The following is a 130,000-nucleotide window of genomic DNA, read 5'->3' as shown; positions in this document are numbered from 1 at the left end:
CTCATCTGTAAAATGAGCTGGAGAAGGAAATGGCAAACCACGTTAGTATCTCTGCCAAGAAAACCCAAACAGGGTATAAAGAGTAGGATACAACTGAAATGACTGAACAACATGAACAAAAAAGTTGACAAGGCAAAGTCATTCATTTCGCCTCCCTAGTGCTCACCATCTTAGGACATCCAGTTCCCCATTTTCTCTAAACATTGTTCTTCCTCCCTACTTCCCTCCACTTACAAGCCTGCTTAATATTTTCCTCCAGGAAGTGTACCCTGATTAATAGAGCCTATTCTGACACTCCACCCCCACCCCCAAACTAGCAGATATAAACAAGTAACGATGTCTAGAAAATGAACAGCAAGAGCTAGCTTGGCCTAGAGAATTTCTTTATAACTGAGGGAGAGGAGAAATGACAGAAAAAACAATGAAATAAAATACTTCTTGGACTGTTTCTTTTCTATCTTTTTAAACCCATACTTTGTCAGTTTCAATTTTAAGACTGAAGGACAAGAAATAGGCAATTGGGATTAAGCCACTTGTCCAGGGTCACACAGTGAGGAAGTGTTTGAGGTCACATTTGAACCCATGTCCTCCCAACTCCAGGCCTGACTCTCCATCCACTGTTCTATTTTCCCTTTCTCCTGTTTTTTGATCAAATTGTTCTTGGAAAGTGCTCCTCATCCCCATAATACCATTTTTAGCTACTCAAGTCCTCACCTGGAAAGAGTAAACACAGATGTTACCTTGTCCATGGAGCCTTCCCTGATGACCCAATCATATCTCTTTCCTAGAATCTCTGATTGGGCATAGTTCCCATTTTCTATATATGTGTATCATCCTCTGTTTTGTATTCTAATTATTCCTCTAGGTGTCTTATTTCCCTCCTTTTAAGGTCATAAAATCTTTGGGGTCAAGAAACCAGCTTTACTTGTATTTATCTTCCTCATTGTTTAGCACTGTGTTTGGCACACAGTAGGTGCTTAATAAATGATCCTTTTATAAATGGATCTAATAAGTGGACCTTAGACTGATTCTCCTCCTAAGTATATGATGAGCAACACACCAATTAATCAATCAACATTTATTAAACACCTACTATGTGTCAAGCATTGTGCTAAGCCCTGGCATAGAAAGCCAAAGGTAAAAGAAAGTCCCTGTCCTCATGGAGCTTACAGTTCAATTTGGATCATTCCTGATAATCATAACCTAAGCTAAACCTCTCAGTCATAATACAATTCTTGGCCCTGGTTCCCCACCCATCTTTGCCAGCTGTTCCAGGCTCCTCCTCACCTCTGAGGGGGTCTCCATAAATCGGGTCCTGGTACACGCCTCTTGCTCTGGGCTCCCTGCTGCTGCCACAAAGTCCTGGACACCCTAGCCACCTAGCTAAGCCTTCCCTATTTTATCTTCTAACCTCTCTCCTTTCCAAAAGCCAGCTCCCTCTGATTGTCTGACTGTGCCTTCTACTCCCCTTAACACCGCCCCCCCCAATCTGATGGGAGAGACACAGAGTCTCTGGGGGGTGGGTGTGAGTGCCCTCTGCACCATTAACATTATTGTGGGGGGGGATACAGAGGAAGGTGCACTTTGTATCACGTGGACTAATCAGACTTGGCCCCAGAAGGCAGAATTTGGAGTTACAGGTGCAGGTTTGAGTTTGATAAAAGAAATAAACTATTCAGAAATGGCATATGCTGTTTCTTTTGATTGCCTAATTAGCCTTAAAGCAAAGGCTGGATGATAACAGTAATTATAATCATTACAATCTAGTTGTAGGACCCTGAGCAAGTCATTTAACCTCTGCCTCAGTTTCCTCATCTGCAAAATAAGGATAATAATAAATAACATTTACCTCTCAGGGTTGTTGTGAGGGTCAAATGAGATAATATTTGTAAAGCCCCCATGCATAGTAGGTGCTGTGTAAATGCTTATTCCCTTCCCCATTTTGTTCCCATCCTCCCAATATATGGGGCAAACTATGGTGCAGTGAGTGGAATTTTGGACTGGAAATTGACCTCAAATTCTAGTTTTGTTAATAATTTAATAGGGAATCTCAATTTCCTATTTCTGTAAAATAAGGTGGGGAGGGGATTAGACTCATTTTAAAGATAAGACCCTGCTAGATCTAACAATTCATAATCAATCTGGCTTCTGATAATATATTGGAATTGTGGGGCACTTTACAAAGTACAAAGCATTTGCATACATAAATCAAAGGATCAATTGTTGTTATTGTTCAGTCATATCTGACTCTTCATGACCCCATTTGGGGTTTCCTTGGCAAAGATACTAGAGTGGTTTGCCATTGCCTTCTCCAGCTTATTTTCCACATGAAGAAAGAAAGGCAGACAGGGTCAATGACTTGTTCAGGGTCACATAGCTTGTAAGTGTCTGAGACCAAATTTGAACTCAGGTCTTCTTGGCTCTAGGCCTGGCACATTATCCACTGTGCCATCTATCTGCCCCCTCCCCCCCAAGGATCAATTAGCAAACCTTTATTAAATACTGATCTTGCATTATCACATTTTATTTTCACAATCAAATGCAAGAATTATTATCATCATTCTACTGATGAGGAATCTGAGGCTTAGAAAGGTGGAGGTATTGATCCAAAGTCACACAAACACTGATTGTTTCATCTCCTCCCCACACCCTTCAGACTTTTCTTCTCTAGGCCCTTGATTCTTTACTTCCTTTGGTCTTTCCATAAAAAAGGTGATTCTTCTTCTTCTTCTTCTTCCTCCTCCTCCTTCTTCTCCTCTTCTTCCCCTTCTCTTGTCCTCAAAGAACTTACAGTCTAATTGGAGCTCACAATCTAATGTTCAAATAACAATGTATAAATAAGTTTTGGAGAGGATAAATTGGAGATCATCTCAAAGGAAAGGCTTTGTTTTAAGCTTCAGGAGAACTGCAGAAGATTTCTTGTCAAAGGTAGAACTTTGAGTTTGCTCCTTTCAGAATCTGTGATGAGTTGAACAGACCTGGTTTGAAGGCCATGAGCATGGGCCTTGCTAAGTATTTAAATAGTAGTCACAAGATGCTAGATCTATTTCTCCTGCCTAGAATGTTCTCTCTGGCCCCTTCTGTTTTTCAAGGTCCAGTCCCTATCCTCTCCATGAAATGATCTCAATTGCTGATATAGATTGTCCTCATATGGAGCCCCATGCCCTCTCCCTCTGTCCCTTAGTTCATTTTGAGATGCTTTCTTCTACATTTCTGCTGAGTACCATATGGAGACAAGACCTGCCTATGGCATGGCCTTCCAGGAATGGAAACATCAAATGGAAGGTCGAGTTTTTTGGACTGTTTCAAATAGAAGGTTCAAATCTGAACCTTCATTGTAGCACTCTTTTTAAAAAACATTATCTTTGTTTTATTCTAGTAACAAATTTACACTTAAGTTTTGCAAGGTTACATGATTCATATTGTCTCCCTCCCCTTTTTCCTCTCCACTCCTGAAGTTGACAAGCAGTTTCAAACCTTTACCTTCTGTTTTAGAATCAATATTGCATATTGGTCCCAAGGCAGAAGAGCTGGAAAGGCAAATGAATCATTGTGAAATGGGTGAAAGGACATTGACTCTAGAGTCAAAGGATCTGGGTTACCTGTGTCTCCTAGGGCAAGTCATGTAACCTCCCTGCACCTCAGTTTAAAGAGAGGGAGTTAAACTAGATGACCTTTCAGGTTCATGGATCATTTTAGATTTTTTTTTCAGTCATGCCTAACTTTTCATGACCCCATTTGGGATTTTTTTGGCAGAGACCCTGAAGTGATTTGCCATTTCCTTCCCCAGCTCATTTGACAGATGAGGAAACTGAGGCAAACAAGATGAAGTGACTCACCCAAGGCTAAACAGCTAGTAAGTGTCTGAGACCAGATTTAAACTCTGAAAGATGAATTTTACTGATTCCATGCCTGATGCTCCATCTATTGTGCCATGCAGCTGTCATCATAGGATCAAGAGATAGAAGGACCTCGGAAACTATCTAGTCTAAGGCCCTCATTTTACATATGAGAAAATTAAAATTGAGTATAAAGCTTACCTAACATCAACAAGTAGCAAAATTCAGATTTAAACCCAATTTCTTTGATTTTAAATCCAGTGAACTTCCCACATATTATGTTTCCTGGTGGGTATTATTAGCCTTTTGTTGAAATCCGGGGTCATGCTACTAGCTGTGTAACCTTGGGGAACTCATGTGATCATTCTGGGTTTTACCTTTCTCACTTTTTTTTTAAAGAGGAGGTCAAACCCTCTCAGGTACCTTACAACAACTCTAATGGGTCCATCCATCCTGAGTCTGTACAACATGAAATGCCTTCTGGATGGGCGTCTTCAGAGATACTGGGGTCTTTTATTTCAGGGTCTGAATGTGTCTTGTTTGAAATCTGGTTTGGATCATTTTCCTAGAAATTAGTAATCTTCACTCATCAACACTGATACTCACCTGCCATGTCCCTCTCTCCCCAATATACCCATTGAAGCAGCCCTTCTAGTTCTGGCAGTGTATGCCCCTGGGCTTGACATCAGTGGACTTGGAAGCCTTGCTCATCACCTTCAGGGCCTATGTTGGTTTACTCCCCTTCCTGACTGTGCATAAAAGATGTTATCAGAGGTTCAGGCTATGGTGTCTCTAACCCACCTATGTCAAAATCCGGTGCCACCCTCTGGGCCCACAGCCCATGTCCACTAAAGGCTAGTGGATGTACTCACGGTCTGGGCTTTGTCTGACTCCTAGATCCCCAAGTCAACATTCTGTTTGCCTTGCTGATGGCATCATTTGTCTGCCCAAGGTCAGACTCCTGGGATTGTTTGGCCTTCCATCCTTTTATTATTTTCCTATGCAAGCCCCCCTTCTAAAATAGGCTCCTGGTCTTGTTTATTCACTCCAGCATAATTGTAAACTAATGTTTATTATGTAAACGAATGTTATTATTAAATGTCCCATAGAGTTTGTGTTCTAATCTCTCTTCCTCTTTGCTTCCCTCCTGTCATGTGACTGTATTTTCTCCATCTCTTACTTCTCTCTTTTTATTCTCTGGATCTTGCCTAATGAAAAAAAAAACAATTATATTTTTCTTTCTTTAAAACTTTATTTTATTTTCCCCAATTACATGTAAAAACAGTTTTCAACATTTGAAAAAGATTTTTGAATCTTGAATTTTCCCCCTCTTTCCCTTTCTTCTCCCAGATAGTAAGCAATCTCATCTAGATTTTACATGTGCAATCATGTATACAACAAATTTTCCTTCTTATTCCTTTTGTGGAAGGAAACTCAAACAAAAATAATTGAAGAAAGAAATGAAAATAGTTCACATTTCTATGTCACTTTAAAGCTTTTGAAGCGACTCCCTAACAACAACCTTGTGAAGGAGGTACTGCAACATCATGCCCACTTTACAGATGAGGAAACTGAGGTACAAAAGGTGGCTAGATGACTTTAACCACATACCCATGGCTATGAAATGACAGAGCTGACATTCTAACTCAGACCTTTGAATCCCCAGGCAACCCAGGGCTCCTTCTGTTGTATTGTGATGCCTGCTATAACGAATGGGTGACAATAGAGTAGAAAGACCAAAGGTGTTGGGGAGCTCCTCCAGTGGGCATAAAAAACTCATGTGTTCAACAGGAATTTTGGGAGGATCCACTGTGGGTAGAGATTTATTTCAGGCAGGGATGGCGTGAGTTAGGAGGATTATAGTCAGCTCTTGGTATAGTTCTGGGGAGAGAGACACACATCACCAAGTCTGGGGACCTGAAGCAGTGAGGGAGTCTTTTTCAGGGAAATAAATGGTCCCCTAAGGGGGCAGCTGGGTAGCTCAGTGGATTTAAGAGCCAGTCCTAGAGACGGGAGGTCCTAGGTTCAAATCTGGCCTCAGACACTTCCCAGCTGTGTGACCCTGGGCAAGTCACTTAACCCCCATTGCCTAGCCCTTCCCACTCTTCTGTCTTGGAGCCAATACACAGTACTGACTCCAAGATGGAAGGTAAGGGTTTAAAAAAAAAACAACAATAAATAAATAAATAAATAAATGGTCCCCTAAGAAGCATTTAGAAGAACAGTAGAAGATAATTTAGGGTGAGGATTGCCAGGGTATGAACAATGGTAGGACAGGGGCAAAAGGGACTCAGAGATGGAGTCAGAGGACCTGGGTTACCAGTATCATCTAGAGCAGTGATGGTGAACCTTCCTCCCCTTATGCTGGGTACACCCTTCATAGGGGAGGGAGAAAGCACTCACATTGGGTGGCTAGGCAGAGGGGCCAAGGATGTGAAAAAATGTCATCAGGCATGGTGGAGAGGGGGAAAGGAACATCTCCACCTGAGGTCCCTCGGCCTTTCTAATAACAAACTCTGGGGGTGGGGTGGGGAGGGAGGGTGGCCACATGTATATAGAGAGTGTTCTACATGCCATCTTTGGCACCTGTGCCAAAGATTTGCCATAATGACCTAGGGTTTCATGTAACCTCCCCAGACTTCAGTTTGTTTCTAAGTAAACTGAGGGGCTGCAGCCAGATAGCACAGTGTATAAAGTGTTATGTCTGGAGCTGGGAGGTCCCAAGTTAAAATCTGACCTTGGACACTTCCTAGCTATGTGAACCTGGGAAAGTCATTGCCTAGCACTTACCAATCTTCTGCCTTAGAACCAAAACATGGTATTAATTTAAAGACCAAAGTCAAGAGTTTAAAAATAAACAGATAAAGTGAGAGGCTTAGACTAGATGACCTCTCAGGGTCATTGGTCATAGGATCATCATTGGATCAAGAGCCAGAAGACACATCTAATTGATTTGGTCAAGCATAGCATTAAAAATGTGAAAAGAGTTGTGGTGGCAAAAAATTGGAAAATGAGGGAATGCCCTCCAATTGGGGAATGACTGAACAAATTGTGGTATATGTTGGTGTTGGAATACTATTATGCTCAAACAAATAGTAAACTGGAGGAATTCCACGGGAACTGGAATGACCTCCAGGAATTGATGCAGAGAGAAAGTAGCAGAACCAGGAGAACATTGTATACAGAGACTGATACACCGTGGTACAATCAAATGTAACAGACTTCTCCATTAATGGCAATGCAGTGATCCTGAACAACTTGGAGAGATATATGAGAAAAAACACTATTCACATTCAGAGGAAAAACTGTGGGAGTAGAAACACAGAAGAAAAACAACTGCTTGAATACATGGGTTGAGGGGATATGGTTGGGGATGTAGATTCTAAATGAACATCCTAATGTAAACACCAACAACATGGAAATAGGTTTTGATCAAGGATACATGTAATACCCAGTGAAATTGTGCATCAGCTACAGGAAGGGTTGAGGGAGGGGAGGGAGGGAAATAATATGATTCTTGTAACTAAGGAATAATGTTCTAAATTGACTAAATAAATTAATTTAAATAAAAAAAAAAGAATGTGAAAAGAGGAGTTACAAGTAGCATCTTCCTATATAGGAATGTAAACAGTTCAACCTTATTGAATCTCTTATAACTTCTCTTTCTTGTTTACCTTTTTAGACTTTTCTTGAGTCTCATATTTAAAGGTCAAATTTTCTACTCAGATCTGTCTCTTTCATCAGTAATGCTTGAAAGTCTTCTATTTCATTTTTTCCTTGAACATTCAGTTTTGCTGGGTAGATGATTCTTGGTTGTAATTCTAGTTCTTTTGCCCTCTGGAATACCATATTCCAAGCCCTCTCACTCTTTAATGGTGAGCAGCTATTAAATCTTGTGTTATCCTGACTGATTCCACAGTATTTGAATTTATTTTTGGCTGCTTGCAACATTCTCTCCCTGACATATGAGCTCTATATTTGGCTATCATATTCCGAAGAGTTTTCATGTGGGGATCTCTTTCAGGACTTAATCAGTGAATTATTTCAATTTCCATTTTATCTCTCTGGTTTTAGAACATCAGGGTAGTTATTCTTGATAATTCCTTGAAAGATAATTGTCTAGGCTCTTTTTTTTTGATCATGGCTTTCAGATAGTTCAATAATTCCTTTAAAAATGAACAAGCTCTTACCTTATGTCTTAGAATGAATACTAAGTATTGGCTCCAAGAAAGAAGAGTGTGAAGGACTAGGCAACTGGGATTAAGTGAATTGTCCAGGGTTATACAGTTAGGTAGTGTCCAAGGCCATATGTGAATCCAAGACCTCCCATTTCTAGAGCTAGTTCTCTATCTACTGAACCACCTAGCTGTCGCTTATTCTAAAATTCTTAAATGATCTCTCCATGATCTATTTTTCAGGTCAGTTGTTTTTCCAAAAGGCATTTCATCTTCTGTTTTGTTTTTTTTTCATCCTTTTCATTTGTTTTGATGTTACTTGATATTTCATGGAGTTCTTAGCTTCCACTTACCCCATTTCAAAATTTTTTGGAACTACTTTTCTTCACTGAGGTTTTGTACTTCCTTTTCCATTTGGCCAATTCTACCAGCTGTCCAAACCCCTTATTGTTTGTGGACTGAGGACTTTGAAAGCTGCCACTGATGATAAAATTACTCCCAAGGCTTCCTGAGGTGAGATAACCCTTGCCTACCAAGGTGGTACCTGACCATGCTCCACTATCACCCCACTGTGTCAGACCTTTCCTGTTGATCTTCTGCATTGTTTTGGAATTCAAAACTGTTTCACCTTTTTTCCTTTTGTTGGTTATGCCTCTTCAGAATTTATTTAGAAGCTTCATAGTAAAATTGTTTGTAGGGATAGTTGGAAGAGTTCAGGTAAGCCTCTGCTTTTTCTCCAACATCTTTGTATTGTGAGATTTAAAATGGTTGAGGTCTTAAACTATAGTGATTAAAATAGTAGAAGATATAAATTGTGATAGATATAAGAGAGGGTGAGTAAATTTGACCGCAGAAAATATGTTTCACTACAGTGTCTTGGTTTTTAAATCAAATATAAGGTGGTCGCCAGGGAAATATTCCCAATTATTCAAATACCCAAGTCAACTGGGTTCTATAGAGATTTTAATTAATACAAATGTGGAATTAAAGAAAAGAGAAAAAGAGAGAAAAAGGAAATAAGTATGAAGGGCCTTAAGCCAACATGGCCTAGACCTGAGTCTTAAGAGAGAGAAATCAGTCAGCCAGTCTTTTAACACTCACCACAAGGTCTGTCTAAACAAGGATTCTAGTGACACCAGGACAGCTCCATCTCAGCTGACTTCACCAGAGAGCCTTCCAGCCAGAGACTGTTCCAAAGAGCCTCTCTCCAGAGCCTCCAGAGGGACAGAGAGTCCCCTTAGAGGAGCTCCAGCGAGACCTCCTTAGAGATTGTCCTCCAAGAGCTTCCCTTCTCCAGAGCCTCTCTCAAGAGATTCTTCCCAAGCGATCCTCATCAGAGTTCCTCCAAAAGGATTTCTCCAAAAGGATATCTCCTCAAGATATTCTGCTTTTTCTTATATAGGGGTTTTTCTCCCATGTCACCTCCCCTAAGTCCCTACATCTACCAATCACTGTAGATGCTTTCCAAAGGACTGCCCATCTAAATTCCTGCTAAGTCGACCAATCTCCTCAGTAAGTCTGAATCAGAAAAAATGCTGCTGTGTCGACCAATCACCTCAGTAAGTCTGAAGGAGAGAAAACACAGCTGAGTCAACTAATCTCATGAAAAGAAAACTTGTCCAACCCTTTTAGGTACCTAGCATCCCATTGTATCAATTCTAAAAACAGGCCTGGCTCAAAGAACTCCTTGCCTTATTATAAGCATGGGTCCAAGTACTTTCATTGTTTAGCAAGGAGTTTTCTCTCCTAAAGCAGTCTTAAGTACGGGTAGAGTAGGGATCCTCCCATAGCAAGGAGTTTTCTCCCCTAAAGCAATCTTAAGTATGGTTGGAGTAGAGGTCCTCCCATTTCTGATCCTGGCGAGTTCTCACATCAAAATGGGGAATGTTTCTCAGTAGGGAATTTGTTCCAATTAAGAATTCCCCGATGGGGAAATTTTTAACATTCACAAGTCTGAGAGATTTCAAGATTTACAGTACCTCCATTCCACTTTTGAATAGTTCTAATTATTGGGTGTAGTGGATAGAGCACTTGACCAGGAGTCAGGAAGATCTGAGTTCAAATCTGACATTAAACACAGTCTAGCTATGTGACCCTAACATTGTTTGCCCTACTTTCCTCATTTGGAAATGAGCTGAAAAAGGAAATGGCAAACCACTCCACTATCTTTGTCAAGAAAACCCTAAATAGTTAAACACAACTGAAATGACTGAACAACAATTGACAAGTCCCTTAACCCCCATTGCCTAGCCCTTTCCAGTCTTCTGCCTTGGAACTAATATACAGAATTTATTCTAATTGGGAAGGTAAGGGTTTAAAAAAACTGAATTAAGCTTTAAACAAATCTGGTTTCTTAAGTTGTAGGTCCATTTCTCAGACTAGCTCATTGAGTCAGGGTTTAAATAATGCAATAATATTTTCCCACAAAAACCATCTGGTATTAGTTTTAAAAATAGAGAGATCAATGGAACAGACTCAAGAGAATCAGAAAACGGGGAACTCAAAATACCAATGTTTGATAAAGAGGAAAACAGAAATTACCTAGAAAAAAAACTTATTTGATAAAAAAAAAATCTGTAGGGAAAAGTGGAAAGTGGGCTGGCAGAAAGTAGTAGCTTAGATAAACACATTACACCATATTGCACAATACTTTCTAAATGGATAGTGACTTTAATAGTAAAAACAATAATATAAAAAATTAAAGAAACACATCACATACTTCTCACAACTATGGGTAGGAAACGTTTTAGTTTTAGTTTTGTTTTTTAACTTACTTTCTGTCTCAGTAACTACTCTAGAACAGAAGGGAAAAGGCTAGGCAAATGGTGTTAAGTGACTTGCCCAGGGTCAAAACAGCTAAGTGTCTGAAGCAAGATTTGAACCTAGGTCCTACCAATTTTGGGTCTAATGCTCTATCCACTGTGCTCCGCAGCTACAGGAGAGGTTTCCTTTTTTTCTTTTCTTTTCCTTTTTTAAAACTCTTACCTTCTGTCTTGGAATCAACACTGTGTATTGGTTTTAAGGCAGAAGAGTAGTAAAGGCTAGGCAATGGGCCTCAGCTGTGTGACCCTGGGCAAGTCATTTGACCCCCATTGCCTAGCCCTTACCACTCTTCTGCCTCAGAACCAATAAACAGTAGTGATTCTAAGATGGAAGGTGAGGGTTTTTTAAAAAAGAAAGATTGGGAAGTATTTTATTTCATTGTCTTTCTGCCCTCATTTCTCCCTCTCTCTCAACTATACTATCAAATCCTAGCTGCTTTGCCTAGCCCTTATCATTCTTCCTCCTTTACATAATATACAATATGAATTCCAAGATAGAAAATGAGGGTTTAAATAAATAAATAAACCAAGCCACACAGGATTTATGTCCAGAAAGATATAGCTGCCCAGCACTTTCTCTCTCTATAAGGACTGAAGATTTGGAGGGGAGGCAGAGGATCCTAGATTCAAATCTGGCCTCAGATACTTCCCCTGACCCTGGGCAAGTCACTTAACCCCCATTGCTTAGCACTTACCACTCTTCTGCCTTGGAACCAATACACAGTATTGATTCCAAAATGGAAGGTAAGGGTTTATTTTAAAAACATTTTATTTTATTTAAAAATTTTTATTTTAAAATATTTTTCCATGTTTCCATGATTCATGTTCTTTCCCTCCCTACTTTCTTCTCCCCTCCCAGAGCCGATAAGCAATTCCACTGAGTGACTGCTGCTTTATAATATAATTTGAGGTCTGGAAAAAATATTCCTCCTTTATTTCTGTTCCTTTTCTTAATTTTCTTCTATATTCTAGGCCTTTTGTTTTTCTAATTGAATTTAATAAGTTCTAGAAAGTGTTCCCTTGGTAATTTGGTTGGCACAGTATTAAAAGGATGCAATGACTTTGGTAGTATTGCCATTTTCATTACATTGGCACAGCCTCACCATAAGGGCTGATTATTCCTCCAGCTAATTAAGTTGGTTTGCTATTTCTTTTTTTTTAATTTTATTTCTTTTAAACCCATACCTTCTGTCTTAGAATCAATACTGTATATTGATTTTAAAGCAAAAGAGCAGTAAGGGCTATCAGGGTTGGCTAACCTTTTCCCAGGTAGAGTTTGTAGAGGGTAAATTCAAGCTGTTTGTGACTCCCCAGATTACTGGAGACAGCAGAGGGAGAAAGTGCTTGCTTTGCTTTGGGCAGCTGGACAGAGGGGCAGGACATGAAAAAAAAATCCTCAGGCTTTGGGAAAAGGGAGAATGGAGTAACTCCCCCAGTGCCAGCTCTGCACACGAGCCATGGCTTCGCCAAAGCGGGTAGGCAATAGGGGTTAAGTGACTTGCTCAGGGTCATACAGCTAGGAGGTGTCTGAGGACAGATTTGAACCCAGGACCTCCCAACTCTAAACCTGGATCTCAATGTACTGAGCCACCTAGGTGCCCCTGTTTTGTTATTTCTTAATGGGGCACTTTCTCTCTCTCTCTCTCTCTCTCTCTCTCTCTCCCTCTCTCTCTCTCTCTCTCTCTCTCTCTCTCTCTCTCTCTCTCTCTCTCTCTCTCTCTCTCTCTCTGTTTGTGTGTGTGTCTCTCTCTGTCTCTCTGTCTCTCTCTGTCTCCCCCCTCTCTTTAACTCATTACCTTCCATCTTAGAATTTTAACTCATTACTTTCCATCTTAGAATCAATACTCTGTATTAATTAATTTGTCAGGTTTTTAGCATAACAGAATGCCCTACTTTGTCAAATGCTTTTTCTGCATCCATTGAGATGATCTTGTGGTTTTGGATGCTTTGATTTTTAATATGATTAATTATGCTAATTATCTTCATAATGTAGGACCAACTTTGTATCCCTGGCATGAATTGTACTTGATCATAATGAATAATTTCATGGATAAATCTCTGTAGTCTGATAGGATTTTATTTAAAAATTTTTGAGTCAATTTTTATTAATTATAATATAATATGGAAATTTATTATTATGCCAAATGTAATATTTAGAAATTGGTTTGGAAAAGTAACATTAGTTTAAAAAATTATTGGGCTCACCATTTATAAAGTAATTAACCCTTAAGTCACAAGGATGATAGTAGCTTTTAACAATTTAATTTTAATGTAAATATAGTCTAAGAAAGAAATAAGGAGGAAAGGAAATTAAAAAAAAATATTTCCTCCTAGCCTACCACCCTAATCTTACCAGCCCACAAGAGTGTCTTCTGCCCAAGCCACCAATGCCAAATTACAGAAAGACCCCCAGCCAAAAATCTCCAGAGAAAGAGCCCAATCTCCTCTATGGTCTCAATTTTTATGATATCCCTCTTTCTCTCTATTACTTCCTTTCCCTGTATGCTGGTCTATCACATCTCAGGAACCAATCAAAGTCTCTCTGCCTTGGACCTGTAACTCTTAGTTCCAGGTCATGCTCCTAGGGCTGGCTCAGATGAACAGAAAGTTCATAACCCTTTGGAGAAAGGGGTTCCCTTTACACAATCATCCCTGTGATTCTTTTGGGAGATGAGCATGTTGAAATCTTCCCAGTTAAGGATTTCAGGAGATTAACATGCCTAGTCTCCCCAATGAATCATTTCACATAACCAGCTTATATCTCTAAAGATCTCTTACTAGAGGTGCATACAAGATTGTGCTATCTAAGAAGAAATTACAATAATTTGGGGATAAGAGGGAAACAAAAGAGAAAGAAAGCAAAACCAATGATTGGTAGATGCATTGACAAAAAGCCAATTGGAGGCAATCCCCTTTGGCATAAGAGTTTACATTCAGAGTAAATGTGTTCAACCCCTTTCAGTTTGATTCACTACATACCAAAGTTCATTCTGGATCCTTTGACAGTGTTTTGTTTCTGCAGTCTTCTTTATAACATTTTCTTCAAAAAGTTCACTTTCTTGATTCAGGGAGTTAGTGAGCTTCTTTTCTTGAAATTTCTCTCAAAAGAATTTTTTTTAAAATCTTGGATTTTATGAAAATTATACAATCTCCCCTAAGGAGGGTGTTGATTAATACCCAGATCAACGTAGGATACATGGTTGAATTATGGGGTAGATGAATCAATTCTTTTTTTTTAAAATTATACTATGTTATTTTAAACATTTTAAACGTTATTTGAAACATTATTTTATTTGGTCATTTCAAACATTATTCATTGGAAACAAAGATCATTTTCTTTTCCTCCCCCCTCCCACCACCCCTCCCATAACTGATGCAAGATTCCACTGGGTATCACATGCGTCCTTGATTTGAACCCATTTCCATGTTGTTGGTATTTGCATTAGAGTGTTCATTGAGAGTCTCTCCTCAGTCATATCCCCTTCTCCCCTTTAGTCAAGCAGTTGCTTTTCCTTGGTGTTTTTACTCCCATAGTTTATCCTCTGCTTGTGGATAGTGTTTTTTAGATCCCTGCAGATTGTTCAGGGACACTGCATTGCCACTAATGGAGAAGTCCATTACGTTCGATTGTACCACAGTGTATCAGTTTCTATGTACAATGTTTTCCTGGTTCTGCTCCTTTCGCTCTGCATCACTTCCTGGAGGTTGTTCCAGTCTCCATGGAATTTCTCCACTTTATTATTCCTTTTAGCACAATAGTATTCCATCACCAACATATATCACAATTTCTTCAGCCATTCCCCAATTGAAGGACATCCCCTCATTTTCCAATTTTTGGCCACCACAAAGAGTGTAGCTATGAATATTCTTGTACAAGTCTTTTCCTTATTATCTCTTTGGGGTACAAACCCAGCAGTGCTATGGCTGGATCAAAGGGTAGACAGTCTTTTATCATCCTTTGGGCATAGTTCCAAATTGTTCTCCAGAATGGTTGGATCAATTCACAACTCCACCAGCAATGAATTAATGCCCCTACTTTGCTACATCCCCTCCAGCATTCATTACTTTCCTTTGCTGTCATGTTAGCCAACCTGCTAGGTGTGAGGTGATACCTCAGAGTTGATTTTCATTTCTCTGATTATAAGAGATTTAGAACACTTTTTCATGTGCTTATTAATAGTTTTGATTTCTTTATCTGAAAACTGTCTATTCATGTCCTTTGCCCATTTATCAATTGGAGAATGGCTTGATTTTTTGTACAATTGATTTAGCTCTTTGTAAATTTGAGTAATTAAACCTTTGTCAGAAATTTTTATGAAGATTGTTTCCCAATTTGTTGCTTCCCTTCTGATTTTAGTTACATTGGTTTTGTTTGTACAAAAACTTTTTAATTTTATGTAGTCAAAATTATTTATTTTACATTTTGTGACTCTTTCTAAGTCTTGCTTGGTTTTAAAATCTTTCCCTTCCCAAAGGTCTGACATGTATACTATTCTGTGTTCACCTAATTTACTTATAGTTTCCTTCTTTATGTTCAAGTCATTCACCCATTCTGAATTTATTTTGGTGTAGGGTGTGAGGTGTTGATCCAAACCTAATCTCTCCCACACTGTCTTCCAATTTTCCCAGCAGTTTTTATAAAAGAGTGGAATTTTGACCCCAAAGCTGGGGTCTTTGGGTTTGTCATAGACTGTCTTGCTGAGGTCATTTACCACAAGTCTATTCCACTGATCCTCCTTTCTGTCTCTTAGCCAGTGCCAAATTGTTTTGATGACCACTGCTTTATAGTATAGTTTGAGATCTGGGACTGCAAGTCCTCCTTCCTTTGTATTTTTTCCCATGATTTCCCTGGATATCCTTGATCTTTTGTTCTTCCAAATGAACTTAGTTATGTTTTTTTCTAAGTCAGTAAAGAAGTTCTTTGGTAGTTCAATGGGTATGGCACTGAATAAGTAAATTAATTTGGGTAGGATTGTCATTTTTATTATGTTAGCTCATCCCACCCATGAGCAATCAATGTTTTTCCAATTGTTTAGATCTAGTTTTAACTGTGTGGAGAGTGTTTTGTAGTTGTGTTCATATAGTTCCTGTTTGTCTTGGCAGATAGATTCCTAAGTATTTTATATTGTCTAGGGTGATTTTAAATGGTATTTTTCTTTCTAATTCTTGCTGCTGAAATGGGTTAGAGATATTTAGAAATGCTGATGACTTATGTGGGTTTATTTTGTATGCTGCAACTTTGCTAAAGTTGTTGATTATTTCGAGTAATTTTTTGGTTGATTCTCTAGGGTTCTTTAAATAAGCCATCATATCATCTGCAAAGAGTGATAACTTGGTCTCCTCATTGCCAATTTTAATACCTTCAATTTCTTTTTCTTCTCTAATTGCTACTACTAGAGTTTCTAGCACAATGTTAAATAATAGAGGTGATAATGGGCATCCTTGTTTTACTCCTGATCTTATTGGGAAGGCATCTAGTTTATCCCCATTGCAGATGATGTTTGCTAATGGTTTTAGATATATACTGTTTATTATTTTTAGGAAAGGCCCTTCTATTCCTATACTTTCTAGTGTTTTCAATAGGAATGGGTGTTGTAATTTATCAAAGGCTTTTTCTGCATCTATTGAGATAATCATGTGATTTTTTGTTAGTTTGCTTGTTAATATGGTCAATTATGTGGATGGTTTTCCTAATATTGATCCATCCTTGCATTCTTGGTATGAATCCTGCCTGATCATAGTGGATAACCCTTGTGATGACTTGCTGGAGTCTTTTTGCTAGTATCCTATTTAAGATTTTTGCATCTATATTCATTAGGGAGATTGGTCTATAGTTTTCTTTCTCTGTTTTTGACCTGCCTGGCTTTGGGATCAGTACCATGTTTGTATCATAAAATGAATTTGGTAGAACTCCTTCTTGACTTATTCTGTCAAATAGTTTGTGTAATATTGGGATTAGTCTTTGAATGTTTGATAGAATTCATTTGTGAATCCATCTTGACCTGGGGATTTTTTTTAGGGAGTTCTTTGATGGCTTGTTCAATTTCTTTTTCTGATATCGGGTTGTTTAGGTAATTTATTTCTTCCTCTTTTAGTCTAGGCAATTTATATTTTGTAAGTATTCATCCATATCACCTAGATTGCCATATTTGTTGCCATATAATTGGGCTTAGTGGTTTTTAATGATTGCCTTAATTTCCTCTTCATTAGAGGTGAGGTCTCCTTTTTCATCTTGGATAGTGTCAATTTGGTTTTTTTCTTTCCTTTTTTTAATTAGACTGACTAGTACTTTGTCTATTTTATTTGTTTTTTTTCAAAGTACCAGCTTCTAGTCTTATTTATTAAATCAATAGTTCTTTGACTTTCAATTTTATTAATTTCTCCTTTGAGCTTCAGGATCTCTAATTTAGTCTTCATCTGAGGATTTTTAATTTGTTCACTTTCTAATTTTTTAATTTGCATGCCCAATTCATTGACCTCTGCCCTTCTTAATTTGTTAATATATGAACTCATATATATATATATATATATATATATATATATATATATATATATATATTTCCCCCTGAGTACTGCTTTGGCTGTATCCCATAGGTTTTGAAATGATGTCTCATCATTGTCATTTTCTTCAATGAAGTTATTGTTTCTATGATTTGTTCTTTAACTAACTGGTTTTGGAGAATTGTATCATTTAATTTCCAATTAATTTTTTATTTACCTCTCCATGTTCCCTTGCTAATTATTATTTTCATTGCATTGTGATCTGAGAAAGTTGCATTTATGATTTCTGCTCTTTTGCACTTGTTTGCAATGTTTTTATGCCCTAATACATGGTCAATTTTTGTGAATGTACCATGTGCTGCTGAAAAGAAGGTATATTCCTTTTTGTCCCTATTTATTTTTCTCCACATGTCTACTAACTCTAATTTTTCTAAGATTTCATTCACTTCTCTTACCTCTTTCTTATTTATTTTTTGGTTTGATTTATCTAGTTTGGATAGAAGAAGGTTCAGGTCTCCCACTAGTATAGTTTTTCTATCTATTTCATCCTTGAGCTCCTCTAGTTTCTACTTTAGAAATTTGGATGCTATGCCATTTGGTGCATACATGTTGAGTACAGATATTTCCTCATTGCCTATACTGCCTTTTATCAGGATGTAATACCTTCCCTATCTCTTTTAACTAGATTTATTTTTACTTTGGCTTTGTTGGATATCATGATTACGACTCCTACCTTCTTTTTATCAGTTGATGCCCAATAGATTTGGCTCCACCCTCTTACTTTCACCCTATGCATATCTACCTTCTTCATGTATGTTTCTTGTAGACAGCATATGGTAGGGTTTTGGATTCTAATCCACTCTGCTATTTGCTTGCATTTTATGGGTGAGTTCATTCCATTCACATTCAATGTTATGATTACTAGCTGTGTATTACCCAGCATTTTGATTTCTACTCCTGTTCCTGCCTTTTCTTCTTTCACTATTTCCTTCTACACCAATGTTTGTTTTTAATCAGTCCCCCTAGTTCCCACCCTTATTTTACTTCCCTTTCTATCCCCTCCCTTCTTATTCCCCCCTTATTTTCCCTGTAGTTTTTCTAAAATTAACCCCCACCCCCTCTCTCCCTTGTACTGCTGCCCTCCCCACCAGTCCATTTTTTACCCTTCTACTCCCCTATAGGGAGCAAATCTATTCTCTGCCCCAATCAATTGGATTGTTCTTCCCTCTTTGGGTCAATTTCAAAGCACGTAAGAGTTGAGTATTTCCATCTCAGAACTCTTTACCCTTCCAGTGTATTGATGTTCTCCTCCCTCTCATCATGAGCTTCTTTATGACATATAAATTTTCCCCCATTTGTTTCTTTTCCCATTTCTTTTAATATTAATCTATTTTTTAGCTCTAGTTATATATATGTATATATATATGCACATACACATGTGTATGTATTTATGCATGCATATATCTACATACCTATTTATGCCTTGTCCTTTCATCCTATACAGCTTGTCACTGTTCCCTCTAAGTGTACTTCTTTTTGCTGCCCAGGTAATAACGACAGTTTTTAAGAGTTACCAATGACCTCTTTTCTTATAGGGATACATATCATTTTAACTTATTGAATCTCTTAAAACATTTTGTTTTGTTTTGTTTTTCTTTTTTCCCTCTTTTTAAATTAACTTTTGATGATTCTCTTGAGTTCTGTGCTTGGACATGAAATTTTCTGTTCAGGTCTGGTCTTTTCTTTACGAATTCTTGGAATTCTTCTATTTTGTTGAATGACCATACTTTCTCCTGTAAGAATATAGTCAGTTTTGCTGGGTAGTTGATTCTTGTTTGTAGACCTAGTTCCCTTGCTTTCTGGAATATCGTATCCATGCCTTTTGGTTTTTCAGTGTGGATGCAGTCAGATCCTGTGTTATCCTCACTGTGGTTCCGTGGTCTCTGAATGACTTCTTCTTGGCAGCTTGTAATATCTTTTATTTGGTCTGATAGTTTTTGAATTTGGCTATAACATTCCTGGGTGTTATCAGTTGGGGATTAAGTACAGGAGGCGATCTGTGGATTCTTTCAATCTCTACTTTTCCCTCTTGTTCTAGGATTTTGGGGCAGTTTTCTTTAATAATTTCCTGTAGTATGATGTCCAGGCTTTTTCTTTTGTCATGGTCTTCTGGTATACCAATGATTCTTAAATTGTTTCTCCTTGAACCATTTTCGAAATCCTCTGTTTTGTGAATGAGATGCTTCATATTTTCCTCATTTTTTTCATTCTTTTTGTTTTGTTTTATACTGTCCTGCTGCCTTGTGAGGTCACTTAATTCTAGTTGTTGTATTCTGGTTCTGAAAGGCTGGATTTCATCCCTGGCTTTTTGGTCATCCTTTTCCTTCTGGTCTGATTTTCTTTGGAGGTCATATTTCATCCTCTTTACCTCATCTTTCATCTACTTTTTCTTCTCTTTCATCTTCTTCAACTCATCTTTCATTTCCTTTGCCTCATTTTCCAGCTGGTTGATTTTGGCTTTCACGACATTATTTTCTGTTTCCAGATGATTTATCTTAGTTTTTAAGTTCTTTTCCCAATTGTCTTCAGTTTCTCTTAATTGTGTTTTGAATTGCATTTGGAGTTCTTCCAAGGCCTGTATCCAATTCACTGGGATTTCTGATTTTTCCTTTGCTGATACCTCCCCTTCTGTTTCGTTTGATCTTTGCTCATTACCTGTATAGAAGCTGTTTATTGTAATTTCTTTCTTTGTTTTCTGTTGTTTGCTCGTGTTTACCCCTTTTTTGCTCCCCGTATTTGTCTGTGCTCTTGCTCCTCTCATTTTTTTTTGTTTTTGGACTGTCAGTCTCCCCTCTTGGAGCTTTGTCCAATCTCTTGGTCCAGTCTCTGGGGCAGGAATGTTGTCTTCGCTGTCCTCTGGAGGCTTTTGATCAGATTAAGTTCAACTGGGTTGAGCTGTATGTGCTCTGAGGCCAAAGACTCCTGGAAGGCTGGAGCCGCCCAGGCTCTCTCCAGTTCTCTCCAACTGCTTCTCTGCTGCCTGCGTTCCACGCTATGAGTCTGGCACAGCACTTTCTGCAAGGTACACCAGTGCCTTTGCCCACCCAGAGGTTCCTGTTCTTGCAGGAGGCCCTGCACTCTAGGAGGGGGGATGGGGTCCTGGCCTCCCTGAGCTCTGAGGACTCCTGATGGGATAGTTTCAACTGGGTTGGTCTGAATGTTCCCTGAGGCAAAAACCTCTGGTGAGACTGGAGCCAGATGGAAGGACCCAGTCACAGGGCTGCAGGCTCTTCGGTCTCTCTCTGGCTGCTTCCCTGCTGCCTGTGTTGGACAGTCTGAGCCTGGCCCAGGTTGCTCTCAAGGTACACCCTCCAGACCAGCACCTTTGGCTTCCCAGAGTTTCCCACTGCCACTGGGGGCTCAGCGCTCTAGATTGGGGGGGAGGGGTCCTGGGACCTTCCTTATGCCTTCCCCTTAGTCCCAAGTGTTCTTGGATTCCAGCTTTTGGGGGCTGTACCTTTTGAATTGAGTCTAAAAGGAGGGTTCCCCACCTCTGTCTTGTTGTTAAGTTTGAATGTCAGTCCCCTAGGAGCATTCAGTTTATGATCAGTAAGGAAGGGTTTTCAGAGGTCTGAACTTTTGCTGCTTCTAAGCCGCCATCTTGACTCTGCCTCCTATATCAGATGAATCAATTCTTAAAAGAAAACCAAAAACAAATAAACAAAAAAAAACCAAATAGAAGACAAAAAAGAAAAAAATTATATTTTGGGAAAAAAATCTCAAACTCTAACAGGTCCTTGCATCAGGGCCCAATTAAAGTGATTTATGTCCCATGAGCCTGTAGGACAATTGTAACAATATCGCACTTACCCATTGGTAGCCAGGACTATAGAATATTGCCATACTATAAAGAAAGAAAAGAGACAAATTTTGAAGTAAAAGGAAAGTATGATTCCGTGGTCTGATTTTACCTTCACTCTCAGGGATAGGGGAGCCAAAATGGCAGTTAAACTAAGATACTTGTTGGAAATCTGGCAAAGGGAAATCCTGCATCTGATGTTGTCAAACAACTGCTTCCTCAGACCTCAAAATAAATTCTCTGTCTTGGTGCAGATTCTCATCAATCTCACAAGATTGGTTGGTCTCCTTGACCTTGTGTGTCTTGGCACTGTACGGCAGCTCTTTTGTGATCTCTTCTTCTGAAATCAGACACAATTTTATTAGTCAAAATCTTATAACACTTAACAATTAATGGCAGTTTTCTATAGTCTAAAGCTTTTGGGTATGCACTGATATTAGGACTAATGGATATTTTAAAAGTATCCTTCAGTATCAAAAAAATTAATACTGGTTACATGTCCTTCAAGTACAAAAAATAAGAGAAGAAAGAAAACTCAAATATCCTATTGCAAATAAAAGGAAAAACAATAATAAAATTTTTTAAAAATAAAAAATTCATAGTTCACATTTCATGACAATGTGTCAACCAAAACTGTGTCCAACTTGTCTATGGCCTTTTATGATGGTATTATCTCTGGTCAAATCATAGGAGGAGTAAAAATTTAAAAAAATTACAAGACAAGATACAGTTAATCGGTGTCAATAGAAGATGCCTGTTTTATGTATGAGCAATGAATATGAGTCCTTTTCTCCAATTTTGATAGCTGTTGGAGTGGTTAATAGACTTAGAATGGACCTTCTCAGGCAGGTTGAGTTCTTCCAGTGTGCTGCAAGTTCTTTATACACACCTTGTCTCCTGGGTGTAGGTCATGAAGTGTGTAAAGGGTGAATATTATGGTTGAGACTGAAAAAATCTAAATTTAAATGGTCACCAAGGGAAATCCCAAATAATAAATACCCAAGTCAGCTGCCAAATTTTTATGGTGATTTATTTACAATAGGAGGAAGAAAATATTAGAGGGAGAGAGAGAGAGGGAGAGAAGGAAAGAGGGAGAGAAGGAAAGAGGGAGAGAAGGAAAGGAGTTTAACTCAGAACTACTCTGGCTCAAGCTGAGCCAAAGCAGGCATTAAGGCCTTGGAAAGCCAAGGCAGAGAAAGGGGTCAGTCCTTATCACTCACGTGACTGGTCTGAAAGAAAGCTGTCTGCAGGGCTCCTCCAAGCTCAAGCTCCAGGATGGAACTGAACTCTAGCCCTCTCTACTGGAAGTCTCGAGAACTCCAGAGGCTGTTCTCTACCTTACTTTCTGTGTCTCACATGTGCCAATGGTGGCTCAAGCTTGACTTAGGACAGGCCAGAGGTCTGTCCTTTTTTTGCACATATCTGTTGAAGGACATTTTCTCAGATAATTAAATCTTGAGTTTAATGCAGACCTTCCTAATCTTGTTAAACTAAGAAGGGAGGAGAAATGTAGTTTCCAAGACCTGATTCTGTTATTCCAAGTATCTCTATTGCTATTGATCAGGAAATAGCTAAATCAGATCTTCTAAAGAATGGTCTGATTAGGGTGGAATAGTTTTGAAATTCACATTTGTCACCACAAAAGATTTGTTATAAATATTTTGGAACATATAGATTATTTTCCATTTCCCCTGATCTCCTTGGGAAACATACTCAGCAATGATATTGATATATCTAAGGGCATAAATAGTTTTATAATTCTCTAGGCAGAATTCCAAATTGCCCTCTAAATGGTTGGATAGGTTCACAGTTTTACCAACACTGTATTAATATCTTCATTTTTCCACATTAATAAAGTCTCAATTTGGGTCTATGCTTTTGACTGTGGCACTTGAACCTATGACTATTTTTATCATGTTATGGTCTGCAAAGGATGTATTTACTATTTTTGCCTTTTTAAATTTGCTTGTGACATTTCTGTGATCATATATTTATTCAGTTTTTTTAAAGTTTCACATAGTACTGGAAAATAGGTATATATTTTTTAAAGTCCCATTGCAAATACAATACATGTCTTTTTAGAAAAATTTATATTTAGTTTTATTTTTCCACTTAAGTGCAAAAACAATTTTTAATATTTATTTTCTAAAAAATTGAGTTCCAAATTCTCTTCCTCACTCTTCTCCCTCAACCACTGAGAAGGCAAGCAATATGACATCAATTATACATGTGAAGTCATAGGGAACATATTTTCATATTAACCATATTGTAAAAGAAAACACAGATCAAAAAAGAAAAAATAAACCCCAAACAAAATAAAACAGAAAGAAAAATAAAGTAAAAAAAGGATACTTTAATCTGCATTCAGATACCATCAGTTCTTTCTATGGAGATGGATAGCATTTTTCGTTGTAAGTTCTTTGGAATTGTCTTGGATCATTATATTACTGAGAATAGCTAATTCACAGTTGATCATCATATAATATTGCTGTTACTGTGTACAGTGTTCTCCTGGTTATTCTTACTTCACTTTGCATCAGTTCACATGTTTTTTCATGTTTTTCTAAAATCAAGTTTTAATTCTTTGCCCCCATAAAAAGAGCTGCATATATATTTCTGTACATATAGATCCTTTTTTTGTGGGGAGGGGGGGAGAGTGTCTCTTGGAGATACAGACCTATTAATGATATTGCTGGGTCAAAGGGAATGCACAGTTTTACAATCTTTTGGGCATAGTTCTTTCCATAACTCTCTACAGAATGGGGGGATCAGTTCACAACTCCACCATTAGTACCCTGATTTTTCCACATACCACATACCTTTTAACTGTAGTTTTTCTAGAAAATTGTTCAGTTCTTTATTTTCCCTACTGTTTTTCTTTCTTAGACTTATCCAAAGCTGAAAAAGGAACATTTAAGTTTCCTACTCCAACTGTGTTACTATCTATGAGTCTTTGTGACTCCATTAATGTTTTCATCATGAATTTGGTTGCTAAAGCATCTGGAGCATATAAGTTTAGGACTTACGTTGGTTATGCTTTGTTTATAGTTCCATTCAGCATGATGTGGTTTCCTTGTTTATCCTTTTTAATCTTTTGAATGTTTGTTTTTGCTTTGACAGCATAAATGGAGTTTTTGCTTTTTTGGATTTACTTGATGTCTCTTAAATTTTTTTCTTTTAAGCAACAGATTGTAGAGATTTTCTTATTCAATTTGCTACTCTTTTTTGTTTCATTGGCTTGTTTAATGCATTAACATTTAGTTATGAGAGTTAGAGTTATGTTTTCTTCTATTTATCTCTAATCTATCTATCTAATTTATCTATCCCTATTCTCCGTATTCCATATAAACTTGAAACTTCCAAAGTTTTCACTCTGAACTTTCTCCTCTAGGCATTTTCTACCACTACCATACAGAAAGAACTTACCTTGTGTATTCCATTTTTCATTGTGTCTCACTCCTAGAATATCAGTTTCTGCAGATGGTATGGAGATCACTACCCCATAGCAGAATCCTTTGACTCTTATTATGCAGCCCATCACTGATCTATATACCCTTCCCTGGGTTACTTTCTTTTTCCCATTTTCCTCAAAATCTCCCTGCATCCATGCTGACTCACTTTCCCAGATGCTAGTTGTTCCATGGTGGTCCAACTCCCTCCCCCAAGAAAAGATAAGTGGTCTTTTAAAGCACTAAATCTCTCAGACCATACTTAGTACAAGAGCATCATATCTCTTCACAGATAATCTTTCTTCAACCAAATATTCATCACTGGAACCCCCTCTTTCCACAAAAGCACAGGCTCCCTCATTCCTCTGTCTTTTTTCAAACCCTTCCTTTCTCACACACTTTCTTGTATACTATTCAATTCCTGAGAGACCACAGGGGTCATTTTCTTCTCATTACTAGCCCTCAATTTGACCTGGACTGATCACACACTCCCCTTTTTTCCCTGTTTGCTTTATTTATTCTCCCATTTTGTAATGTAATCCCACAAAACAAACAAACAAACAAACAAACCAAAAAAAACCCAAACAAAATAGCATGAAAAACATTGATTCACCTCTAGGTAAGATGTCATCAGATTCTGTCAATAATTCCTCAGGCACATCATTTACTTCCATAGGACTTCTGCCTTCACCCTTGTCTCCTTGTGTATATTCAGAAAGACATCTCATATTGGTTTCTCTGCTCTTACTCTGTTGCTGTTAATTGTCCTTTAATGTTAAACTCATTCATTTCTTGTGCATTTCTACAGTGTAGGGTATTCAAGATGCAAATCATCCCTTCAGATTTATTTTTCTTTCTAAGAATGTTTCAAGTGCCTCTTTATTGCTGAAGTGTCTTTTTTCATGTATGATTAAGCTTATATGTGTAGGATGAGTCAATCTTTGCTGCATTCTGAGCTGCATTGCTTTTTGGAACACATTATATCATTTCTTCCTGAATTTTCTATTGGGTATGGAAAGATCTAATGTTATTGGAATATTTCCTTTCCTTTGTGTTTGAAGACATTTCTCTTGATTGTTTTTTTTTTAAACCCTTACCTTCCGTCTTGGAGTCAATACTGTGTATTGGCTCCAAGGCAGAAGAGTGGTAAGGGCTAGGCAATGGGAGTCAAGTGACTTGCTGAGGCCAGATTTGAACCTAGGATCTCCCGTCTCTAGGGCTAGCTCTCAATCCACTGAGCTACCCAGCTGCCCCCTCTCTTGATTGTTTGCATAACTTTTTTTTTCTTTTTGTAATGGGCAAAATTTGTGGTTGGACTGAATATATTTTGAGTTGGTCACCAGAGATTTAATTACTAAATCCCAATGAATTGCTCAAGTCAGAATGGCTTTTATGGTAGTTTATTTACAATAGAGGGAAGAAATTAAGAAAATGAGAGAGAGAAAGAAAGAAGGGAGATAGCTGCTCCAGCCTGGTGTGAACCAGGCAGGAATTCAGAGGCCCCAGCCCAGTGGGGGAGGGGGAGAAAAGATTAAATTTAACACGGCTTCCAGCCAAGAGGTCTCCTCCAAGATGAGGGGTCTCTCCAGAGGCTGGTGCCTCCAGAAAAGCCAAGGAAAAGGGAGTCAGCCTTTTCACTCACCACGTGGCAGTCCAAGGGGAAGCAGTCTGAGATTCCAAGCCCGAGCTCCTCCACAGTTCAGTTCCAAGGTGAAGACCTCCTCACAGGAAGTGACCGTGAAATATAAAGGCAGTTCTTTGCATCACTTCTTGTGTCTTACATGTGCAAATGGTGGTTTAAACTTAGCTTTGGACTGCCCAGGGGGGGAAGTCAGTTGTTTCTGATTTGTCACTTGCTAGAATACAAGGGTCATAGACCTTCCTCCTGTTAGATTTAAATTAGTTTTGAGCGTTAAATAGTTGTAGATAAGAGAGTGGGAGCCATAAACTGTGATTATTAAAATGTTTAGGAGCAAGGGAAATATATATAACAATTATGACCGCTGAAATATGTTTTCTACTGTGTCTTGGGTTTATATAAATATAAGATGGTCACCAGGGAATATATTCCCAAATTATGAATATGCCCAAGCCAACTGGGTTTTATTGAGAAATTTAATTTATAATACACTGATTAATCAATAGAAAAAGAGAGAAAGTAAGAAAGGAATAAGAATGAAGGGCCTCAAGCCAATAAGGCCTAGACCTCAGTCCCAAGAGATAAATCAGTCAGTTGGTTTTATCACTCACCCAAGATCTCTCTAGGTAAGGCTTCTCATGCCAACCTCAGGCTCCACCTTCAAGAGAGCCTCCTTTTCAAGGAATGTTTTCAGAGAATTCTCCTCCTGACTCCTCCTGAGTTCTCCTTCCACTGCCTCCTTCAAGACCTCCCTAGGAGCTCTCCCTCCAGGACCTCTCTCCTCTCAGACCTCCTTCAGAGCCAAAACTCTTCTCTCAGTCCTCAGACCCCGCTATCTTTAAGCAACAATTTAAGTTCCCTCCCCTCAGTTCTCACATCTACCAATCACTGTTGATGTCTCCCCTGTGCCAATGGTGGCTCTAGCTTAACCCAGGACCACCCAGAGGTCTGTTCCCTTTGCACATATCTGTGGAAGGTCATATTCTCAAATAATTAAATCTTGATCTTTGCTGCAGCACTTCCTAAATCCTGTTACTCTGAGTAGTGTAGAGATTGTAGTTTCCAAGACCTGGTTCTGTCATTCCAAGTATCTCTATTGTATCAATTCTAAAATCAATCATGACTCAAAGAACTTCCTGTTCTATGCTTAAGCATAGGTCAAAGCCCTTTCCATTGTTTAGCAAAAGGTTTCTGTCCTAAAGTAGTCTTAAGTAGGGAGGAGAAGGATCCTCCCATGCCAAGGAGTTTCATATTCCAATAGAGTTCTTACTATCAGTAGGAAATTTTTTTCAAGTATGAAATTTCCCAATGGGGAATTTTCCACCATTCATAAGTCTAAGAAATTTTAAGGTTTACACTCCCCCACACTTAAATTCTTAAGTGGAGGTGTATATATTCCTGGAGGCTAAAATTCTAAAGAATAAGTAGAGTGGAGTAAATCTCAATTTCACATTTTCAGAATTGAATGACTAAATTTAACCATGTGTTTTTGAGTTTGCAGCCTTTTTTGGGCAATCTATGAAATCTTTCAATTGGCATTTCATTCTCTATGTTTAGAAGTTCTGGAAAGTTTTCTTGTACTACTTCTTGCATTATGACATTTGGAGTTTTTGACATGTTCTGGGAGAGTAAGGATCCTTAGGTTGTCTCCACACATCTTACCTTTAAGAACAGTATGTTTTTCTTTAATAAAAAGCATATTTTCTCTTGATGTAATCCTTTGCTTCTTTTCTAGATTATGCTTCACTTCTGTGAATTCAATTGTTCTTTCTTTTGATTGTGAGACATCACAGATTCCAGTTTTTCTTTTCTGTCCATTATTTTTACTGTGTAGCCCTCAAATTCTGCTCACATTTCTTTCTTAAACCATTCAGAAACAGTGTGTTGTAGTTCCATGTTCACAAATTGCATAGGCTCTTCTATTTTATGGAATATTGAATCATTTTTCTTTGTTTTTTAGGGTTTATTCATAGAAGGTGGAATTCATTTATTAAATGTGGAGGCTACATTTCCTTCCTCTGTTAATGTTTTTCTTGTTGTTGTATCTGCTTATGTTCAAAGTCTCTGAGTTTTCTTCTTCCTGAAATATTTGGTATTTCACTCTTCCCTCCACTTTTCCCTCCTTTATTATTCACATTCTGACTCTTTCCCTTCTGGTGGTGATTTCCTTGGGGTTAGGTCTCAAAGCACTTCAATTTCCTCCCATACTGGGCAATTCATGGTTCCCCAGTCTATATTCCCCACTGCCCTTTCCCTCCAACACAAGTGACTCTTGGGGCAAAAGAATTGGCTCTAGCTAGATTCTAGGCTTTCTTTCTCAGAATTAGTGAAATGCCAAATACCTCTTCCACCACTACCTCACCTCCACACAGAATGTCCCTATATCACCCTCCTGTGCCTCATTTATCTGGCCTGGAGTCAGCCTAGGGAGCTTTGCTACTGGTGCTATAGAGTTCCTTTTTGAAGTTTGGATCTTTGAGGCTGTGGAAGGATAAGAGGGAGGGGTCAGCGTTGAGTTTTATTTCAAGGCCAGACACACATCCTGCTCCCTGTTTAATGAAATACTTTCCTAGATATTGAATGGTCTGTGTGTGTTCATCTCAGACCAGGCTCTGCCCTGGTTTGAGTGGGCTTTTCAACCCACAGTTAACAACTTGATACTGGCCCAATACAAATCATCCTAACACATCCCCCCAAACCCTCTCCCCTTTAACAGAGGCGAGCCAGAACAGGGACAGGTTGAAAGGGGAATAAGGTAACCCTGAATCCATATTCCTTCTAACTAAAGTCCCCAGTATCTAATGTCTCTTCACAGAGAGTCTTCACAGAGTTGGTCTATACTACAACTCACCTCACTGATCTAAAATTCCTCATCCCTGTTCTGGCTAATTCTGCTCTAAACCTCCCCTTAGTAAGTACTGAAAGGAAAAATGGTCTGTGGCAAGATTAGCAGCTACACTCTCCAGAAACCTCCAGAGAGAGACTACCAGACCCTACACTCTGAGTAACAGCTTAATCCTTCCTGCAGAATTCCAGAATCTTTTCCTTATTGGCCTCATGCCTCTGCCTTCTGCAAAACCTACCAAACTTATCTCTTCCTTATAACATGGCCCAGCCCTTACCACTTTTTGCCTTAGTACCAAAAATGGAAAGGCCTACATAAAACTAACAGAACCTAAAAGAACATTCTATTCAACAACAGAAATATTGTTTGAAGAATGACTTGTGTGTGTCCAACTACAGAGAAAGAGCTGATAAATAGAAACAAGCAAAGTATCACTTTATATATACATACATCATATTAACTTGTGAACATATCCTTTTCCCTCTTTACCCAGAGAGCCATCTTTTTTTTTTTTTTAAACCCTTACCTTCCGCCTAGGAGTCAATGCTGTGTATTGGCTCCAAGGCAGAAGAGTGGTAAGGGCTAGGCAATGGGGGTCAAGTGACTTGCCCAGGGTCACATAGCTGGGAAGTGTCTGAGGCCAGATTTGAACCTAGGACCTCCCATCTCTAGGCCTGACTCTCAATCCACTGAGCTACCCAGCTGCCCCCGCCATCTTTTGTTAAAAAAAGAAAAAGAAAAAGAAAGAAAAAATGCAATTCAACAAAACCATCCAACAACATATCAACTAGTCCTGATAGTATATGAAATATTTCATACTCAGAGTCTACAATCCTGGCAATGAAGAGAGGAGAAAATGTTGGTTTTTGACTTGCAAGCCATGGGTATTTGGTGGGTTTTGTTTGTTTGTTTGTTTTCTCTATGTCCACATAAGTTTGTGGCTTGCAGAGAGGCAAGAATAAATATTTCTAGTCTCTTCCCTCCTACCATTCTTCAAGGGTAAATTTTGTTTTCTGCTATGTGAGGAAGCAGGAGGTTGAGGTTAGAGGCTAGTCACTTTATTCTCTTTAGAGAGAGGGAATACCAGGCTAGAATTCTATTTGCTCTCTTAAATATTGTTAGTTTAGGGGAAATTGTTTTTGTTTTTGTTGTTGTTATTTTTCTGGCTCAAGATGTACTGATCTTTAGACCATAACAGGGAAAGAAGAGCCCCAAGCTCTTTTGACTCCTTTGTACCCAATTGAACACACCTAGAAAACATCAAATAACTATTTATCCAAGCAAATAATGAAGAGAAATCTGAGAAAAAAATTATATATATACTCACACATATGTGTATGCTTTTACATATCTATCTACCTTACCTACCTGTCTATGTCTGTCTGTCCATCCATCCATCCATTCATCTATCCATATCTATCTATCTATCTATCTATCTATCTATCTATCTATCTATCTATCTATCTATCTATCTATCTCTTCCTGTCCACCTATGCCTATCTGTATGTCTATCCATCTTTCCTTCTCTCTATCTATCTAGCAAGCAGGTAAGAAGTCACAGGAAGAGAGAGGCAACATATACAACATGAGCTAAAAGGCTCCAGCACAGAAGATTCTAGCATAGAAGATTATAGATATAAATGGTTTGGGAGAAGGGGTGCATGTCTAAACCTAAAGTAGGCCAGCAGAGGAAAATTCTGGATTTCCAAGACATCTGTAATCCTTGATTCAATACCCATAAAGCCCACTGACTCACTTCAGTATTGCTTAATCGTGCCCTGTTGTGTGAGACCCAGATGCTCCTGCAACCAATTGGGGATTGCTAAGAACCTGATGAAATTTGAGTGCCAGGTGGGTGGACAACTCTTACAGGATCAATTCTTTCCTTTTCCTGTAGTAGCCTATAGATCATCTTCTCAGAGGCCTCACAGTGTCCCTTGAAGACTGACTTGAGTCAAAGAATTCTCCCCTGATGCGTCATCATTTCACTGGTGACTGTAATGTGAATATTTGCTTGAGGCCCTTCTTATAGCCCTTGTGGCTTACCTTGAGGTGATTCAGGTTAGACCTTAAACCCTTCAGTGTAAGTTAAAGTGCACCTTAATAAAAATCTGTCATCTTTAGGATTTCAGGCTAGCCTGTCTTTTGTGTGAGGAACCCAAAGTAGAACCCAGGACCTCCTATTTTCAGGGCAGGCATCCTATCCACAGCCATCCAGCTACCTATTTTTTTTTTTTAAACTCTTACCTTCCATCTTGGAACAAATATTCTGTATTGGCTCCAAGGCAGAAGAGAGATAAGGGCTAGGCCATGGGGGTTAAGTGACTTGCCCAGGGTCACACAGCAAATCTGAGGCCAGATTTGAACCCAGGATCTCCTGTCTCTAGACCTGACTCTCAATCCACTGAGTTACCAGGTGCCCCCCCCCCTTACCTCTTAATAAACTACTCTTTATAGTGCTTCCTATATGCGAGAGCCCTCCTTAAGCACTTTCATGCAGACACAAGCTTTCTACGGGTCAACACGACTAAAACAATTTATGGCTAGCTCGATGGCCAACCTTTAATTATGGGTCCTTTCTAGGTCTCAATAGCTGATATTCCTTAGTCTTCCAATCATCTCTAAGGCCGACCTTCAAGCTTCTCATGTCTGCAGCCCCTGCTGGGACAGCCTTCACGTATGCAGTCACTCTCTTCCCTCGACCGTTTGCCAAAGAATGCTTGAGGGTGATCATCAGAATAACTCAGCGGCTCCGGACATCAGGTTCACGCTCGCAGAGGGCTCTGGAAAACGATGCTACTGAAGAGGACCGCATACTGCCCGAACTGGGACGCCGGGTTCATTTTATCTTGGACCCACCCGCTACTCCCTGGGCACATCAGCAGCAATCCGGCCCATCTGTTTAACCCCGCATCCCTGGTGGTGGTGTCTGGCACCCAAATGTGTGGGCCTAAGGTGTGGGCTAAAAGATATCAAGGTCATGGCTGACTGGAGAGGATGGGGCTGTCTGATAATGAGCCAGGGTTTAAACACGGAGGACTAGGCTGAGCGCTACAGTGGCATTCACCACATTGGAAAAGGTCCATTAGGCCTAGAACACATTAAGAAAAACAAAACAAAACACAGGGTGGGGGCAGCTGTGTAGCTCAGTGGATGGAGAGCCAGGCCTAGAGACAGGAGGTCCTGGGTTCAGATATGGCCTCAGACACTTCCCAGCTGTGTGACCCTGGACAAGTCACTTGACCTCCATGGCCAAGCCCTTACCACTCTTCTGCCTTGTGGCCAATACAGTGTTGATTCTAAGATGGAAGGTAAGGGTTTAGAAAACCATCACCATCCAGGTGATACCGATTCTAAGGCATTCTAAATAAGGGCTAGGCCATGGGGGTTGTGACTTGTCCAGGGTCCCCCAGCTAGGAAGTGTCTAAGGCCACATTGGAACCCAGGACCACCTGACACTAAATCCATAGCCTGGAGCAGTTTTGATCAATCTCCTTTGGGTGGATGGAAATGATGTACAGAAAAGGCTGAATCTTGCTATTTGATCAGGAATCCCTGCAGGGACATCCTGGATCCCCAGACAGCCGTCCCTTGTGCGGGGTGGGAAGGCTCCCTCCCAATCCTTGGTATTTGCTTTTCCCCAGAAGCCCAGGAGATGGAGGGCACAGTGGGGATGTATGTGGGAGTAGAGGCCAGGAAGGGGAAGATACCAATAGGTGCACGGATAGATTTGGGAAGGATCACCATAGCCCAAACACACATTCTGACCTGTTTCTTTTCATTTTTATTTTAAAGGAGAAAAAAAAGTGCAAAACCCCATTTTCCAGTGTCAACTGTGCCCCTCCCCCTCCCCCCAGACTCCTTCCCCACTACCTGGGGACAAATAGGCTCCACTTCCCACTTGGCCCCCCTCTCCTCTCATGCAACCCCCAACTGGGGTAGGTTAAGATAGAGGTTCCCCCAACGCCTCAGGGCCTGGTGTGGGATTGGGAACTGAAGGGGTACAGGTCCGCCCCTTTGTCCACTCTGCCCCCCTGCCAGGCCTCTAGCCAGCGGCCCCTCATGGCTCTCATTAACCCCATTCTGGCCATTGCCCTGGGTGGGGGGGAAGGGCCCCTGGTTTTGGGGGACCTCCCCATTGCCCCTCCTCCACTTTGCCCCGGGGCCAGCTCGGGGCGATTCTCCTCATTGGGCAGGGGAGGAGGGCGTTCAGGGGAGAAGCTGGCCTCCAAGGAGGGAGGCAATGGGCAATATTCCCAAGGTTGAAATACCTTAATTAAAGCAGAGTGGGGGGAAGGAAGAGGCTTTAAATCTAATAAATTATTAGCGTTTTAGTGTCCGTGGGGGCCGGGTGGGAGAGGAAGGGCTGGGAGCAGGGGCTGAGCCGCCAGGGCCTCCCCGCCTCACTGGTGGATGGATCTCATTCTCTATGAGGCTCTCCACATAGGATTGGAAGTCTGTGTCTGAGAGCTCCTCCTGGGTGATCAGAGTCTCCTCATCGTGCCCCAAGGATAATGGGGGGGCCGCCTTCATGCCTCTGGTTTTTGGAGAGGCCCTGGGTACCCCAGACACACCAGATACTTCAGAGATCCTAGAGCCCCCAGAGTCCCCCGAATCCCTGTCCTCCTCGGAGTCCTGCAGGACCTGAGCGATGTACTTCTGTGGGGGAAAAGGAGAGAAGGTGAGAGGAGAAAGGGGGAAGTCACGTCTCCTGATGGATAGTCTCTGAGGCCAGGCTGTTTGTACTAGTAGGGGCAGTCCTGAGAGTTTGTTTCTGTGGGCACAGGCTGGGAGAGCCCTGGGACATCATCTCATCCAAGTACTTTAAAGAGGAGGAAAATGGGCCCAGAGGTCAGTGTCTTGCCCATGGCGGTAAGGCTACTGAGGAGCAGAGACAGGATTTGAAACCAAGTCTTCTGATTGGAATCAAAACGATAAACATGCAATAAAATTTTACTTGTGTGTCAGGCAGGGCTGGGTTCAAGGCTGAGGATACAAAGCAAAAGCCAAAGAAAAAGCAGGCCTTGCCCTCAAGGAGCTTACTCCTGTCATTTAGGTGCCATTTAAGGTTCCCAAAGTGTTTTCTTTAGGGATTCTGGTCAGGTAACATCGGGGTGGCTCAGTGGATAGTCAGGCCTAGAGATGGGAGGTCCTTCAACCCTTCCCAGCTGTGTGACCCTTGGGCAAGTGCCTTAACCCTCATTGCTCAGCCCTTACTCCTCTTCTGCCTTAGTACGGATACTTAGTATTACTTCTGAGATTTGTTTAAAAACAAACCAAACCAAAAACTTTGTGGTCCTTAATGAGACAAGGTCCATGATTTGTGGAGGGAGGACTATGGAAAATGCCACAAATCTTCCATTCCCAACATGACAGTGATTTTCTCTCCCTGTGGGAAATCTTGGCATGCAGGGCACTTTGTGGGAGGGGAGGAGCGGGGAAAAGGAGACACTCACTGCAGATTTGACATTAGAGCGGGCACCATTGCCTCTGCCATCAGCAGCATCCCCTCCTTCTGTGTGTTCGATCTGGGGGGATGAAGGTTCAAACATGAACAACTCAGAGGAACCTCTCTCCTGCTCCCCACCCTGTGGGTCCTAAGTGGCCCAGTCCAACAATGGCCAGAACGTTTTTGTTCCCACCTGGCTTCCCTGGCCACCCCGCAGTGTTTTTCAGAGGTTCACCCTATGGTTGCTAAGATGGATTTACACTGCTATCTTTATTACACACTGCTATCTTCTTTCATCTCACCTTGTAGTTGTGGGCACTGAAATATTTGAAGTATCCAAAGCAGAGGTGACAGAGAGAGATGACAATGGTGATGACCAGGACCACAAACGTAAACATGGACGTGGGGGCCAAGAACCCTGTGTGGTTTGGAGAACAGGATTGGGGTGGGAAAGGATGTGGCTCCCTCAACTTCTGTATAAAGTCCCTCTAGGGACATATGCCCTTTGCCATGGCTTTTCCTTCTCAATCCCTCTGCTCCTTCCTGGGTCCCGTAATTTCTCCCTCCATCTTCTCAATCCCATCACCACCTTTTCTCCAACTGTTTAACTCTCACCCCATCTCTTGACCCTATTCTAGGTCAGGAAAAGCTGGCTACATTTTCTCTTTCCTAACTGGCCTGGATGGCCCCATGGGATTTAGCTTCCTAATATCAATGTCTGAAGACTATCACCCCTGCCCCCCTCCAAATAGGAGCTGTTCCCACCCTGTACCCTCTTGTCCCCCCATATCTCCACAGGCCTCCCTCACCGGCACGTAAGATAGAGAAGAAGAGGAGCCAGAAGAGACAGAGGATGGGCGCCGCCACCACTTGGGTCACAGCCGCAGCATGGATTTTCTTGTCCAGCTTGGCCGGTAGGTATGCATAGTATAGGTTGTATCTGTCCACCAGGTGCTTCAGCAGCATGTACATGAGCCCTGGGGGGACAGTTAGGCCAGTGCCCCAACCTCTGACCTCTAACCACCCCCTCCCCTACCCCACCATTATGAACCACAGCCCCGTAGGGCAGTGACCTATCATTTGACTGATTTGGGATAGAGTTTACAGTATGATGAACGGGCATTTGGAATTACTCCTTTTCTGCCTCCTTCTCTCCCTCCCTCCCACCTCTGAAATTCTACCATTCCTTTAGAGCAGGGGCTCTTAGCCTGGGGTCTGTGAAATATTTTGGCAACTGTATTTCTGTATAATTGGTTTTCTTTATAATCTTGCATATTTTAGCGTGTGCATTTAAAAACTAATCTGAGAAGGGGTGCCCTAGGCTTCACTAGATTACCAAAGGGGTCCACATGACACAAGGAAGGATAAGAACCACTGATTTGGAGATTCAGCACTTTCTTTAGAATGCAAATGACTCTTGGGTAGTCAGTCAGCTCCTTAACTAGATCAGACATTCACCTTTTAGTATGCATTAACTTATATTATCAGCCTCCTTCCTCAGCTAAACCCAATCAAGTTCCTTGAAAGGTTAGGAATTCTAGTGAAGGGATAGGAAGGGAGAAGAATGATAACTTTTGAGGACAATTCTAGAGAGAAAGGAGACTGGGGGTAGGTTAAAGAGAAGGGTGGGCTGGGGTAAGCTAACCAAGAAAATTTGTCATTTTGCAGCTAGCTTTTGCCCATGGGTACCTGGGAAAAGAATTAAGTTGCAATTTGCTTTGCTGAGGTACCTACAGAATAGCTCAAGGAAGCTAAGGTTTGGGTGAAGGCAACCAAGTTAATTGCATGTTCTTGTCCTTTGTATTACTGTTAATTTCCCATGATGCTACAGGGACATATCACAAAAAGTATGTGTACCACCAGGACTGTTCTGACACTGAAAGTATGTGCATTCATCTAAAGGATTCTTAATGAGAATCATTAGTTACTCCTCCCTGAAAATTGTGTCTGGGGTGGCTGCCTACCTTCCCCATCCCTAGTGCTATCAAGTCTGTTCTACCCATAGCAGATATCTCAGGGGCAGGCTTTAACTTCCACATGGTGACTCACTTTCCCTTCAGTGCTCTGTCCCTGAGTGCTCTTCCCACTAACCTAAAGGTTCCTCCTGGTCCTAAGGGCTCCCTTAAATGGGTCTTAGTGTATGTATATGAGCGTATGTACACATATGGATGTGTGCAAACCTGAATGGGTCTGTGTCTAATTACTCAGGTATGTGAGGACCTCTGAGTCTGCCTGGACTTTTACCACACTGTCCCCCCTCCTCCCCTCCTTTTTTGCTTGAAGCCTGCAAGTGGCAGACCTGGGTTGGGCTGTTCTCTCCCCCCACCCACAGGCCAGGTCCCAGACTGAGGCAGAGACCAGGTGGGAGGATTCAGGGGCTCTGACCTCCCAGTCCAGGGCTCTGTCCACTTGGGGCCAGGCCTGATCTAACCCTCATAGCCCAACATAATACTTCCCAGGATGGGGAGTGGCCCTAGCTAGGGAAGTCCCCCTCAGCAGGGCCCAAGTCCCGGCGCGGCGCTGCCTACCGAAGGGTACGATGATGGGGCAGGTGATGCTGTAGGTCATGACCACCGTGAAGACGCACATCATCCAGGCATAGGCCGCGCCAAACTGGAACTCGTAGGCCTGGTGCTGGGGGGGAGATGGGGCAGGGGAGGGGAGTAGGTGGCTCAGAGACTTCTGGGGACTAGAGAGGCAGGGAAACAGGACAGGGATGGGCAGAGCTGGAAGGCCAGAGTGATAGAAGGAAAGCAGGGAAGATGAGGGGTACAGGGTGAGGCAAGATGGATGAAGAGGGAAGGCAACTATGTATGGGGCAGGGGAGGTGAGAGAAGATGTTACAGACAAGGAAGGAGGGATGGAAGGTGAAAGAGAATGGAGGTTGGGGAGAGGGGATGTGGGGGAAGGGAAGGCAGGTGACAAGGAGATGGGGAGCTTGGAAGAATGGAAGGCCAGGGAGGGTAGAAGACAGGGGGGAAAGAGCTGAGGGGCCAGAGGAGCTAGGGATGTGTGTGCGTGGTTGTGTGAAGAGGTCAGAGGACAAAAGCATGAGAAGGGAAAGACAGGCTTGCCTAGGTTCAGCTCCTTAGAAAAAGGATGAAGTGTCCCCTTGTGGTGTAAGAGCAGAAGGCTACCAGTCCTGAGGCTTGTCCCCTCTCCAAAACCCTAACTCCCCACTCCCAACCTCATATCCTTCCCGATGCCCTCCCTTAGGCCCCTCCTCTCCCCACTGCTCTGCTCTCCCACCAGCTGCCCAGGCCCAGTGCCTGCGCTGCATATGGGGGAGGCCCTCACCATACCCGCTTGACGTTGCGCCTTTCGGCGGCGGAGTGGGCGAGGCAGAGACGGATCATGTATAAGAGCAGCCCTGGGATTCGCAGCAGGTCCATGGCATTGCCGATGAAAGCCGAGGCAATGACGTAGTTGACAAAGAAGGCGCCGTTGTCCGGCAGGAACACACACCTGTGGGCACCATTGGTGCTCCACTACCGTGCCCAATTGTGAAGGGCACCATGAGGCTCAGTCCCCAATCCATATACTTGCTGGCCTTTCCTCTCACAGCTATGGGGAGTGCTCTCTGTGGCCCTCTACTTCGCCCCCCACCATATTGCTCACCCCTTGGAATCCACCCTGCCCTCTGGGTACTCTTCCGCACATGGGACCCAGCCCTCTCTGAGGAAATGAGGTGGTCAGTTTGACTGCTTTAGGTTGATCGGACTCTTCCCGAGTATATTCCCATAGTTGTCCTACTCAGAGCAAGCACCAGAGAGCTCAGGTTCTCCCCTTCCTAGAGGATGTCTCAGACCAGAGACACTGCTGGACTATGTCTCCTGCACACACCATCCACAGAGACCCCAAATGTCTCAGAGAGTTTGTCCCCATTTGTCCCACCAGTGTTCCCCTAGACACCTCATCAAGTATGTCCCATAGAGATTCACTGTTTCCATGGATAATCTTACACACAGAGATTTCCATGAAATGTTCCCTGTAGACATCCCAAAATACACTCCATTGAGCACATTCCTACAAATGTTTTGCCCACTAAGAGCACCAGGGAATGTGTGCAATGGACACCCCAATATGACCTTAGACATCCCACCCCAGGCATGTGTGTACACAGACATCCAGACTGTGCTTCAGAGATTCCCAGTGTGCATTTGCCGCAGATGTTCCACATCACAAACAGTTTGGAAGATGCTCCAAGGGAGGGCCCTCAGATGCCGCTAGAGCAGGTGTTCTACAGACACACCTCGATGTGGGTTTTGGACTTCCAGAATGAGACCACTACAGTGCACGTCTCCAGACACTGAGAAAGTGTACCCTCAGAGGGACCATCGCAAAGTTTCCTCACAGATACCATACCCAGAGATACCCCAAAGCATGTCCCCAGACACCCCACTCACAGAAACCACTTGAATGTGGAACCATCAGCGATAACTCTAGATGTGTTGGAGTTTGTCTCTCTTCATGGTTACTGCCATTTGACCCTTTTTCTATCCTCAGCGCTTAGTAAATATTTATTGGCTGACTCACCCGTAGAGACACCAGGGGAAAGACCCCCACAGACACTACTAGAACAGGGACTCCTAGGCAAACAGGGGCTCTCAGATATCCCCTATCCAGGGTATGTACTCTCAGAGTAGAGGTGCCTTCTAGAGTGGGTGTCCCTAAAGACAGACACTCAATGTGGCTCTCAGATTTCCAGAGCACATCCTCAACCTTGACCCAATCAACCTATCCACAGAAACCACTAGAATATATTATGTTCCTACAGACACCTCAGAGCTTGTGAACAGAGACACCCTAGAATATGTGCCTGTTTTAGGGCAATCTCAGCCCACTGCCAGTCTCTAAGATGCCCAGAGAAGCCACCCAGCCATCCCCCTTTCCAACACAGTCCCTACCATCCTGAAGTAGACCAATAGAGTCTGTCTATCCCCATGGATACACCAGCCATAAAAATTCCCAGAAGAAGTGTCCCTGGACACCCCCAACAAATAGCAATCTGCCCCTTCATTGATGCCAGTCTCCTCTCCCTATGGGAGGCCATGATTGTTCTGTGGTCCCCTCCACCTTTCTTGTCATCTAGATGTCCCCCCTCCACTCCTGTGTACCCCCAGTCACTCACTCAAACCGAATGGCCGCTTCAGCCAAAAACTTCTTGTCGAAGAGCCAGCGAAAAAAGAAGTCCAAGCTGCAGGGAGGGTGAATGAGAAGGTACTGGTGAGACGCAATCCTCACTTCTTCCCCATTCTCTTTCCCTCCCACCTCCCAGGGATTGGCCTCTCTGTTTATTCTCCTTTGGGGGAGCTCTACCCTAGGGAGACAAGAGATCCAGGGGACAGGTGCCTAACCTCCCTTCACTCCCTCATAAGGATACCTGTCATTGAATCCCAGCTCCTACCTGGTCAGGCCCAGAGAAGGCAGTAGCAGTACCATGAAGATCAAGAATGTGTAGCATTTGTGCATGGTCGTTCTGTTCTCTCCAGAGCTGGAGCGGGACAGGGAAGAGTCATCATTTTGGCCATCAACATCACCAGTCTGGGGCTTCCTGCTCCCCACTGACCTCAATTTCTTTCTTTCCCTTCTCTTCAAAGGATTGGGGAAGACTGAGAGCAAGAAGGGACCTCTAGTTCTGTTTCTACCTTCCTCTTGAAGCTTTTTCTAATGTCCTAGTTATTCTTTCTTTCCTCAAAGCATCTTGTCTTTGAATTTAACCCCATCCTCTGCCCCTACCAGAGAATGTAAACTTCTAGAGGGCAGATCCATTTTTTTTTTGCTTTTTATTCCCATGGCCTCCTCATTTTTGGATGGTAAATTGAAGAAAGTGAAGGAAAAAAGGGAAGTGATTTGTCTAAGTTGTCCCAGAAAAGTAAGTGCAACATCTAGGATCTGAAGCCAAGGAGGGTTCCTCTACCAAGCCCCATGGCCTTCTTCTCCCCACCATAGGAACACAGGCTAGGAGGTGGTGAAGTTGAGCCTGGGCATCTCACCGTGTCCAGTGACTCTCTAGGAAGGTGGAGTAGTAGACGATGGTGGGGAGCAGGGCTGAGAAGCACCACAGCAGCAAAGTGGGGAAGAACTGGGTGATGATAGGGTTCTGTGGGAAGGACAAAGGAAAGAGGCAATGACATCAGGAGACCTGGATCTGCCCTATCCCGGCCCAAGTCGCTGTCTCTAGCCAACATTCTCTTGTCTCCCATTAATCAAATGGCTACTCTGGGTGTGAAACTTTTGAGATTCCAATGCAAGATCTTAGGAGAACATGTACTAGTATGAACAAGGCCTCTCTAGAATGGGAAAGGCTCTTGGAGGCCACTTTGTCCAGATTGTTGGTCTTTAGAAAAGTGACTTGCTAGAAGTCACCCAGCTAATTAGTAGCAGAGCGAGGATTAAAATCTAGGTCAACTGATCCTCGGGCTAGCATGTGAACATGTGTGAATGTATGTACATGCATGTGTATAGGTAGTTGGTTCCCAGAAGAATATCCCTCAGGGTTGGTGGGTGGGGTATATGAACAAGAGCACTGGAGAGTGAGTGCAGATAGCAAAAAGAACAGAGCTGAAGAAGGAGGATTTTATTGGACAGGGGGCTGCAGAGGTTAATACTGAAATAACCACATGGTGGAAGGGTTGAGGTGTTTTGAGGCAAGGAGTGAGGGAGAAGGGAGCTTAAAGCCTCATTATCTAGACCTGAAAAGCAGGTATATAATCTTTCTATTTTCCTCAGTGCCTAGCACAGCACATGCAAGGTACTTAATAAATGCCTGATTTTGAAAGTATGGGTAAATTCATGAGGGTACACAGACAGAACCCTAAGCATCTGATTACCCCAGGAAGACACTTATGGACTAGCTAGACAAAAAGCATCAGAGCATTTAGAAATAGAAAGCACCTTAAAGATCATATAATCCAATTCTCTCATTTTTTTTAAACACTTACTTTCTATTTTAATAGCAACTCTAAGGCAGAAGGGCCAGGGCTAGGCAATGGGGTTTAAGTGACTTGACCAGGGTCACATAGCTAGGAAGTATTATCTCAGACTGTATTTGAACTCGGGTCCTCCTGTCTCCAGGCCTGGTGTTCCATCCACTCTGCCACCTACCTGCCCCTTGACCCTCTCATTTTAAAGATGAAAAAGCCAGGTCTAGATTTTGTACAAGGAGGGGAAGAGGCAGCTAACAGGAAGTCAGTGTTGTGTGATATCTCACGTTCCAGTGGCCCACATAGGGGCTGGGGACTAGAGTAGAAGGACTGAGATTGGGGGAAGAGAATCTCACATTGAGGAATTCCACAGGCTTGGTGACATTGAACTTGTCCATTGTGGTGATGATGATGGCAGGAGTGGTGAGGAAAAACAGCAGGAGGAAGAGCACCACATTGATAATCAGACATCGAAACCACCAGGTGAAGCCACGGATGGAGAGGTTCTCCCTGTATGTGTATGGATCGTATGTGGAAGGGAAGAATGTCATCTCAGGAGATGCCTCCTATGCCCAGGGCTTTATCATGAGGACCACCCTCTCCCCTCCATGCAGTCCATCTCAGCTTTCCTGTCCTATCATCCTACACCAGATTATGAAGGCCTGACCCAGCAGACTCTCCAGAACCTCTCCTTAATGGCCTTCCTAGCCTCCTTGGCAATCCCAGACCATGCGCCCAAGCCTTTGCTCTTACCAGTAGATGTTCTTTTTTTTTTTAAACCCTTACCTCCCGTCTTGGAGTCAATACTGTGTATTGGCTCCAAGGCAGAAGAGTGTTAAGGGCTAGGCAATGGGGGTCAAGTGACTTGCTCAGGGTCACACAGCTGGGAAGTGTCTTGAGGCCAGATTTGAACCCAGGACCTCCCGTCTATAGGACTGGCTCTCAATCTACTGAGCCACCCAGCTGCCTCCTTACCAGTAGATGTTTTGAGGGTCAGGGGCAAAAGAGACCGTCCAGTTGTTGATGTTCAGGGAGTCGCTGCAGGATGAGCTCCGGGGCTCCCCCTGACATGTAAAGCCTTGCCAGTTACATGCATTAAAGTCCTTTAGGATACTGTAGAAGGGAAAAGGTCAACATAATATTCAATTTAGGTGCAGAGGGAGATGACACTGGAGAGAACACAGAGAAAAAGAGAAGAGGCTATGGGCGGAAGAAGAAGAGATGATGGCACTGGGGGACACAAGACAGAGTTGGAGGGGCACTGGCATAGAAGCCCTAACAGTGTAGAAAATGGGGATGAGATGCATGCTGGCCCATTATGAAGCTGCCAAAATAGTGTCTTTAGAAGTGGCAGCTAGGAGTCAGAAGATAGGGCAAGGTCACAAAGTGAGGTCTTGGTGGTAGGGTTTAGGGAAGTTTGAGGGGCAGGCTATCTCCTTGGGCTTACAGTGCGGCAATGCTCTCATTGTGGAAGGTCACAAAAGCCATGCCCAGTGGCTTTTGATTCACTTTCTCCTGCTCCTGTTTGTACTCTTCTTTCAGCTTCTGCTCCAACTCTGTGTAGTACTGGATGGCCTCCACCTGTGGAAGAGGAGAGGTGGGGGTGAGGAGTTCACAGAGAGAACTGTCTCAGGGTTTCAGGGAGAAAGATAGGCATTTTTGGTGCAGTCTGGCAAGAGAGAAGAGGGAATTTAGGGAAAGAGAAGGATTTCTTTTCATATAAAACAATTCTCTAAGATAAACACTGCAAGTGTCATTAATCCCATTTTACAGATAAGGCAACTGAGCTTCAGAGATATCAAGCAGCTTGCCTCAGGTCCTCCAGTTATTAAGTGGCAGAACTAAGTGTTGGTCCCAGTATTCTTTCAGTTAAGTCATACTCTTCTGTCTGGCCTATGCTGAGTCTTCTGGATGTGGGGTGGGGTGGGGCGAGTAGATAGCAGTGCCCATATTCCCAGTATTTCATAGGTGTTTTGGCATTTCTGTAGGGTTGAGTTTTTTCTGGGGAACACAGGCCTCTGTACCCATACTTGTATTTGCCCTCTGGTGTATCTTCCCATTTCCCTTCCCCTTCAGTGTTGCCCTGGAGGTTCCAGGAGCCCTACCTCTTCACAGCCTCGTACAACACAGCAGCAGAGGTGCCCACAAGGCTTGGGGTTGATCATGGTGGGAGTGTTCTCTCTGGCCCGAAGGTTGCTGAAGTATATCCTTCCTCGTTCTGCCTCCTTCCTGTGGGACCCAGGGGACAAGTCTACCCATCAATAGTGTGGCAGAGTAGGGGTAGTACCCTGACTTTTCACTCTGCTATCACCTTCCATCCCTGAGGGTCCTCTAGGTCGAGTCTAGGTTTGGGGGAGGTCAGTTGATTTTGAAGGTCATTGAGCCCCTGAGAGGTTTTACCTGCCTCTAAACAAACAATAGAGGAAGGGAAAAGTCTTATTTTTTAGAACCCTCTAAGAAAAGTTATAATCACAGCCTTCTTGGTGGTTCCCTTGGACTTTACATGTCAACTCTCCAAGTCCTTTCTGAAGTTTGGCTTGAGTTCTTCAAGCTATACCCATAGTTTCTACATCCCTAGAAGGGAGAGAAAAATGGAAGTGCCCCTCTTACCATGGCCTCTTTCAGAGAACTACTCACCTCTGATCTTCCAGGGACATCAGTTTGGCGACGTTATAGCAAGGACGGGCTTCAAGCACTGTGCAGTTGGGATACGCCTCCCTATGACATAGTTCCCCATCACCATCTGTGAGAGGCATGGCCTTCCACCAATTCACCCAACATGTCTTCTCCCTAGGACACAACCTAGCAACCATTCTTCCCCTCCTCCTTGCCCATGTGGCCATGCTGGTGCTCTGCCTCCAGAGGGAGGAGAGGCTAGGAAGGGTAGGAGAGGCCCTAGTAGATGCAGAAAGGGACATGGGGTTGACTCACTCAAAGTGCTTCTTGATATTTTCTGATTCTGCATACTTGGAGATGCCATTGATGAAGAGGGTGCGCTTCACCTGGGGGAAGGGGAATATGGAAAGTACTTCACTCTGCTAGATCCTAACATTTTTAGGGGTAGCAGAGCACTCACTATGGAAGGTCTGGGCAGGGCCTGAGATCAGAGAACAGCTTATGGTGGTGGTGGGAGGTGGTACTAGGGCTTGAGGGAGAAGATGGGACCATGATGGAGAAGATAGACATTGAAGACTAAAGACATCAGGTAGAAGACCTGGACCAAAAATAGACTCTCCCCATCCATTCCCTTATTGTCTGAGGATTTTCATCAGGGCAGGGTGTTTATTGGATGAGGTGGAAATGGGGAGAAAGGACAGGATAGGGGATAAGAAAAAAAGAAAACAGAAGAGCAGAGTAGGGAGGAAACAAGAAGATAAAGTGAGGAACCCAGGTGAAAAGAGGATGGAGAAGACAGAAAAAAAAGAAAGATGAGAGAAAAAAAGAAAAGAGGGGACAAAAGGGGAAGAATGAAGAAATGGCAATATGGATTTGAGGCTGGGGACTGATATAGGTGCAGCATGTCTCTTTAATTTTTGCTTACCAGGTCATCTTCTTTATAGCGCAGCTTGGAGGTATGTCTTCGCATGGTATACACAGTGAGTAGTAGGTATAGGAAGGCGAAAGAGGTGTGCAGCCATAGCCGGTTGTTACTGCAAAAGAAATGGGGAATTTAAGGGAGGCTGCCTCTAGTTGGGATTCAAACCCTGTTCCCAAAAGCACTGACCTCCATGCATTAAATAGTTCACTTTGGGATCTCTAAATTTCTTACTCTATCAAAAAGGTTGTTTGAAATGTCTCCTCAAACTCAATCATAGACTGAAAATTCACTGTCTACAAGGTTCATTACTGATATGGGCCCTCATCCCCTGATCCCTGGACTACTGAATTAGTCTTTGGGTTGGTCTCCCTGTCTTAAATTTCTTGCTACTCAATTCTATCCTTCACTTGGCTATGAAAATCAGTCTCCTGAAATACACATCTGATCACGTTACTCCTTCTATTTCATAAACTCCACTGGCTCCTTCTAGAGTACCTGCAAGATCACCTATAAACTTATGTTCGACTTTTAAAGACTTTTTCTACCTTTTCAGTCTTCTTTTTTTAACCTATACCTTCTTAGAATTGATACTAAGTAGTGGTTCCAAGGCAGAAGAAAGTAAGGGCTAGGCAACTGGGGTTAAGTGACTTGCCAAGGGTCTTTCTAAAACCATACAGCTAGGAAGGGTCTGAGCATCACATTTGAACTCAGGACCTCCCATCTTCAGGCTCTCTCCACTGAGCCATCTAGTTGCCCCCTTTTCCAGTCTTCTTACCTTTTATATTTTCAATGTCTCAATGATAGTGGCCTCTTGGCTGTTCACATTTCACTCCATCTCCTGACTGGGCATTTCCCTGGTTGTCCCCCTTCCTGGTCTCTGCCTTCTGGCTTCCTAGCTTCCTTCAAGTTTCAGCTTAAACTCCACCTTCTGCAGGAAGTCTTTCTAGGTGCCCTTCAATGCTTTTTATCTTGACTAGATCTTGTTCACATGTATTTGCATATTGTCTCCCCCATTACACTAAGCTCCTTGAGAGTAGGGACTGTTTCTTGCTTTTCATTGTAACCCCAGAGCTCAGTGGAGTACCTGGTATACAGTAGGTGCTTAATAAATATTTGTTCACTTGACACCCCCTAGGAGTATCCCCATGTAGTAAAGAGTCTGACAGTAGGGAGTCAAGAGACTTGGGGGGCAGAGGCCTGACTCCACTACTAACCAGTTGTGTGATGGACAAAATTCCTTTTCCTTATTTGCATCCCAGTTAGTGTTTATAAAATGGGGAAAATATTCATACTATGTGCCCTATAAGTTGTTCTGAGTGTCTTTGGAGAGGTCCCCTCACTCCAATGCCCAGTCTCTGTACTGGTGATATGCTACAGGTTAAATGCTTTCTCCTGTTGCAGTTTAAGGTCATCTCCTCTTATTGGAGGTCTCTCTCTCCAGTGGTTCTTCCCAAAACTCTGAACAATGAATCCTACAGTCTCTACCCTTGCTCCATTCCCCGTTCTTGTTTCCCTCACTGAGCAACCCTGAGATTTTCCTGCTGCCCCATGAGATCATATTCCCATCCAGGCATCTCTTATCCCTTTGCCCATGCTCTTGGTTTCTTTCCTCATCCCTCTTTTGAGCCCCGTGTTATGCTCACCGTCTGTTTCACACTAGCATATATCTTCCCCTTTGATTCTTACCTTGAGTCTAGGTTGGCAATGGTGGTTCTCCCAAAGCTGTAGGGGTTGTTTTCTTGGGGTAGAGGAAGAAAGAAAAAAGACAGGAGGCTATCAGAATCAGGAATTGGCCCATTTCCTGTTCCCTGGTACTTGGCACATTGTAAGAGTTTCTCATTCATTCAATCATTCATTCGAGTCATTTCCCTCCCCTTTCTTCCCCTCACTGACCCAGCAGGTTCCCTGAGAAGTTGACAGGAAGCACAATGCCCACGGAGAGAACACCTGCGACTGCAAGCAGACCAATGATGTGCCGCTGGAATGTCAGGTAGTGCACTGCATCACCCCCACACTTGTCCAAGATCTCCTCATCCCTGGGGAGCAGGATGGAAGGGGAAGGGAGGCAGGAGATGGGGAAGGATATAGAATCAGAACCAGTGAAGAGGGGAAGGGCAATAGCCATTCCCTTCTCCTAATCTTTGGCTTTCACACTTGTATTTGTCTACTTCTTTCAGATAGGAAATAGCACCCCCTTGACCTCCCTTCTTGCTGCAAGGGGATGCAGGATGTATGTGTGTATGTGTGTATGTGTGTGTGTGTGTGTGTGTGTGAATGAGAGAGAGAGAGAGAGAGATGATTAGAGAAGGAAGAGGGAAAGGAAATGGAAACAGAAAAGAAGTATGAATAAGGAAAAAGAGAGGATGAGGAAAGAAAGAGGCATATGTTGATGTAACTTCAAATTTTCTGGTCTTCTAGCTCAATATCCCCCCCTCCCCCAATCCCATTCCCATATTTATATTTTCCTCACTTAACTTTAACCACCCCCCAGGACCATTGCTCCGCTGACACTACTCCTGTATAATTTCCCATCTTCCATCTCTACTCATACCCATTACTCTTCCTAAAACTATTCTTTGTCCTTGTTGATACCTCCATTCCCTCTACATAAATCCTGTCGGACAAGCTTGCCCTGGCCTCATCATTCTCTTTTCATAGTCATGATCCTATAGTTGGCCATCTCAGTTACACACACTTCCAAACCCTTGAATCACTTGTCTTCTTGTTCTATCTCTGCTCACATCTTGCAAAATCGAAGACTGGAGTTACTTTCACCAAAGGAGACTCCAAGGTCTTGTCTTTTGTCTGTCCTGCCACATGAGGTTCATCTGGGTCCTCATTACTGCATGGCAATCCTTTTCTTACTGTATTGATTATTACATTATCTATAGTAGCTGTCCCAAGCAACTGCTTCTCTCTGCAAGTTTTGGGTCATTCCTTCTCCCCCATCTCTCCCTCCCTCCATGTCTGGGGAAGACCTTCCTCCTACTTAACTGAGAAAATCAAGGCCGTTTTCCATCAGCTTTCACTTCTCAGCTCTCTATACCATCTTTTTCCCTTTAGTTTAGCTTCTCCTGGTCTCAGGCCTTCTAATTGTGCCCTCAATTATTTCTCCTCTGCAAACCTGTCCTTGTTTCTTTTAAATCATTTTCTCTCTCATCTCAATATCACAGCCTAATGTTGGGAAACATTCATCTACATACCAGCTGCCTCCCTCCTTTGGTTTCCATGACACTGCTTCCTTTTGACTCTCCTATTGGTCTGATTCATCCTTTTCATAATTTGCTACATTAATGAGTCCTCTGTTTGATTCACCATCCATGTCCCACCCTCTAGGTGTGAGTGTCCCCAATGGCTTTGTCCTGAGCCCTTTTCTCTTCTTTCTCTACACATTTTTACCATTGGGAATCTCATCAGCTTTCATAAAAGAGACTTAAATGACCTCCCTGCTAGTTCTAGTATCTCCATTCTCCAATCTATCTTTCATTCAGTTGCCAAAATAATGTTCCTAAGGCAGAGAATTGAGCATGCCAGGGCTCTGCTCTAAAAACCCTAGTAACTCAAAGGGACAAAACAGCAGTGGAGAGGAGACACTTAAAAACCCCTCAACCCGTACCTTCTTTCTTACAATTTATACTAATTTTTGGTTCTAAGGCAGAAGAGCAGTAAGGGCTAGGCAATTGGGGTTAAGTGACTTCCCTAGGGTCACACATAGACAGTTTCTGAAACTAGATTTAAATTCAGTACCATCTGTCTCCAGGCCTGGCTCCCTATCCACTAGGTCATTCAGTCGCTACCACATTAAGGTTCAAAAGGGAGAGAAGCAAGATGATCAGGAGAGGAAAGGATAGACAAAAAACATGACACAGAAGTGAATGAAGAGCAGGAGAAAGGAGATGGGGTGATGAGTGGGGAGTCCTATTTGTTCTATTCTTCCTCCTCTTGCCTTGGTGCTCCCATTTTTGCTCATTCTTGTGTCCCTAGTTCAGACTTGCACCCCATCTCACCTGGACTCTCAATAGCAGCTTCCTAGCTGGTCTCCTGACCCCCTCTTTTCCAATTCATCCATCACACAAATGTCAAAAGAAATCTTCCTAAGGTTCAAGTCTGACCTTCCACTACATTCTACAGTCTCTTGACTCTAAACCAGCCCTCTGCCCCTGGGAGCCTTCTTATTGTTTCTGGGCTAAAATACAAATGTTTTGAGCCAACACTTATGCCACTCTACAGCCTGGCTCCTCTCCATATTTCTAGCCTCATTTCACATTTACTGTACTTCTCTCTCTCTGACCCATGGTGGGCTACCAGGTGTCCCCCAATCCTAAGTACCATCTCTCCCTCTGGAACTGTCCCAATGGCTAGAATATAGTCTCCTTTGACCCCAACTTTCAGAATTCTTCTCCTCCCCTGTGAAGTCTTCCCTCATCTTTCCAGCTAAGTGTTTTTCTTCCTCCCATTTTCCTAGAATTGATCCATTTGTTTTGTTTGCTCTTTTGGTCCTATCATACTTATCTTTGGTCCTGTGTGAGTTTATGGCAGGAAGTGTCATCTTTGTATGACCACTGTGTATAGCTTGAGCATAGGAGAAGAAAGGAATGGGAAAATGGGAGTGGGGTGAGAAAAGGGTAGAGGGGTATAAAGGGAAGAGGAGAAATGAAGAGGGAAGAAGGAGGCAGTAATGGAGAGCGAAGGAATAAATAATTTAATTAGGAATGGGAAAAGGGAGAAAAATATCATTGGTGCATCAGCGGTACCTTGAAGTGTCAGAAAGGCTGATTTCTGATAAGGGGCTCTGTCCTTCTGCTGGGGGAATTGGTTGGGGAGCCAGCTAACCTCGCCAAGATGACTTTTTGTGATGCCTGACTTTCTTTTCGTTCTTTGGGTTCTTGATTCTGACTGTGAGCTGAGTCCTCCTGCCTTCCGGATGCTTCCACCTGCCAGCTGATTAATTGCTCCTTCCAGTTGACGGTTTCCTGTCTCCAGCTGTTGGGTTTCTCCTGCCATCTAAAGTCCTGGCCCTGCCAGAAGGAGTGGTCCTCCCTGCTGGACTTTTTCCCCTTCCTCACGAATATTTGCTCCTCCCTAATGGCTAGTAACACCTGCCAGTTGAACACTGGCTCCTCCCAGTTATCCTTTGTCTCCCGCCGGAGGAACAGTGATTCCGGCTTGCCATGCACTTGTCCCTGCCAACCGGGCAGTAGGTTCTGCCTGGTGTGCATCGGCCCCTGCCAGTTGGACAGTAGGTCCTCCCTGGGGGGGGAAGCAGGTGTTCCCTGCTGAGCAGTTCCTTTGTTCTTTTAGGTAGTCGCTTCTGACTGCTGGGTACCTGCTCCTGCCTGCTGGACCCTCGCTCCTGCCTGCTGGATAGATGTTTCTGCCTGTGGGGCACCTTCTCCTGCCTGCTGGGCACCTGATCACGCCTGTTGATGAATAGGGAACTGTTTTACCTAACTGCCCTACCATTTTGGCCAAACAGGCCTGATGGCAGGAAGGGGGGCTGTGGTGACAGGGTAAGGCAGTGATGATACTGGATAGGGATGGGGAAGAGGGAAACAGGGATAAATGTAATTCCTCTCCTGGGTGAAGCCCAGTGAGATCTAGGAAGTATCAGGCTAGAATCCTTAAATGTTCTGGCTTGGAAACTTTGGACATTGGCTGAGGGCTGTCAGATGAGGATTTGGGGAACCTGAGGCTCTATTATACTTACTTTATCCTGAAGATGGCTGTCAGCCAGGAGCAGAAACCCTGTTGGGGGAAGAGGGAGAAACAAAAGAGATGTCATCTGGAGCTGGTTCCCTATTAACCTGTAAAGTAATATTAGCTCTTCCCCTGACTCTTTCTTCTGCTCTTTCCTTCCTGCCCATTATCTCATCTACTCTTACCAAGGAGTTTCAGTTGACTTTCCATAATTTTGGGATCAGTATCCTCCCTGGGCACTATCTAATCCCTTCCTTCTGACTTCACATTTCCCATCCTCTAACAAAAAGTGCCTTGGAGAAATATCACTCTGGCATCTGTTCTCTGGAAAAGCTTGACAGAAGAGTGGCAGAACTAAGATGGAGGTTTATTTTCAAAACCCTTATTCCACCTATGCTCTTCTCCTTTCAGTTTCCTGAAATAATACCTTTTTAAAGCAAACAGCCTCCTTTTATTGAGCCCTATTATTTTCTCCCATCACCCAGGCTCAAAACAAGAAGTTTATCTTAGTTTTTTTCTTAAATCCTTACCTTCTGTCTTAGAATCAATACTATGAGTTAAGGGCTAGGCAACTGAGGTTAAGTGACTTGCCCAAGGTCACAGCTAGAAAGCTTCTGAGGTTATATTCGAACCCAGGACCTCTGATTTCCTGGCTCTCTATCCACTCAACCACCAAGCTGCTCCCATAAGGTTATCTCTTACGTTATCCTCTTCAATATCTAATCACTATGGCCAATCAATTTGACCTTAGTAACAATATTTTTACCTGCCCTTTTTTCCACTTCCACAATCTTAGTGAAGGCTCTCATGACCACTTTATATATTAATTCCCTGCGGATTTCTAATAAAATCTTCTGCCATCAGTTTTTTTCCACTTGGAATCCATCCTACACATTTAAGTTTTCTATCTAAAGAGTAGCTCTGGACATATCACTTTTATGTGCACCTACATTCCTCAGAGAAGCATTAAAGACCTGAACAGTTTGGCATCAACTCATCTTTCCAGTTTTCACATAACCTAGGCTCTACCCAAATTAGTCTCGATATATCTGTTCATTTTCCCCAAAGCCTTCCAAGCATTATTATCTAATTTTTAAGACCTAATTAAAATGCCATGTCCTCCAAAAAGTCTTCCTTCCCTCTATCTCCAGTGACATCTCTAATAGCAAGCCCATTTGTATTCTCAAACTGTTATATTTAACTACTTATCAATTAACTGGGTATGAGTCAGATTTCTTCTGGGTATCCCTACCTTGGGAGTAGGGGCCATATTTTATTTATCTTTGTAGTTGACTTGACACCTAGCACAGAGCCTCTCTTGAATGTTTGGGGACTGAATGTGGTCAGTTAGATTTTGATGCAACTGATGTCTCTTGGGGGGGGGGGTCTGGAACAATAAGAAAGGGGACCTGAGTGGGTTTGGGCCCCAGCAAGAATAGTGAGAGGGAGTTATTTAGAGGAAGAGGCCAGAGTTCATTGGGAGTCTGGGTTAAATTTCTAAAAGTTCTCTTCCTAGGAGGAAGAAAGTAGGTCTCTTGGAATCCCCATGATTGACACTGAAAGAATCTGTAACACTTTTGCAAACCATAGCTGTTCTATTAGACAGAGGAAGTTTTCAGCTCCTATTGAGAGCTTGTCAAATTAACTCCACACCTCCTTTACTCTGACTTAACACAGGCTAGGAATACTAGCACTAAGGTTTCAAGGGTCAGATTTTAGTGCATGGGCAGAAAAAAAAAGGGGTTTTCCCTCATTAGATAGATGCTAAGTTCCACACCCCAGTACTGCTGACTAGAGCAATGGGCAGTGACATACAATGACCTCAATTTGGTACTGGCTCAATTCCAACCATCTGGTTATTTGCAGGTTAGGCCTCTTTCACACAAAGTCCCAGGGTCCCCCCACCCCCACCCCACTTGTCTTGTGAACTGTTACTGCTCCCATTCTTGTTGGTACTTCTGGACCTCTGGAGTCCTTGCCTACACATTCCTCTTTTCCTTCAACCTTTCATTCCTCCCCCAACAACTAAAAAAAGGGCCAAGGGCAGGAAAACTTGGTAATTAGGGGGATAGTGTGGCATGAAGGAACCAATACTATGGTCAGAGGTACTGGGTTCAAATTCTTAATTACTAACACTGAGACATTGGCCTAGTCTTAGATTCTTCCCTTGTGAAACCAGAATGGGTGGGGAAGAAGGGTTGGTTGGATGAAGATGATTTCTCAGATCCCATCTGATTCTGGAGCCTCCAAGATGGGGTTAATTAGCTTGATGTTTCCTTTTAGAAGAGAATAAACTTCTCCAAGGGGGTGTGGAGCACAGACTGGGACCAGAAGCACTCAAGACAAGACCAGTAAGATGAATTGGCGACAGGCTGTGGAGGGGCTTTTGATGCTAACATGAATTTAGATTTTATTCAGTAGATGAGGTAGGCCAACGACTTCATGTCTTCAGACATAGTCCAAATGAGTTAGCACCTATTCTTCTGTATGAAGATATTGTACTAGACACTAGATGGGAATACAAAGCAGAAGTATAAATGCTCCATTGCTCAAAAAGTTTAGAGTATAACAGGGGAATTTAGACATATACAAAGCAACTGGAATAATATTAAGATAAAATTATATAGGGGAGGGCCAAAGTGTTAGGAGGGATGTGAAGAGAGAATGAGTACCCCTGACCAAGAACCAACCTCAGGGATAAAAGGACAGAAGGGCTGGGAATAGCCAGCTCTCAGAAAACAAGGAGAAAGAACAGTGAATGAAGGAGCCAGGAAGGCTGGACTTGTGTTTGTGAGACTTTGAAAAACCCATATTCAATTTCTAAAGCACTGTATGCTCATTTTGGGGATAGACAAGAAGGTTTGAAAAGCTGAAAGACTGTATTCTTGGTCTAAGCAATGGTTCAAGGAGAATAGGAAAAATAGGAATGGAAGAGGAAAGGAGGGTATGGTATCAGATGATAGAACTAGCCAGTAACATAATTCCTAGGGCTCAGCTTTTTCCTCCCCACTAAAATACCAAGGGTCAGTCCATCTCTGAGATCCAGTTTACCTGTTTTCATCCACTCCAATGGTGTTTAATTATTACCAATGGGCAGATAACTTCTACATCTACATAGAACTGATTATATAGCCTTTGACCATTTATCTATAGGAGCTATCTCTTGTTCTTCCTTATACATTTTTGAATATCAGTTCTTTATCAGAAAAACGTGTTGCAAAGATTTTTTCCTCAGTTAATTTACCCTTGTAATTTTAAATGCACTGATTTTGCTAATTTCATGGAATGAAAATTATCCATTTAATTTTCTATAATCCCATTTCTTATTTGAGCATAAACTCATTTCCTATCCAGTTTTAAGTTATTTCTTTCCTTGCTCCTCCAATTTGCTTGCCATATACAATTTTATGCCTAAGGCATGTATTCATTTTGAGCTTATCTTGGGTTTGTTGTGTGAGATATTAGTCTAAACCCCATTGGTCAGATTGCTTTTAAGTTTTCCTGCAATTTTTCTCATGAGTCTTCATCTCAAGAGTTGGGGTCTTTGGATTTATCAAACATTGTGCTTCTTTGGTAGTTTGCTTCTCAATATACTTATACTACATATATAATAATATAATATACATACTTATAATATACATATAGTTAATCTCTTCCATGGTTGACTTTTCTATTATTTAACAAGTAATAAATAGTTTTGAAGATTATTGCTCTGTAGTATAATTTGAGATCATTTCCTTTGACATTGAATGACCTTTTGTTCTTCCAGATGTGGTGGTGGTGTTATTATTATTTTAATAATAAGTATCAGTTCCAAGGCAGAAGGGCAGCAAGGGCTAGGTAATTGGGGTTAATTGCCCAGGATCACACAGCTAGGAAGTATCTGAGGTCACATGTGATCCAGGACCTCTTGTTTCCAGATCTGACCATCTATTCACTGAACCACCTAGTTGCACCAGTTATGATTTTTTCTAGCTTCATTCTTTGGTGGTTTGAATGGTATGGTACTGAAAAAGTAAATTAATATAGTTATTAGTTTTGTTTTTATTATATTGATATGGTATAATTATGAGCAATTAACATGTTTTTCCAGTTATTTAGGTCTGTCTTTATTTCTATAAAAAACTTCAACTTGTTGTCTATGTCAATACCACTCCAGTAAATAACATTTCCTACTTCTGTGTATTCTGTATTCACACTGCCACCTCCCTAATAGTTTGTTATTACCATTTGTATGGATGATTGCAATAAACATCTAATAGGTCTTTCTCACTTTTGTCAAACTTTCATATAACTGCCATATATTTTCCTTATGCAGAGATCTGGTCATGCCACTCTTCTGCGCAAAAATATTCAGGGGCTCCCTAATTGCTTTCCAATTAAAATTTAAACTCCTTTTTGGTATTTAAGGCCTTCTATAATCTGTTATCATTCTACTTTCTAGTCTTTTTTTCATATGTGTTCTATACTCTAGCCAAATTGGTTTTCCCTGTCTCCCAAATATGCCCGATGTTCTCCTACTTCCTCCTTTTTGTCTTCTGAATTCCTCCTCATCTTTCAAAGTCCAATTCAAAAGTTTACCCTCTGGTGATGGAATACTATTGTGCTATAAGGAATGGTGAATTGATTGATTTCTATAAGAACTGGAAAGAGCTCCATGAACTGATGCTCAGTGAAATAAGTAGAACCAGGAGAACATTGTACACAGTTACTGAAATATTGTGGGACAATCAAATTGACTTTGCGGCTAATAGCAATAGAATGATCCAGGTCAATCCTGAGAGACTTATGAAAAAGAACTCTGGGAGTAGAAATCCAGAAGAAAACATGATTTATCACTTGTTTATATGGGAACATGATTTGGGGTTTTGGTTTTAAATGATCACTCTATTACAAAAATGAAAAATATGGAAATAGGTTTTGAGTGATAATATATGTATAACTCAATGGAATTGCTTGTCAACTCCTGGAGGGGAGGGAGAGAAGAGAGGAAGGAGACAACAAGAATCATGTAACCATAGGGAAAAAAAAGTTACCTCCTCCATGAAGCCTTCCTTGGGCCTGTGATAACCTTTCAGATATCACACTGCACTATATTTTGTAGCTCTGATTCATGTACCATGTAATATGTTTTGTAGTTATTTGTAATTATGAATTATGTATCTCCCTGTTAGAGAGTATGCTCCATGAAGGGAGGTGACTAGGTGGCACGATGAATAGAGGGCTGGACTTGGAGTCAGGAAGTTCAGTCTGAATCCTACTTTTGACATTTACTAGTTGAGAAACGCTAGGTAATTCATATAATCTCTCTCAGCCTTTGTTTCCTCATCTATAAAAATGGGTATAATAGCAGGAATCATTCCAAGACTGTTGTGAAGATCACATGAGATAATATTTAAAATACTTCATTTTTGTTGAGTTGTGATTTTTCATGACCCTGTGGACCATACTGTGCATGCAGTTTCCTTGGCAAAGATACATTAGTGGTTTGCTATTTCCTCCTTCAATGGATATATAGAGATTAAGTGGCTTGCAAACAGAGGTTAAGTAACTTGTCCAGAGTCATATAGTCAGTAAATATCTGAAGCTGGATTTAAACTTTGTTCTTCCTGACTTCAGACCCAGTGTTCTATCCACTGAGCCACATAGCTATCTGAAATTGTTGTTGTTCAGTTGTGTCTGGCTCTATCTCAACCCATGGACCACAATGTCCATGGAGTTTTCTTGGCAAAGATACAGGAGTGGTTTGCCATTTCCTTCTTTAGTGGATTAAGGCAAATAGAGGTTGTGATTTGCCTAGAGTCACAAAGCTACTAAGTATCTGAGGCTGGATTTGAACTAAGGTCTTTTTGACTCCAGGCCCTGCACTTTATCCCCTGGGCTATCTAGCTCCCTCCAAAGCACTTTGCAAACCTAAAAGTATAAATGTAAATGTTAGTTATTATTATTATTATTATTATTATGGGGAGGAAAGAAACTACTTCACTGTTCTATCTATCCCATTTCTAAGCATTATGCTATTCAAAGAAGAGGTTTTTTAAACCGTTACCTTCCATCTTAGAATCAATACTATGTATTGGTTTTAAGGCAGAAGAGTAGTAAGGGCTAGGCAATGGGGGTCAAGTGACTTGCCCAGGGTCACACAGCTAGGACGTGTCGGAGGATACATTTGAACCTAGGACCTCCCATCTTTGGGTTTGGCTCTCAATCCACTGAGCTACCTAGCTGTCCCCAGAGGAGATTTTTAAAATAAATGTTTGTTGAATCAATATCCAAAATGGAATCATCTTTTCCTAAAAATGTGTCCTCTGAAGAATAACATTATGCTTATTATTTCATTAGGCCTAGATAAAAAATCAATATCAATACGTAATACATATGTACTTAACATAGCATCTAAATACTTAAAGGAAAAGATAGTTGGAGAAATAAATGTCAAAACTATAATGATGTTAATAGTGTAAACCTTAAAATTTCTCAGACTTATGAATGTTAGGGGTTTCCTCCATTGGGGAATCTTCTACTTAAAAAAAATTCCCTAGCAGATGGTGAGAACTCTACTTGAGTGTGGGGGCTCCTTGCCTTGGGAATATCCCTACTCCACCCTACTTAGGACTGCTTTAGGACAGAGAGCTCCTTGAGAACAATGAAAAGTACTTTGATCCATGCTTATGGAAGGGACAGGAAGTTCTTTGAGTCATGACTATTTTAGAATTGATACAATGGGATACTAAGTACCTATAAAGGTGGGGCAACTTGTAAACTACTTAAACCTAAAAGGGTGATAACTTATTCAGAGGTTTTTTCTTAATGAAATTTGTCGACACAGCAGCATTTTTTTTTCTGACTTACTAAAGAGATTAAAACTACTCAGCTGTGAATTCAAAATGGGCAGTCCTTTAGAAACATCTACAGTGATTGGTAGATGTAAGGACTTAGGGGAGGTGACATAGGAGATTTTGCCCTTAAAAATAAGAGCTCAGAGAAGAGCTGGATCTGATTCTGAGGGAGCTCATTTTGAGAAGACTCATTCTGAGGAGACTGATTCTGAAACATTCAGATGGAGGAGGGAGCTGGTGAAAGCAGCTGAGATGCTGCTGGCCTGGTGTCATTAGAAATCCTTACTTAGACAGATCTTATGGTGAGTTATAAAAAACTGACTGATTTCTCTTTTGGGACTTAGGTCTAGGCCATATTGGCTTGAGGCCCTTCATACTTATTCCTTTCTTACTCTCTCTCTCTTTCTTTGATTACTCATTGTATTGTTAACTAAAATCTCTATAAAACCCAAGACACTGTAGTGAAACATATTTCTGCGGTCAAATTTACTCACCCTCTCTTATATCTATCACAATTTATATCTTCCACTATTTTAATCACTACAGTTTAAGACCTCAACCATTTTAAATCTCACAAAAAAGGTACCCCTTTTTGACCTAATTGATTTGGTTAGATCAAATCTAACCAAAAGATAAGATAAGAAAGTTTGGTTAGATCATATCTAACCAAAAGATAAGATAAGAAAGAAGTTAAAGATATGACTAGAACTTTAGAAAAATTATAGATGATGGATCTCTGGAAATTACTGAATGAGAATAGAAAAGAATTTGCATACTTATAATCAGTATATGATACCTTCATAAAAACAGACTATATGTGGGGCATAAAGACCTCACCAAAAACGCAGAAAAGCATAAATATTCAACATATCATGATTTTATGAGTGAAATTCTATTCAATAAAGAACCCTTAAAGAAATAAAAAAAAAAATAAACCCTTACCTCCCATCTTGAATCAATACTGTGTATTGGTTCCAAGGCAGATGAGTGGTAAGGGCTAGGCAATGGGGGTTAAGTGAATTGTCCAGGGTCACACAGCTGGGAAGTGTCTGAGGCAAGATTTGAACCTAGGACCTTCCTTCTCTAGGACTGGTTCTCAATCTACTGAGCTACCCAGCTGCCCCACCCCCCTAAAGAATTTAAAAGCAAACAGAGACTAAATAACTTAATTCTAAGAAAATGGTGGTTCAAAAAACAAAATTATAAAAGCAACAGAAAACTTCGCTGAAGAACAAAGAGATAACATTCCCAAACTTATGAGATGTAACCAAAGCCAGGAAAGGAAAATCATAAATATGACAAAACCTGCTAATGGTATAAACAAGAGAAAACACTTAATAGATGTGGAAAAGTCTTGACAAAATCAAAGAAACAAATGAACCTTTTTAAAAAAATGGTCAATAATATTTCTTCAAATCCAGGAATAAATATTAAATACCATTGGGGGAAATTAGAGGCTTTTCCAATGAGATCAGAGTTTATAAAGCCAGAATGCTTCATTATTACCACTACTATTTAATATAGTGCTAAAAATATGAGCCAGATCAGTAAGACATGAAAAAAATTGAGAGAATAAGCACAGGGAAAAATTTTCTTTTTTTTTCAGATGATATGGTAGTATACCTATAGAGATAACTGATATTAAAAGTTAAATGAAATAACTTTAGGATGTAATGCAGGATTTAAAACAAAAAGATATCTAAGATAAATAAGATATTTAAGATAATTTAAGACAAAATAAATGGAGGATTTAAGATAAATCCATATAAATTATCAATATTCTCATGTATAACCAACAAAATCCAGCAAGAAGAGCTAGGCAGAGAAATCCATTCAAAATCATAGTAAATACTTGAAAACATATCTACTCAGATATAGGAATCTAACTATAAAACACTTGGCAGAAATAAACACAAATCTAAATAATTAAGAGACAGAAAATACAGGGTAGGGCAAGCCAACATAATAGAATGACAATATTACCTAGGTTAATTTACTTATTCGGTGCTGTGCCAAACTCCCAAAAGAATATTTTACCGAGCTAGAAAAAAATAATAATGAAATTCATATGGAAGAACTGACAGTCAAAAATCTCAAAGGTGATAATATACCCTTCTCCTACTCCCCCCCAAAAAAACTAAGAAGGAAGGGGGGATCTATTAATACCAGGTCTGAAACTGCACTACAAAACAATAATAGTGATTTGGTACTGGTTCAAAAAGAGCAAAGAGGTTTATCGGTGGAAGAGATTAGGTACATACAAGAAGCAAACAAAGTAAGCATAGCTTGTTCACTAAAGCCTTTGGTTATTGGGGGAAGGGCTCACTATTTGACTGAAAATGTTGGGAGAAATCTGGACAGAGGTTTGGGAAGAATTAGGTTTAGGTCAACACTTCATACCAAAACACTGAGGTTAAGTTCTAAATTGATACATGACTGTGTCTACAAAAGGTTACATCATATGGTATATGTTGGTGATGGAATACTGTTGTGCTCAAAGGAATAATGAAGTGGAGGAATTCCATGGGAACTGGAACGACCTCCAGGAATTGATGCAGAGTGAAAGGAACAGAACCAGGAGAACATTTTACACAGAGACCGATACACTGTAGTACAATGGAATGTAATGGACTTCTCCATTAGTGGCAATGCAATGATCCTAAACAACCCAGAGGGATCTATGAGAAAAAACGCTATCCACATCCAGAGGAAAAACTGTGGGAGTAGAAACACAGAAGAAAAACAACTGCTTGACTACATGGGTCGAGGGGGATATGACTGGGGATGTAGACTTTAAATGAACATCCTAGTGCAAACACCAACAACATGGAAATGGGTTCTGATCAAGGACACATGTAATACCCAGTGGAATTATGCATCCGGTATAGGAGGGGTGGGGGGAAGGGAGGGAGAAATAGAAAATGATTTTTGTAACCAAGGAATAATGTTTGAAATTGACCAAACAAAAAAGTAATGTTAAACAAACAAAAAAAAGGTTATATCATAAACAAAATCGAGTAGCAAAGAAGAATTATTTTTTGGATCTATGGATAGAAGAGTTCATGATTAAAAATGTGATACAGAAGATGGAACAAGACAAAATGGCTATTTTGATTACATTAAATTTTAAAGTTTTTGCTCAAACAAATTTAATATTCTACATTTTAAAAGGGAAACATAACTCTGGGGAGGGGGAATATCATTGCAACAAGGTCCTCTGTTAAAAGTCTCATATTGGGCCTCTAGGTGGTGCGATAGTGTTAGGCTTGGAGTAAGGAAGACCTGAGTTCAAATCTAGCTTTGTCTACTTACTAGCTGTGTGACAATGGGGCAATCACATAACCCTGATAGCCTCAAAAAGAAAAAAAAAGTCTCATATTCAAGATAGTCAAAGAACTGACTCAAATTTATAAGACTAATAATCATCCTCCAAAAGACCAATAGTCAAATAACATGAGGGGGTGGTTTTCAAAGACATCCAAGATGTCAATAATTTATATATCTGTGTGTGTGTTATATATTTATACTCTGTCACTAATAATTAGAGAAATGGAAATTCCAGCACCTTTGAAGTTGTCCTTATACTTATCAAGATTGGCAGGGATAACAAAAGAGGAAAATGACAGTCTTAGAAGGGGCTCTGGGTAAACAGGTATAATAGTTGAGGGAATTGTGATTTGGCCCAGCCATTTTAAAAAGCAATTTGGAACAATGTCCAGAAAGTTACCAATTTTTGAGGACCCTTTGACCCAACAACACCATTACTGTGCCTGAACCTCAAAGAAAGAGAAAATGGATTCATGTGTACAAAAATATTTATAGTAGCTCTTTCTGTGGTAAGCAAAAAAACCCCAACAACTATCAGGTTATCATCATTTTAGGGATGGTTAAACATAAGGAGGAATATGTAGATTATTATTGTGCCGTAAGAAATGATGAAGTGGACAGTTTTGGAAGAAATTGGGAAGAACTTTATGAACTGATGAAGAACGAAGTAAAGAGAACTAATAGAACAATTTACAATAATTACATCATTGAGAAATACAACTCCGAAAGGACTCTGATACCAAAGAATGAAGATGAAACATGACATTCACCTTCTGAAAGAGTGGTGTAATGAATGTAAGATTCAGAAAGAGATGTATATTCTTGGACATGGCTAATGTGGGAATTTGCTTTGTTGGACTATGTAGATATAATTAGGGTTTTTTTTTATAGTTAAAAAAAAATCTGTCCTCCCCAATTACTTTATTTCTCCCTGGCATCTAAACTGAAAATTTTGTTATCTTCTTTGACTCTCCCCTCTTCTCCATATTTAACCAGTTGTCAAATTCCTTGAATTTTCCTTTTTCCCCAATCATATTGCTACCACTCTAGTTCAGTTACTCATTGAATCTGACAGACTATGGCAACAATGGTCCTCTAGTTTCTCGCTTTTCTCTTCACTCTCAAGCTGTCTCTCTTTACTTCCCAAATCATCTCTGTAATTACTTGCTCAAAAATGATGGATGGATTTCCACTGCCTCCTGTGTGAAGGTCAAACTCCTTACCCTGGCATATTAAGCCCTCTTGCCCGCTGCTTCAAGCCTACCTTTACAGTATCACCTGAACTTGACTGCCAAATGAGAGGAAATTTGCCAAAGTGACTCCATTAAGCTGGCTCTAGATTATGTTTCACAATTATGTAACTTCAGAGATACATTGGCATGTATCTTGCCATTGACTGCCTTGATTTCCCACCTGGAACAATGCCCACTTCTGGACTTCAGGGATATCTCTCTATCTCTGGTTTGTCTGAGACCATGTTTCAGATCCACCCTAAAACATCATGCCACCTGTTCAAACACTACCTGGATAGTCTTTCCCCCTCCTATCTTTTGATCTGGAAATAGTAATCAATATTACCATTATTCTGGGAAAACAAAGGCCAAATCAACTGCCCTTTGGTTCTCCTCATCATCCTTGTGACTACCCCAGACAAAGACTCCCTTTCCCTGGCCATTATTCCTGTTTGGAAAAGCTTCTCTTATTGGAAAGGAAACTCATTAAAGAGGGTAACTATCACATCTGTATTTTATCCCCAGCACCTAGCCAAGTGCCTGGTACACAGTAAGAGCCCAATATATGCTTTTTCATTCCTTTAACACTACGTTCTCATTGTACTATGCTTTAGCCAAACTGGATATTTAACAGTTTCCCTGATCAAGTGTCTTATCTTCTCAGCTTTGCTCCAGCACACCTGGGATGGATTTCCTCCATCTCCAAGCCTGTTGAGATCCTTTCTTTCCTTTATGGTCCATCTCAGGTGATATTTTAAGTTCCATGAAGCTTTCCCTGATCTCCTTAGGTGTAGGTAATCTCTCTCCCTCCCCATGAATTTCTAAAAGCACTTTGCATAGACTTAAGACCTTGTACTTAAGTACTTAGTACTTAATTTGTATTATTATTTGTGTGTGTGTGTTACCCTCCAATAAGGAAGGAGCTATATTTAATTTTGTTTTTGGAGCCTCAAAGCCTAGCATAGTACCCTTCATGAGGCAAGAGCTTAATAAACAGACATGTATTGAACTGAAGTCAGATTGTCAGACTGCTGGAAGCTTGATCTTCTGAGTTACTCTTTTAGGGGTGAAGAAGTTTTTGTACACTGGGTGGGCTGCTGCCATGCTAGGAGCTCTTATTGGGAGAGAGAATCCCGGCCACCATCTCCTGGTCAAGGACAGTGACTACTTAAGAATGTTTCCAGGTAGGGAAGAAGCCATGGATTAGGGGTGAGAAGGCCTATGGCTTCTGGGACATGTACCTTGGGAGTTTCCTGCCTTGTCTGTTTTTTACCTAATGGGGAAAAAGCAGAAGCCTAAGTTCTTAGGGAAGGAGGATGCCTAATCAGCTTAGGGAAGTCTGCCCAAGGAAGGATCAAGCTGAAGCTCTTAAAGACTATCTGAAACCATTCACCTTTGGGGAAGAAAGAAAAAGGGTAGAAGCCATCATTTATCTATAGAGAACTTAGTCTGAAATGAATGGGCCATTAAATAGGAGTTGGGAATTCTTTTGTAACAGAAATTTCTGTTGCATGTTAAAGCAGTATTGTGGGGAAAACTGGCAAATGGGGATTCAAAATGCCCAGGTTCATCTAATTCGACTATTAAAAAAAAAAACCAAATCACCAAAAACCCCTTACCTTTTGTCTTAGAATTAATACTATATATTGGTTCTAAGACAGAAGGGTGGTAAGGGCTAGGCAATGGAGGTTAAGTGACTTGTCCAGGGTCACACAGCTAAGACATGTCTGAGGCCACATTTGAACCTGGGATCTCCCCTCTAGGCCTGGCTCTCAATCCACAGAGCCACTTTGCTGCCCCTAGGTTTGACTATTAATAAGCAAGTGATTTCTTCATTTTTCTGGGCCTCAGGTTCCTCATCAAATGAAGGGGCAAGGCCAGATGGTTTTAAAGAGGTATACGGGAGTTGGACCCTTGTCTTTCAATGCCTTATACTTGGAGATGAGATTGTTGGTCACCACTGTTCATGGTGGGAAATGGGGAAACAAAGATGTCACTTACATTATCTCTCTGTTCAAAGTCCACGGAGCTGGATACAGAAGTGAGGCGTTCATAGCGGTCGTGGCTGTCTGCCTGTGTTGCTGAGGACATACTGAAAGGTTGGGATTGGGGTGGGTGGGGGAAGAAAAATGTTAGAGAAGAGATGCTTGATACCTCCTCCACCTCAGAGGAGAGGGAGAATATTACTACACCATAGCTCTGCGGGCCAAGGAAGGCACAGGGCAACAGAGAGAGGCTGAAGCGGGGGTTGAGGGTGGGAGACAGGGTGAGGTAACTTTTCTTCTCCTTTTCCCAAGTTCTGCTTCCTCTCTTTCTCAAGGAGGCCTGGGGATGCCTAGTGTAGGACTGTGAACACAGTAGGTACTCAATCAGTGCTGCATGAAGAGAATGGAAGTGGTTAAAAGGAAAGAGGGTAAGGAGAGGTCCAGAAGGTGGTTAGAAAAAGGGGAAAAGGTGAGTTTTGGAGAAGAAAATGATGGGTGTGAGATAAAATGAGTCCAGGGTCTAGAGTATAAGCCTACCTGGAATTAAATGAGCAAGGTTTGTGAGCACTAAGTAGAAGTGAGTTGTTATTACAACTCACTTCTACTTAGTGCTCACAAAGTACTTTCTTCAAAACCACTCCATGAAGTAGGAAGTTATCCCCATTTTACAGATTAGAATGCTAGGGCCCAGAGAAGTTAAGTAGCTTGTCTATCATCATACAGCTAGTAAATGTAAGAGCTGGAATAATGGAAAGAGTATTGAACCAGAAGTCAGGACACCAGACTTGTACTTCTAATTCCCTGGGACTTGAATTATTCCATTCCTCTGGGTCTCAGCTTCCTTAGTCATAAAAGAAGGAAGTGGAGCTCAATAATCCCCCAAGTCCTTCCTAGCTCTTAGAAATGGAAGTTGTCAGCTATGCCCAAAGGGCTATAAAACTGTGCATACATACTCTTTGATCCAGTAATACCACTGCTAGGTCTATATCCCTAAGAAATGAAAAAAAAATTCTGTGGGGGGAGGAAGGATCCATTCGTACAAAAATGTTCATAGCAATTCTCTTTGTGGTGGCAAAGAATTGGAAATTACGGGGATGTCCATTGCCTGAACAAATTATGATATATGGTTATGATGGAATGCTACTTTGCTATAAGAAAGATGAATATGAAATGAGGAAATGGAAAGGATGGTTTCAGAAAAACATGAACTGATACAGAGTGAAGTGAGCAGAAACAGGAGAACATTGTACTCAGTAACAGCAATATTGTACAATGATCAACTGTGATAGACTTAGCTACTCTCAGCAATACAATGATCTAGGATAATTCTGAAGGACTTATGATGGGAAATGCTATCTACTGTGGAATCTGAATGCAGATCAAAGAATACTATCTTCCACATTAGTTTATTTGTGTTTTTGTTTAATACAAGTACTCTCTCACAACAATGATCCATATGGAAATGTTTTGCATGATTTATGACCCAGATCAAATTACTTACCATCTCTGGGAAGAGGGAGGGAAGGGGAAGAGGAAGACAATTTGGATCTTATAATTTTGGAAAATGTATGTTGAAAATTATTACATGTAACTGGGAAAATAAAATACTTTAAAAATAAAGGTCTGATGTGGAATTTCGGGGGAAAAAAGAAATGGAGGCTATCTTGGAAAAATAAAGTCTAAGAAGGAGGGAGGCAGATGGTGGTTAAAATTTTTTGAGGCCTGAAAGGGTAGCAGCAGAGCTGGGTTGAACACCCAAACTGCTATCTCTTCTGCTGTGTGCATGCTTCTTGTCCAGGGTAATACTTCTTTAGCAATGTCATTTTCTTGTCTATTGGAGGTGAGGAATGGACTAAACAAAGTAAGACCCTTTCTAGCTTTGGTTCAACCTAGAGGTTAAGGAAGAAATGTCCATATAATTATCCCTACCTCATAGAGCTGATAGGAGGAAAGCATTTAAAAAAACCCAAAACCCTTACCTTCCATCTTAGAATCAATACTGTATATTGGTTCCAAGACAGAAGAGTGTTCAGGGCTGGGCAATGGGTGTTAAGTGACTTGCCCAGGGTCACACAGCTAGGATCTCTAGGCCTGGCTCTCTATCCACTGGGTCATCTAGGTGCCCCCAGAAAACACTTTTTAAACTTGTTAGAATATGCTATATCAACGTGAGTTATATGACTATTGAAGCTGTGAGCTTAGGGAAGCTTGTGAGCAATGGTAAGAAACAGGTTTGCATTCTATGGAAAAACTGAGGTTAGACATGCGAAAAACATAGAGACAGCAGAGGAAAGTACTGGACCTGGAGTTAGGAGAAACCTATGTTTAAATCCCAGCTCTAACACTTACTAGCTATGTGAGCATGGCCAAGTCTTTAACATCTCTGAAACCTCAGTTTCCACATCTGCAAAATGGGAATAATAATGTTTGTACTACTCATCTCACAGGTGAGCTGCTAAACATTTCCTGATTGGGAGGCAAGATACTCTGGATGTGGATCCAGGAGAGAAGGTGGCTGAGCCAATACCTGCTGGCCCTTTTGTCTGTTTCTGCAAGGAGGGGGCCGTCCTGACTAGAATTAAGGACTGAAGGAGGCAGCCTCTGCATATCTATTATGCAGGATGAGAGACTTCCCAGCAGGGGGCAGTGGTGCCATCCTGAAGAGAAGCTTGTACAGGCCAGGGCCAAAAGAACTCTTGTGAACTCTCTTTTCCCCCTGATCCTGAGTGTGGCAGGACCAGAGCCAGTTCCCAGTTCCTATCCTGCAGGAGAGGGGTAGTGGCTAGCTGTGAGAGGAGATCTGTAGAACCCGCCCTTTACCGCCCCCCACAGGAGCAGGAGAACAGCAACAGCAACAGCAGCAGCAGCAGCAGTGGTAGCAACAGCGGTGACAGCAGCAGCAAAAGCAGCTTCTATCCTGCAGAGAGACCAAGGTGAGAGGGGCAGGGCTGGGAGTAGGGTAGGAGCCGATGCTCCTTGGACAGTTCTGATTCTGCAGCTGGGGGAGGGTGTACTTCCTGGCCACCAAGCAAGGGAAGTGAGGAGAAGGGAACCTTGCAATCTAAAGAACAGGGAGTTAGAGGGAAGGAAGCAGAAGGGAACCCCCCATCTTGTCTCAGTAGTTGAGGGTGTTTGGAAAGGTCTGATGTCCAGAGAATCATACTTTTTATTCTCCCTATAAAAAAGAACTTCCCCAGCTCCAGTCTTATAACTCTTTTCGTGTTCAATTTTGGGACTGGGTAGGTTGTATGCACACTCGTGTATGCATATGCGTATATGTGTGTGGGTGTGTATGGAGAGATGGATGAGTGTGTATAAAACCCAGAGACAAGTTGAGGAATCCCCTGCTTCGCAAAGCACACCGCCTGAGTAAATCCTGAAACCACCACGAGACTGCAGAAGACAAACTGCAAAAGAAAACATCAAAGTGGCAAGAGATGAGAAGTGAGAGAGCAGGGGAACAGTGTAAGATGGTTTGCAGGGAGGGGGAAGGGAGAGGGGGAAGAGAGGAGCTGATGCCCCACATACTATTCCTGCTCCACTCGGTCTCTCTGCTGGCGTCGCAGTCTGAGAACAGAGAATAGAGAGCATTAAGGTCTGGAGGAGAGAGGTGGCAGCACCCTTTCCACATCCCTCCTCCCCCTAGGAAATACCACCTTCTAACTGAAGACTACTTCTTACTGCAGTTATTTCCCCCAAGAACCCCAAACACATGACCCTATCCAAAAAAACACCCAATAGATATGGGAAGGGTAGGAGGATAGAGAACATAGTCATATTGATGAGGAAAAGAGAAAATGGGGGACTTCAAGAGGAGAAAAGGCATGGATTTTGAAAAAAGGGGCAACTCTCATCTCTCTTCCCTTCCCCTCCCCGATCCTCCATTCTTACCTGTCGACATCGGTAACCAAGGCCAGTCGTCCATAGTCCCAGGCCACCTTGCGCAGGACAGAGAATAGGAACAGCAATAACTGGAGCAAAGGATATAGGGAAGAGATTGGAAAAACCAGGAGTTCTGCACACCCTCTATATGGAAAGGACAATGCTGACAATTTAGAAGTCTTGGAGTTTAGGGTAAGTGGGAGGTCCAGATAATATAGGGTCTGAAGCTAGAGTTCAGCGATCAGAGCTGAGTCTACTCAGCAGGTCAGGGTAGAAGCAAGGGGGAATTCCTTGGTTATGTGTGAATAGGAAGAGTTGGGTTTGGGTTAAAAGGTCTGAAGCTGGAACTGGTATTTGTGTAGTGGCTAGGGGGTAGTGTGAGGGTTGTGAGGGGCAGGGATAGGACTATGTATATCCTCACAGGTGCTCTGAGGTTGAAACTGGGAGTTCCTTAGGGTAGGGATTAAAGGGAGTTTGAGCACTCACAAGAAAGCATAGGAAGTCAAGTGCAAGTACTGTGGGAATTCCCCCAAAAGGCAGCCCTTGGAGTACGGTACTTCTGATACGGGCACTGTAACAGTAATCCCTGGGTTCTGAGGCGTTGAGTACCACGCTGCCCAGCAGAGAGGGCATCGTGGCTGCTATTGCCGCATCGTCTTCCTGTAGTGAGGGAAGAAAAGGGTCAGCTGAAGATCTTAGGATTCACCTTCTTCTACCTCTATGGCCCTTAGGAGCAAAATGAATGAAAAGAAAGGGGTGCCTTTAGTCCAGTGGGTTTCTCTAGACTGAGGAGCTAGGAGTGGGAAGATCTGGCCAGGGAAGATAAGGACTTGTTAGGGTGTGTATGTGTGTGTGTGTGAAGTTGGCTCTTCTGAGATGGAGTCTGCCTAATGTGCCATCATGTCTCACTCCAAACCCTAGAAAACTGGACCCAAAGTGGCTTTCCATGCCCCCTACCCCCATATGAGCGAGACTCAAGTTCCTTATTCTTCAGTTCTTATCATACCCCCCACCCCCATCCCCTAAGGCCCAGACTCTTGCTAGGGACAGGCAAGAAAGGGCTGGTCTGGGCTCTGAGTATTGCAAGGAGGATGGATGGTAAAGAATAGAGGAAGGGGAAGGTTGGGCATTATTTTAAACCAGATCAGTGTGGTTGTCCTGAGGAGGATACAGAAGGGAGTGAGAGTAGGCAATCTATCCTGTTTACACTAAAGGGAATCATTTCTCTACTAAATTCCTTTTCACTCTGGTATAGAGGTGATTGTCTGAAGGCTGTGACAGTGCAGATAGAATTCTGGAGACTCCTGATAAACTATTAAGGCTCAAGTGTTGCCTAATTATGGGTTGTACACATATAATGTAAGGTTATTACTGGAGGGCTGACCACAAGCAATTACTTCTTTTTTGTCTAGTGGAACTAAAGAAGACCATTAAAGAATGAGTTTCACTCTCTCTAGAAGTTTGGAGGCTATATAGTCACCTTCAAGAAAAATAGGTTACATTATAGACTGTCACATGCAAAATTAAAGGATCAAAAGAAAAGACTCCTTTTAGGTTTAACATTTCTTATTCATCCATTTATTAAAAAAATATTTACTAAGCACCTACAAATATTCAAGACAGAGTGTTAGGTACTCTAACATAACACATTTAAATAGCACCAACAAAAATTGACTAGCCCACCTTGATCCTTCCCTAGGTTTCTAGCTCCCTTACCCACTATCCACCTCTGTCAAGGGAGGGAGTCTAGGTTTCAAGTGGTGATATGGATTTCTGGATCTGGTTTGGCAGAGCACCTCTATGCTTGACGATGGAAAGGGGAGGGATTCTGAGAATGTATTAAGTCCTTCAATCTATTCTTTCTTCTTCCCTCTCCTCATGGCCCACAGTGGCTTTCTCTAGTGGTTCCCACATATAGGCCACCAAGAAAATTACTGAGGAGGAACTCACTATCCTTGCACAAGTCATTCCACCTATGAATTGATCTAAACATCAGGAAAGTTTTCTTCTCTCCCATCATGTAAAAATTTACATCACTTTGTTTAGCTATTCAACAACTTTAGCTATCTAGCTTGTTTACAATTCTTTGCAGTCACATACTGGGTTGCTCTCCATTTTTAAAAATAGAATGGCCTTCATGCTATCTTGGGGTATATTTCCAACAATTGATTTCTGAGTAAATGGGTAGGGTTATTCTTATGAAGATCTTTATTTCTTAAAATTTACAAATTTGAAAAAAAAAATTCTTTTCTTCCTGTCATTCTCCCCATGTAGTTCAAATAGACTACAATTCCCAGAATGCCAAGCTTCTTTTCCATAGAGCAGGGGTATGTGGGAATGCCACACCCTCTACCAAGCTCTACTATTGGTGTGCTACAGGGGAGTGGGAGGAGGTTTTAAGCTTTGCCCTCCCCAATAATGCCCAAAGAGGTTTGGGGGGGGGGATGTTAACGGCCAAGGAGACAACAAAATTATTCCACCCCCCCTTACTCACCTCGGTTATTATTTATAGACCTTCCAAAGCTTTCTCTGGGAAGTATGTTGGGGTGGAGCAGACAGCACCTCTATCTCAAGAGAAAGAGCCCAGCTAATCCTGGGCCTAGACACCAGGGCTCCTAAAGAGCCTGGGGAGTGGGAAGCAGCAGCTGTAGCCTAGGTCCCAAGGGGTAAGAGGTAGAGGGGGAGCCAACCCAAGCTTAGAGGAGGCCCTAAGGGGGCCAAAGTAGCAGCTTCTTTGTTCTCCCTCCTCCCTCCCCACACTCACTCACTCACTAGGTTCCCAAGGGGAGGCTTGCTGAGTAGAAGAGGAGACGGCTGGGGGCCTGAGGACAGGAACCGCCCAGACGGAGGCCAAACAACAAACACAGGGGTGTGGCAGTGACTGAGAGAGAAGGCAGCCTCTTCCCACTTGCCCTTGACATGACTCAGTGGGATTTTCCCTTCATTCTCCAACCCCTAGTCTTTCCTGGGGGCTGCTCATGTATGGAACACATGAGATCTCCCTGACCTAACACATTGGGATTTATGATGGAAGGGGAAGCAATAATGCATTTGAAGTTCATATGATTTAGAGCTGGAGGATCATTAGAAATCAAATAGTTCAAATCACTCTTATAGAGTAATAAACTAAGGTGCAGAGTAGGAAGGGTTTGGTACAGAATCAAACAAGTAGTAAGAAGTAGAACTGAGATTTAAACTCCAAATCCAAGAATCTTTCCACCATACTATATGGGGAAATTCAAGAGGAAAGTGATTGAAGGGGGAGCCTGGTCTTAGAATAAATATTTTTGAAATAAGTAACGGAGACCATATGGATGGCACATGGGTGTGTATATCTGTGGATATAGGCAAGACTACCTCCTCTTTCTCAGTGCCTAGGTAAAAGATCTGAGTACATAAGGGCAATTAATAAATGCTTATTCAATTACTGAACTGCTCAGAAATGTATGAGGAAGTAATGCCAGTCCTGGTGTAAAGATACCCACATATCATTTATGGTCTCTTAGGCAGGCATCTGGAGGCTCTGAATCTCTAATTTATGTTATATAATTGGGGAGTTGTGTGTTCTGAATCTGGATATGCAAACAGAAGTATTGAGAAAACTGTTACTGAAAGTTAGGGATACAATGTAGGTTCCAAGACCCTTTCCATCTTGAAACTATTTGCTTTACTCCAGAGGTTGTTGCAATACCCCTCTTCTCTTATACTGAAGGCAAATTCTGAGGTCAAGATATAAAGAAAAAGCCCTCTCAAGCTCCAGTTTCCTGTTTTACTTCCATTTCAGGGGAGCCTGGCAATTTCTTTATGCTGTTGCCTACTCCCATTCCTATATCCCTAAAAGCCAGGGATCTTCATGACTTAACCACCCAACAGGGGTGAATAGGTAAAAGTCATGCCAGATGTATTTTAAATTCAAGGAATTGAAATTATAAAGGAGTTCTGCTAGTGTGCTACTTTTCCTGTTGTAGGGTCAATGGAATTAGAAGAAATAAGCAGACAAAAGAGAAAAATGGTAGACGTGGTAGTGGGTGGCTAAAGGGGCAAAGGAACAGTTGTTTTTTTTTTAAACCTTTACCACCTCTTAGAATTGATATTAAGTATCTAAGATACTAAATATCGATTCAAAGGCAGAAGAGTGGAAAGGGCTAAGCAATTGGGGTTAAATGACATGCCCAGGATCACACCGTTAGGAAGTGGCTAAGGTCACATTAAAATGCAAGATCTCATGTCTTCAGGTCTGGCTCTCTAACCACTGAACTACCTAGCTGCCCCTGAAACACAAGCTTTATGCAGTTTAAGATTGTGAAGAATACTGGATAAATCTATAATAGCTCACATTTAAATACATTGTATAGTTTATAGGAAACTTTATATATACTGTTTCACTTGATATTCACAATGACCTAATGATGAAATCCAGGTTTCCGCCTATCTAGTACTTAATCCCATGGTCCCAACTTAGTTTTGAGCGCATTATTATCTGCATTTTATAGATGAGAAGACCATGGTGCAGAATGGTTAAATTAAACCAAAGTAAAGCAGCCACTAAACCTCTGATATCAAAACCAGTGTCATTTTCTTTAGAGAGCAATGCTTCTATAAGAGATCAGAATAGAATTCTTTTTTTTTTTTTTTTAATAAACCCTTACCTTCCGTCTTGTAGTCAATACTGAGTATTGGCTCCAAGGCAGAAGAGTGGTAAGGGCTAGGCAATGGGGGTCAAGTGACTTGCCCAGGGTCACACAGCTGGGAAGTGTCTGAGGCCAGATTTGAACCTAGGACCTCCCATCTCTAGGCCTGGCTCTAGAATAGAATTCTTATGATAGGCAGTGACTTTTTCCTTTGTTCTAGGATGCCAGTGGTATAAAAAAATTCCCCTAGTTTCATTGAGATGCTTAATTTAAGCTGGCAAAAGGTTTATTTTTCAGGCCAGCTCAGGGTTTTGCTATTGTAAGGTGACAATGGGAGAAGGTTACAACTTAAAAGTTTATTATTATAGTGTTTCAGGGGATATTTTAGTTTAGGACTTGTAATTACAGTCAATATATTTCATCAGAAAGATGCCTTGGTTAGTAGATAGAAGACCTGGCCTCTAGTTTTAGCTAGGTGACTAGGTGGTCTTGAACCCCTAACCCTCCCTAATGCTCAGTTTTTCTATTGATAATGCAGGGATGTTAACATCCTTGCCTTGAGCAGAACTATCCTAGCAAAGATAACAACTTGGGAAGGGGTGTAAAAGTAACGAGTGAAAAAATATGACATTATCAAAGTAAATTTGGGGGGAAAGAAGGACATTTATATAGCATCTACATTGTTCCAGGCACTGTGCTTCCCAAATATTATCTTATCTGAACCTTACAACAACCCTTCTAAGTAAGATCTATTATTCCCATTTTTATACTTGAGGAAATTGAGGCAAACAGCAGTTGAAGTGACTTGTATAGGGTCACACAGCTAGTGTGACCAAATTTGAACTTGCTTCTTCCTGACTCCATGCCCAGTCATCTATCACTTCAATTACCTTGCCTAGCTGCCTTGGGGACTGGTGGTGATGGTATAAAATTTAAGTTTCACCAGACTTCCTCCAGTTTACTCTCTCTGGAAGATATCTTTTCTTCACCTCAAACTTTTCTGTATCTTCTAAACCTTCAGTTAACCCAGTTCTCATATACATCTATCAAGTGTGGTCATCCATGACTCCGGGTTTATTTGCCTTGGGGGCAAATTTCTTTCACCAGGAAGCCCTGGCTATAAATGGAAGGCCAGGACAAGATTTTACCCATAGGAAAAAAGGCACGTGGACTAGTAGCCAGGAGTCTGAGGCTTTAGCTGAATCTCCCAGTGATAAGCCCTGTCACCTAGGCTTTACTTTCGGGATCTCAATTTCCATATCTGTAAACTGATGTTTGTCTAAATGATCTTTAATTTTCTTTCTAGTTCTAATTTAGCTTTTGCTTTCTTAAGAGAAACTCAGTGGAATAACAGGCACTTACAATCATCAGGTTGTTTAGTGGGGAAAGGGGCTGGTAAAAAAAGTCTTAAAACAACAAACAAAAACTGCAGGATTTATTTTGGGGTTACTTAAGTGAAGATAACTATGACAGCTTATTTTGGAAATGTAACTTAGGGGCTTCCCACCAGAGTTGTTTACAGGTCCACTATTTCCCTTGTACCCTTCTGTCACATCTGAGTGATGGTAGAGCTGCTCAGGACCATAGAGGAAGGTGGTGTGGTATAATGAAAAGAGTATTGGCCTGGCAACCACCAGACCTGGGCTTTAGTGCTAGTTCTGCTATTAATTAGCTGTGTGACCTTGGCCAAGTCACTTTGCTTTGTCTTCTCTGTGAAAATGAGAGCTTTAGGAAGGATGATCTTAAAAGCCTCTTTTAGCACTGAATGACTTCCTGTGTTTCTATTCTATGATCTAGGAGGGTATATGATAAAGGGATGCTAATCTACCACTTTACCCTTTACCTTCCATCAGGGGAAAGCACACTAAACTACAGGTCCCAGCATGCACCACCTTGGGCATGCCAGGGCCTGGACTCTCATGCCACCCCAATGCCCTGGAGGGCAGCCATGCCAACCTTTTCTTTCAACTCAGAGTAGGGAGGAGGGGGAAGGCAGTCGAGTAGACACTCCCTACTCCAGTACCTCAGTGTTCATGTAACCCTTTGAGTTGGCAACAATGCCCTTTCTCTAGTAGTTAGAAGCAAGGGTATCATCCCCCCTCTACCCTCCAACACACTCACACTCTTTCTCTGAGCTAGTGGAAGAACCACAATTATGTCTGGCCATCCCTGCCAGGCTTATTACCCACAACGACCCAGGCAGGTGCCAGCACCAAGGACAGCCAGTGTTCACTCTGCAGGCACCCCACCCCCCTTCCCTATTCCCTACACCCCCATGGCCTCGGGCAGGACAAGAAGCAATTGCCTATCCAGACTAGAGGCATTCGCCTCTCTACTAAGTTCCCACCTTCGGGCGGAAAAGGAGGGCCCAGTAGAAGCCCCTCGATTCCTTCCCTCCTTCCCCTAGGCCTGGCTTCTAACTAGCTCCCCATCCAGTCTGGAACCTCTTCCCGACCGCCTTCAGAAACAAGCCTCGGCCCAGGGCAGTGAAGACTGCATTGTGCTGGGGTGGAAGGACACTCACAGCGAGCGCGCATACACGCGTACATAAGACACACGCACGCACACACACCCTTCTCCCAGGCTCCCTCTAACTCCCCCCTTCCCCCGCCCCACTCCCCGGCTCAGTCCCCTAAGTCTTGGCCAGGGGGACACAGAGCAGTATTACCGCAGGCTGGGGCCCAGCGCAGATTCCACTCCGGTGTGTTTGCGTGTGTGTGTGTGTGTGTGTGTGTGTGTGTGTGTGTGTGTGTGTGTGTGTGTGGCGGCAGTAAAATCCACGAAATCTATCAGATCATGCGACATTGTACCTCCTCCCCTCACCCCGCAAAAACAACAATAACAAAAATACAACCCCAAACCACCACCAAACTAAAGCTTCATGGGGGGGGGGGCGGAGACAACAACATCTGGATCCCCTTAGAAAGGGCGGGTTGGGGGAAAGAGGGATAGAACCCTGGAGGGCGCATCGTGGAAGATCGGGGCACACACCTGGACCAGGCAGGTGGTCGAAGAAGTGTGTGTGTGTGTGTGTGTGTGTGTGTGTGTGTGTGTGTGTGTGTGTGTGTGTGTGTGAAACTACGGGGTGGCGTGGAGGGTCCCCCGAACAGCTGGATGGCCCGAGGGTTGGGACTGGATCCTGTGAGGGGCACATTTGGATCCTGAGGTGGGGGACCGAGGCCTTTTTTTGGGGGGGGTCCGCATAATTAGCTTTCTCGGTTTTAGAATAGGGGATACGGGAATAAGGGGGTGGGGGCGCCGGGAAGAGTCGCCTACTTACCCTCGGGCGCAGACTCGGCTCCCGCTCCGAGGCTCGGGTCGGGGCGCTGGGCCGGGTGGGCGGGGGCGGGGGGAGGGGAGGTGTCGCTGGGCGTCTCGAGCTCTGGGATCCTGAGGCGGCCGCGACTCCCGGTTAGGGGAGGAGGGAGGGAGGAAAGAAGGAGGGATTGGGTAGGAGGAGGAGGAGGAGGAGGGAGGAGGGGCGGGGAAAGAGCAGAGTTGGGTGAGGAGAAGGGGGGCGGCGGGGGAAGGGGGGAAGCGGGAGGGGGCGAGGCAGCGTCGCTCCTGACCGCCAGGGCACCACCCCCTGACGTACACACGGAGAACGCACGCATTTACGTAAGCGTGGAACGGGGCCCGGGAGACCTTAGTGCTCAAACGCCCTGCAAAGGTGGTTTTTTTTGGGGGGTGGGGGGGCGCTGTGGCTACGAGGTGCTGGGGCGGGTGGGGGCGGGGTGGGCGCCGAATTTAACCTACTGGGACCCGAGGTTTTCTCTAACGTGGTGGTGAGAACGGTAATGGCGGGGGAGGGTTAAAAAATAATGTTTTTCTTTCATCTTGCGTTCCTCTACCTGATAGAGACAACGAGGAAGGGAACTTACCGTCGGGGAAATGCCGAGGTCCTGGTTAGGGAGGATAGGTGCAGGGGACAAAGGGTCCTGGTTTGGGGGGGAAGGAGCTGGGAATGGTTGGGGAGGAGATCCTGGTTAGAGGGGAAAGGCCAGGGGTAGGGGATCTTGGTTAGGTGAGGAGCAGGGGATGGTGGGGGAGGGGGTCCTGATTAAGAGTAAAGGGGTCCTGATTTTAGGGGGACGACCTAGGGAAAGGGTTCTAGAGGAAAGAGTAGGGGAAAATGGCCGGGGGGGGGGGAATCCTGGATGGAGTATAGGGCAAGGAATGATGGGAGAGAAGTCCTATATAGGGAAGGGTGTAGGATAAGGGCCCCACTCCTCCAACCCCCATACCTGTATTTCTTTCTGTTTTTCTACTCTGCCCTTGTAGAGAAATTGGTGGTGGTGGTGGTGGTGGTATTTGGCTGAACCGGGGGACATCAGCCAACATTTTCCCTTGTTCAGCCTTCTTATTCCAGATCTGTGGCCCCCATTACTCTAGTTTGGGGAAGAGGACTCACCTGCCTTCCCAAGAAAAGAGTCTATGCTGCTCCCAGATTGTTTGTGGATAGGTGAGGCTGGCTCTAGTTAAGGCACTGAGAATGGCAGTGGATCCTGACCTTCCTTTAGCTCTTGTGGCATCATTATTCTGACAAATTAAGGCTCTAAGATTGCCACCTCTCTTTTCAGTCAGTATGGTTTCCCCTCTTCTGCCCCTCAATCTATCTCATACTTGATTTTGAGATGTCCCTTGTTTATTTACGTCTTTGTCCAGTATGATTGTGGAATAGGAAGTGAGTCCCTTTCTTTTAACTTCGTTCCCCAAACTGGATGAGCAAATTAATTCCTTGGAGGACAGTTATTTCCCTGCATTCTCATTTCACTAGAGGTACAAAATCTATCTGCTAGGGACTAAAATAGCTAGGGCATTACTTTGAAAAAGCCTGGTAAGCCTTAATTTGTTCACCAAATCCAGAAAACTATAGAACCTTCCTGACCCAATCCTATTCTGTTTGAAGTTTGGTGGAAGTAAGTAGCTTTAGGACTAGTAAAAATACTACTTTCCATAGCAATTAGTAATTGCCTTTGAAAATATGAATAGCTTCAAGTATTTAGATAAAGAATTTTGCATATCTTAAAAGCACTATATAAATGCTAGCTATTATTATTACTGTAGTAACACTTTTGGCTCAAAGTTCCATAAGGGGTCAATATTTATTCAATAAATATTTGTTAAAACGTTCAGATCCCAAAGCTGGTGCCTGCTACTGTGTTACATTGGACACTTTAAGTCATACCCCTTCTCTGGGCCTGGCCTCAATTTTTACATCCATAAATTGAAGGGATTGGACTAGATGTTCTCTGAGGTACCTTCCAAATCCTAATAAGTAGTCCTATGTGAAGTCTCCTTACATCTTTTTGATCAATTGACCCTTTTAAGAGCTTGCTTTCTTTTAGAGATTGGTGGTATTTCAGTGTCTCAGTCTTTTGATTTTTTTTCTCCATTGGTAGGTTGTGTGGTATTCAACTTAAATGTTTGGTTTATTGCCCATAGGAAGCACTTTTCAGGTATATTGTCAACAAATATTGGTTATCAGAGAAGCAGAGAGTAGTAGTAGAAAGATCTCTGAACTTGGAATCAGGAGATATGAATTGAATCCTGGCTCTAATACTTACATACCATTTGTGACCTTGGCCAAATTGTTTAACTCTTAAGCCTATTTCTGCAACTCTAAAATAGATATAATACTTGCATATCTTCCAGGTTGGGATGAAAAAAGCTTTTGTTAACTTCAGATCATTCTATATAAATGTGCATTGATCATTAACTGACTAGAGATGTAGCAAGGTATACTAGAGATTGAAGAAAAAGACCTAAGCCTTGTCTCATGGCAGCTTGTAGTCTGATGGAAAAGATAACCCTTTTCAGGAAAAATAAGTGCATATAAGTGTATTGAAGGGTAGACTAGGTATGAGATTATTCTAGGAAGTTAGAAAGCTGGTAGAGCTAATTAGGAACTCCAATGATTGAAAAGAAGGCAAGTTATTATCTTCCTGTGGTATGCCCATTGAAATTTGAATGATGTCTATGTTTGTTAGTTCTGCATTCACGTTGTCATGAATAGAAGGGAATCAATCATTTAGATTCTAAGAGATCTGGAACATTTTTCTTTGAGTAATTTCTCTCTATATCTGTATTTCTATATTTAAAAAAAAAAACAAACCCTTGCCATCTATCTTAGAATTGATATAGATTCTAAAGCAGAAGAAGATAAGGGCTAGGCAGTTAATGACTTGGTCAGGGTCACACAACTGGGAAGTGTCTGAGGTCACATTTGAACCCAGGACTTCCCGACTCTAGGCCTGGTGCTCTATCCACTCTACTACCTAGCTAGCTGCCCTTTTTACAAGGCTTCACACAAAAATGATATCCTTTGCCAAACCATGTCTTTTAATTTTTGTTTCAGAAAATATTGTCACAATCCCTATAGAGATTAGAATTTTTAATGTTGGAAGAGTCCTTCAGAGATCAGTTAGTAGAGCTCTTTATCTTTCTGTTTCTGGGTAGTGTTTTACCTATCTAATCAAAACTGATTTGTTTGTTGTCAAAAATACTTTTGAATTATTTGAGGACTTGGGAAAAATATTCTAAAATTTGGCAGTAGAGAGTGTTGTTCCAATTAATTTTTCTCTTCCAGAAACTCAGTAAGTACATATAAGAGCCAAGAACTATGCTAGAATTTTGGGGAGAATAGAGACTACCTAGTTATTGTCATATTAATTATAATAAGGGTATTAGCATTTTGTTTTGTACCTGTCTTTGTGAGGTCAGGGTGGAAGGTCTTTAGCAGCTGTGAAGTGGGGAGAGGCAGGGAAAGCTTAATGAAAGAGGTTGTTTTTGAGTTGGGTTTTAAAGGATGGATACAAATTCCATGGACAGAGGCTGTATTCCAGGATTATGGAAATATCAGTAAAGATACAGAGTTGAGAGCACAGAGACTGGGGCATCGAGAGTGGGCCAGTTTGGCATGAATACATAATGTGTATAGTAGTATGAGATGTAAAGCTGGAAAAATAGGATGATTTCAGATTTTGTAGGTCCTCAAATTCCAGACAGAACAGTTTGAAAGAAATAGGTAGTAAAGAGAGACTGAAAATATTTTTACTAGATGAATAGCAAGACTAAATTCCAGGAAGATAAGTCTAGCATTAATGTGAAGGATGAACTGGAGGTAGGAAGACTTTTAATAAGGTTAGGGCTATTACAGTGATCAGGTAGGTGGTAATGAGTCTTTACTGGGGTGGAGAAGTTGGGATAGAGAGGAGGGGACATGAGAAATGTTGTAGAGTTGGATTTGGACAGGCCTTTTGTGATTTATTGGATATAGTAGGTTAAAGAGGGAAGAGTTGAAGATAAGGTTTTGAACAAGACTCATTGGATTAATGGTGATGACAATGATGGAAGTAGGATTACTAGATCATGCACTTAAAGCTGGAAAGGACCTCTGCTCCCTCCCTTACATCTTCTACATGAGAGGAGTGAGGCTCAGAAAGAGGATATAACTACCCAAGATCATATTGGTAATTAAGAAGTAGAGCTGGGATTTCAATCCAGGTATTCTGACTTCAAATTGATTCTTTTCAGCCTCTCACAATACCTTGTTAGAAAAGATTGCTATGATTTTGAGCTACAGAGAACCTCAGAGATCTTATATTCATCCTCCTCATTTTATAAGTGAGGAAAATAAGGCCCAGAGAGACAATTAATAACTTGTCCAAGGTCACAGTGGGATTCAATCCTAGGTCTTTTAAAGAGGCAAATGATGCTTTTTTTCATTGCAGGAGGAAGAGGAGCAAATTAGGAAAAATTTAAACTTGATTTTGGACTTGAGTCAGAGGTACTTACTAATGGGGTAGTTAGGTGGAGGCCTTGAGCTCACTCAGAACAGTTCTGGAAGTACAGATTTCAGAATCATCTAGGTCGAGGTCATAGCTGAAGCCAAAGGCAGCTACTTAGAGGGATTGGTAGCTTGTTCTTTGGTTTAGCTGTCCTTGAGTCAGTGTTTGTTTTTGCATGTTTGACAATTATCAACCAGTGTGCCAAAGAGGAATCCAATTCAGAGCTAAGAAATTTTGTAAGTAAAATATTGTAGTCTCTTATTAAAGAAGCTGCCAAATAACATACTGTAAATTATTCATTAGTGAAATGAGGTTCAGATTAGGGAATAACTTTTTCAAATCTCATCTAGGGCTCTGAGGAGATTGGAAATACAGTACTTTTTAGCTCCCCATTAAACTTAAAAACATTAAGGCTAAGTGATCCTGAATCGTTGTATTGATCCAGGAGCTAGAGAAGAGAAGAGAACAGAGTGGTGGTGGGATAGGATTACAGTAAAATTCAACATTAAACAAATTTTTTTGGATACCTTTTGTTTTTACATAGCCTAAATTTCTCCCTGTATCTTTTCTTTCTCTCTCTTTTCAGAGAACTGTCCCATATAACAATGAATTCTTTTTCAAAATGGAAAAAGGAGGAAGAGAAAAAAACAAAAGCAGAGAAAACATGGAAAAAAATTTGAATAAGTAGAGTGTTCTGCACCTGTGAATCTCTCAGACTCCCTTTCTTCCTCCTGAAAAAGAATTGGTGGAGGTGTCTTCTCATTTCTTTTCTTTGGGACCAGGCTTGTTCCTCGACTTTTGCAACATTCTTTTTCAGTTATGTGTTTTTGACAAATGTTAAATACCTGCTATATGTAAAGCATTATAAAGTCACCATTTCTTAGGCTAGACGCTGCAGCATCACTTCTTCCCCATCTCCCTGCCAATCTTATTAAAAACATTTTTTAAAAAACTCTTAACTTCTATCATAGAATCAATACTGAATATTTATTCCAAGGCAAAAGAAGAGTAAGGCTAGCAATTAGTGTTAAGTGACTTGCCCAGGGTCATATAGCTAGAAGTATCTTGAGATCAGATTTGAATCTGACTCCCTATACATTTAGCCCTTGGGTTGCCCCATGCCATCTTATTTTTAAATAAATTTATGATCCACTAATTTTGCACTGCTTCTCTTGGCTAAGAGGAGTTTTCAATATTGAAATACTAATTTGGAGTTTTCTATTTATGGAAGTTTTGGGGATTCTTTCGAGTGTAGTTTATGAGAGTGATGGTATCTTTGTCTCATTCCAGCTAACTTCATGTTTTAGATCCAAGGATTCTCACTCATTTAGGGTTTTTTAATGTTGTCTCTTCCCTTTTTCTATTGTTTCTGCCCCCCTCCCCCAACCCCTACACTTCTCTAAGTGCTGTTAAAAAATAGTTTCTTTCACAGGTACTAACTCCCTTCATTCTGACTGGCTTTGTGCCTATAGTTTGGAGAACTTTATGTATATATAATATAACAAGTTATTCCATTTATAATCACTTTATTTACATCTTTGCCATAGGGGCCACCAGTATTTTTATTTTATTTTATTTCATTAAAAGAATATACTCTCTGACTTAGAATCAATATTGTGTATTGATTCTGAGGCAGAAGAGTGGTAAGGGCTAAGCAATAGGGGTTAATTAAGTGACTTGCCCAGCATCACATAGGTAGGAAATGTCTGAGGCCACATTTGAACCCAGAACATGCTGTCTTCTAGAGCTGGTTCTCAATCTACTCAGCCACCTAGCTGCCCACTTCCACCAGTATTTTAAACAGTAGCATTACATTTTGGGATATGTGCTTTAGAAAATATGTTTGAATAAATCAGCTTACATGCTCTATTTTAAATCTTTGAAGAATTTTTTTTTTTTGGTTTGTGCTATAAAGGCCACTATAAGACTTTTTGTTAATTTACAAGTACAGCTTGGTTTTAGGTGAGGGCAAATATGTGGGATTGAGAGACAAGACTGGTGTAAATAAATGAAATTCACAACCTTCACCGTCCCATTCTCCACTATAATAATTTTAACATTCACTTTTTTAAATTTCAAAGAAGGACAATGAAAACCAAGCACTGTAAAGTGTTGGATCTTTTTTTCCTTTTTTTTCCAAGAGGAAACCAAAAAGCCAGATGGAGAAGCATGATAGAATCACACATTGGGTCTTCTGGCTCATTGAGAATCAATCCAATATTGATTGAATAATTAAGTCCGGGAATATTTAGGGACATAAAGGTAAAGAATGAAATAGCCCCTTTCAGCGAAATTTATTCTGTTTGGGGAGACATGTACATAATTAAGTATAAAGAATAAATACTTGGGGAGGGAGGCAGCTCTGTGGATGGAAAGCCAGGCCTAGAGTTGGGAGGTCTGGGGTTCAAATGTGGCCTTGGACACTTATTAACTCTGATCATGGCAAATCACAACCCCCATTGTTTAGCCCTTGCTGCTCTTCTGGCTTGGAACCAATGTTTAGTACTGATTCTAAGACAGAAGATAAAACTTAAAAAAAAAAAAAGAATTAAGTGCAAACTAGTTAAGGTAGTTAGGGAAGGAGGGCATTTACAGTTGGGGAGAGATCAGGAAAGCATTGGTGTAGAAGAGGGTGCCCAAGCTGGGTCTTTAAGGAAGTGAGAGAGATCTGTGAGTCAGAGGTCAGAAAGGAAGGTATTCTAGCTGTGGAGGATTGTAGAATATTCCATGATAGCTATGATTACTAGAATTTTCTGACTCCCGACTTCAAGAAAAGGAAAGGTACTTCATTTGGGAGCTGTGGATAGACATATATTTACAAAAAGTGGGCCTAGGTTTGAATCTACTACCAGCTGTCTTGGTTAAGTCATTTCAAGTCTTCGGGATGCATTTATTAAATAGATTTTGATTTGACCTCTAAGGCTCCCTTTAAGCTCTTAAATCTAAGAACTTCATGAGACTTTGCAAAAGGAATATCCTTTGTTGAAGCATGCATCCTGACTTGGTTTGAAATATGTGATACTGCAGGTATAGCTAAAAGGATTAAAACCCTGAAAATATGATACCTTGCCCATAGGTGTTTCATTTTTCCTTTGAAGATCATGTTAAGTAAAAAGTATTTTTTCAACTAATTGTAAACCATAGGGTCAAGAGCTAAATGGGATGGACCTTAGAAATCATTTAGCTTAACCTCCCTCATTTAATAGATAAAGAAATTGGTCCATTTTGCATAATTTCATATGAGTAATGGATATCATCACTTGCCTTCTAAGTGGGAGGGAGTGCTAGAGGGAGAATTTGGAATTAAAAATATAAAAAAAATAATGTTAAAGAGAGGAAAAAACAAACAAACCAGATATAATGACTTGTTTAAGGTTGGATAGGTAGGCCAACAGATGTAGAATTCAGAACAAAGATCCAAATTCAGTGTTCTTTCTGCATCATATTTTTCTCCTCCCCTCAGTGTGTGTATGGGCTAAAGGAGACTTCTTTTCACATTTTTGAAGAAAAAAAGTACATTTGGAGGCTGAGTGTGTAATAAAGAGTTTGTTTACAGATAATTGGAATTGGGATTGTTTGCTGATGCTATGAGAAAACTAATACAATGTCTGGGAGACCCATCAGTTGTAACTTCACCTTTTGTCCAGCTAGCTTGTGATAGTGGATTGCATAGCTCGAAATGGTAGGGATGTTTGTTGGGAACCACAACTTTTTTTCTCTCTTGAGGCTTTTCTTCAAATAAGAATGTGTCTGTGTCCTGTAAAGAACTATTTTACAAAAAACAAGAGTGTTTATTTCATACCAATTGTGTGGGTTTGTGTCTAAATAAATTATTTGTCATTGCCAAAAGCAGCATTTTCACATCATTATTAGGAAGAACTTGAAATTTAAAAAAAAGTTTTTTAAAGTGAATTTTAAGTTCATTTCCATTGATCTTAAGTAGGTTAGTTAGGGATCTGCCAGTATGTATTGGGAACACCTGGATGACCACTAAATGGATGACCAGACTTGATTTTGAAATTAAAATAATCTGCTTAGGGGAGAAAAATCTTTACCTGTAAATCACCAATGCCTATGAGTTTGGGCACTTGCTTTCTTTCTAGGCCTATCAGGGTCTATTAATATATTTCTCTTCCTTGGGAAGAGGGGATAGAGCATCTTAATCTTTGGGAATTTCCTAACTCTCTTCTCTTTTCTTCCCCTATCCCCATTAATTTTATGACTACCCATATATTGGAAAAAGGTTACTTGAGGTGGTAGAAACCCGAAGGTATTACTGACATTACCTTTTATACTGGAAAGCCCTATGCTTGCAAAGTCTTTGTATGTGGACTCTATGGAAAGAACTTTGTTACACTAAGACACACATATAGGGATATCTTTGGACAGTTTTCTTGGTTGGCTTTCAATGATATAATTATTCCAGTTTTCCATTAAACAGGAGAGATGTGAATTCCTTATGTCCTATTTTCCATTCTTATTGCCAGTGTATTGAAAATAGCATGCTCAGTACAGCTGTTCTGACCTACAGTGCTTCCTGAAGTCTTTGAGTATCTAGAGTATGTAGGAAAAATCTAAGAATCTTTAGCTTAAAATCAGGAGGGTGAGATGGGGCAGACTGTGTTGTCTTATCTAACCTGGGTAAATTCCTGAAGTTAGAGGATCAGTGGGACAGTTAATCATCTTTTGACTACAGGCTAACTCAGTTGGGGAATTCTTGCTATTGATTCCTACATACTATATGTAGTCTTCCACTAATTAACTAAGATGAAAAAGTAATTCTTGTATTGAAAAAATTTATTTCATATTGTTTGGGAACATGAGAGTTGTTTCATATTCTAATGTAGACTAGGAAGTGCTTTTAACAAATGCCCTGGGCACAGAAGTCACATTTCCAGAACTCCTTAAAGGAAATACCATCTGACTTATTCTTCTGTGCAAACTCACATTTTTTTGAGACCCTCACCTTATTAGAATTACAACTGTGTAATGGGTTCCAAGGCAGAGAGCAATAAGAGCTGGGCAATGGGAGTTAAGTGACTTGCCCAGGATCATATAGCTAGGAAATGATCAGATTTGAACCCAGGACCTCCCATCTCTGGGCCTGGCTCTCCATCCACTGAGCCATCTAGTGCCCCACTAAATTCACATTTTTTGACAAATGAACTATTATATAGATCATCTGAAGTAAGTTTAACTTGCTTCCAAATTACTTGGTATGGAAATATACTGCAAAAGCAGCTTAGAGATTAAGTATTTACTTTAGAGTCATCTCTACTGTTGGTACCTACTTATAATTCTCCAATTTTTATATAGTTTGGGGAATTTTACCCGAATGAGAATGTGTAAACTTGGATTGTAGTGCTAGAAAAGACATTAGCAATCATTCCTGCCATTCATTTTGCATGTGAAAAAATAAACCCAAACAGGTCAAGTGTGCCTAGCACCTTTTAGAGGGCTTCCTTGGTATGAGTGCACAGAGTACTAAGACTTGGGAATCAGGAAGACCTAACTTCAAACCCATCTTCAGATACTTAATAGCTATGTTAATAGCCAAGTAACTTCACCTCTTTTTTTTTCTTCTTTTTAATCATTATTTTATTTGGTCATTTTCAAACTTTATTCATTAGAAACAAAGATCACCTTTTTTAAATTTTCCTCCCCTCCTCCCCCCCACCCCTCCCGTTGGCGATGCATGATTCCTCTGGGTGTCACATGTGTCCTCAACTTGAGCCCCTTTCCCTGCTATTGGTTTCCATAGTAGGGTTTTCCTTCAGAGTCTCTCCTCAATCATATCCCCTCCACCCCTGTAGTCAAGCTGTTGTCCTTCCTAGGTGTTTTTACTCCCACTGTTTGTCCTCTGCTTGTGGGTAGTGATTTTTTTCTCCTTGGTCCCTGCAGGTTGTTCAGGGACATTGCATTGAGACTAATGGAGAAATCCATTACCTTCGATTGTACCACAGTGTATCAGTCTCTGTGTACAATGTTTTTTTGGTTCTGCTCCTCTCACTCTGCATCACTTCCTGAAGGTCGTTCCAGTCTCCATGGAATTCCTCCACTTTATTATTCCTTTTAGCACAATAGTATTCCATCAACATATACCACAATTTGTTCAGCCATTCCCCAATTGAACGGCATCCCCTCATTTTCCAATTTTTGACCACCACAAAAAGCACAGCTACGAATATTCTTGTACAAGTCTTTTTAATTATTGTCTCTGGGGTACAAACCCAGCAGTGCTATGGCTGGATCAAAGGGTAGACAGTCTTTTATCGCCCTTTGGGCATAGTTCCAAATTGCCCTCCAGAATGGTTGGATCAATTCATAACTCCACCAGCAATGAATTAATGTCCCAACTTTGCCACATCCCCTCCAGCATTCATTACTTTCCTTCACTGTCATGTTAACCAATCTTCTAGGTGTGAGGTGATACCTCAGAGTTGTTTTGATTTGCATTTCTCTGATTATCGGGGATTTAGAACACTTTTTCATGTGCTTATTAATAGTATTGATTTCTTTGGCTGAAAACCGCCTATTCATGTCCCTTGCTCATTTATCAACTGGAGAATGTCTTGATTTTTTTGTACAATTGCTTTAGCTCTTTATAAATTTGAGTAATTAGACCTTTGTCTGAGGTTTTTGTTATGAAGATTGTTTCCCAATTTGTTGCTTCCCTTCTAATTTTGGTTACATTGGTTTTGTTTGTACAAAACCTTTTTAATTTGATGTAATCAAAATTATTGATTTTACATTTTATGACTCTTTCTATGTCTTGCTTGGTTTTAAAATCTTTCCCTTCCCAAAGGTCTGACATGTATACTATTCTGTGTTCACCTAATTTACTTAGAGTTTCCTTCTTTATGTTCAAGTCATTCACCCATTCTGAGTTTATCTTGGTGTAGGGTGTGAGGTGTTGATCCAAACCTAATCTCTTCCACACTGTCTTCCAGTTTTCCCAGCAGTTTTTGTCAAATAGTGGGTTTTTGTCCCAGAAGCTGGGGTCTTTGGGTTTGTCATATACTGTCTTGCTGAGGTCACTTACCCCAAGTCTATTCCACTGATCCTCCTTTCTGTCTCTTAGCCAGTACCATATTGTTTTGATGACCACTGCTTTATAATATAGTTTGAGATCTGGGACTGCAAGGCCACCTTCCTTTGTATTTTTTTTTTCATTATTTCCCTGGATATCCTTGATCCTTTGTTCTTCCAAATGAACTTTGTTATGATTTTTTCTAAATCAGCAAAATTTTTTTTTGGAAGTTCAATGGGTATAGCACTAAATAGATAAATAAATATGGGTAAGATGGTCATTTTTATTATATTGGCTCGTCCTACCCATGAGCAGTTAATGTTTTTCCAATTGCTTAAGTCTAGTTTTAGTTGTGTGGAGAGTGTTTTGTAGTTGTGTGCATATAGTTCCTGTGTTTCTCTTGGCAGATAGATTCATAAGTATTTTATTTTGTCTAAGATGATTTTGAATGGGATTTCTCTTTCTAGTTCTTGCTGCTGAAATGTGTTGGAAATATATAGAAATGCTGATGAATTATGTGGGTTTATTTTGTATCCTGCTACTTTGCTAAAGTTGTTGATTATTTCAACTAGCTTTTTGGTTGATTCTCTAGGATTCTTTAAATAGACCAGCATATCATCCGCAAAGAGCGATAACTTGGTCTTCTCCTTGCCTATTTTAATGCCTTTAATTTCTTTTTCTTCTCTAATTGCTACTGCTAGTGTTTCTAGTACAATGTTAAATAGTAGAGGTGATAATGGGCATCCTTGTTTCACTCCTGATCTTATTGAGAATGCATCTAGTTTATCCCCATTGCAGATGATATTAGCTGATGGTTTGAGATATATACTGTTTATTATTTTTAGGAATGACCCTTCTATTCCTATGCTCTCTACTGTTTTTAATAGGAATGGGTGTTGTATTTTATCAAAGGCTTTTTCTGTATCTATTGAAATAATCATGTGATTTTTGTTGGTTTGTTGATATGGTCAATTATGTGGATGGTTTTCCTAATATTGAACCAGCCCTGCATTCCTGGTATGAATCCTGCCTGATCATAGTGGATAACCCTTGTGATGACTTGCTGGAGTCTTTTTGCTAGTATCCTATTTAAGATTTTTGCATCTATATTCATTAGGGAGATTGGTCTATAGTTTTCTTTCTCTGTTTTTGACCTGCCTGGCTTTGGAATCAGTACCATGTTTGTGTCATAAAAGGAATTTGGTAGAACTCCCTCTATGCTTATTATGTCAAATAGTTTGTATAGTATTGGGATTAGCTGTTCTTTGAATGTTTGATAGAATTCACTTGTGAATCCATCAGGCCCTGGGGATTTTTTCTTAGGGAGTTCTTTGATGGCCTGTTGGATTTCATTTTCTGATATGGGATTATTTAAGAATTCTATTTCTTCTTCTGTTAGTCTAGGCAATTTATATTTTTGTAAATATTCATCCATATCGCCTAGATTGGTATATTTATTGCCATATAATTGGGCAAAGTAGTTTTTAATGATTGCCTTAATTTCCTCTTCATTGGAGGTAAGGTCCCTCTTTAACTTTACCTCTTGATGCCTGAGTTTAGGATGGTTTATTTTGTAGCCTGTCAGTATTTTCCAAATATTAAATCATATCATCAGGAAATACAGTTTTATTTTATTTTACCAATCGTAATGTCTCTAATTCCTTTCTCTTATATTATTTCTGTTGCTAATATTTCCAGTGTCATATCAAATAAGAGTGGGAAGTGGACATCCTTGCCTTACTCCTGTATATATTTTTTTCAGTCCTGTATTTATTGGATAAGGTTCTATGGTATCCTTGATGCATATAATGCTTGCTTTTGCTTTTAGAGAGATTAAAAAAAAAAAGGTTTCTCTATGCCTTTAATTCGTTGAGTTTTTAGCATAGAAGAGTATGTACTTAATCTTTTTTTTTTTTTGGTATCCATTGAGATGATCCGTGCTTTGGGATATTTTAGTGTGTGATATAACTTAATTATGTTGATTATTTTTCTAATGTTGAGCCAGAGTTGTATCCTTCATATAAATCCCACTTGATCAAAAAGAATGATTTTTTGGAGCAGACTGTAGTCTATTTGACAGATTTTTGTTTATGATTTTTGAGACACTATTCATTAAGGATATTGTTCTATAGCCTTCCTTCAGTGTTTTAGTTTTTCCTAGTTTAGGTATTTGGATAATATTTGTCTCTTAAAAGGATTCAGGTAGGGTACTTTCCCAGTTTTTTCCTGAAATTTGTAAAGTATGGGTATTGATTGTTCTTTAAATATGTTTAATAAAGTTTTTCTGTGAATCTCTCAGGACCAGAAGTTTCTTTCTTTAGTAGTTCTTTTATGACTAGATTAATTTTCTTTTCTGAGATCTGATTATGGGTCTTTAGGGTTCTTGATAGCTTGAGTAGTTTATATCTTTGAAAATGTTCCTCTATTTCTTTTGTTTTCTCAGTTTTGTTAGTATGTAACTGCATTCAAGGTAGTGTAGTAAATCAGAGTGGGAAGCCAGCCATCAGGAAGACTCTTCTTTCAGAGTTCAAATCTCGTGTCAGATAGTTAATAGCTGTGTGCCCCTGGTCAAGTTATTTCACCCTGCTTGCCTCAGTTTCCTCATCCAGAAAACAAGCTAAAGAAGGAAATGGCAAATCACTCCAGCATCTTTGGCAAGAAAACCCCCATACGGGTCATAAAGAGTCAGACAATTTTCTTTTGATTTTGTTGTGATTTCACCTAGCTCATTTACTATTTTATTGATTTGATTTTCTGCCCTCTTTTTAAACAGATTAACTACAGGTGTATCCATTTTATTAGTCTTTTCAAAGAACTAGCATTTAGTTTTATTTATTGTTTTGATGGTTTTTTTGTTTTGTTTTGTTTTGTTTCCAGTTTATCAATTCTCTAATTTTTAGTATCTCCTCCTTTGGCCTTCAGGCTTATCTGTTGGCTTCCCCCCCCCCCCCTACATATTTAGTTCATATTCATCTTCTCTTTTTCTATATGGTTAGTGTATATTTTATAGGGATATGATTTATCCCCTCAGGACTGTTTTTTCAGCATCCTTGAAATTTTGGCATATTGTTTCATCATTACCATTTTTTTTACATAATTATTAATTGTTCCTATGATTTATTTGACCCTCCTCATTATTTAGTATTTCATTGTTAAATCTCAATTTGGGTCTTTACTTCTGTGTATGGCTCCAAAATGTATGGCTATTTTTATTGTTCTGTAAAGAATATGTGTTCTATTTCTGCCTTTTTATGTTTGTTCACAATATCTCTGTGGCCTAAAACATGGTTACTTTTTGTGTGAGTTCAATGTGAAATATGTATATATTTTTTGTAGTCTCACTTAGAAGATACTATAAATCTTTTAACTGTAGTTTCTCCAGCAATGTGTTCAAATCCATATTTTTCCAATTTGTTTGTTTCTGTTAGACTTACAAAACTAAGTGAATAGAGTGTTGGACCTGAAGGAAGGAAGACCTGAGTTCAGATTTGACCTTAGATATTGTGTATGTCACTTAACTTCTATTTGTTTCACTTTCCTCATCTATAAATAAAGATAATAATAGCATCTACCTCCCAGGATTATTGTCAGATTTAAATGAAATATAATTGTAAAGTGCTCAGCATAGTGCTTGGCACGTGGTAGGTGCTATATAAGTGTTAACTGTTATTATTATTACTTTGTTAGTGTTTATAATTTTGTAATGTAGGATTTAAGTTAATGTCCAATATTTCAAGTATTGTATTTTATAAAGTTTATTATCTAACAAAATAGAACCATGTGACTAAGTTTTTCTACTTGCTCAAAAAGCCCACTCCACCAAAAGCCATGACAGGAAGACAAGAGAGTGAGAGACAGAACTCCACAGAATTTATATCCTGTCTATGTCAGCACATAACGACAGGAAGAGAGTGGGGTGCTGGGAATCATAGTTATTTTTTAGGGTAATAGATTCTAATTACACAATCCCCCGGCATCCTTTGGGAGACTAGTCTCCCCAAAGAATTATGTAAACATAATATTGCAATAATTTTAGGACAAAAAGGAAAAGAACAAAACCAATGATTGCTAGGTGCATTGACAAAAAGCCAATTAAAGGGCAGTCCCCTTTGGCATAAAAGTGTACATTTAAAATGCATTCAGCTCCCTACAGTTCAATTTTACTACATCCCAAAGTTCATTCTGGATCTTTCGGTGCAGTGTGAGGTTTCTGCAGGCATATCCATGGCATCTTCTCTAAGCAGTTCACTTCCTGGATTCTTGGGAGGTAGCAAGTTTCTTATCCTAAATTTTTATCTTATCCTAAATAATCCTAAATCCTAAAGCTTATCCTAAAATTACTTTAAAACAATAAAAACTTTTATAAAACTAAAAATTTATGACAATTATACAGTCCCCCTGAGGAGGGTGTTGACAAATACATGGATCAACTCAGGACACATTAATTTTCAATAAGAAAACAGCTTTTTAAAAAACAGTAGTATAGCAGCTAATTCAAGAAAACCTTTTGGGTCTAAAACATCACCAAGAATCTAGATCATTCTGGTGGAGGGGTAGAGTAAGTTGAAGAGTTATAAATAGAAAAAAACATCCGGAAGCCACTAGGCTACCTGGGTAATACTCCTTTCTTGAGAGCCATCTAGAGGTGCCATGCCCCCTAGGAAAACTTTCCCACCTCCTGGATGAGATTGTAACAGCATTCATTACTTTTCTTTGCTGTCATGTTAGCCAATCTGCTAGGTGTGAGGTGATACCTCAGAGTTGTTTTGATTTGCATTTCTCTGATTATAAGAGATTTAGAACACTTTTTCATGTGCTTATTAATGGTTTTGATTTCTTTGACTGAAAATTGCCCATTCATGTCCCTTGCCCATTTATCAATTGGAGAATGGCTTGATTTTTTGTACAATTGATTTAGCTCTTTGTAAATTTGAGTAATTAGACCTTTGTCAGAGATTTTTGTTATGAAGATTTTTTCCCAGTTTGTTATTTCCCTTCTAATTTTGGTTACATTGGTTTTATTTGTACAAAAACTAAGGAACAGCCTTTTGCCTTTCTTTGTATCCTCAAGATTTTAGCATGGATCCTGGCACTTAGTAAAAGCTTTGTAATGAGTCTTGTTGGATTTTAGGTCAAAAAATGTTTCTCAGGTAGTGTAGGCTTACTCTTGGATTGAGTCCACCATTGTTGTGATAATACTTCTTTCATATAGATACCAGTTTACAGTTTATAAAGGACTTTCCTTATAAATCCTATGGAGTAGCTGTTATAAGTCTGATGAGTCCGAGATGATAACCTCAGAATTGCTTTGGGTGAGATGTAAAATTTTAAAATATTTTTAAGTCTTAAGAAAATTTTTTTTGTTCCTTCTTGCCATTGTCCCCTCCCTGCCCTACTCTGAAAATTTTTGTAGAAATTTTTATGGGAAAGTGGAAATATATGTAATATTTGTTTGAATATTTTCAGTTTCTTTATAACTCTTCAGCAACTAGTTTCTAACCTTCATCTCTAAAATCTTTAGACTTAATCTTTCCTGAGCCTTTTGAACAAGCAGGATATTAAACTACTTTTTCCTAATCTCTCTAGGAATACTTAGATACTATTGCTACTGTTTTCTCAACTCATAGTCCTTTGAGGCCTAATTGGCAGGGCCCCTGCTTTTTCCACTGAATCTCTTGATCAAAAAAATAGGCTTCTTTATTTATAGGAAGCATACAAGCAAAAAGCCCCTAAGTCTCTCTTCCTTCTCTCTCTCTCTCTCTTTTTTTTTAACCCTTACCTTCTGTCTTAAAATTTATGTAAGTATCAATTCCAAGACCAAAGCGTGATAAGGGCTAGGCAATTGGGGTTTAAGTGACTTGTCTAGGGTCACAGAGCTAGGAAGGATCTCGAGCCAAATTTGAACCCAAGTCTTCCCAACTCAGGCCTTGCTCTCTATCCCTGAGCCACTTAGCTGCCCTTCATTCTTCTGTGAAAATAGCCATGCTCTTTGAAGCAGAATTACATCTATCTTGCTCTTGTGTTTTAGAGTTGCATGCTAATGTTTGTACCAAGTGATCACAGTGTGTTAGAATTATACTGTCCTGACAATATACAGGCTTTATACAGAAATTTTCCCATTTTCTCATTTTTAGAAACTGTGCTGGGGGAGCACATTGTTTTATAGTAACAGATGAACATTTTCTTTAAAATATTTCAAATATTTAATTCTGAAAAATTTTGTAGTCTCCCAAATTGCAATTTTCAGGGAGAAATCTCTTGGGAAACCCTGTTCCCTCCATTTCTCTTTCTCCCTCTGCTCATGCACATGGATGCAGGTACTTTCTTAGAAGGGCTTATAGTCTACAAGTACACAGACATGGATTGAGATGCAAAGATAATTTAGTCACTATGGAATTTCCCTTGGGGAAATGGGGCCTCTTCATTGTGAAATGAAAGTCAAATGCAGTATTCATTTCTTGGATAAAGCCCTATAAGTTGTTGCTTGAAGTAGTAATTTCTTGTTTAAGAGGAAGAATGTTATAGTGGGTCTGGAGTTAAAGGATTTGAGTATATGAAATCTGACTTCCCCTCTATAAATCTTGAACAAATCTTTTCACCTGTCTGTGCCTCAGTTTCCTCATTTGTAAAATGAAGAAGTTAGACTAGACTAGATGGCATCTGGTTCTTTTCAGTTCTAAATCTGCTCCTATGAGTTTGGTGGGCCATACTTGATGTTGTTCCCCAATAGAAAGATTCATTTAAGAATCTGGTGTGTCTTTAGTTATGGGATGGCTATGTTAACTGTGCTATTAATTGTGAGTAAAGAGACTTGATTTTTTGAGGGCATGAGATTGTTCAGTTTCTAAATCTGACCTCCTGAAGAAGGAAGTAATTGGAGCCATTTAATTAATAGGATTGGGTTTGATTTGGATGCAGGGACCATAATCTGTAGGTATCCCTGAAGTTGTATCTAAGGACAGTTTTCAAATCTGATCAGGTGACTTATATTCACTTTTTGAATTATTAAAAAGATACAAGAATTAATAATAGGTGACATTTTAGTAGTATTTTAATGTTTAAAAAGATAACTTTTATGGACATGTTGAAGTAGAGGCATCTATTCTTTCTTTTCAGAAAAAACTGGCCTTTTGGGTGGTAGGAGAGGCTTCCTGAAAGAAGTTTGAGATAGACTGAGAGGAAGGGTTAGAGGAATAAGTAGGGAGGAGGGATTTTAGCAAGTGGCTAGAGATGGGAGAGACTCAGTTTTTCATTTGTACAAACGTCTGAAGTAGTGGACTCAGTCATGTCCTCAAGCCAGTTTGATCAAATTCCAGTTTCTGGGAATCCCAAGGGCTCATTTATAGTACTTAGGCTAAATGTAAATATCTTGAGTATTCATTTGAAGTGTTGGACAACTGAATGAAGAATGTTGCAGTGCTCTACAGAAAGAAATGTGGGTGGTGATTTATTAACCCTAAATCTCTCTGAGGAGACATTAAGTAGTTGCTTTCTACCCTTCCTTCCAGGTTTTCATGTGGGTTTGCTGCAGGGGCTTGTGAGTGAGTGCTTCAAAACAGGTCAACTGAGAAATTATCACAACACTCTGGTAAATGTTGTACATGATCTGCATCAGACCATGTTTCAAGATTTTTTTTAAAGAAGTCTATGCATAATTTGTTTCTATTATAATTTTTGGTTAAAAGAAGCCCCATCCTTTTCTTGCCACAGAACTAACCTGTGAGTTGTTCTCAAAATGGATTTGAACGATAAAAATGTAAAGGAAGAAAGTTATTTTAGAATAAAGTGGATCATTCTTCCTTGGTCTTTGGTCTACATTTCAGCTGACAATGCAAACATTGGGATGAGCAAAATACATGTCTGCTGTCACAGTGGAAACTAGTTTGACTTCTGTAACATGAATAATTTAATAGTTGGAATAAGATTCTTATTTGAATTTTAAACAGAAATGATAGTTCTGGTAGTTAAACTAAGTGAAGTGGCAATCTTTTACAATAGTGTGCCTACTCTCAGATGTTCAGATTCTAGAAACTCAGATATTTTAGGTGGCACTTGATTTTCATATTCTAATTACTTTTGGAATAAAGATTTCTTGGGGTTTTTCCCCTCTAGGGCTAGGTATTTCTTAGAGGCCCTTTGGGGAAAAAATTGGAATGGTAAAAATTTGAGACTTTGAGTCAGAGTACCTTGGTTGAAATCATGACTCAGTTTCCTCATCATAAAATAAGGAGGTTGAATAGATGATCTCTAAAGACCTTTTTTGGGGAGGGAGGGAGGGAGGTTCTGTAAAAGCTATTTCCCTAAGTAGTATACAAGAAAGTGAGATTAGGAATGGGGTGTGTGTGTGGATGTTAATATAATGCCTACTAAATATTTATTGAATGCTCAGATAGGTGTCCCCATGGAGGTAAACAGATTTTTTCCCCACCAACATTAATAAATCTTATCCATAGTGCTTTGAACTTGTGGGAAGAAAGAAGTTATGTGTAAATGCTGTAGCAGTAGAAACATGGATGTCTAGTCACCTAAATTCTTGAATTCTCTGTCAGTGGAGGGATTTTCTGGTGGTAAAGCAGGCCTGTGACTGTGTCTTTTGGACACTTGTCAGTATTTCCTTTCTTCTCAAACCTAAACAATGACTTAGAAGAGGAAGGAAGAAGAACCACCATTGGTGCACGTGATGAAGGTTGCTATAATGGGTGAATGCTCTGAGGCAGCTGGGCCAAGGTTTCTGGGGGTCATCAGGTCAGTTGGTACAGAAGATGGTCTTTGGAAAGGCCATTTTGTTCTGCTCTCCCTGTATTTCATTTTGTTTTGAAGATTGTTGGTGGCTCATGTGACTAGACACAAGCCTAGTCCTGTCTGTTTGTTTTTCTTTATTTCTTTTATTTACTAATTAATTAATTAAATTTGGGGGGGGTTATTTATTTGTTTTTTTTGGCAGCTAAGTGACTCAGTAGGCCTAGAGACAGGAAGTCCTAGGTTCAAATGTGGCCTCAGACACTTCTTAGCTGTGTGACCCTGGGCAAGTCACTTAACCCCTATTGCCTAGTCCTTACTGCTCTTCTGTCTTGGAACTAGTACACAGTATTGATTCTAAGATGGAAGGTAAGGGTTAAAAAATTTTTTTTTAATTTATTTTCTTGGTTTTTATATCATCTCCGTTCCCATGATCTCCCCCCACTACAGAGAGCCATATTTTATAATGAATAACAGAAAAGGAGTAACTGGGGGTTTGGGGGAAAGTTCTGTAAAAACTATTCAAATCAATCAAGTCTGACACTATATGCAATATATTATGCACTTCTGAAGGGAAGGAAATATCTCCTCATATCTTCTCTTTGTGGGCAACATAGATTATTATAATTTTACAGTTCTGAGTTTCAGTTATTTCATTGCTACTATTCTTTCCATTTACATTGTAATCATTGTATGTATTTTCTTTGTTCTGCTTATTTCACTTAGTATCAATTTGTATAAAACTTCTCCTGCTTCTCTCTGTTATTTCATGTTAATTGTTTCTTATGGCACTGTAATTGTCCATTACATTTATGTACTATAGTTAGTTTAGCCATTTCAAGTGTTAAGCAGCTACTTTGTTTCAAGTTTTTTGCTACACAAAATATTGTATAAATGTTTTGGTATGTGTCATATCTTTGTTTTTGTCTTTTTGTTTGCTTTTCAAAAAACCTGTCATTTATTCATTTATGAGTTATTTATTTAAATTTAATATATTTACTATAATAATTTTTAAAATACTCTCTTCTTGAATGGTACATTCATCTTATTTAGCCTACTATGTGTAAGTCATATACTTAATCAAGATGTGCCAATGACTTCATTTGTCCTTCCCTTAATTCCTTAGTAAAGCTTTTTAACCACAAACCTAGGCTCCTTATGATATTCCAGCTGCCTATTTAAAATTCCTTGAGGCTTAGTATTAGACTAGTGATTGCAGGGGAAATTGAGGATGAAAATGCCCTTTGGGGGAATTAGCTTTCAGAGTTAGTTGAGGAAAACTACTTATAGCTTCTTTCAGATAGTCCCTGCCATATACTTCTCAGCTACTTAAAATTCCTAACTCTTGCCTTTGGGGGAAAGGATGACATGACAGCAAATAATTTAGTTATAATGTTTGGATGCTATTAGTTAGATAACCAGTATTGGATAATTCTGCTCAGGTAAAGTATAGTTCTAAGAAAGGCATATAAACATATATTAAATTTCAGGGGTATTCACAAAATTCTTTTTTATGGAGAAATTGGGAATTGGCCTCAACCTAGGTGTATACCCTATACCATTTTATCTGGAAGTACTATAATTGAGAATAACCAAGAAATACTTGTTTCCTGCTGGATTCCTTTGAGCTTTGGTAGCTGCTTTGCCTATGGCAAACAACATGAAGGTGTATTCCTCTCTTTCCAGCCCTAGGGCTAGACTCTGGTTGGTAACTAGAATTCTTCAGAAAGAACTGGGAAATAGCCTTTCAGCCATTTCTTTGGATGTTGAACATTTTACCAAATAAGTGAATAATATGCATGTAGTAGGAGTGCTGACTACATATCCTTTCCATAAGCTCCAATCTATGTTCCTAGTCCTAGTTTAATGTACATATGAAAGGGGCAGCTGGGTAGCTCAGTGGATTGAGAGTCAGGCCTAGAGATGGGAGGTGCTGGGTTCAAATCTGACCTCAGACACTTCTCAGCTGTGTGACCCTGGGCAGGTCACTTACCTCCATTGCCCAGCCCTTACAACTCTTCTGCCTTGGAGTCAATACTGTGTATTGGCTCCAAGATGGAAGGTAAGGGTTTAAATAAATAAAGTACATATGAGCTATTAGTAAGAACTTTGTCTCACAAATCTGTTTTCTTCCACAGGATTTCATCCCAGGATCTCTATGGCTTTCTCTTCAGGACCTTGGGGGTCCCTTCTAAACCCTGTAAGCAGAGCACTAAGCCAGCGCTATTTCAGGTATTTTCTTTCCTTTTATTTTTCCTCATAGAGAATAAGCCTGAATAAGAGTACAAGAAGCCAAGTTCCCTACTTCCTTGCAAGTGTGGGAGGTTTATTATGGAATATTGCATGTAGTATCAGATTTTTTTCAACATAAGTTATTAGATTTGCTAAATTTTTTTTTTTTCAGTTCTCTTTATGGAAGGACTTAGGAGAAGGATGCAGGGGGAAATTTATGCAATGTAAAAATCAAATATGTCAGTAAAACATCTTTTTTAAAACTAGCAAAAATATTTTATTGATACCTTTTGACTTTAGATCACAATCATCTCCTACCCCTCTGCAGATCAAACTCTTCCTTGTGACAGAGAAAAACAATTAAGCAAAAACATTTGATACAGAAACTTCTTTGATTGTATATAATATTATGTGTTATTATTCTCCTATCTCTGCCATAAGGAAGGAAGTTTGTTCTGGTACTTCATAACTTTTCCCCCAATTACTCAGTTTAATTTCTTTTTAGTGATCTTTTCATTCATGTTGTTGTCTTTGAGTAAGTTGTTCTCTTGATTCTACTTATTTTGCTCTGCATTGCTTCATACTAATCTTCTTTCTCTAAATACTTGTCATTTTTTTCTGTGCAATAATATTCCATTGCATTTGTTTACCAGTTTCAGCAATTCCCTAATTGATCAGCAGACACAGATACAAATAACCTTTGTTTTTGCCTTTGACTTCCTTGAGAGATATAGTAGGACCACAATCTAATAGGGTTCCTCTCTCCTCTAACAACATGGGTTAGGCTAATTTTTCTTTTCTTTTTCTTTTTTTTTTAAGCTTTTACCTATGTCTAGTCAATACTAAGTATTTGAAGTGTTGATTCTAAGGCACAAGAATGGTAAGGACTGGGTGATTGTGGTTAAATGACTTGCACTAGGTCACATAACTAGGAAGTGTCTGAGGCCAGATTTGAACCCTAGTCCTTCCAACTTCAGGCCTGACATTCTATATGTGCTACTGAGTGGCCCCAAGTCAGGCTAATTTTCTCCAAGACTTTGATTAGTTCAGGGAACCAAGGTTCAAACTGTGTCTCCTAGGGTCAATTTTATTATCTTTCAGGGAAAAATTAGCCAAACCCATGTTTCCTACAGAGGGAGGGAGAGAGGAATGAATCCTTTGTTGAAAGTGATTCTCTCACAGGGCACATATCAAGTATAGGGTTTGCTAGGTTAAAGGGTATGGCAATTTAGTCACTTCTGCAAAATTCCAAATTGAAATGCAGAATGGTTGGGCCACTTCACCCCAATAATGCTGTAGTGTTTCTTTTTTTTAGAACACCACCAACATTACTTTCCCATCTTTTGTCATCTTAACTACTTTTTATTTTTATTTTTAAAAAATTTTATTTAATTAGTTAATTTAGAGTATTTTCCCATGGTTACGTGATTCATGTTCTTTCCTCTCCTCCCACCCTCCCATAGCCAACGAGCAATTCCATTGGCTTAACTACTTTTTAAAAAAAATGATGCTTTGTTATTTTTCCATCCTTGCCATTTCTTAATCAATTTGCCTCTGCCAGAGACTCTTACTTGGTAATAGAGAAACAGTTAAGGACAAGCTGATTTATCCATTCTGCATCCACTGTACTTTTCTGATTCCCCCCACCCCTCCCAAAGTACTTTGTATTTAACTACTTTGTACATATTTATATGGATTAACTTTATATTTATACTGTATCTATTTTTACATGAACTTCTCTTTTCCATCAGACTATTAACTCATTATATACTCACTTTTGTGAGTAGAGGTTTTCATTCTTTGTAATGATATCTCTAGCCCTAATACAGAACCTAGTACATAATAAATGTTTAATATTTGTTGATATGATTATCTCCTCTCTATTGAGAGAAGGGGAATAATTTTTATCAATCCTTTGAAATCAAGATCTGGAATCAAGGCATTAGTCTGAATTCTGGTGTCTTCTGGGTTGTGTCGTTATCATTGTATATGTTCTCTTGGTTCTGTTTTCTTTGCTCTGTATACTCTTAGTTCATATGAGTCTTCCCAGGTTCCCCTGAATTGTTCATATTTGTTATCTTTTAATGACACTTTCTTAATGGTATTGCCTAGTAATATTCCATTACATTTCTAAACTACAATTTGTTCAGCTATTCCCCAGTGAACAGGCACTTATTGATCTGTCAAATTGATCTTTCTTAAGTGCAGGTGTGACTATGTCACTTTCATATTCAATAAACTACTGGAAAAAGCCTCTTTGTTCCTCCAGGATCACAGACAAATCCTATTGCGCTTTTAAAGTTCTTCATAACTCAGGCCCTTCCTACCTTTCCAGGTTTCTTACACCTTACTCCCTTCTGGGTACCCTGCAGTTCAGTGATACTGACCTTCTTGCTGTTTCATCATCTCAGTTTAGACATTTTCACTATACCTGGAAATCTCTTCCTCCTCATCTATACCTCTGGGCTTCCCTGATATCCTTGAAAGTCACAGCTAAAGTACTACCTTGTTCAAGAAGCCTTCTCAGTCCTCCTTAATCTTAGTGCCTTCCCTCTGAGATTATCTCTTATTTATCCTTTTTATATCTTGTTTATTTATAGTTGTTTGCATGCTGCCTTCCCAATTAGATTGTGAGTTCTCTGAAAGCAGGGCTTTTTAGCACAATGCCTGGCACATAGTAAGTGCTTAATAAATGCTTATTGACTGACCAACCTAATTTGTTATTACAAAAAATACAACGATGAATATTTTTATACAACTGGGACATTTTTTTTTGTCTTTTATCCCTTTGAGATATCTGCTATCCAGTAGTGGAATTGCTGGATGAAAGGGTAAGATCATCTTAGTCACTTTTTTCTAATAATTATACATTTAAAAAAAATTACTCATTTTGCTAACTATTTCCCAATTACATGTAAAATTTTTCAAATTATTATTTTAAAATTTTGAGTTCCAAATTCCTCCCTCCCTTCTGCCCTTCCCCTTTCATTGAGAAGGGAAGCACTTAGATTTTGATCATATATTTGAAGTCATGCCAAACATTTAAAAATACAGACAAAATTAAACAAAAAGAAAGTTTAAAAAAGTATGCCTCAATCTACTTTTAGTGTTCATTAGTTCTTTCTGGAGTCAGACAGCATTTTTCATCATGGATCCTTTGGAATTGTTTTGATCAGAGTAGCTAAATCTCCAGAATGGTGGGAATGGTTTACAGCTCCACCAGCAGTACATTAGTGTCCCAGTTTTTCCACTGCAAAAGATTTTTTCTCCCTAGTTTCCTATTTTCCTTCTAATATTGGCTATTTTAGTTTTATTTATGCAAAAGCCTTTTAATTTCATGCAATCAAAATTACTTTACTTCCCATCATCTCCTCTATCTCTTGTTTGGTGATAAACTCTTCCCTTATTCATAGATCTGACAGGTTAATCTTCTTTGTTCCCCTAGTTTGCTTATGCTATCACCCTTTATGTCAAAATCATGTAGCCATTTTAATTTTAACTTGGTATATGGTATGAGAGGTTGGTCTATGCCTAGTTTCTTTTCTTCTTCATTTTTTTAAAATTAAAACCCTTACCTCCTTGGAGTCAATACTGTGTATTGGCTCCAAGGCAGAAGAGCAGTAAGGGCTAGGCAATGGGGGCCAAGTGACTTGTCCAGGGTCACACAGCTAGGAAGTGTCTGAGGCCCGATTTGAACCTAGGACCTCCCATCTTCAGGCCTGGCTCTCAATCCACTGAGCTACCCAGCTGCCCCCTCTATGCCTAGTTTCTGCCAAACTGCTTTCTAGTTTTCCCAGAAATTTTTGTCAGGTGGTGAGTTCTTGGATTTTTGGGTTTATCAAACACTAGGTAACTATAGTCATTTGCTACTATGTATCATGTACCTAATCTAGTCTACTGATCCACACTCTATTTCTTTGCAAGTGCCAAATTGTTTTTAAGATTACTCCTTTGTAATGATTTGAAATATGGAACTTTAGGCCACCTTTCTTAACATTTTTTTCTTGTGAATTCCCTTGATATTCTTGACCTTTTGTTCTTTTAGATGAATTTTATTAGTCTTTTTTTTCTAGCACTGAATAAGTAAACTAACTTAGAGTTGTCATTTTTATTCTATTGGCCTAATCTATCCAAGAGCAATTAATGTTTCCCCAATTATTTAGTTCTAGCTTTATTTGTTTTGAAAAGTGTTTTATACTTGTGTTCATGTAATCCTTAGGTTTGTCTTGGCAGGCATTTTATAGTCCCATTAGTTTATATTGTTTGCATCTATTTTAAGTGGAATTTCTCTTATCTCCTGTTGGGCTTTGTTGGTCATATGTAGGATTGCTGATGATTTATGTGAGTTTATTTTATATCTTGCAACTTTGCTGAAGTTGTTAATTATTTCAGCTAATTTTTAAATTGATTCTCGAAGTATAACATCATATCATCGGCAGAGTGATAGTTTTGTTTCCTCGTTGCCTACTCTAATGCCTTCAATTTCTTATTGCTATAGTTGGCATTTCTAGTGCTATATTGAATAATAGTGCTGATAATGGACGTCTTTGCTTCACTCTCAATCTTTTTTTTTGAGAAGTCTTCAAATTTATCTCCATTTCAGATAATGCTTGCATTTGGTTTTAGATAGAGACTACTTATCATTCTGAGAACGTTTCCATTAACTCCTCTGCTTTCCAGTGTTTTTTTTTTAAACCCTCACCTTCCATCTTGGAGTCAACACTGTGTATTGGCTCCAAGGCAGAAGAGTGGTAAGGGCTAGGCAATGGGGGTCAAGTGACTTGCCCAGGGTCACACAGCTGGGAAGTGTCTGAGGCCAGATTTGAACCCAGGACCTCCCATCTCTAGGCCTGGCTCTCAATCCACAGAGCTACCCAGATGCCCCCTTTCCAGTGTTTTTAATAGGAACAGATATTATAGTTTTTTAAGGCTTTTTTTTATCTTGATAAGATTGTATGATTTTTCTTGTTATTGATATGGTCAATGATACTAATTTGTTGTTGTTCAGTCATTTTTCAGATGTGTCTGACTCTTGTGACCCCAATTGGGTTATTTTTGGCAAAGATTCTGGAGTGGTTTGCTATTTTCTTCTCCAGCTTATTTTATAGATGAGGAAATTGAGATAAACAGGGTTAGGTAACTCCCTAGAGTCATACAAGTAATAAGTGTCTGAGGCTGGATTTAATATAAATCCTACCTGGTCATAATGTATATCTTTGTAATATATTGCTGCAATCTCCTTGGTAGTATATTTTTTTAATTTTACATTGATATTAAGGAAATTGGTCTATTTCTTTCTCTGATTTTGTTCTCCTTGTTTTAGGTATCAGAACCATATTTTTATCATAAAAGGAATTTGACAGAATTCCTTCTTTATTGATTTTTTTCAAATAATTTATATAATATTGGGATTAATCATTCCCTCAGTATTTGATAGAAGTCACTTGTAAATCCATCTGTTCCTGGAGGATTTTTCTTAGGGAGCTCTTTGATGGCTTGTTCAATTTCTTTTCCTAAGCTAAAGTTATTTAAGTATTCCATTTCCTCTTCTGATATTCTGGGTAGTTTATATTTTTGTAAGTATTCATCCATTTTTCTTAGGTTGTTTACTAGTATATAATTGTACAAAACAGCTTCTAATAATTGCTTTAATTTATCTTCATTGGTGCTCCATTCACATCTTTCATTTTTGATACTAGTAATTTGGCTTTCTTTTTTAAAATCAAATTAACCAATGGTATATCTATTTTATTGTTTTTTTCCTCCTAAAACCATTTCCTAGTTGCCAAACAGTTGTCTCTTCATGTTCCCACTACATCAGGACAGAAAGCGAACCTCTGTGCTCTTGATTTATGACCCTTAAAATGTGTTTAGGCAATAGGGTTGCTAAACAGCATCTTTTCTTGTGTCCACTGCTAGCATAGGAGTGCCCTGTAATAGCTTTCTGGCTTTAGAGTTCCCACAAGTGCTTGTGTTGGCACCATCAAATTCCATCCCTAGTGTTTCATCCACATGGGCTGTGGGCCAGCCTCTTTCCCCTTATCACAGATCTCTCTTTCTAAACTCCTGTGTTGTGTTGGGCTAGAAGAATGGCTTACTTTGACCTTTTATTGACTCTGCCACTCTAGAATTCATTTTGAGCTGTTTAAAGTTGTTTGGAGGGAAATAATGGGAGAACTGACTGAGTGCTTCTCTTCTCTACCCTCTTGGCTCTATCCATCCATATTGTTTTTAAAAAATCAATTGGATGAATTCACAGCTCCACCAACAGTTTGGGTAACCTTGCCTTTCCCTACCTTCTCTAACACTGACTTTTAAAAAATCTTTGCCTATTTGGCAGCCATGAGAAAAACTATTTATTTTAGTTTGAATTTCTCTTAGTAGCATTTTGAGTATTTTTTCATATGCTTGTTGAAATTTTTTTCCATTTGAATTAGTTTATTTAGTCGATTTAGAACATTATTCCTTGGTTACAATAATCACATTATTTCCCCCCTCCCCTTCACCCACCCTTCCCACAGCCCAATTTCATTGGGTATTCCTTGTGTCCTTGACCAGAACCTATTTCCATGTTGTTGATGTTTGCACTAGTGAAATTTTAAAAATTAATATTTTATTCATATAAAGCCTGCATTTCCCATTGTATCCCTCTATCCTTTTCCTGCCAGAGAGGCATCCCTTATAAAAAGAAAAAGAAAAGAGAAGAAAAAACAGTTAGCAAAATTAACTATTGTATCAAAAAAGTCTAACTCTGAATATAGTTTTCCATGCCCAAGGTCTCCCACCTTGCTGCAAAAAGTGGGAGAAGTGTCTTCTCATATTTCTTCTTTGTAGTGAAAATAGCCTTTAGTTTCAGTTGATGGTTGTTCTTTCCATTTATATTGTTTTCCTGGCTCTACGTAATATCTCTTGCATCAGTTCATATGTTTTTTCATGCTTCTCTGTATTTGTCACTTCTTATGGTAGTGATATTTCAATACATTCATGAACCACACTTTGTTTAGCCATTCCCCAATCAATGGCCAACTACTTTGTTTGCAATTTTGTGCTTTCACATATTTGTATCATAAAGGAAATTTGATCAGATTTCTTCTTTACTGTTTTTTTTTCCCAAAGAATTTAAATAGTATTGGGATTAATCCTTACTTAACTATTTGGGGAAAGTCACTTGTTAATCCATCTGGTCCTGAAGATTTTTTCTTTGGCAATTCTCTGCTAGCTTGTTCAATTTATTTTTCTAAGATAGGGTTATTTAAGCATTACATTTCTTCTTCTGTTATTCTGGGTAATGTATATTTTTATAAATATTCATTAAAATATGGCTATGACTATCTTGGTATGTACAATCATTTCTTCTGTCTTTTTAACCTTTGGTGTGGAAAATGTCCTAATAGGATGAAAATGCACATACAATTTAGTCATTTTGCTCTAATAATGCAAAATTTTAAAACTCAGCTGGATGAATTCACAATTCCACTAATAGGACATGGCTATGCCTTTTCACAGTCTCTCTAATACTGATTTTTGCTGAGTTTTTTTTCCCACTAGTTTGGTGGTGTGGGACAAACTTTAGACATCTTAATTTGCCATTCTTATTAGTGCTTTGAAGTTAAAAAAATTTTTTTTGGTAACTATTTACCCATTTCACCTAGATTATTATATTTATTGCCATGTAATTGGGCAAATTAGCTCTTAATAATAGTCTTAATTTCTTCTTCATTAGAGAGATTAGCCCTTCATTAGAGATTGCCCTTTTCATTTTTGATACTGTTAATTCGATTCTCTTCTTTCTTTTTTATTAGATTTACTAGTACTTAATTTTATTTGTTTTTTTTCCAAAGTACTAGCTCCTAGTCTTATTTAGTAGTTCAGTGGTTGTTGTTGTTGTTGTTGTTTTACTAATTTCTCCTTTAATTTTTAGAATTTCCAAGTTTTTATCTGGGGATTTAAAAATTTGTTCTCTTTCCAATTTTTTAAGTTGCAAGCCCAATTCATTGATCTCCTCCATCTCTGGAGTTGATATAGGCACTCAGAGATATAAATTTTCTCCTGAGTACTGCTTTGGCTGTATCCCATAGATTTTGATATGTTATCTCTTCATTATCATTCTCTTCAATGAAGTTGTTAATTATTTCTATGATTTGTTTTTTGACCCACCAGTTTTGAAGAATTATATGATTTAGTTTCCAATTAATTTTAAATTTGCCTCTCCATGGACCCTTATTAATTGTAATTTTTCTTATATTATGATCTGGAAAAGTTGCATTTATTATTCCTACTTTTCTGCATTTGTTTGCAATGTTTCTGTGCCCTAGTACATGGTTGATCTTTGTATATGTACCATGTACTTCTGAGAAGAAAGTATATTCCTTTTTATCTCTATTCAGCTTTCTCCAAATATCTATTAACTTTAATTTTTCTAATATTTCATTTATTTTCCTTACTTTCTTATTTATTTTTTGGTTTGATTTATCTAGTTCTGAAAGGGGAAGGTTGAGATACCCCACTAGTATATCCATTTCTACCTTAAGCTCCTTTACTTTCTCCTTTAGAAATCTAGATGGTTTACCATTTGGTACATAAATGTTTAGTAATGATATTATTTAATTTTGAAGTATTTTTAAAAAATATATACTTAACAGTTTTTACTGCTTCATATCCTTTGACTATTTGTCCAGTGGGGAGTGGCTTTTGATCTTAGAGTTGTTTCATTTTTCACTCTCTCTTTTTCCCCCCTTAAATTCTTACCTTTCTTCTTAGAATTGATACAAGAATTGGTTCTAGGGCAGAAGGATGATAAGGGCTAGGCAGTTGGACCCTAGTGCCCAGGGTCACATAGCTAGGAGGTATATGAGGCTACATTAGAACCTAGGACCTCTCAACTCTAGGTCTGGCTCTCTATCCCCTGAGTCACCTAGCTGACCCTCTGATATATTTTGAATATGAGATTTTTATAGAATTTTTGGTGCCAACACTTTCCCCCTTCAGGCAAACAAACTTAAGAGACCTGCCTTGGGTCACACAGATTTGAATGCAAGTCCTCCTAATTTAAGCCTGGTGCTCTATTCACTGAGCTATCTAGCTGCCCAGGATAGATTGTTTTTGAGAGCTAATGCTGCCAACTCTCACCTTCACACTTAGCTGTCTTGGTCTTCAGGCAACAGACACTGTCAGGTCTGTACTAGAAACCTAACCTTTGAGAGCCAGCATAAGGGTAATGATGAAAATGATCATCACAATAGCTGACATTTGTCTAGCAGTTCAAGGTTTATAAAGGACTTTGCATCCATTATTCCATTGATACCTAAGGGTAGTAAGTCAATGGCCACTGGGTGTGTGAGATGGAGCTGGGCAGGGGCAGGATAGGAATTCAATTTGGATGCATTTACTCCTGGAGTCAGGGGTACATAATAGAACTTCTGTGCTCAATCACTCATATTTCTGTAGCTTTTTAAGTTTTATAAAGGGTCTTTTATTTATTTATTTTTTAACAACAACTCTGTGAGGCCAGTTGTTTACCATGATACTGGCCTTTGCTTTATCTGAAGTGTTGCTGAGTGGGACTCAGTGTCTCATAGTCAACTGGAGCTGTTTTTCATGCCTGCTTCTTTCCCTCTTCTCTGCCTCCCATCTAACTCCTCCCTTCTTGCTTATTTCACAGTGTTGTCTTAAGGGAGAACACTTTATAAACTGGAAAGCTCTATAGAAATGAATTATTACTGAAGTATAGAAATTGGGAAGAAAATGAGGAAAAGCACCATTTGAATGTGTTTTCCTCTGACAAGAAATTTAATTTTTAAAAATGTACGTCCATCATCTCACTTAATAGTTGATAAGTGAATGAGAGATGGGCACATGAGATTGGACTGAAGAGGAGATGATATAGGAACAGGAATGCCATTTGAGGGCATGGACTGCTGAAATGACTGAAAAGTTGGCAACCTAATTGAGGAGGTAGTAAATTTCAGCAGTCCAAGTCCTTTAGTGTATTAGGAATGTCTGCTTGGCTAGTGCTTCAAGGACAGTTACCAGGCTGGAGTCAGTGATCTCAGGGCTCCCTGAGCATCTTAAATGTGGCATCAACAGATGGGGAAACTGAGATCATAGAGAGGTTGTGGGATTGGCTCAGGCACATCCAAGAGTCTGAGGCTCCTGACCCAAGATTTTTTTTTTTAAATCCTTACCTTCCATCTTGGAATCAATACTGTGTATTGGTTCCAAGGCAGAAGAATGGTAAGGGTTAGACAATGGGGGTTAAATGACTTGTCCAGGGTCACACAGCGAGGAAGTGTCTGAGGTCAGATTTGAACCTAGGACCTCCCGTCTCTAGGTTTGACTCTCAATCCACTGAGCTACCCAGCTGCCCCCCCGACCCAAGATTTTGATGCCAAGTCTGCAGCTACTTTGTAGTAAAGGCAGGATCCCTCAAATGGTTGGCATTTGGAAGAGATAGTTAGGAATTCATATTTTCTCTAAAGCAATAGAATATACTAATATGAATTTTTAGTTTTTTAAAATTTCATCTCAGAGGAGCAGCTGGGTGGTGCAGTGAATAGAGCTCCAGGCCCGGAGACAGGAGGTCCTGGGTTCAAAACTAGTCCCAGATACTTCTAGCTGTGTGACCCTGAGCAAGTCACTTAACTCCAATTGCCTAGGCCTTGTCCTTCTGTCTTAGAGTTGTTACAAACAGAAAGTGAGGGTTTAAAATTTTTTTCATCTCAGGAAAGGAAGACATTGAGTTTGGACTAAGAAGATTCTTTGCAGTGGACAAGTCTGGTTTCTTTGAACAAATCTAAAGGCCTTGCCCCTGTCTTCCATTGGAGAGCATTTTCTCTCCTCTGCCTGGTTGGACTTTGAACAATAAACAGAAAGGGGTACAGGTCTATGTTGGCAGCAGGTGCTCTGCATCCATACAGGGAGTTTTCTGCTGCACAGTGAGCCTCCCCAAGCAAATAGAGGCAGCAGCAGGGTCCATTGGAGAAGGCTTTAGTCTGGGCCTCAGGATGGCCTCAATTCATATCCTACCTTTGACTTTTTTAGGTATGTTTCTGTGGCCAAATCAATTAATCATATAATGACCTTCATCAACTTACAGACTTAATTTACTAAGAGTTTGGTGGTCGACATCCCACCCAGGGAGATCCTGCACTGTGAGCATACACCTTCCTGCCATAGACCGAGTCTTTCTTTTAGTCCTGGGTGGGGGGGCATATCAGGGCTGAATCGTGACATGGGGGTCTATCTGTGATATATGGGCTTCCTCCTGGAATGTCCCTGATCAGTCCATGCTGAATAGAATTGTCCTGCTTCCCAGACCTGCTTGGTGGAGTGTCCTGTTTAATTCCAGATTGTTTTCTCCTCTTTCCAGCACCACGGGGGCCCTTGGGGCAATACAGAAGATGACCCGAGTGCGAGTGGTAGACAATAGTGCTCTGGGGAACACGTCCTACCACCGCCCCCCTCGATGCATCCATGTCTACAATAAGACGGGAGTTGGCAAGGTGGGAGACCGGATCCTGCTGGCCATCAAGGGGCAGAAGAAGAAAGCCCTCATTGTGGGGCACCGAATGCCCGGGCCCTGCATGACACCCAGGTTTGATTCGAACAATGTGGTCCTCATCGAGGATAATGGGAACCCCGTGGGCACCCGCATCAAAGTACCCATCCCAACGAGTCTCCGGCGGCTAGAAGGCGAGTATTCCAAAGTGCTTGCCATCGCCCAGACCTTCGTGTGAGGGGTCAGGCCCGATGGCAGGAGGGAGACAGTTTATGGAGCATCCTTCACACACACTGGCACTTGGGGGAAGGGGACAATTTCCCCTTCCATCCCCTCTACCCCCAGCATGGAAGGAGAACCAAATTCTGAAGTAATAAAAATATTTTATGTGTATTTTCTTGGACAGTTTTTTGTTCTATGACTGCTCAAATCCCTTAACCACTATATGATGGTCTTAGGCAACCTCCAGGACGTCCTGGGACACACTCTCTTGCCACAAATGATTTCCACCTTAGTTTCCCATCTTGCTTATTCAGGAAGTCTTCTGTCCCCAGCATTTCCCTGACCTTTAACTCCGTTCCGGGAACCTCTGGATGTTTTGAGGACTAGTATTGCTTTTCTCCCTTCCTTTTTATTTCGGGCATCTCTTGGAGGAGTAGCCATTTTGTTTTGCAATGTTTGGGCGTGGCAGAGGAAGGGGCAGCCTAATAAACTCATTTTTTGCATCCTTTGCAAAAGAAGGTGTGATGTTACCCTTGTGATGACTGCTGCTCAGGAGGCTTTCCATTTTTTGGTCTCTGAACTGGTTTAAGGAAGTCTGTGGGGAAGAGGAAGAGATGGTGCATCTTAGAGTAGGGGAAAGGTCAAATGGGTTGTTCTCGACTTTTTCCCTGAAGCACATCCCTGGGTGGGCTCTGGTCCCCTGGCTTAGTCCTCTAGCTGGCCTACAGCTTCCAGGGCACTGCTTCTCCTGCATCCTGCCCAGGGAGGCCTGTGCCCCCTGTAGCCACCCTCCTATTTCTTGGAGTAGTCTCTCATAACGTCCTCCTACCCTCCTGTCAGCCGGAAGCACGTTTTTTAGTCTCCCACCCTCATGGTTTGCAGCTTTACCATTTCACAGCCCTTTGTCCTCTTCATCCTGTCATCTTCTTCCCACTTCATTTAGCGGCAACTGTGGCTTTCCAGAGCCAGTGTGAGTAAATCGTGTCCCTTTCCTCGATTTCCCATGAACTCTGCCTCCCCTCCCAAGGTGTTCTTTGCTGACCTCCTAATGGCTGTGGTTTCAGCAGGATTGGGCAGCCAGAGCCCTCTCCCCATCAGTGATGCAGCTGCCTGCAGAACATGGCTCAGAAGAGCTTCAGCTTTGCTTTTCTTCCAGCTGTCCTATCACTTTGCAAACTGGGATCTAATTTGCTGTCCGCTTTCCCTACCCTAGCTCTTAGCTGGTACAACTTTCTCTTGCCCATGAAATATTTATAATTGCAGATTGGGTTTCTCAGTGTTTATAAACTTGCCCTTTTTTCCCCTCCATCACTCGAAGATGTGTATCTTACCCTCTGATCTTCCCAGGTATATCCATGTGACCGCTGTCTCATTTCAGCAATACCCAGCTCTTCCCACAGTTGGAATCCACAGGTCACCCCTGAAGCCTGAGGCCAGTTCCTGTAGTGAGTGAAGCTGTGTCAAGATCATTGGCTTGACCCCTGAAGGGGTACTAACTACATCACCGCAGCTCTTTAACTTGCCTCATGTTGCTTTGGTTCATGAGCCATGATGAAAGTCACCTGTTGCCCTAATGTGTTTTTTAGAGTGTTTTATTTTTCATTTTTTTTAAACCCTTACCTTTCGTCTTGGAGTCAATACTGTGTATTGGCTCCAAGGCAGAAGAGTGGTAAGGGCTAGGCAATGGGGGTCAAGTGACTTGCCCAGGGTCACACAGCTGGGAAGTGTCTGAGGCCCGATTTGAACCTAGGACCTCCTGTCTCTAGGGCTAGCTCTCAATCCACTGAGCTACCCAGATGCCCCCTTATTTTTCATTTCTTAAAAAAAAAATTCATAAGAGCAACTAGGTGACTCAGTGGATAGATAGCCAGGTCTGGAACAAAGAGGTCCTGGATTTGAATCTAACCTTAGACACTTCTTAGCTGTGTGGCCCTGGGCAAGTCACTGAACCCCCCATGGCTTAGCACTGACTGCTCCTCTGCCTGGGAACTGATATTTAGTATTGGTTCTAAGACAAAAGGTAAGGGTTAAAAAAAAGTTTAGATACATTTTCTTTTGCCTTGGACACTTCCCAACAAACCCCCAAGCAAATGTCACATAGTACATTTACTGAAGAGAAGTTAGTTTATGAGCAGTCAACAGAAAAAAGAGATGTATCCTTTGCTCCCAACACAATTCCTTTTGACCACACCTCTTGCCATAGCTGTTTCAGTGGCAGAGAGACCCTGACAATTCAATTAAGCAAACTTTTATCATGTGTCCACTATGTACCTGGTGTGCAGATAGAGCTGAAAACTGGCAAGCCCTTTACCCTTAAGGGCAGTGGAACGGGGAGGAAGCAGGCTATATTATGTAGACAAATATGTGTGGTACAAAGAAAAGATGCACACAAAAAATTCAGGAAGGAGACACTTTCCATTGTGGGGAATCAGGAAAGGCCTCCTGGAAGAAAGAATGATTTAAGCTGGATCTTGAAGGAAGAAGATGGTTTTAGTATGTACAGAGATGTGTCAAGAAAGGTGAAGGCATTCATTGGCATGCCTTAGTCTGGTTTGGCTGGAACGCAGAAGATATAAAGTAGGGAGTAATGGGAATTGAGAAAGGAAAGGAGGTTGGAGCCAGATTATGAAGGCATCCCTTTTAAACCCTTATCTTCCACCTTAGAATCAATGCTGTGAAGACCCTTTTATGCTAGGCAGAGGGATTCTTTTATTCTGTTGATAGTTGAGAGGCTTCGAAGGTTCTTAGTAGTGGAACAAGACACTAATGAGAAATGAGGTCCAGAGAGGCAACTGTGGTGTAGCAGAAAGTATACTTCAGTAGGAGAACCAATACTCAGAGGTCTTGGCTTTGAAACTCAGGCCTGGCCACTTAGTCGTGTGAGAGAAAGACTTCAATCTCTGCCTCAGTTTCCTCCTCTGTGAAAGGGGGATAAATTATACCTATAGTAATTTTAAATCATGAAGCTGGTTATGAGGATCAAATGAAATAATACATGTTGACCATTTGCAAATTCTAAAGCACCAACTGTGAGCTCTTAGTAAAAGCAGATAGGGATAATGCTCATTCACTACTAAGAATAAGTAGAAGTTGGAATGGACATAATGTTTTTCTTTTTTTACAAAGTGTTATTAGTGCTTTAAAGAAATCATCATACTTTCTTGACTTTTACCCACTTCCCCCAATTCTTTGGAGTAACAAATAACTATGGTTAAGCAAAATAGACCAACACATTGGCCATACCTGACAGTGTCAAGCACAGTGTTTTTCTGATTGTTCACCTGGATATCTTATCTAATTTACATTGCCTTACTTGTGAGCTGAGCTCTCAGCCTCATGCCTGCACTTTCTTAGTCTTTTTTTCCTGACCCTGACTTTTGGCCTGTCCTTGCTTCAGCTATTGTAAATTCTTGTCTTCCACATAAAGTGGCCTGACATTGAAATCAGCAACTTTGCTAGAATCTGAATCCATCTTTTCCTCCCACTAATTTTATAATTCTATCTTTACATTTTTTAAAAGGGTGATTTTGTGGTTTTTATTCCTTCAAACCATCCTGGTGGTTATTGATCATAATTCATTTCTCAACGTGGGGACTGATTTTCTTTCCATATTGTTTTTCTGCACATTTTTCCAAGTCATTTGGACCTTCAGTGACTAAAGGGATTGACAGATTTGTTTCTCCATTTTCATCAATATATGAGGTCCCCATGATTCCCAACTTTTGTGGGAGTTGTCATACCTTGGGATTATAATAATAAGAGGCCCCTCCATAACTGTAATGCTTTGTGTTTACAAAGTTCTTTACCTACATTAACCTCTTCATGGCTATCTTGAGGTGCGTAGTGCACTCTATTATAGGTATCTCTCAATAGTGAGAACAAGTCCCTTGAAGTGGTTGCATGTTTTAGAATCCTCATTCTTTTTTCTGCCTTTTTTTTAAATGAATATTAAATTCTCTCTTTCCACCTCTTCCCTCCCATTGAGAAGACAAGCAATTTATCAATGTATGTGAAGTCATACAGAACATTTCCATATTAGCCAAGTTGCATAAAAATAAAAGCAAGAAACAAAGTGAAAAAAGGATGCTTCCATCTGTGTGTAAGAACTCATCACTCTTCTTTCTACCATCCTCACTCTTTAAAGTACAAATATTTACATATTATGTAAAGTAAAATTTCAGCCCAATAGAAAGATGCCCTGTGAATGGAAATACATATGACCACTTCAAGGAGATTCATTGTTTGCACTAATCAGGACCCAGCTATATTATCCTTGTTTTACAGCTTAGAGAACTGAGGCTTACAACTTTTAAGATGCCAAGGTGCCACAATGACTGGCTTAGAACTGAATGGAATGCTGGTCATCAGACTTGAGATGAATTGTTCTCTCCACTAACATTATTTGTTGGCCTCAGGGAGAAGCCACCCTACTAGGGATGAGCTTCTCAGGCTTCACCCAGCTGGTTCTCTGAAGCAGATTTGGACTGTTGCTAGGGCCAGAGTCAAAGACTTCCAGCCATGTAGAAACTGCCAAAGCTTGGAATCCATGGGTATGACCTTTGAGGAGCCAGGGTCTCCTCCACACCATTATTGGAGGCAGATTTATTTGAATTTGTGACACCTTTCCACAGTAAAAATACTCATAGCATCTGTGTGTGACTGTTTTTCAAAATGTGAATTGAAGTTAATTTTTGCTTTGAGATTTTGTGACACCTCCTCCAGAGATGACATGGGTACCCTCTGGTATTATGAAAGCAGGATTGCAAATCTGTTTTAAATCAAATATGGCACATGCCAAGTATAACCTGGCATGTCTGAAGACCTGATTATCTAGTTCAAGCGATGTTTTCTACCTCTTTGTACCCTCTCCTTTTGCCCTCTTTAACACCTCCAACAGAAAGTAGGTTGGTTTGGGTGTTCACTTGGAATAGTGGAAGGAGGGAAGGAGCACTGGAGTAGGAATCAAAAGACCTTTGTTTTAGTCAATTCTGCTGCTAATTTGCTAGGTGGCCTTAAGCAATTCATCTTCCCTCTCTTGACTTCAGTCTCCTCTGAAAAATAAAGGGATTAGGATTAAATAAATTCTAAGATCTCTCTCAGTTCTAATGATCTAAAATGTCAAATTGACTAGTTTTGTTTATCTGACTACCTTCCCTCTGAGACAGTGACTGGTCTTACCCTGGCAGAAGGACATTCACTTGGCATTATTTTCCAGTTTTTCTGATGCATATAAACACACATCTATAGCCAGATCCCTTTGTGACCATAGCGTATATTTTCACCATGACTGGCCTTGGCTACTGGTATAACCTGAGGTCCTGTAAGAGTTTTTTTCTTTGTATGTTGGCCTCATTAGCATCCTTCTCACCAGCTGAGCTAATTAATTAGTCTTTTACAATTTCAGCTTTGGTTAAAAGGTTTGGTGTGGAAGAAGACTGGAATTGAATTCAAATGAAGTTCTTGGTTTGCCTGTGTGTGGAGGATTAACTGACAAATGATTGGGAGTTATAGATTTCAACATTACTGTGTAACATTTGTGCCTAGGGCTTCTTTTTGGACTTACTATAAAACTCTTTGGTTGATAATACTTTCAGTCAACATTGCTATTGTTTTTTTTTAAATATTAATTTTGCTTTTTAACTTCCATGGGAAAATATAGGCATTAAAACAAGAGAATATGAAAAGAAAAAAATCGAGCATGAAAGATAACTCCATTCCTACTACCACCAAGAGATTGTAAGTGGTTGTCATATATCTGTAATCAACTTTTTGCCAGTTGTGGTTCCCCCCACCCCTTCCATTAGCCAAGTGCAAACAAAACAAGACAAAAAGCAAGAGAAATAAAGTTTAAAAACATGCTTCATTCTTCATTTAGAGTTCAATTTTCTCTGGAAGTACGTAATATTTTTCATCATGAGTCCTTTGGAATTGTCTTAGTTGTATTGATCAGGGTGGCTAAGTCTTTTGTGACTGATCATTGTTACAATATTTCTGTTGCTGTGTACAATGTTCTGGTTCTACTCACTTCACTTTGCTTTAGTTTATAGAAATAGATTTTTCTGAAAATATCCTTCTCATTTCTTATAGTACAGAAGTATTCCATCATAATCATATACTACTCTCTAAGTGATGAGCATCTCCTTAATTTTCAGTTCTTTGCTGCCCCAAAAAGAGCTTCCATAAATATTTTTGTATAAATAGGGTCTTTTTCTTTGATCTCTTTGGGATACAGATGTAGTGGTATTACTGGGTCAAAGAGTATGCGTAGTTTTACAGCCTTTTTGATGTGTGAATCTTAAAAACTGCTCAGACTCTACCTTAGAAGATTTGGTTAAGCTATTCCCTTATTGTAACAAATGAAGGTACTTGGTCAGAAATGTATTGGGAATTTTAACATTAATCCACCCATACTTAGGCATACTTTAGGGGAAGTTGTAAACTCCTTACTGAACAATGAAAAGTCCCCAACTCATACTTATAGTGAAGCTAAAACCTTAAGCTAGATCTATTTTTAGATCTAATACAAAAGGGTGCTAAGTACCTATAAAGGTTAAATTAATCACTAAAAGGTCAAGCAACTTGCAAATGGCAAGCTTAACAAAAGAGGTGTGAAGTTTTAGTCTACCCAGAGAAGGTGATAACAAAAGAGGATGTGAACTAAGAATGGTCAGTCCTGGGGAAAATGTCTACTGCGATTGGTAGATGTGAAAATTTAGGGGAGGTGACACAAGAGAAAATTTTCTTTAAAAGGAAGGAGCTCGAGGTGGAATTTTTTAGTTGGAGTTTGGAGTTAGTTGGAGGAGCTGGGTCTCTGAACTCAGTTCAGGAGTTGAGGATTTCAGTGAAGGACTGGAGTTTTGCTTGGGACAAATCTTGTGAGTGATTAAAGACTGACTAGTTTCTCTTAAGGCTCAAATGGCCTAGGCCCTTCATACTATCTACTCTCTCTCTCCCTTTCATTAATTCCTTCATTTGTATTAATTAAAATCTCCATAAAACCCAGCTGACTTGGGTATTTTCATATTTGGGAATTTTTCCCATGGCGACCACTTATTTTGGATTTAAAGCAAGACACTAAAAATTATCTTTATAGTTTTGGCAATTCACAGTCGTGAAACCTACATTTTCATGGTCACAGATATAATCTCGAATTTCATCGCTATCTTTTTTTTTTTTAGATTCTCAGATGTGTGTTCACTTTTTTCTGTTCCTATATTTGATTTTTAATAAGCATGAAAAAAATTGAAGGATACATAATCAGTTGTTTGGACTCTAAGGCTAAAATAAAAAATCTAGATTTGAAATGAGCCCTTATTTTTTGTTTTTGCATGTGTGGGATTCTCTGAGCTGGGAGTTCTGCCTACAACTTAGTGGGGGGCTGGACTAGATCAACTGATTTTTTGGCTTGGTTCAGGTGTTGGATTGTTAACCCCTTTTGTTGCTATGAATACTCTTACCTTTTTAATTGTTCTCTCTCTCTCTCTTTTTCTTTCCCTCTTTCTTTCTCCCATTATCATTGGGGAAGAGGCTTTAGTTGTATTTTCTCCCTTTCCTTTCCTTACCCTAGTTTGGGGACAGGCTGGTAAATTCACTTCTAGGATCCTGAAATACCCCGTTTACCTTGTTAACTTTGAAAAGGAGAGAGGAAGTATAATAAAATTATAAAAATAATTTTATTTTATTTAGTATTTATATATTATTTATTATTTATTAAAATAAAATAGGAAAATTCCTGAGCCATCTCATGGACAAAATAACACGATCTTTGAGTTTCTTTAATAGTAAAGGGGTGAATCTTTCAGATGGCAAAGGGCTGGACTTAGTCTAGAAGACTGAGTTCAATCCTACCTTGTAACACTTAATAGCTATGAGACCCTGACAAGTTATATACTCTCCTTTAGACTGTTTCCTTATCTCCAAGATGTAGGATGCATCCATACATAGTATGTGGGTGCCTCACATCATTGATTTTGTGAGGTTCCAGTGAGGTAATGCATGAAGAATCATTGCAAACTTTAAAATACTATATAAGTGTTAGCTATTGTTATTATTATTTTTTAAACCAAGTATTGGTTTCAAAGCAGGAGAGCACTAAGGGCAAGGCAATTGGAGTTAAGTGACTTGTCCAGGGTCACACAACTAGGAAATGTCTTGAGGCTAGATTTGAACCCAGAAAACTCCCCTGACTCCCTCTCCCCTAATCTCTAGCCCTGGTTCTTACTCCACTGAGCCATCTAGTTGCCCTGGTTACTCATAATCAAATACATTTTGATACTTAGGCATCATTCAACAAATATTTGGTTCTCATTGTGATCAAGGGCATGGATTTTCTTTGGTTAGAGGTGAGGTACAGTCTATTATAGAGAACAGTTTAAGTTCAAAGCTATGCCTCTTAATAGCCATGTGACTGCAAATGAGTGACTTCCCTTTTGTGCCTCAGTGTCCTCCTCTGTGGGATGAGAAGGTTGGACTTGCAACACTTTGATTAGTACTCATTGGCGTCTGTGGTGTGTGGGGAGGGCTGGGTTTGACTTTTGAACTTTTATTATGATGCTATGATCTGATATCACTTGTCCCTGTGCCTATGCCCTAAGAGTAACCTAGTTCATTAGAGCTTATCTATAATGGCAGAGGAGGCATTTAATAGGTCAAGATGAGGAGGAAGTACATTCATTTTAGGTCTGTGCAAATATAACGAGTCAGGAGATTGGTCCAGATCAAAGAACAGCTAATTTCTTTAGTGTAGCATGTGAAAATTAATGAGGAAATAAGCCTGGAAAGGTAGACTTGAGAACCAGATTGTGGAAGGCTTGAAATGCTAGTAAGGGATGTGTCATGCTCAGAGATTCCATTTCTTAGAGTGAAACTATTAAAGCCATATTTTTCAGTTCACCCTCCTTTCATCATGTTACACAGAGAAAGGCTTTGATGCCTTCTTTTTCCAAGGCTCGTTGGAAAGATCACTGAATTGGAAATGAGAGAATTTGAGTTCTAGTCCTGATTCTGCTGTTAACTACCTATGATCCTGAGTACTAGAAAGTCACTACCCCAGGCAGAGCCTCAGTAAACTGACATTCTGTGCTTCCAAAGGGCTTAACAAAGGAGTATTTGAATAAAGAATCCCTGGAATGAAGGTTTTTAAGCTGGGGTCTATGAACCTTTCAAAAAAAATTTTGGACAATGATTTCAATATAATTTCCTTTGAAATGCTATATATTTTATTTAATTAAAAACATTATTTTGAGAAAGTAATTTGATTCTTCCAGTAAGCATTGTGGAAAGAGAAGCTTTTTATCCTACAAGGAGCTTATCATCATCATCATCTCAACAACAAACATTTCTTAAGTATTTACTATGAAGAAGGGCACTAGGTTAGGTGCTAGGCATACAGTTAGAAAAACAGCTCCCAAAGGTACTTAAAAGTAGGGTTCCCCAAGTGGTCTGTAATAGATTTCAATAAAAATATTTTGTTAATTACATTTCAATATGATCAGTTTCCTTGAAAGTTCAATATATTTTATTTTGTGCATTTACAAACATCAGGAGCAAGGCTCTGTTGGCTTTACCAGACAGACAAAGAGATCCATGCCTAAAGAAAAGTTAAGAACTCTTGGACTAGAGGGAGTAGAATAGAATAGCTTCTATTCTAGGTTTAATGATTTTACCACTAATGTATTATACCATCCTGGTTAGTCATTCTAGCTCTCCTGGTTTCATTTTATTTATGATTCATTCATTCAACCAACAAACAAATGTTAAGTTCTTACTTATGCTAGGCCTCAAAGAAAGAAAGTTTGGTGGAGATACTATAGTTACCTTTGTAGAGTTGTTAGTGTAGCAGGGAGATTAAGACAAACACAGATACCTATAATACACAACATGATGTGATTTAGGTATCCAAAACTGCAAAAGTATTATGTGACATCCAGGTACCTGAAGTGCATGGTCCTAGCCTTCGGGGAACTCCCTGGAAGGAATTATATTAATTTTTATTGTAGGTTAATATCTTTGTTTATTATGCTATTAATACGATTATATTGTGTGATTTATAATAATGTTATAGTTATAATGTTTAGTGATATTATTTAAGTCTATAAGAAGTAATGCCAATTGGGAGAAATCAGGGAAGGTTTGATGGAGGAAGTGAAGAATAGTATAACATAATCACTGCCCTGCAAATATTTGGTATTGAAATGCCAAATGCCTTCCTGTTTAATATTCTCTGTCCGTCTGTCTGTCTATGTGTCTCTCTCTGTCTCCTTACCTTTTGTCTTAGAATCAGTACAAAGTATCAGTTCTAAGGTAGGAGAGCAGTAAGGATTAGGCAGCCAGACTGACACAGCTGGGAAGTATCTGAGGCCAAATTGAATCCAAGACCTCCTGTTTCCAGGTCTGGCTCTATCCACTGAGCCACCCAACTGTCCTCTATTTACTTCTTAAAAAAAAGTTCACAGTAGTGGTAAATCGAAAAAGAAAATGACAGATTGGTGATGAGCTCAGTAACCTTGGGGGATAATAACTGTCATTAGATGGCACAGTGAATTCAAATGTGGCCACTGATACATACTAGCTTTGTGACCCTGAGCAAGTCACTTCACTATTTGCCTCAGTTTCTTCATCTGTAAAATGACCTGGAGAAGGGAAAAGCAAACCACTCCAGTGCTTCTGCCAAGAAAATCCCAAATGGGGCCACGAAGAGTCAGACACAACTGAAAAAAACAACAACAACTGAACAACAATAAAAAGTCATTACAAGAGGGAGCACAATAATGATTCCCCCAGAGACTTACAGGATAGTCTGTGTTGTTGGAATCGAGAGGAAGAAGAGACTCACTTCTGTGACCCAGGGTCCTTGGCACAGGCTGGCAGTTGGAATAGGAGGGAGTTTGTTATTCAAGGCTAAACAAAGGCACAAGAGCAGAGGCTGGGCTATGTCCCACCTCCATTTTCACCAGGTTTTTCCTTTTGTACCAGAGGGGAGAGGGAAAACTCATTTGTGAGCAGAGAGTAATGTGAATCCATTGAGATCATGTTAAATGACTACAGACTTTGAACTTAATTGGTATCACAGTGCAGGTATCTTTGGAAGAGTCTTTCCTTTCAGATGTTATGGGTCTGCTGGCCCCTTTTTCTTTAGGTGGTCCATGGAATTTTGAGCTGGAAGTTGCCTTAAAGGTTTTCTCATTTAGCCCCCTTATTTTATAAGGGAGGAAACTGGGACCTGGAGAGAAGTTGGAATTCACCCAAGGTCCCACAGAGAAGGGAGTGAGTAGTAGAGCTGAGGCTTTAAATCCAAAACCAGTTTTTTTACTCCTGTTCTCATCATTCTTCTACTTGAACCAATCAGTATGACTGGACAACTTGAAGGTGCAAAATAGGGGGGAAACATAGTCCTAACTTTCAGGGAACTCCTTGAAAAGAGTTATTTTATTCATTTTTATTATGTTTATTTTCTATTTTTCTATTTTTTACTATGATCCTGTTAATAATACATATTGTGTGATTTATAATAACATTATATTAATAATATTTAAGTCTGTTTGAAGTCACAGAATGTGTATGCCATGTTTTGTTCACTTACGCTATCTCTGTGTTTCTTTGTTCCTCTGGTTATCTTGGTATGGTGGATGGAGTGTCAAATTGGAATCAGAAAGAGCATCCTGCCTCTGACATTAATGAGCTAACTGATCTCAATGACATTTAACATCTATGATCTTCAGTTTCTTCATCTGTAAAGTGGGGCAAATCCCTTCATCATCTACCTCACTAGCTTGGTGTGGAACTCAAATGATAGAATGTATGTAGTATGCTTTGCAAACAGTAGAGCCCTATAAATGTCCGGGAATCTTATTTATGAATGAATGAAAAGCATTATTAAATGGCTCCTGTGTCAAGCCCTGTGTTCAGCCTGTTGATAAGAAAAAAAGTAAGTCAATCTCTGTCCTTAAGGAGTATGTATTCTAATTGGGGAGACAGTGAGAACTGGGGAGTGGTGGCCCCAGAAGAGTCTCATGGATGGCACATGAAGCAATTGGTCAGTTCACTGACAAGCCTTTTCCTGAGGTGATAGTAGTGTTGTGGGGATGATAATTCTCTGAACAAAAAGGTAGCAAGGAAGAGGAGAGGAGAGGCTCTGGAATGGAAAAGGCCAGGTTTAAGATGAGAAGGCCTGGTCCCAGGGATGGCAGAGGAGGTGGTTTAACTCTTCCTTGGGTGGTCTGCGGTGGCTGGCCTGTAAGGCAGAACAGCAACAAAAATAGCCAAGTGAAAAATGGATCTACTGAAAGTGAAGATGCATGATGTGTCCAGATATTTAAATTTATATATAGTTGTGGCAAATGTAAACTATTTTTAAACTCAAAGAACAAAAAAAATGTATTATGAACTCAGGGGAAAATACAGCGAGGTACCCACAATGGACATCCAATCAATATTGGCTAATGCCTCTTCTTCTGGGACTGTGTGGACAAGACCTAGAATCAAGGTTAAAGCCTTTTAAAATAGGATTAGAAAGTCAAAGCTGGAAGAGACCTTGCAAACTGTCTAGTTTAGCCTCTCTGTTTCACTTATGAGGAAACACTGGCCCCACAATAGGAAGTCACTTGGGCAAGGTCAGTGATCATTGAGTTGTCAATTGAGAGTTGGAAGGAACTTTAAAGGTCTAGCATAAGTACATAATTTTATTTATTTATTTATTAAAACTCTCACCTTCCATCTTAGAATCAATACTGTGTTGGTTCCACTGCAGAAGAGGGGTAAGGGCTAGGCCATTGGGTTTAAGTGACTTGCCCAAGATCACATATCTAGGAAATGTCTGAGGCCAGATTTGAACCCTGGACCTCCTGTCTCTGGACCTAGCTCTCCATCAAACTGCCCAATTACATAATTTTATTCAGGAAACTGAGGGTAAGGGAAGCCAAGGAGAGATCTGGTAGAATAAATGGAATCATGTAATAGTCATCAATGTGTCGAGAGACTGTAATATAGTGGATAGAATTCCAGACTTGGACTCAAGGAACTTAGGTTAGCTCTTGCCTTTAGTTGTGTGACCATGGTCAAATCACTAAATTCTCTGAGCCTCATTTTCCTCATCTGTAAAATAGAGAGGATAATATAGGAGTTATTGTGAAGCTCAAATGGAATTAAAGATGTAAAATAATTTTGCTAATGTCAAAACTTATATAAATATTTAATTAAAAACTTGAGGGGTCAACACAGTGCCAGAGACTTGTCTTTTTTTTCAAGTGAAAGTTTTTATATTTTATTTTTTTCCAGTTACACATAATAACAATTTTTGACATTCGTTAAAAAAAACAACAACCCTTACCTCCCGCCCTAGAATCAATACTATGTGTTGGTTCCAACGCAGTAGAGTGGTAAGGGCTAGGCAATGGGGGTGAAGTGACTTGCCCAGGGTCACACAGCTAGGAAATGTCTGAGGTCAAATTTGAACCTAGGACCTCCTGTCTCTAGGCCTGGCTGTCTGTCAGTCCACTGAGCTACTCAGCTGCCCCTTTGACATTTGTTTTTAAAAATTTGAGTTCTAAATTCTCAACATCCCTTCTTCTTTCTTTGAAAAGGCAGGCAATTTTATATAGATTATACATGTATAATAATACAAAATATATTTCCATATTAATCATGTTAAAAACACAGTCTCCCCCCCAAAAAAATCCTCCAACAGATAAAGTTTTTAAAAATCATGCTTTGATCTGCATCTCAGTCCTTTCTCTGCAGGTGGATAACATTTTTCATCATAAGTCCTTTGGAATGATCTTGGATGATTATATTACTGAGAATAGCTATGCCATTCACAATTGATCATCCTGCAATATTGCTATTACTAGGTACAATAGTTCTGCCCACTTGACTTTGCGTCAATCCATATAAGTCTCCAGGGGCTTATTTGAAAACAAGGGAATGTTTAATTATAGCTGGAGTGCGCACCATGGTGCCAGGGACAAGGTTCTGGGACACCTTGGCAAAAATTGGCCCCTTGATTTACTCATTTGTATATTTGAGTAGCTTGAAGTGAAGACTTTAGTGTGATTTTCCAGGGATCTGGCACTATGCTGTTGTTTTTCAGTCAGTGATTTGGATAAAGACATAGTTGACATATTTAGCAAATTTCTGTAAGACACACCCAAGAAGGAAAATTCATAGATGATTGAGGGTCCATAGAGATTTGGACAGGCTAGAATGGTGAACCAGAGCCAGTAAGGTGCCATTTTAATTGGGAATGTAAGATGTAAAATCTTAACACTTTAGGTTAAAAATCAGCTGTGCAAGTATAGGATGGGGGAAGCTGTGACTGGACAATAATAATCTATGTGAAAAGTGCTTGGAGATTTTAGTTTAATTGTGACATGAACCCTCTCCTGCCCTCCACAATTGGGAGGCATTATTATTGGGGTATTATATTGGGGCAGTTAGGTGGCTCAGTAGGTATAGAGTGCCAGAGTTGGAGAGGGGAGGTCCTGGGTTCAAATCTTTTCCTAGACAGTTCCTAGCTGTGTGATCCAAGGCAAGTCACTTAACCCCAATTGCCTAGTCCCTTATAGCTCTTCTGTCTTAGTATCCATTATGAGACAGAAGGTAAGGATTAAAAAAAGTTGCATCATATTTTGGACTAGGGAAATAATAGTCCTGTCCTACTCTACTGTGATCAGATGACATCTGGAGAATTGTGTTCGTTTTGGGTGCCATGTTTTCAGATGAGTATTGGACCAAAGGGAGAATAAGCAAAGGAGGACAATTCTATTGGTGAAGAGCCTCAGGGCTGTATTATAGAGTTCCTGATGGAACTGGAAGAATTTAGCCCGAAGAAGAGACTTATCACAATATGATAGCCGTTATTGGGTAATTGAAAGTTTGGCATGTAAAAGGAGGGGTTAGACTTTTTTCTCGTTGGTCTCAGAGGCCATAACTGAGAGCAGTGGGTAGAGGTCGCAGATTCAGGCTCCATGTCATGGATTAGAAGTTCCCTAGCTGGGTGAGGCATAGATGCCCCTCACTAAAAATCTTCAAGCTAAGGCTCACCAGCCCCTTAAGGATGTTCCAGAAGAGACTCCTGTTCAGTTACAGATTAGGCTAAATACTTTCCAAGGGTCCCAACTACCCCTGAGAATTGGTAACAAGGTATGACTGGGTTCCCCATCCTCTCTTTTATAAAATATCTCCTCCCAAATTCTTCATTATTATTATTTTTTAAACCTTTACTTTCCATCTTAGAATCAATACTGAGTATTACTTCCAAAGCAGAAGTGTGGTAAGGGCTTGACAATGGGGGTTAAGTGACTTGCTTCGGGTCACAACCCAGGACCTTCAGTCTCCAAGCCTAGCTCTCAATCCACTGAGCCACTGAGCTGTTTCCATTCTTCATTATTATTGTCACCACCACTCTCCCCACTTCAGACACTTGTACCTTTGAGTCATTGTTTGGCTTTTCTCATTTTCTCCCCACTGCAGGTTTGCCACCAAGCCCTTAGCACTGGAGAGACCTCTCTTCCATTCCCACAGCCACCAATCTTCTGCCTAGACTACCGAAGTAGTCCAATGAGCTCTCTATTCTTTCTTCATTGCTCCCCCCCCCCCCCAATTTGTTCTTTCTTCATTCAGCAGCTGAGCCATCTTCTTTAAGTATCATTTGGATCATATTGCTCAGCCTGTCAGAATCCCACGTCAACTTTTAGAGACCATTTAATATGTCAAATTGAAACTCTTTGACATTAGACATTAGTGCTTCTTGTGAATTAAAACCTCCTTCAAGGAGAGTTACTCACCAAGGTAATTCAAGTAATTAGCTCCATTTGAGAGATGAAGAAATTCAGGCAGAAGATAAGTGACTTAACCAACATCACTCAGCTTATCTGCCCCCATATCTTGAGTTTCTCCATTATGCTACATTGCCTTAGCTCACAAGGTCATAGATTCAGAACCGGAAAAGAACTTTAGGAGCCATGGAGTCTAACTTCATCATCTTATGACTGAGCAAGCTGAGGCCCAGAAGAATTAAATGATTTGTCCAACGTTACTTCAAAGATGAGATCTGAATTTGAGTTTTCTGACTCTGCATTCAGCACTGCTTCCCTTGTACCACTTAAGCTGGATCTTTCCCCCAAGGGTAGGCCCTGGTTTGTGTGGGCCATTAGACCTGGAGCTTCTTCTGGAACCATATCGCCTCCTTCCTCTGAATCTCTATCCAAGCATGTGTATTTTATTAATTGGCCTACTGAACACAAACAGAAACCCAGATTGCTGAGCACATTCCTTGCTGCCCCTGGTAGAGTGACTGGACAATGACCCCCTCCTAAGGAAGGAATTTTTTCAGGCTTGTCTGTCCCTGATGTACCTGCTGCAAAGCAATTTGAAGTTAACAAGTCAGGCCCAGGTGTTCTGGATAAAATTTTACAAGTTTGGGATAGACATAGTCCCTCCTATCCAGAAATTCAATCCCCTGGCCATCTAATGGAAAGGGTGGTGTGAATTGGCTCTTTTTTTTTTTTAAACAATGCAGTATAGAAATCCCTGGGAACTCATCAGAAAAATCATTTGGTAAATGAGTTGCTGGCATGGCATAGTAAATACTAGAGCAGTGGTTCTCAACCTTTCTAATGTTGTGACCCCGCAATACAGTTCCTCATGCTGCAGTGACCCCAAATCAAAAAATTATTTTGGTGGCTACTTCAAAACTGTAATTTTGCTACAGTTATGATTTGGAATGTAAATACCTGATATGCATTATGTATTCTCATTGCTACAAATTGAGAGGTTGAGAATCACTGTACTAGAGCAAAGGATTTAGAAACAGAAAGATCTACATTCAAATTCTGCCTCAAACACTTCACAGACTGCGTGATCCTGGGTAAATCACTTAACCTTTCTTGTCTATAAAATGAGATTAATAATAGTGTCTACCTCCAAGGTAGTTGTGTAGCTCAAATGAGATCTATAAAATGTTTTGCAAGCCTTAAAAGAGCTATATAAATGCTAGCTATTATTATTGTTGGGAGGACAACTTGAAGTGCCACCCCATACAGATGGGACCTATTATTCTAAAGATTTGGTGTGTCTTTGCATTCATCTCTTGGAACATGTTCAACAAACATCTGTGATGGAAACCCTTGAATGAGAGAGTAAAGAGGAGGATGGATCATATCAGAAGACTTGTGAGGAAAATGCTACCCCCTTCTGACAGATGATGGACTCACATGCATAATGAGACAAACATTTATGGTGTGACCAATGGAGGCATTTGTTCTGCTTGACTACTCAGTGTGCTAAAATAGAGTTTTGCTTTGTTTTTCAATACAAAGAAGGTGTGTGTGTGTGTGTGTGTGTGTGTGTGTGTGTGCGTGTGTGTACATGTGCTAGTAGTAGGAAAGCAAAAAAAAAGTCATTCAAATATTTTGTAAGAATTCATAGGAGAGAATGCATCTAGGTGGCTCAGCAGATTGAAAGCCAGGCCTAAAGATGGAAGATCCTGGGTTCAAATTTGGCCTTAGATACTTTCTAGAAGTATGACCTTGGGCAGGTCACTTAACCCCAGTTGCCTAGCCCTTACTGCCCTTGGGATCAATACACAGTATGGATTCTAAGATGGAAAGTAAGGGTTCAAAAAACAAACAAACGAATCCATAGGAGAGAACAGAGGAAAGGCCAAGATGAAATGCCACCATAGCAGGACAGCTTTGAAAGCTACTTATTGAATTTGTTATATTTATTTCAGAGGAAATGCAAGCTTTTTCTTAAAAGTGAGTTGCAGTTTCATGTATGATCCTCCTTCTCTTCTTCTGCTCATTTTATTTGGTATTAAATTCAAACCTAAAAAAATTAAAAGGTCATAAAATTAGAGAATATCAGAACTGGAAGATGTCTTAGAACTGATCTCATTTGACTCCTTCATTTAACATGGTTAGTTCAAGCAAGGCAGGGTCAAAAGAATGGACTAATAATGTAGGACAGCTAGGTGGCACAATGAATAGAGCTGGAGTCAGGAAGACTCATCATCTGGAGTTCAAATCTAGCCTCAGACACCTACTAACTGAGATCCTGAGCAAGTCACTTCACCCTATTTACTTCTGTTTCCTCATCTGTAGAATGAGCTGGAGAAGAAAATAGTAAACCATTCCAGTGTCTCTTCCAAGAAAACCCCAAAAGGAGTCACAAAGAGTTGGACACAACTGTAAAACAACTGAACAACAACAAAAGTTGATCTCAAACAGATAATAAGTACATGTGAATAGATGAACTTGGATGGACATATCCATCCCATAGAATGGATGAATACATAATGTGAACCTTAAGTTCTCAGGAGAAAAAGATAGGAAATGATTTTAAGAAGGGAGAGTGAGGGATAATAACTTCCTAGAAAAAGGAAGAATTTGGGCTTTACCGAGTGGGGAAAGATAAGGAAGGAGAGCAGAGAGGACTGATGTGGTTGCTCTAAAGTGGACTACAATGCTCCTTCTCCTGCTCAATGCTGGCTGGGAAGAGTTCATATCTCCCCTTTTTATAGATGGTGAACCTGAAGCTAAGGAATAGGCTATTCAATCCTTTCGGTCATTGTCTGACACTTTTTGACCCCATTTGGGGGTCACTGCAAAGCTACTGGAGCAGTTTGCCATTTCCTTTTTAAACTCATTAACAGATGAGGAAACTGGCGCAAAAAGGGTGAAGTGACTTGTCCAGGGTCACCTGGCTGATAACTGTTATTCAGTCATGCCCAATTCTTTGTGACTCTATCTGGGGTTTTCTTTTCTTTAAAAAAAATTTTTAAACCCTCACCTTCTGTCTTAGAATCAATGCTATGTATTAGTTCCAAGGCAGAAGAGCGATAAGGACTAGGTAATGGGGGTTAAATTTCTTGCCCAGAGTCACACAGCTAGGAAGTGTCTGAGTTGAACCTAGGACCTCCTATACCTGGAACTGGCTTTCAATCCACTGAGCCACCCAGCTGCCCCCATTTGGGGTTTTCTTGGCAAAGATACTGGAGTGGTTTGCCGTTTCCTTCTCCAGCTCATTTTATAAGATGAGGAAATGAGTCAAATAGGGTTATATGACTTATCCAGGGTCATACAGCTAGTAAGTGTCTGAGGCCAGATATCAAGTCAGGAACACGAATCTTCCAGAGTCCAGGTCTAGTGCTCTACCCACTGTGACATGTAGATGCCCCTCAAGGAACAGGACTCATAAATATGCCAAGAAATTGGGATTAGCCCATCTAGAGAGGGGAAATCTGAAGGGATATTGGCTATCAGTATTCAAGGCCTTCATTCCATTCAGTTGTACACATTTATTGAAGACCTGCTGATTGGTATGTCCTGTCCCAGGTGCTGAAGACACAAGGTCAAACAATACCATTGTTGTCCTTCATGACCTTACCTAAATTCTACTTGGAACAACTTATACCCAAATCAGTCTGTACAGGACAAAGAATAAGTAGAAAGTGATTTGTTGGGCTGGGGAGATCAGGAAGGGCTTCCTGTGGGAGGTGGTGCCTACCCTGGGCTTTGAAGGAAGGGAGGGTGAGCATTCCAGATAGATGCAAAAGCCAAATGGGAGAATGGCGGGAGTATAGTGTGCACATGTGTGTGTGTGTGTGTGTGTGTGTGTGTGTGTGTGTGAGAGAGAGAGAGAGAGAGAGAAAGAGAGAGAGACAGAGAGAGAGAGAGAGAAAGAGAGAGAGAGAGAAAGAGAGAGAGAGAGAGAGAGAGAGAGAGAGAGGGAGGGAGAGGGAGAGGGGGGGAGGGAGAGAGAGAGACAGAGAGAGAGAGAGAGAGAAAGAGAAAGAGAGAAAGCAAAAGAGAGAAAGAGATGGAGAGAGAGAGAGGGAGAGAGAGAGACAGAGAGAGAG

General features: G+C 40.4%; 2 protein-coding genes across 16 annotated transcripts; one reads left to right on the top strand and one right to left on the bottom strand.

Annotated features, from left to right (window-relative positions):
- Positions 1 to 32,893: 32,893 nt before the first annotated feature.
- Positions 32,894 to 76,232, bottom strand: TMEM63B (transmembrane protein 63B). Of its 6 annotated transcripts, XM_056818303.1 has the most exons (26): positions 75,916 to 76,057; positions 68,491 to 68,664; positions 68,014 to 68,093; positions 67,651 to 67,689; positions 64,139 to 64,229; positions 50,750 to 50,787; positions 50,369 to 50,462; positions 49,876 to 50,060; positions 46,936 to 47,078; positions 46,729 to 46,780; positions 45,046 to 45,154; positions 44,436 to 44,506; positions 44,142 to 44,222; positions 43,610 to 43,733; positions 42,952 to 43,085; positions 42,480 to 42,617; positions 41,861 to 42,014; positions 40,575 to 40,681; positions 39,986 to 40,072; positions 39,710 to 39,775; positions 37,881 to 38,043; positions 37,107 to 37,212; positions 35,388 to 35,555; positions 34,881 to 34,996; positions 34,586 to 34,657; positions 32,894 to 33,788 (listed from the first exon to the last, which is right to left on the bottom strand). In XM_056818303.1, exons 2-26 carry the CDS (start codon positions 68,635 to 68,637, stop codon positions 33,453 to 33,455), a joined length of 2,901 nt encoding a protein of 966 aa, XP_056674281.1. In that variant the 5' UTR covers positions 68,638 to 68,664; positions 75,916 to 76,057; the 3' UTR covers positions 32,894 to 33,452. The 6 variants fall into 6 exon arrangements, with proteins under 6 accessions (XP_056674281.1, XP_056674282.1, XP_056674283.1 ...); XM_056818304.1 differs by lacking the exon at positions 67,651 to 67,689; XM_056818305.1 differs by lacking the exons at positions 68,491 to 68,664; positions 75,916 to 76,057 and adding an exon at positions 66,472 to 66,526 and having other exon boundaries at positions 68,014 to 68,087.
- On the top strand, positions 76,179 to 110,316 carry MRPL14 (mitochondrial ribosomal protein L14). Of its 10 annotated transcripts, XM_056818313.1 has the most exons (5): positions 76,215 to 76,305; positions 90,884 to 90,960; positions 94,964 to 95,043; positions 98,333 to 98,426; positions 109,795 to 110,316. In XM_056818313.1, the coding sequence occupies exons 4-5, from the start codon at positions 98,353 to 98,355 to the stop codon at positions 110,159 to 110,161; spliced, it is 441 nt and encodes a 146-aa protein (XP_056674291.1). In that variant the 5' UTR covers positions 76,215 to 76,305; positions 90,884 to 90,960; positions 94,964 to 95,043; positions 98,333 to 98,352; the 3' UTR covers positions 110,162 to 110,316. The 10 variants fall into 10 exon arrangements, with proteins under 10 accessions (XP_056674289.1, XP_056674295.1, XP_056674291.1 ...); XM_056818312.1 differs by lacking the exon at positions 94,964 to 95,043; XM_056818310.1 differs by lacking the exons at positions 90,884 to 90,960; positions 94,964 to 95,043 and adding an exon at positions 76,991 to 77,097 and having other exon boundaries at positions 76,247 to 76,305.
- Positions 110,317 to 130,000: the final 19,684 nt, after the last annotated feature.

Source organism: Monodelphis domestica, chromosome 2, assembly GCF_027887165.1.
Source record: "Monodelphis domestica isolate mMonDom1 chromosome 2, mMonDom1.pri, whole genome shotgun sequence".
In the NCBI taxonomy this organism is placed as follows: Eukaryota; Metazoa; Chordata; class Mammalia; order Didelphimorphia; family Didelphidae; genus Monodelphis; species Monodelphis domestica.
This window is presented reverse-complemented; position numbering and strand designations above follow the sequence as displayed.

Coding starts and splice junctions, on each gene's coding strand:
- MRPL14 (XM_056818310.1), top strand. CDS start 77,070: ATGCTGCTCCCAGATTGTTTGTGGATAG. Junction 77,098..98,332: donor CCCAGATTGTTTGTGGATAG/GTGAGGCTGGCT, acceptor TTTCTTCCACAG/GATTTCATCCCAGGATCTCT. Junction 98,427..109,794: donor CTAAGCCAGCGCTATTTCAG/GTATTTTCTTTC, acceptor TCCTCTTTCCAG/CACCACGGGGGCCCTTGGGG.
- TMEM63B (XM_056818303.1), bottom strand. CDS start 68,637: ATGCCCTCTCTGCTGGGCAGCGTGGTACTCAACGCCTCAGAACCCAGG. Junction 43,734..44,141: donor ATGTCCCTGGAAGATCAGAG/GTGAGTAGTTCT, acceptor TGGGTCCCACAG/GAAGGAGGCAGAACGAGGAA. Junction 34,997..35,387: donor CTTCTCTATCTTACGTGCCG/GTGAGGGAGGCC, acceptor CAAACCACACAG/GGTTCTTGGCCCCCACGTCC.